This window comes from Apodemus sylvaticus, chromosome 12 (genome assembly GCF_947179515.1).
Source record: "Apodemus sylvaticus chromosome 12, mApoSyl1.1, whole genome shotgun sequence".
Taxonomy (NCBI): domain Eukaryota; kingdom Metazoa; phylum Chordata; class Mammalia; order Rodentia; family Muridae; genus Apodemus; species Apodemus sylvaticus.
This window is the reverse complement of record NC_067483.1, coordinates 92,235,095-92,378,080: the sequence shown is the minus strand read 5'-3', so window position 1 is coordinate 92,378,080 and position 142,986 is coordinate 92,235,095. Positions and strand designations below refer to the sequence as shown.

General features: G+C 47.7%; 4 protein-coding genes across 4 annotated transcripts in view; all 4 read left to right on the top strand.

The window, feature by feature from the left end:
- Mark1 (microtubule affinity regulating kinase 1) overlaps positions 1 to 10,857 on the top strand; it is a 105,946-nt gene extending 95,089 nt beyond the window's left edge. The window contains exons 16-18 of the mRNA XM_052200707.1: positions 984 to 1,235; positions 6,694 to 6,738; positions 8,765 to 10,857. Of these exons, the coding sequence (XP_052056667.1) occupies positions 984 to 1,235; positions 6,694 to 6,738; positions 8,765 to 9,119 (652 nt within the window). The 3' untranslated portion in view covers positions 9,120 to 10,857. The remainder of the gene's footprint in view (positions 1 to 983; positions 1,236 to 6,693; positions 6,739 to 8,764) is intronic.
- Positions 10,858 to 26,759: 15,902 nt separating this feature from the next.
- On the top strand, positions 26,760 to 37,619 carry C12H1orf115 (chromosome 12 C1orf115 homolog). Its single transcript, XM_052200793.1, has 2 exons — positions 26,760 to 27,112; positions 35,254 to 37,619. The coding sequence occupies exons 1-2, from the start codon at positions 26,807 to 26,809 to the stop codon at positions 35,371 to 35,373; spliced, it is 426 nt and encodes a 141-aa protein (XP_052056753.1). The 5' UTR covers positions 26,760 to 26,806; the 3' UTR covers positions 35,374 to 37,619.
- Positions 37,620 to 66,270: 28,651 nt separating this feature from the next.
- Positions 66,271 to 98,453, top strand: Mtarc2 (mitochondrial amidoxime reducing component 2). Its single transcript, XM_052200546.1, has 8 exons — positions 66,271 to 66,630; positions 70,694 to 70,867; positions 81,428 to 81,596; positions 82,746 to 82,886; positions 91,948 to 92,009; positions 92,091 to 92,162; positions 95,051 to 95,198; positions 98,258 to 98,453. Exons 1-7 carry the CDS (start codon positions 66,359 to 66,361, stop codon positions 95,175 to 95,177), a joined length of 1,017 nt encoding a protein of 338 aa, XP_052056506.1. The 5' UTR covers positions 66,271 to 66,358; the 3' UTR covers positions 95,178 to 95,198; positions 98,258 to 98,453.
- A 2,818-nt stretch (positions 98,454 to 101,271) lies between these two features.
- Positions 101,272 to 126,676, top strand: Mtarc1 (mitochondrial amidoxime reducing component 1). Its single transcript, XM_052200835.1, is given in 8 exon segments — positions 101,272 to 101,653; positions 101,655 to 101,725; positions 105,727 to 105,900; positions 109,396 to 109,558; positions 111,177 to 111,317; positions 116,612 to 116,673; positions 116,795 to 116,866; positions 125,638 to 126,676. Coding segments are annotated over 8 exon segments (1,023 nt in total). The 5' UTR covers positions 101,272 to 101,440; the 3' UTR covers positions 125,765 to 126,676.
- Positions 126,677 to 142,986: the final 16,310 nt, after the last annotated feature.

The window sequence follows — 142,986 nt, the reverse complement described above, 5'->3', positions numbered from 1 at the left end:
CTGGGGAGGCAGAGGCCAGCAGAGCTTTGTAAGTTCAAGGCCAGCCTAATCTATGAAGCAAGTTCCAGTGCAGCAAAGGCTATTACACAGAGGAACCCTGTCTTGAAACCGTACCCCAACCCCTGCTCAAATTGGGACACAGACCCAAATCCAGCTGGCACCACAGCCGTGGGTCTTCACAGGGGCAGCAGCATTTTTAAGTTTCACCTCATGTAGGATTTCTGAAACTCAGAGCATCTTAACATGTCATTGGTTCAGTGATTAGGTTCCATCCATTACATTGATAGCTCTGTGCAGCACTGAATCCCCTGGGGTCTCAAGAAGAAACGTGGGGTGATGTTATACAAAGGCTTTTGACAAACAATAAAATTCATTCTTTATATTGCTAAGAAACATAAGTTAAAAGCATTCAAGTTGAATACCCTTTATCTGGAATTCCTAGGCCTAGGAGCCTTTTGGATTTTGGCCATTTTTCCAATTCCACAGTATTTGCATGCATAATGAGATAAATGGGCTAGAACTCAAATTTCAACATGAAATTCATTTAGATGTCTAGCATGCCTGACATGCATAGCCTAAAGATCATTTCATAGTGTGTTTTCAGTGGGTGCACATGAGGTCACACATGGAATGTCTCATGTGTAGTGTCATATCAGTGCTTAGACAATTTTTGGATGTTGAAGCATTTGGGATTCAGGTAGCAGATTACATAATAAATATCATACGTGCTGCACTCAGGCTGGCATTCTGGATTCTGATAGCTTTGTCTTCATGTCAGAAATGTTAGAATCTATAGTAAAAATAGTTTTAAATTGGCATCTCCTCCTTGTATAACGATATAGTAAATTAATTCTCCCATGTACCTCATTTGTAACGTGAATAAAGATCATTGGGCCAACACAGATAACCACACCTCCCTCCCCACTTTAGGCTGCTCCTGTCCTTAGTTATTCTGAATGACAGATCTTCATTTCTCCCAACAGTGCAGCTCAGAGAGCGCCTGCTGCTTCCCCGTCTGCTCACAGCATCAGTGCCAGCACTCCCGACAGGACCCGCTTCCCCCGAGGGAGCTCCAGCCGAAGCACTTTCCACGGGGAGCAGCTCCGAGAGCGGCGCAGTGCAGCTTATAATGGACCGCCTGCCTCCCCGTCCCACGAAACGGGTGCGCTCGCACACGCCAGGAGGGGAACGTCCACTGGCCTCATCAGCAAAATCACCTCCAAGTTCGTCCGCAGGTCAGTGCCCTGGGCGGGCTGCTGTCTGCTGGAGAGGAAGCTTGCTTCCTTCCTTTACCTGAGCTATGGCTTTTCTAGAATGGCTTCATGGCATCTCACTAATTTTTTACAGGAATTGAGAGTAAAGCACCAGAAGAAATAGTCCTTTTCCTTAAGAAAGAGAAATTAAAAATAAGACCATAAGGGCTGATGTAGCTCAGCTGGTCAAGAGCTGCTGGGCATGCAGGAAGCCCAAGGCTCATGGAGGCCATCACTCAGGAGGCGGTGACAAGAATAGCAGAGGATGAAGACCATCGGGTCTGCGGCCAGCCTGGGATGCAGAGGCCCTGCCTCAAAAGAAAAGCTGAAGCTTCAGTAGAGCAGAGAAAACACTTTACATAAAAAAACATTGCCAAGTGTAGCACACACCTTTGATCCCAGCACTGAGGAAGCAGACAGACCTCCGAGCTCAAGGACAGTCAGGTCTACATAGCGAGTCTCCAGACAGTCATTAGGAGAAGGAATTAAATGCACATCTTAGCTTGAAAGAGACAAGAACTGGTCCTCCTCACTGCTGTCTACTGTACCAGTGGCAGACAGTAATTAGCTTAAATCTTTTTACGTTATTTATTTACTGAGGTGGGGAGGAAAAGCACATGCCATAGCATGTGGGACATGGGGCTCAAAGGACACTTGTAAGAGTCATCTGTCCTTCACCACGAGTCTAGGGATTCAGCTCAGAGCATCAGGCTTGGTGGCACATTACCCACTATGCTAACATTGTGCGTGTGTGTGTTGTCTTAGTCAGGGCTTCTATTACTGCACAAACATCATGACCAAAGAGCAAGCTGGGGAGGAAAGGCTTAATTCAGCTTACACTTCCACACTGCTTTTCATCGCCAAAGGAAGTCAGGACTGGAACTCAAGCAGGTCAGGAAGCAGGAGCTGACAGAGTCCATAGAGGGATGTTACTTAATGGCTTGCTTCCCCTGGCCTGCTCAGCTTGCTTTCTTGTAGAACCCAAGACTACCAGCCCAGGGATGGTACCACCCACAAGGGGCCCTCCCTCCTTGATCACTAGCTGAGAAAATGCCTTACAGCTGAATGTCATGGAGGCATCCTCACCTGAAGCTCCTTTCTCTGTGATAACTTCAGCCTATGTCAAGTTGACACAAAACCAGCCAGTACATACATACATACATGCTATTATGTATATGTGTTTAAAATCCTTTCAAATCACACTTACTTTTAACTTTTTTGACTTTGTTTAATAGGTTTAAGGTCACATTATTACTTAAAAACTAAACACCAGAGGCTAAAGAGACAGCTCACAACTTTCTGTAACTCCAGTTCCAGGGAATCTGATTCAATCACACATACATACACACATACATACATACATACAGGGAAGCACCAGTGTACATAAAAATGAAAAGCAAGAAAAATTAAAAAAACCTGAACATCAAAATAAATACAAGATAAATGTGTGCTTAACAAACTAATAATCTAGTGAAATAGTATAGCTGTACTTCACACAAATCAGCCATGCTCGTGCATTGAACATAGATTATATGAATGCCGAGCAAATGCAGACGGATGTAAATTTGACCCATTAATATCAGCCCATGCGACTTAGAGCCCTGCCACAGAAACACTCCGCTATGCAGAGTACTGTAAAGACAAAGATGGTGGGATTGGGGCCTCCAAGTCTGAGAGTCATGGAGGAAACAGCTGTGAGCTGTAAGCTGCGGGCTAAAGCAGAATGCAGCTGACAAGGAAAGTCTCGGGCACGGCATGATTGTTTCTAAGGGTCCGTGTCATACACTCGTGTGAGCGAGGCCTTACATCAGTGAGCAGAGATGTTTTGATTGCTTGAACACTGGTGTTCACTTGCAGTGTCTCCAGTGTCCTGGCATTCCAGACTGAATGGAGAAGCTGGCCGTGGTGGCTCGTGTCTTTAACCCCGAACACAGAAGGAAGGTAGATTGCTTTCCAAACACAGCCACTCACCACAAGCAAACGGAAAACCTGGTTGGGTAGAGAGCAGCAAGCACCCCCTTTCCCGTGTGGAGGACCACACAGCTGAGTGTCAACCCTTAAGTCCTCAAATGCAAGTATCTTAGCAGACCATAGAGACCGACCGCACACTGACTGGACAGGTGTGCAGAGTGGCCTCGGAAGAGAAAGACAAGCCAGCAGCCAACGTGGAGTCAGGATGGTGCTGGCTGCTGTTCAAGGCACTGGTGTGACTGTCGGCCACTGGCACAGTAGACAGGGCAGTGAGGAGGGCTGTATCTGTCAAAGTTGAGCCGCTTCCTCTCTTGGCTGGTTTTCCTGCCTCACAACCCAGCCGCCCCTTCCCGGGCCCCTTGGCTGGTAGTTCCAGCTTCTCTTGCCTTTCCCCATGACCTCTACATATCAGAGTATGCGGGACAGACTGGACTGTCTCTGCCAGTTTTGTCTTCTCTTGGTGATCTGCAGGAGCTATGGCAGTAGATGCCCTCTCACTTTAATAGTCTCAGGCTGGAGCCTGGATTTCCCCAAGCTCCGCCTCTCTACATCCCCAGACAGTCAGTTTCAGCTTCTGTCTCCCTCGTTCTTCTCTCTCTAGAAGTGGTGGGGTAGCATGGTGGGTGGTGCTGCCCTCCCAGTCGCCTTGGAGCTGCCTTTGCTTCCTTCCCACCTTTGCAAATGCCCTTCTGAGGACAGTCAGGGTGGGCGCTTCTGTCTCTGCTGCACTGCCTCGCAGTCCAGACCACTGTCAGGTCTCACCTCCTTCCAGGTTTCCTGTGCTCTCACAAACACTTTCAGCAGTATAAATCTGAAGTCACTCCTGATGTAAAGCTGTCCAGTAGGCCTGGGTGTCTAGCTTGCCTAGCATGCACAAGGCCTTCAGTTTGATCGCCAGACAGTGCAAAAATAAAAAGAAACAGGAAGAAAAGGGGCTCTTAATTGTAGGGTCACACAGTTCATGTCACAGGCCTACTGGGTCTGTGTCTTCTCACCTCAAAGATTCCTCTGCACACCTACAGGAGTTTGTACTGATGTCCATTCTCCCTGGAATCTTGTGCCTCAAATGCCTGCCAGTTATTGCTGCTGCTTCTACAGCAGGCTTGCTGTCTTCCTGAGTGACAGGGTGTTCGCTTGAGTACAAACTGCTACATGTACGGTGTCTGCTTTTGTGTCACAGAGCCAGGCTAAGCTGCATGAGCCGTGGCAGCCAGCCTTGCTTCTGTGTCCCTGTCTGCCTCCCACTTAGAGCCAGCTCGTTAGGCTGTTTGACACTGCTGCCCTCTCCGTAGGCTGGGCCAGCATGTGAGCGGATGGCTGTTTCAGTGAGATGTGAGGGAGCTCCCACTGTGGCTGTGTAGAGCTTGAATTTATTATTCTTTGTCTGAAAAATAGTGTGCCTTAGTCAGGGTTTCTATTCCTGCACAAACATCATGACCAAGAAGCAGGTTGGGGAGGAAAGGGTTTATTGAGCTTACATTTCCACATTGCAGTTCATGACTAAAGAAAGTCAGGACTGGAACTGGAGCAGATCAAGAAGCAGGAGCTGATGCAGAGGTCATGGAGAGATGTTCCTTACTGGCTTGCTTCCCCTGGCTTGCTCAGCCTGCTCTCTTATAGAACCCAAACTACCAGCCCAGAGGTGGTACCACCCACAAGGGTCCCTCCCCACTTGATCACTAATTGAGAAACTGCCCCACAGCTGGATCTCATGGAGGCACTTCCCCCACTGAAGCTCCTTTCTCTGTGATAACTCCAGCCTGTGTGAGGTTGACACAAAACCAGCCAGGACATAGTGGTTGGTTGGTTTGTTGTTGTTGGGTTCTTTTGTTTTTTTGTTTTTTGTTGTTGTTGTTTTTGTTTTTGCACAATATAGCTCTGGTCTTCCTTTTGGGCCTATAGTTGGAACCCTGCAGGCTTGGGATGCTTGAAGTGTTTAGTGCCCAGACTGAGTTTGTTAGATAGCAGCTCTGTGCTAATACACTAAATGGGAGGAGGGTGTGCTGATTTTAATTCTGCTGTGTGCATTTTACATAAAAATAGAAATGTGGAAAGGCTTAAGCAATTGAGATGGTGATTTTCCTGGCTTCCCAAGTTATCTTTTGTTCTCTCATAAGCTGCCTCTTAATGTTTGAATATCAGGCTATAACTTGACTCAGTTAATTTACCTTTAAAAGGCAGGGTAGTTAGAATTTTGGAAGACTTTAAAATATTTTTTAAGATTCATTTATTTCATGTACATGAGTACTCTAGCAATTTTCAGACACACCAGAAGAGGGCATCAGATCCCATTACAGATGGTTGTGAGCCACCATGTGGTTGCAGGGAATTGAACTGAGGACCTCTGGGAGAGCAGTCAGTGCTCTTAACTGCTGAGCCATCTCTCCAGCCCCAACTTTAAAATATCGATCACTTTCAATGTAAAAACAATTAGCAGTTTTTCTAATTTTAGTCCACAGATGGATATCTAGGTAAGATTCTGTTTATAACTCAGTCTGTATTTTTAGCCTCACCTACTTGCCCAGGCTGATGACTTACTGTGTGTGAATTTTTGCCACTTCTAAAATAATTCACTGTGTATTTAAGAATTAGTATTTACTTTTAGAAAACCATGCTAGCTCCTTCCTTTCTTAAGATTTGTTTATGTGCATAGCTGTTTTGTCTACATATGTGTACAACAGAAGAAGGCAGCCAATCCTCTGAGACTACAATTTGGGGCAGTTGTGAGCCACCATGTACATGCTGGGGATTGAACCCCTGTCCTCTGTAAGAACAGCCAGTGCTCTTCACTGAGCCACCTCTTCACACCTGGGCTCACTTTCTTAATCTCAGTTTCTCGCCTCTCCTCTTCTGCCAGCACTGTGTGTGTGTGTGTGTGTGTGTGTGTGTGTGTTCGTTCCTCTATTGCTCTCTACCTTGTTTCTTAATTCTCTTTCTAATCCCAGTGCTCACTGCCTGGGCTAACGGCCCCCAGACCCCCAGGACATCTCCAGAAGATGTGTAGTGCTTTACCTGAGCCAGGGCCTCATGCTTGTACAAAAGACCTTTGCCCACGGTTCTGTCTTCTCCACCTGCTGTCTCCACGCACAGCCTTAGCTGCACAGCCCAAGCTTTGTGTTTAGCTGCAAGATCAACATGTTTGCTCAACTGAGCAACAACCTCTAGAAGTGCATGCAATAATGTGAAGTTTAATATTGAAATAAGCCAAAAGAGAAATATTAAATTATAGTTGTAGCTTGGAATTGGAAGCTTGTGTTTAAAAACTTTTCCCTTGATACCTCCTGCCGATGGTATCTAGTAGATAGATACGCAAGCAATGGCGGCAGCACGTGCTGTGTGAAAGTGTGTGAAGGAGTCAGAACCAGCACCAGTGAGCAGGGTGACATCAGTGTCATTGTAGTTGTGGGTCTTCTTGATCTTCTCTTTGCTTTTAAAATTGTTAAATCTCAACCTTCTCTTTATTTTTGAGGGATCCAAGCGAAGGCGAAGCCAGCGGCAGAACTGACACAGCCAGGTGAGCCGAAGGTGCCAGGTGCTCTTCACATGCCTGGTGACTGGGAGGGGGGCGGGGGCAGTGTGACCATTTGATAGCATCTGCTTGTGAGTCTTCAGAGTCAGACTGTGGTGGGTTTTCCTGATATCACCTAGCATGCAATGAAATTCAAGCTTATCAACTGAGTTTGTAACTCACAGATTTGAACTGCATACTTGGTAAAGAATTGGGCTTTTTGTTCTGTCAGAAAAGTAGGTCAGACCAAGGGATTTATAGGTGAAAGTGTACTGTTCCCTAAGATGATGTCACTAAGGTGAGCCTTACTGGATCGTGCAGAGCACTGAGGTAACTAACATGCAGAGGATTTGATGATAGTAATGTATTTAGGTGAATATTCAGTTTTGCACTGCAGTATAAAACTCTACACTGGCATGCCTTCTAAGTCTCCCCAGAGAAAACAGGGAAGACAGTGAAGTAAATACTTCATGTCCATTTAACAGTTGGGCATGTATTTTCTTGATTGTAGCTTTTAGCTTTTTAGAGACTCAGATATCTGGGATTGAAAAGAACAAACACTTAGCTGGGCGGTGGTGGCGCACGCCTGTAATCCCTGCACTCTGTGAGGCAGAGGCAGATGGATTTCTGAGTTCGAGACCAGCCTGGTCTACAGAGTGAGTTCCAGGACAGCCAAGGCTACACAGATAAATCCTGTCTCGAAAAAACCAAAACCAAAAAATAACAACAACAAAAAATACTTTATGTTCCTTTTTATATTTTATAGTATGTTTTTATATATTATATGTAAATGTACATGTGCATATTTCTAGAAGAGACATAAATGTCTTTCAAAGATAGTTTCTTCCTTAAATCACAAATGAGTGAGGAATGTTTATAGGCAAAAATTGCAACTCATCAATATATGGACAACAGTTCAATATATTTAATACCAGGCACTCTGTATCATAGAAATCTGTTCAGTTCACCTTCCTGTGGTTACTTGAGATGATTTTCTGGTTCATCGTTACTTATGGGAAGTCTGTCCAGAACATTCAGTGTGCCAGTCATCTCTTGTGCCCAGTGTGGCTCTGGATGCCTGGGTGTGTCAGGACTGATGCGGGCAGACATGCCAGAGCTTATGATTTAGGAACTGTCATGTGATCAGTGAGTGTGAACAGCACGACTAGGGAGGCAGAGTAGAGTCAGAAGGGTGGCGTGCTAGGTCAGGGGTGGGCGGCTAGGAACTGTGCTGAGGATAAGAAGCAAGGACTGGAAAGGCTAGAGGAGGTTATCCATGGAGCCAAGGGAGGTGTCCTGGCCTGTGCAGACATTGGAGAGGAGAGCACAGGCCTGTGGTCAGGAGCAGCATGGAAGCCAGTAGGTCCCAGTAGGAGAGCAGGGAGTGAGGAACAAGGGGCTGCTGGGGGCCACAGGCCCCTTGTAAACCAGAGCGAGCTGCTGCTGAGATGCCTGACAGAACCAACTGTGGGCTTGAACCCTCTGTCTTCTGTAGTCACGGCATTACTCCTAACAGAGAGGATAAAAACAAAAAATGTTTATGCTCCAATACTGTATTTTATAAGAGAGATCCTAGTGGTGCCTAATGTGTGTCTCTTTGTAAAGGTGTGTGTGCTTACATGTGTGTGTCTGTATATTTGAAAGTATGTGTGTATGTGTATATTTGTGTGTGTGTGTGTGTGTGTGTGTCTGTGTGTGAAGCGCGCGCACTTCACGGCATGTCTATCTGGTAAATGGCAAATCTGTGTTTTACACCTGACCCCAAAAATATAGGAAAAACTATTATATTTTCACTTTCAGCTACAAATTTGTTCCCCAGACAACAGATGCACTTAAGACAGTTTGCTGCTCTAGACTGACATGCTAAATGCCAGAGGAGCTGGTGCCCAGGCCTGTTTACCACGTGGTGATAACCGCACCTCTGCTCCCGCGAGGGCCCACTGCAGGCACACTGGAATTGCTGCTCACAGTTCGTGGCTGTGGGTTTTTTTGCTGAGGAGAACTTTGTTTTCATTTTCCCTTTGCCTTCCAGAGGTCCATCAGGAGAGCCGAAAGAGAGAGACAAGGACGAGGGTAAGGAGGCCAAGCCGCGCTCCCTGCGCTTCACGTGGAGCATGAAGACCACAAGCTCCATGGACCCCAATGACATGGTGAGAGAGATCCGCAAAGTGCTGGACGCCAACACCTGTGACTATGAGCAGAAGGAGAGGTTCCTGCTCTTCTGTGTGCATGGCGACACGAGGCAGGACAGCCTCGTGCAGTGGGAGATGGAGGTCTGCAAGCTGCCGCGGCTCTCGCTCAACGGCGTCCGCTTCAAGCGGATATCCGGGACCTCTATCGCCTTTAAGAACATCGCATCCAAAATAGCCAATGAGCTTAAGCTGTAAAGGTGTGAGCTTCGGGGTCAGGGCGACGCGCCCACATCTGGGGGACAGTTTCTGAATGTACTGCTGATACCTAATGTGGTCCAGCTGTGAATCTCCTGTGTAGAAATTGTCCTTAATGCAATAAGGTTATACATAGTTATGAGCTGTAAAATTCAAGTCAGTATGAGCTATAAGAATCGTAGCTTCAAAAGTAGGTTCACATGTACAGGTAAGTATATTGTGTATTTCTGTTCATTTTCTGTTCATAGAGTTGTATAATAAAATATGATTGCTTTAAAAACTTGTATAGTTGTCTAGATCTCCGCACAGAACTGTGCATTTAACGCTGAGTTGAAAAGGATTTTTCCTGTTACATTCTGGTGTGTTTTTAAAATTCTCACCTCCATCATGCTATTTTGAAAATTGTGTCCAGGATTAAAAGCGCACAGAAACAGTCTCTAAAACTGTAGCATGAACTTTATAGAAACTATTTTAAACTCATATTTAATTTAAACCAGAAGTTGACAGTGGGTCGGTGTCCCCAGTTCCTCCTGCTTTCTCAGTCTCTGCCTGGGTCAGACAAGGTGTCGTTAGGACTTACAGAATACCCACAGTGTGGCACCCAGACTTTCTATACAAAGCAAAAACAAGCCACAGCTCTGCCTTGAGCTAAGTCAGAGCACCGTGGCAAGAGTTCAATCTTTACCAAGCCTATTTGGTCCTCTGTTTCGACCTGCTAATTAGCAGCAGAGCCCGAAAGAATCCATAGCTCACTGGCTGCAGTGAGACAAGCCAGCACTTGGGTTTGCTGCCTTTGGAACATGCAGCGTGGGTAACTGCGGAAGCAGGAGTGTATCGACGTCTCACAGCACAAGCTCATCTGTACGGTGTCGATGATTGCTTTGGCTAAGATATGATGCCGCCTCAGGAATTCACCCCCGTTGGGAGCTTCTGCCCCAGTGTCCTCCCAGCCTCCCTGCCCCCACCACTCTAGTATCTGTCAGTACCGGAGAGGCCCGTGAGCAGGGCGTGCTCTCCATGCCTGCTCACTACAGACTCACAATGCCTGGTGGTCCACTCTGCTCCCTCAGAACTACTTTGTTTTCAATATTTTGCCCAAGTTCTCATGTTTCTTCCACATCACCATTCCCACCATGTGGAGCTTTGTAACCAGTCATTTGCCTTCTTTCATAATTAGTGACATATGCAACATAAAGGCACATCTTTTTAATACTCATTATTTTCTACTGAATAGCCTTGGAGGTTGACTGTGCAATGTTATTTAATGTTGTAATTACTGTAATATCAGCATACGGGCCCCATCTGCACACTCCTGAGAAATAGAAAATGTATTCAAAGCTTGTCGGTTGAAAGGAAAGTAATGCTGTGCCAGTGCTTGTCACTGGATGGCCAGTGCTTGTCACTGGATGGCCAGTGCTTGTCACTGAATGGCCAGTGCTTGTCACTGGAAGCTGCCATGGAAAGCTGCTAGCGTGGGTGACACACTGCTCCACAGTGGCCTCCAGACAAAGACGCTCTATTCTTCTGTACTGTACTGTGATGTAGCTTCCTTCTATAACATTCTGTTCTAAATGGTGTGTTTTCTTGCCTTAGGGAAGGGCGGTGTTGGGGGGGGAGCAACAAAACAAAACTGTGTAGCCCCTTTTTAACCTGGTGTTCATTCCAAACATTCAATGCAGATCCGCATTCACTCACTGGTGCACACGGAAACCTTACTTGAACAGATCTCATAATAAAGCATTTGTCTTTGGCTCTTTCTCGGGCTGTGAATCACCTGTTTGCTGCTTGGAGAGTCCTCCAACTGTGTTCTTCCCCGCGTTCTAAGTCCATCAGCAAGCCGGGACGGGCCATGAGGGTTCCCAGGACCTTACTACGGCAAGAAAGTTTGACCTTCCTACAGAAATCTCAGTCACTGAAATTCTTGGAAGGCAGAGGCCAGAGGCACTTAGGTTTTCTCACCCCAGCCAGCCCCTGTGTTTCATGGAAGGGAGTTTTATGTCCTTATTTTTATGAACTAAAAGTGAAAATTGACATTCACTTTCTATCCTCTGTTTTATGTGTTCACAATAACATTTTGTAGAGTCAGGGGATTTTAATGCATTTGCATAAGCATCTGGCTATACGATAGCAGGATTTCCTTGGCTCTGTGGCAATACAGTTTGTATCATTTGTTAGAAAATAGGACATAGTCTTTTGCTTAACAACATCAAAAGTTAAAAATAGCAAAAAAGCCGGGCAGTGTTAGCACACACCTTTAATCCCAGCACTTGGGAGGCAGAGGCAGGCGGTTTTCTGAGTTCGAGGCCAACCTGGTCTACAGAGTGAGTTCCAGGACAGCCAGGGCTACACAGAGAAACCCTGTCTCAAAACCCTCCCCCCCCCCCAAAAAAGCAAGAAAAAGATGAAACCTACTTCAGAACCTTGACCCAATAATATTCAGTGGAGTACAATTGGATTTTAGACACAAAGCTATTGCCGCTGGAAGTGCCATTCCAGGCCCTAAGCAGTGTCCTTGGCCTGTGAGCTTAGCAAGCAAGCACACAGACCATCCCCACCTCTGCAGGACCGCGGTTCGTGAAGCCGACACAAACAACGTACACTGTGAAAAAGGCAAAAACATGCAGCATTGGAAGTTCAGAAAGAAGTTAATTAATGATCTGGAAATTCAGGGGAAAATGAGTTCTAGGTGATACGCCCAAGGAAAGCCAAGAAAGTCGGAAAGGGAAAGAGTGTCTGGAAGAAAGAGTCTGAGAGAAGCTAAAGCCAGGCAGAGTGGTAGGGAACAGGTAAGAAGGTAGCTGCGAGTTCTAGGCTAGCCAGGACCACATGGGACGGTGTGTACCAGCAAACAAACAGAATTACAGCACGTGCTGGCAACCTCAGCTTGCACTTAATCTGTTCACTGGTTCAGCAAATGTATTGAGTGTGAATATGCATCAGGTTCTGGGCTCCAGAACAGAAATACTTCCCGTCACATAATAATCAAAATACCAAATGTACTAAAGAAAGAAAGAATATTAAAGGCAGTAAGAGAAAAAGGCCACGTAACATATAAAGGAAGACCCTATCAGAATCACAGCAGACTTTTCACCTGAGACTATGAAGGCTAGAAGATCCTGGGCAGATCTCATGCAGACTCTAAGAGAACACAAATGCCAGCCAAAACTACTATATCCAGCAAAACTCTCAACCACTGTAGATAGAGAAACTAAGATATTCCATGACAAAACCAAGTTTACCCAATATCTAGCCACAAACCCAGCCCTACAAAGGATAATAGGAGGAAAACACCAATACAAGGAGGGAAACTTCACCCTGGAAAAAGCAAGATAGTAACCTTTCATCAAACCCAAAAGAAGTTAAGCAATCAAATTTAAAAAATAACGTCAAAAATGATAGGAAGTAACAATCACTATTCCTTAATATCTCTTAACATCAATGGACTCAATGCCCCAATAAAAAGACACAGACTAACTGACTGGATACGTAAACAGGACCCTACATTTTGCTGCTTACAGGAAACACACCTCAGGGTCAAAGACAAACACTACCTTAGAGTAAAAGGCTGGAAGACAATTTTACAAGCAAATGGTCTCAGGAAACAAGCTGGAGTAGCCTTTTTAATATCAGATAAAATTGACTTTCAACCCAAAGTCATCAAAAGAGACTCTGAGGGACACTTCTTGCTGGTCAAAGGAAAAATACAACAAGAAGAACTCTCAATCCTGAACATCTATGCTCCAAATGCAAGGGCACCCTCTTTCATAAAAGAAACTTTATTAAAACTCAAAGCACACATTGCACCTAACACAATAATTGTGGGTGACTTCAACACTGCACTTTCCTCAATGGACCGATCAGGAAAACAGAAACTAAACAAGGACACAATGAAACTAATTGAAGCTTTGGACCAATTAGATTTAACTGATATATATAGAACATTCTATCCTAAAACAAAAGAATATACCTTTTTTTCAGCACCTCATGGTACCTTCTCCAAAATCGACCATATAATTGGTCACAAGACAGACCTCAACAAATATAAAAAGATAGAACTAATCCCATGCCTCCTATCTGATCACTATGGAATAAAAGTGGTCTTCAATAGCAACAGAAACAACAGAAAACCCACATACACGTGGAAATTGAACAATACTCTACTCAGTGACACCTTGGTCAAGGAAGAAATAAAGAAAGAAATTAAAGACTTTTTAGAACACAATGAAAATGAAAACACAACATACCCAAATCTATGGGACACAATGAAAGCAGTGCTAAGAGGAAAACTCATAGCCCTGAGTGCCTCCAAAAAGAAAATGGAGAGAGCATACATTACCAACTTAATGACACACCTGAAAGCCCTAGAACAAAAAGAAGCTATTTCACCCAGGAGGAGTAGAAGGCAGGAAATCATCAAACTCAGGGCCGAAATCAATCAAGTAGAAACAAAGAGAACCATACAAAAAATCAACAAAACTAGGAGCTGGTTCTTTGAGAAAATCAACAAGATAGATAAACCCTTAGCCAGACTGACCAAAGGGCACAGAGAAAGTATCCAAATTAACAAACTTAGAAATGAAAAGGGAGACATAACAACGGAAACTGAGGAAATCCAAAAAATCATCAGATCCTACTACAAGAGCCTGTACTCAACACAACTGGAGAATCTGGAGGAAATGGACAATTTCCTTGACAGATACCAAATACCAAAATTAAATCAGGACCAACTAGACCATCTAAACAGTCCCATAAAGCCTAAAGAAATAGAAGGAGTCATAGAAAGTCTTCCAACCAAAAAAAGCACAGGACCAGATGGTTTCAGTGCAGAATTCTACCAGACCTTCAAAGAAGAGTTAACACCAATACTCTTTGCTCAAGATCTTAAGCTTGTGGTATTTGGTTAACAAATAACCAAAGAAAGCTACATCTGATTTTCATAAGTTACTTCAAAACAGTACTTTAACCAGCTGTAGGATGGGAAAGACGTTATAAAATAAGAAGAAAGAGTATTGAACAGTTTCTTGTCTGAAATACTGAAAATAAATAAACAACAAGCAAACTGTGAAGCAGGGATTCTCCACCCAGATAAAACAGCTTTCCACAACAAGGACAAGGATGACTGACACACAAGAGGAGAGCAGTTCACAAGAAATGTGCTGGAGAGATGGCTCAGCAGTTAAGAGCTCCAGCTGCTCTTCCAGAGGTCCTGAGTTCAAATCCCAGCAACCACATGGTGGCTCACAGCCATCTGTAATGAAATCTGATGCCCTCTTCTGGTGTGTCTGAAGGCAGCTGCAGTGTACTCATATACATAAAATAAATAAAATCTTTAAAAGAAATGTGCAATGGACTCTTTGACATGAAAGGTAGCAAGTACAAGATGGGACTCTGCCATCTACCTAAGGAATCAAGAGAGCAAAACACCAAACCATGTTTAAAGTCACTAACAGCTGAGTGAAGACCACAGCTCTAGTTTGCTCTCTCCTGCTACCAGAAACCAATGACCAAAAGCGGTGGGGGGTTGCAGGCTTATCTGACTTACAAATTAGGGTCCATCATCAAAGAGAAACTGAGGCAGGCAGCCGCTGAAGCAGAGACCACAGGGGAACACTGCTGACTGGCACAATCCCAACACTGCTTTTCTTATACAACCCACCCCCACCCCCCCGACACACACACGCACAGTTGGCTGACCCCTCGTTCCTCGTCCATCAGTTAGCAATGGAAGAATTGTCCCATAGACATGGCCGTGGGCTAACCAGATGGAAGCAGTTCCTCCAGTAAGGTCCCTCTTTCCAAGTGTGTCAAGCGGACAAGATCAGCCATCACAGCCTTTGAGTCGTGAAAGTAAAACTTTATGGTGACAGCACACCAGCCTGGAGGTTCTTGGCAGAGTGCTTACACTGCATGTGGGGTTTGCTCTCGCTTTAAGACGGACTATGGTAAGTTAGAGGTATGCTGTGCATTTAACACAACGACTAAACACAGCAGTTACAGCTGGTAAGCCAGCAAGGGGGTAGGAAGAAATGTTTTTAAAATAATGTTTCAAATATTATGCTAATGTAAGAAGCTGGGGGCCAGATAAGCTACAACTGGCAGAATAGAAAGATGGTCTACAACATGGTAGAACATGTTAGCAAATCAGTTACCTGATGGTTAATATCTAAAATACACAAGAACTCGGACAACTCAATAGCAAGAAACCTCAGCTTACAAATATACAAGGGACCTAAGTAAACCACTGCTCAAAAGGTACCCAAATGGCCAACGAGTATATGGAGAAAGCGCTCAAAATCACAGGTCAAAGGTGCACACACAAGCCACCCTGTGGAGCAGAGAGTGGCGGGGCGCGCCTGTAATCTCTGTACCAGGGAAGGCAAAGCAAGAGGATCTGGCATGAGCTTTGCCCAGAAGATAAAAGCTCTTGAGTGAGTGTGGACACGGTCATTGAGAACGAGGACTCCTGCATACTGTTAGTGTGGTCTGTAAACTCGTGCAGCTATTTTAGAACACAGTAAGAATGTTCTTCTGATGTTAAACAAACCGCTGTGTAATCTGGTGATCTCACTGGTGGGTAAATGGCCAAAGGATAGGAAATCAGCATGTTGAAATGAGACCTGCCTTCTGTGTTCACTCAAGTGTTATTCACAATAGTCGATCAACCTCAGCGTCCTTCAGCATGAACAGATGCAGAAAGGGGCAGCGTGGATACAGAATGGAGAACAACTCTGCCCTACAGAAGGAGGGAAAACCTGGCCGTACTGAGGTGAATACTAGAACCTAAGTGTCTCAGGCCTGGGAAGAGGGCTGCCAAACCTGATGACCTGAGTCCCCTCTCCAGATCCCAGTAGCAGGAGAAAGCTGTCCTCTGATCTCACATTCATGCTGTGGCACACACACACACACACACACACACACACACACACACAGAGAGAGAGAGAGAGAGAGAGAGAGAGAGAGAGAGAGAGAGAGAGGCATAAACTGTGATAAAAAAAAATATATAAAAGACGAGCATCTCACCATCCAGAAACCACTGTTGTGACATTTTTCTGTGGAAGGCTGTATATACTGTGGAGTCTGAAGGCTGGGGACTGGGGACTGATCAGAGAGAGGGCTTGGCCACGAGGTGGCAGCAGAAGGACATGCATACAGTATCATTGGGCAGCAGTGTGGAGTGCTTGGGGAAGAGGCCTCACAGTGGAGGGCCTTCCGGAGAATGCCCAGGATCTCAGACCAGACTGAGAAAGAGCACGAGATGTCTCTGCCTACAGAACATGGGAGAAGGAGCTTCAGTGGAGAGGCTGGATTAGCGCTCCAGTCGGCAGTGTCCACGCGAGGTCTTCCGGAGCCCCGGGTTGTCATATCTGTGGCTAGAAGATGCTGGGAAGTTTTACAACTTATACAAAACAACCGGACTCTAAAGTATGAAATACGTACATGTGGATATGCTTGCTTGGATTTTACTGAACGCAGTTGGGTGCATGAGGATTTCGAGTTCGGCTTCAGCAACACTAAGCTAGGCTATATGTGTATGCTGAGTTTGGATGTGTGTGTGTGTGTGTGTGTGTGTGTGTGTGTGTGTGTGTGTGTGTGTGTGTGTGTGAAGAACATGGGGCTCCCTTTAACCCACGTGTGTAACAGTCCTTTGGAAGATGGCTCAGTAATGAAAGTGCTTACTGCTAACCCTGACGCTCCCAGGGGAACCACGTGGTGGGAGAACTGACCCCAAGTTGTCCTGTGACCTGCACCTGCGCACCTGTAACTTTACATTTTCTACTTCCTAAACTGCCTTTAGAGTCTACTGATTTGGGAGAAATACCTGGCAAACTCAGCAAGACACACTACCAGTGGTTCCGGGGTGCTGCATCCCCCAGGTCAAGGTGATGTCTGTTCTACCAAGAGGCCACTGCACCAGTCCGCACGTTTTCTACACAGTCTTGCAGTTCTTCTCTCTATTAAGGGATGCCCTTTCATTAAATAAAACTCTTTGCAGGGTATGATGCTGCATGCCTTTAATCCTAAACTTGGGTGGCAGAGGCAGGCAGATCTCTGTGAGATCAAGGCTACTAGGGCAGCATAGTAAGGCCTTCCCCTTCCCCTCATCCCCCCCCCCCAAAAAAAAGAAAATGAGAGATGAGGAGAGAAAGGGAAAGAGAATAAAGGAAAAAAATTAAGTTGGTGGCCAGAGAGATGACAACTCCCGCAAAGAGCACCTTTACGGTGCTCTTGTAGAGGACCCAGGCTAATTTCCCAGGCTCTACGTGGTAGCTCATAACCAACTGTAATTCCGGTTCCGGGGTGTCTAATACCCTCTGAGGGCACAAGGTACACATACAGTACACATACATACATCAAAATTAAGCAATTATGCACATAATTTTTTTTACAATTTTAAAAAATTTAAGTTGATTTTTAAAAACTTTTTATTGATTTTTTTCTTCATGAATTTCACATCATACACCCCAGTCCGGCTCATCTCCTCATCCCCTCATAACTGCCCTTCACTCCTGCAGCCTCCCCACCAAACATAAAAAACACACAAACAAAAACAAGGCATGGTGTCTTGGTTAGGGTTTGACTGCTGTGAGCAGACACCATGACCAAGGCAAGTCTTCTAAGGACAGCATTTAATTGGGGCTAGCTTACAGGTTCAAAGGTTCAGTCCATTATCATCAAGGTGGGAGCATGGCAGCATCCAGGCAGGCATAGTGCAGGAGGAGCTAAGAGGTCTACATCTTCTTCTGAAGGCTGCTAGTAGAATACTAGCACCTAGGCAGCTAGGTGAGGGTCTTAAAGTCGACGCCCACAGTGACACACCTACTCCAACAAGACCATAACTCCAAATAGTGCCACTCCTTGGGCCAAGCATATTCAAACCATGACACATAGAAAACATTTCATAATGGAATCTGTAGTATGTCACAGTATGTCCCGCAGTCTACCCCTCTGTCCATATATTTTCACTTGCAGATGTTCATTCCAATGAGTCACTGGTCTGGTTTGAGGTCTCTGGCTTCTGTGACACCATCAATATTGGAACTTCACTGAGAATCCTTCTGGTTAGTCTGTTGCTGCCCTGTGTCGAGGAGATCCTGCAGCTTTGAATCAGTAAGATAGACCCTTTGATGCATCCCAACCATTTGTGGAAGATGGATTTTTGGAGTGGGCCACTTCAGAGTCCTGGATCTGGGCCTGGGAGGCAACTGAGTTGATCAGTCTGCTGGCTCTCCCTTACATGCACGGCCAGGGATCGCTCCAGAACTGCTCCAGCTAGGCCATCCAGTGCCACCATCGGCAGGAGGCAGGGTCAGCTCTCTCGGTCTCTCGCCCTCAGGGCCGGCTCACCTGCACCCAAACCATCAGAGCCAGCTCCACTGTGCTGCCCAGTCAAGGCACTGGGTCCACTCTCCCGAGTGCTGGAGCCTGTGAGGGGCTCAGCTGGTTCTCCTACCCTCACACCATCGGGACTGACTCACCTATGTCTGCCTTCAGGGGTAGCTCAACCGTGGTCGCTCAGGTGAGGTAGAGGGTCTGTTGCCCGGGTACTTCGGCCAGGCCAGTGGGGGGGGGGGCAGCTCTCCCACTCTTATGCCATCGATGCAGTTAGCTCTCCCCACTACTACAGGTGGGGGGGGGACAAAGGGGGGCATCATCCCTGCACCCATGCTTACCATGCAGACAAGTGTTGGGGGTTGGTTCTCCCGCACTCACGCCCTCAGGGCTGGCTCACCCACACCCTCTCCATCAGGGCCAGCTCCACTGTGCTGCCTGGGCAAGGTACTGGGCCCATTCTTCTGTGCTGCTGTCAGCGACAGATGGGGCCGCTTCTGCAGAGCATCGCAGCCAGTGAGGGGGCGGAGTAAGTTCTAGACAGTCCCTGGACATCTGTGTGGTCCCCGCAGCTACCCCACCAGGGACATCCCCATGTTCTCTAGTGGTAATGTGAGCCATGGACTTTGACACTCACCCTGCTACTGCCTAGCCATGAACTGAGGCATGACCCTCAGCAGCAGCTCAGGCTGGGACCTCACCGTGGCCCGAGGTGGCAGTCTGGCCACTCACAACAGGCTACTCCTTTCCATCCTCGACTCTCCGCCAGTTCCATCTCTCTTCGTAATGCTCAAGGGCTCCACTTCCCTTTCTCTCCCACCTGACCACCACATATTCACACATTGTGGTGGCTCCTGCTACAGGCTGGCCATGCAGCTGGTGGGCACCTAGGTAGCATCCTCCCTCTGTGCTACAAGGCGTGGCAGCAAGTGGGTGTGTCCAGCCCACCTGTGCAAGTGGGTCAGAGGGCAGGACTGTGGGTTGCATGATGGTATACAGTTCTGTCTCCATGGTGGTAAATGGGGCAGAGGACAGGTCTCTAGACATCTTTCCTGCTCACACTGCATGATACAGAGGAAAGCAGGTCTCTGTCTGTCTTCCTCCCCCTCACTGAGCAGTGTGGATTAGATTTCATTTCATTTCATTTCATTTCATGTGTCTTAGGTATAACACAGCTTTGGCCACCAAAGCCAGGCATCTAGCTAGGATGAGCCCAGGACTGCCATCTGCTCGCCCCTGACTGATGAAAGAACACCTCCACCACCACGGTGTCTCTTTGCCCATTGCCAGGCAAGTTAAGTTGATGTTTTTAATCTTAAAATGCATTTTTTTCCTTACCCACTGACCTTTCTGCCACTGTCATTGGCCAACTGTAATATGTGACACTTGGAGACAACACGGATTTCCAGGAGTGGTACAGGGCCACACAAATACATATCCCAGTCAAACCTAAGTGCAAGAAGGATCCTCTGCTGTCAACCTCCCAGGCTGGAGCAAGGGCGAGCCTGGGCAGGAGGCCGGGCTGGCCCAGGTGAGCACACACACAGGCTGTGCCTGGGACCCTTCTGCACTAGCCTTTCCTGTGCTCTTCCTCACAGGCAGTAAACGTCTCAGACGCATGCGTGCTTTGTCTGAACTGTGTCCAATCGATTGCTTCCCTTTGCGCTAAATTCTCAGCATGTGTGCACAGGTCTCTTGATAACTGTGCATATCAGATATTCACAACACAATTCATTACAGTAGCGAAACTGCAGTTGTGAAATAGCAAGGAAAATAATGTTCCAGTTGGGGGTCACCATAACATAAAGGACCAGGTGAAAGGAAGGCTGAGGACCACTAGTCTAGGAACAGAATGTTTGGATTGAGGATTTCTCAGTTTAGGAACAATGAAGAGGTAAATCCTCACCCACATAAAACTCAAGTCTACCTTGGTGTAAGAAGGTGAAGCAGTCCTAAGGAAGGCTTGAGGCGTAGGATCCCAGTGATGAAGGGCTCTGGGCTGTTGTCATACCTGCTGCTCTGGGTATAGGCTATATGAAGAGTGAGTCTAACTAGAAGCTAGTGCTTTTTCCTGGTAGGAGGAGGCAGCTTTAGCTACAATGTGCACTAGCAGAATAGACTGGACTCTGGAAAGACAGCCAGCAAAAAAAAAATGCCAATCACTGAGCCTTGAGATTCCGATCATAATCCCCTCCCCCAGCTTCACGCTCACGAGTGCTCGTGTGCACACACAGACAGACAAGGAAATAAATCAATGGCAAAACTATTGGAGTTTAGCTGAGATTCATAATTGCCTGTATGTGTGTATGTGTGTGTGCGTGCACACGCATGTACCTTCAGTTGCAGTCTTCCCAAAATTAAATCCATTTTTCTGTGTCTTATATGGTTTATGACCTTCTTTTATCAGCTCCATAGATGCATTTCTTCTTGACTATATCTTATAAGTATAAACCAACAAACAAGGCTGTGTTATTATTAATAAACTAATAACTTCAAGGCTGTGTTATCTTTCTCCTTCTAAATCTATTATTACTAACAAAGATTGAAACATAAAGTTGTTAGATGTCTACAAATAGAAAATTGTTTCTATTTTATGTAAGTTACTTAAATAGGCAGTTCTTCTTAACCTTCTGAGGTCTCCCATACTCTTTTTTATTGTTCAGGCATACATGATACATTTCGTGAATCTAAGCTGTGCAATGTCCTGTCTCCTTTGAAGGACAGTTTCCACGTTAGCAATGAGGAGAGATTCTCAGAGTGGTGGACACTGTGATTTCCCCCTAAGAATCCCTGCTGCCTGACTAATATGAGAGGGGAGGAGGGAGGGCAGCATGTGCCAGGGCTCTGAATAAGTTAATGTAGACAGACCTGGAGCTCTCCTGAGGTGCAGAAGGCAGGGGGACAACAGTCATGCTTCTGACAATGGGTATATTTCTCAGGGTCTTCTGTGCTGGAATGTTAGTGGTCTCTGCTCTCTATTTCAAGGATACCAAGACAGGGCAGATATGCCCAAGTTTTGCCAAGTTGTCATGAACTCAACTGTATCCCTTCCAGATTCGTGTACAAAAGCCAGAACGTTCAGTACCTGCGAATACAATTATGTTCAGAGGCGGAAACTGCAGAGAGGTAGTTAAGATCAGATGAGAACACAGAGGCAGGACCTGAAGCAACAGAGCGAATATACCACATAAGAGAAAGAGATAGAGACACCAGGGACTGGCCACATGGGAACACAGAAAGCAATCAGCAGTCTGCAAGCCAAAGGCAAGAGGCTCACAGGGACCCCAAACCGCTGGCACTGACAGAGATTGACAAGGTCTCTGCAAGCAGCGGTTTCAGGCATGTCCGTGGTTCTCCGATCAGGTAGGTCAGAGGGAGTTCAGATCTCTCGTCCCCTGGCATGAGCCCTGCCTGGAAGCTGAAGGAGGCAGAGATGAAGTGTCAGGCCAGACAGTAATCCTTTCTGGTAAACATCTTTGGGACCGGATCTCTGAATGTTCCTGGTGTCCATAAGTTAATATATCTATTCCTTGCCACAGTGACCCCAGTAGAATCTGTGTGAAAAGTTCCACAGACTGAGGCATTAGACTTCAAAAGAAGGAGGTCTCCTGGAACTGGTTGTGGAACGGAACTCTTGGCCGGAGCAAACAATTGAGCCATAGTTCTCATGGCAATTTTTCTTTTATGTTCTCTTCCATTCCTTTTCTTATCTACAGGTTCCTGGGAGCCTAGACCATGATCTTAAGCGAGAATAACGGGTACGAAACCATCCCTTGGGATGAGTCACTAAGATGACCTTATCTCTGGGGAAACCAATGCTTTAATTTTCAAATCGTTTACAAAATTATTATGATAGATAAAAACTTTCCCAACAGTAAAATTTCATATGGCTGCACGTGTGTCATCAGAAGTGGATTTTGGTATATGGTTAAAAAAAAAGCCTTAATTAGAAAGAATTAAAATAGTTAAAAATTTATGCTTTGAAGATTTATAAAAAATCAGGTATTAGATGTTAAGCAATAATTAATCATAGGGGCTGGAAAGTTAGCTCAGCAGTTAAGAGCACTGACCATAAAGATTTATTAACCTGTTCCTGGAAATATGCCACTAGCCTTGGACAACCACCCTATTGAATATATTCTTTTAGAATTGTTATATCTCTGATGATGACATCACCTGTTCTGTTTGTGATTCACTGAGCATGTAGTTCAGAGTTGTAATGCTTAGATGATTTTTGTATTTTACTGTGCCAAGTGATTTTTGTCGGTATTCACGATTGTTTAGCTGGATATGGTTTCTAAGAGATGTGTCATGTTTGGTTTAATGTATAAAAATCCCCTGATTGAGAGCTGCAAAATACACTCAGATTCAAACTGCCTCTGTGTTTCTGTTTGTTACCGCCAAATCCTTACCCACCTGGACTTCGAGAACCCTCATCCCAGGGCCCCCCATATCCGGCTGGGGTGGTTCGTGGCAATTCCTCAGCCTCATCCCATCTCCTAAATGATGCTGGAGTTACCTCTTCAAAGTGGGAGTGTTATAGTAGCCTTGACGGAGACTTGGGGAGCCACATTAAGGGAAAACCATTTCCTCCTGATGAAAAGAATGGACCCTAGGTCTGGCCTTGGGTGGAGACCTAACACTCCAAGTTACCCAAAATGTAAGAGTTAATCCAACTGCACTTGACAATCATCTGGTCAGGAGACATCCCTCAGGATGACTGCCTTACTACAGAGCAGGGAGGAATAATTATCCCGTATGCAGATAACGCACTACCTTCCCACAGAAACCTCGCCCTCAGTGAGGTCTCTGAGCACTGCCCTGAGGCTCTGTGAAGTTTCCCAGCTGTTCTGAGTTCTTTTCCTCTTTGTGTCTTTCTTTCAGACACTGGCTAGAGCCTGAAGACGCTTTCTCTGGTGCTTTGGGCTTTCCCCTTTGCTCTGTGGCTTCTGGCTAATGGAAATAGCTTAGAGGAGGAATTGGATTTGCTTTGGTTTGGATTATCTTTCTTGCTTATAGTTTCAGAGAGTCCAGCCTGTGTGCATTTGGCCTCATGCACATAAGCAGGACACTGTGAGACTAGGAGTGGGAGGCAGAAGCTGGCCTTTGCAAGAAACCAATACAGGGCACAGAGCTGTACAGTCGTGAGCCTCAAGGTGAGTGCTGGTAACTGAACCTGGGTTCTCAGTCAGAGCAGCCAGTGGTCTAAACCACTGAGCCACCCTTCCAGTTCCATGCCTTTATCTTGGCCTGTTTTCTTCTAACAGTTTCAGAGTTATTTGCATTGAGCTGATATATATGTATATGTGTATATGTATATATGTGCGTATATATGTGTATGTATTATAAATACATGTGTGTATATATGTGTATGTGTACATGTATGTATATATGTGTGTATGTGTATATGTGTATATATGTATGTATATATGTGTGTTTATATGTGTAATATGTATATAACTATGTATACACACACACAAGGACAGATGGGGATCTAGTTTCAGTGTATTATAGGCGACTGTCCAGAGTCTGGGATGGCCTGTCCTAGGCTTTGTAAACAGAGGAGCATGTCATTTGCAAGTAGTGAATTTTGACAGCCTCTTTTCCTCTTTGCACATTTCTTGCTTTCTCTTGTGTTATTGTGTCACACTTGATTCTGTGTTCCCCAGAACTCTGAGATAAACATCCACATAAAAAGTAAGGTACATCCCATGGTATTTTACTACATAATACATAACCCTGGCTTTCCAAGAACTCCCCATGTAGATCAGACTGGCTGCCACCTCACAGATCCACCTGCCTCTGCCTGTCCAGCACTGTGAATTAAAGATGTGTGTGCTGCCACACCTGGAATGATAAATATAATGTGTGGAGGTTTTTTTCTCCAAAAAACTTACCCCAGCTGGGTGTGGTAGGTTATGCCTTCAATATCAGCATTCAGGAGGCCAGAGGTGAATGGGCCCACCTCTGTGAACCATCTGTTTCAGTTCCAAAACAGTCTGGTCTACAAAGTGAGTTCTACGGCAGCCAGAGCTACATGGTGAGACCCTGTCTCTAAAAACCAAAAGAACAAAAAACCCCACTGCATCCTCCCTCTCTTCTTTCCTTTCCTTCCTTCCTCCCTCCCTTCCTTCCTTTCTTTCTTTCTTATGGTTTTTCTAGACATAAGTGGACAGCATCCAGTAGCTATGAAAGATGCACAAATAGAATATGAAGTGAAGAAAATATAAAACTCCTGAGTCTTTCTGGGAAGCCATCTCCTCTGAAAGTGGTAACAAGTTTCTACAGAAAAAAGTAAAACTAGACAAAGAAGAAGAAGATGATGATGATGATAGCGATGATGAAGAAACAAACTGAAGGAAAAACTCCAGTGAAGAATCTGTATGAGACGCTCCAGAAAAAAAAAAAGTAGAGAAATCAAACAAGAATGGCAAAGACTTCAAAACCATCAACACAAGATCAAAAGGGCAACAATGTGCAAAAACTTAAGACACCACACCAATAAGACCTCACTCTGCAGAAGGCATTAAAGCAAAAAATGTAAACAAGTATAGAAAAAGGTGTTTCTCATCCCAAAGTGGAAGCCACGGTCATTAACTGCGTGAAGAACTGCTTCCGGATAGCCGAGCAGGAGGCTATTGGAGATCTCTGGCCTGGAGGAAGAAAATGGTTTAAACAGTTGGAAATTGGCTGGAGAGATGACTCAGTGGCTAAGAGCATACGCTGTTCCTTGAGAGGACCAGAGATGGATTTCTAGAAGCCACATCACGTGTCTGTAACTATAGCACCAGGCCAGAGACTCTGTACATACTTATGCATAATTAAAAATAGTCATATTTTTAAAAAATGAATCATGCCGGGCAGTGGTGGCACACGCCTTTAATCCCAGCACTCAGGAGGATTTCTGAGTTCAAGGCCAGCCTGGTCTACAGAGTGAGTTCCAGAACAGCCAGGACTACACAGAGAAACCGTGTCTTGAAAAACCAAACCAAAACAAAACAAAAAACCAACAACCTTTTTAAAAAACAAAATGTTGTCATGTCATTACAATGTTTAGGAAGCAATTTAATGTAAGAAGACTTGGTTTGGAAACAACAAAGAGGGGTTGAGAGATGGCTCAGTGGTTAAGAGCACTGACTGCTCTTCCAAAGGTCCTGAGTTCAATTCCCAGCAACCACCTGGTGGCTCACAACCATCTGTAATGGAACCTGATACCCTCTTCTGGAGTGTCTGAAGACAGCTACAGTGTACTTACATATAATAAATAAATAAATCTTTTAAAGAGAGAGAGACAGAGAGAGAGAGAGAAAGAGAGAGAGAAGAAAACAACAAAGAAACCAGTTTTACTTCCTTTCTGTAAGAATCTATCTCCTCTCTCCAGAGTGAGACCCCACACACACACACACACACACACACTGTGTTTGATAGCTGTTGTCCAGGTTCCACAGGTTCCACTGCCAAGAACACGTGCTGTCTAAACTCCTGCTCAGCTTTCCAGGATGGACCCCACCCTTGGCTTAGTTGTAAGTATGTATGGAATGTTTTGATAGGAGACTGAAATGCAGTAGTCAGGCATGGAAACAGTGGGAAAACAAAAATATATGTGAAATAAAGTCAGCATTTTAACATTTACTTAGATATTGTGCTTCTTACTTGTGTTTGAGACAGGGCATCACGTAGGCCAGGCTGTCCTCGGACTCGCTGTAGCCAAGAATGACCTGGAACCCCTAATCCTTCTGCCTCCACTTCCTAGGTTCTGAGATTACAAGCACATGCCACCTTGCTGGGGCTTCTGTGGCGCGGCAGATGGAGCCCAGAACTTCTTGCATGCTAAGCAAGCATTCTTCCAACTGAGTTACATCCTCAGGCCTAAATGTAATATTTTCATAACCATGTCACCACATCTTCGCCAGCACCGAGGAATCTTCACGGTCAATACCATCTCTACCTTTTGTTTGCTTTGTTTTGTAGCCTTGGCTATCCTGGAACTTGCTCGGTCGAGCAGGATAGCCTTGAACTCAGAGGTCTGCCTGCCTCAGCCTCCCAAGTGCAGGGATTAAAGGTGTGTGTCACCATGCCCGGTCAATTTTAAGTGCCCGCACCTGTAGTAGGTCTGTTGTTTGGAGTCTGTTCTCAGTACAGCCCAACTTGCCTACCCTGAGCTCTGGCTTCTACTGCAGGGTTCTCTGGAAAGTCTTATGTCTGCGCCCGTAATCCTAGACCCCACCGCTTGGGTGTGCTGCGACCTCTGGTTCCCGGAGCGCACCGGGCCGGGGCGGTCCGCAGCAGGAGCGGGGCGGGGCGCGGAGCAAAGGTTGCCTCATAGCCCGGGCCGTTCTCCGCAGCTCCGCGGCATCATGACGGTGGGCGCCCGACTCCGAAGCAAGGCGGCGAGCACCTTGGTGGGCCGGGGGCCCCTGGGGAGATCGCGCCGCGCCGGTGACGAGGAGACAGATGCCATCGTCGAGCACCTGGAGGGAGAAGACGAGGACCCCGTGAGCCCCGACTGTGAGCGCGAAGAGGGCGGACGGCGCGCGGGGACCCCGAGCGCACGCAGGGTGCACCTGGCTGCGCTGCCCGAGCGCTACGAGTGCCTGGAGGAGCCCGCGCCAGGCGACAAGCCCAAGAAGAGGTACCGGCGAAAACTGAAGAAGTACGGCAAGGTAGGTCTCCACGGTCCGACCGCCCTGATCCAGACAGAACCTGGAGTTGCCGGCGTCCCTGCTACTCCGGGACTGTCACTAAGAGGGTGTAGCAGAGCGCGCAGGCTTAGGAGGGCCCCTTGCTCCCAGCTGGAGCTGGTAGGAATGCTGAAGCCATGGTGAGGTTAGTTCACTTGAGCCCTGGACCCAACTGCAAAGTTGCAGTCCAGGTCCGTCGATTTCCCACACTCTCTCGGGGGCACCGGTCACAGGAGAACGTTAGGGGATTCAGTCCTAGACCCAGGGTTAACGCGCAGGGCCTGCTAACTCAGCCAGTACTTACCTAGAACCTGTTGCCCCTCCCCCTTCTCTAATCAACTATCTCTGCGCCCCGGAACTTCAGTTCTACCAGACTTTTTACTTTGGTGGGAGAGCAGAGGAAGGATGGATGGGAAACGGAATGAGTTTCATTTTCAGAGCAATCGGTTCTGGGTTCTAGGTGCCCGTGCCTGGGAGAAGCAGCTGCTCTCTTGACCTAGGCAAGGCTAGGGAGGGAGGTGGGGTGGAGGGGAATCCCAAAACTCATTGATTGTGTGTGTCCTGACCAAAGTCCTGTAGACTCTCCGGAATTACTGTCCAGTTATCAGTGACCTTTGTCATACCTGAGACACTCGGTCCCTTGCCAGGGTTAGTTTATCATTCTGAATGATATGCCTTCCTCACAAACAGGCCACGATAAAACACATTGTGGAAGTGAAGTAGGACTTTTGGGGGCAAGGAAGCCATCTGAAAGTGAACAGATGACACAGGTTCCTTAGTTGGTGGCTGGCATTTAGGGACGTTTTGGGGGTAGCCACTCTGGGCCAGGCATTGTGCATACACAGGAAGTGCAAATAGGATTCCTAACCGCGGATGGGGAGAGTCCCAAGCCCCCCAGGGAGCGGTAGCAGAGCTGGGGCGCCCTGATCCCTCGCTTCATAGCAGAGTATTAGTGATTACTCATCTGGGTGAGGCAAGTAATGTCACATCGCCCTGACACGGGCTCTGGGCCGGAGAGGAGACAAGGCATGAAGTCAAAGCTAGGAAACCCCTGTAATCCCAGGTGCTCTGTAGAGTGGGGCAGGATGATTGGATAATACAGGGCCAGCCTAGGCTATATGACAAGATCCTATTATAAAGGGCTTACCCTGTCTGGAACTGAGGCACCAGACCCCACTCATCAGGACGGCTATTCTAAAAGAGACTAAGTTGGTCGGCCGGCAGTGGTACACACCTTAAATCCCAGCACTGGGGAGGCAGAAGCAGCCTGATCTCTGACAGCAAGTTCTGGGACAGCCAGGGCTACAAGGAGAAACCTCTTTTTGTTTGTTTGTTTGTTTGTTTGTTTGTTTTGTTTTGTTGGATTTGGCTTTTTTAAGATAGGGTTTCTCTATAAAGCCCTGGCTCTATAATCCGCCTGCCTCTGCCTCCCACAGTGCTGGGATTGCAGGCATGCACCACCACCGCCCAGCAAGAAACCCTTTATAAACAAATACACAAATGACATAGAAGACTGGGCTAGGGGTGTGGCTCAGTGGTCCGGTGCTGGCCTAGCATGTCTGAAGTCCTGGTTGGAGCTCCAGGGGTATATAAACTAGTTATGGTGGATCACACTTGTAATCCCAGCGTTTTGTAAGTGGAGACAAGATCAGAGCTCAAGATCTGGCTCTGTGGTAAGGGTGCTCATAGACAGACCTAATCACCTGAGTTCAATCCCCAGAACCTTCCAAAACTGACTCCCAGAAGCTGCACTTGACCATATGCACCTTGTAGCACATGTGCACACATGTGCATGCACACCAAATGCATTCAATGAATGTAACTTAGAATATTTGGAAAAATATTGGTTGTGTACACACCTGTAATCCCAGCCCTTAGGAGGCAGATGTAGGTGTTTCTCTGAGTTTGAGGCTAGCCTGGCATACAAAGTGAGTTCCAAGAGAGTCAGGGCTATACAGAGAAACCCTCTCTCAAAAATAAATAAATAAAACAAAATTTGTAAAAAAAAAAAAAAAAAGTTCAAAGTAATTTTTGTTACCCTAGAGAGTTCCTAGGCTATATAAGACCCTCACTTTAAAACAAAAACTAAAATCTAAAAACAGCTACCCAAGTGAATACTCTTTTATTTTAGTTTTTCGTGTGTATGGGTGTTTTACCTTCATAAATGTTTGTGAACTAAATGGTTTTACAGAATTATCACCAATGGCCAAAAGGTGAAAATGATATCAGTGAACAGATGGACCAATATGGGTGAGACACACCATGGACATTCACTGTGGACTTTCAATAGTCATAAGAAACTATTATGTTAGCTGCTGCCACGTGCCTCAACATGGTGTTAAGAAAGCTAGACCTGGCCGGGCGTGGTGGTGCATGCCTGTAATCCCAGCACTTGGGAGGCAGAGGCAGGGGAATTTCTGAGTTTGAGGCCAGCCTGGTCTACAGAATGAGTTCCAGGACGGCCAGGGCTATACAGAGAAACCCTGTCTTGAAAAACCAAAAAAAAAAAGCTAGACCCATGGGAGATATAGATATAGATGTAGATGTAGATATAGATATAGATGGTTTCCATGATTGCCTTTATATGAACTAGAAAAATCTAGGCTGGAAGAAGCTTGGTGGTTTTAGGCACTGGGCAGGGGCAGAGAGAGGTCTGCTGCTGTGTCTATGGTTTCTGTCAGGGATGAGAATGTTTGGAAAGTCAACAGAACCTTATAACATCTCGGGGCCACTGGCAGTTTCACTTTATAAAATCATTTATTTAAATATGTATATGGGTGTTTGGCCTACATGTGTGTCTGTGCCACTCGTCTTATGTCCACAGAGACTGGAAGAGGGCATTGCTTCCCCTGGAACTGGAGTTTCATATGGTCTGAGCCACCATGTGGGTTCTGGGAATTCAACCAGGTCCTCTAGAAGGAGTAGTCAAACCTCTTAACTGCTGTGCCACCTATCTCTCCAGGAAACTGATTAATTTTTATGTTACATGAGTGTGTGTGTGCGTGCATAAGAAAGAGAGAGAGACAGAGACGGTCAGAGAGACAGATTTTGACAGGGGAAGGGTTTTTGGCTAAGATGGCGAGAAGGGAGCTGTGGGAAAGCTCTGGAATCCTATGCACTACCTCAGTAGACCCAAGAAGTCCAAATGAGATTGCAGCCCCAAGTGAGGAGTCCAGAGGGTCAGCTTGGCCACCACTTTCTCAGGCAAGCTGGGAGAGAGGGTGCCAGGCTTCAACCAAAAGGAAGAAAATCAAGGAACCCCCTTTTCTGCAAAGCCATAAGGACAGCCAAGGCTCCTGCACAAGATGGGAGGTGATCTGTCCTTGGTTGCCAGGTAAAGCTTTCTTTTAAAAATGAATAGCTCCAGTTATTAGCTGTTATGGAATGTGTTTTTAGTTCCCATTCCTGTTAACTTCTCAGATCCTTCACACAAGCCCTTTCCTGCTTCTATTTAAGGAAAGTTGTTGGCTTTTTGTGCTACATGAAAGAGCAGGCAGGCTCACCCCCTGCTGCCCCACCCACCCCCACCAGCATGGTCCTACCCAGGGGTCAGCCCTCTCTGCCCTGGGCCAGCCTTCTGGAAGCCTTTGTGCTTGGGCCTCTTGTAGAGACCAATGTTCCCAGTTGATTGTAAGGAAATAATTGCATTCCTACGGTGCACATATTACTGGTTAAATGCTATCTGCGGGGCACTGGGGAAAGGAAGAGTCCCTCCAGGAGGCTGGATAGCTGTTGCCTTCTTTATGTTCCATGCCTCAGCCCCCTCAGCAACCTCAAGAGGCTGGGGTTGGGCCCCCTCTGCAGTGAAGGAGACTGGAGTTGAAGAGACTGAGACTGCACAGTCAGACAGCCGAAGAGCTGGGAAGGAGGGGGAGGGAGGCTGGCTTGACCCCCTCCTCTGCAGATCTGTGGGCGAGAAGGATGGAACATGCCTCAGAACTTAGCTGAAAATCACAGCCTGGCCTTGCAGGCACCCTTGAGAGGCACGGGAGAAGTGTGGTAAGAAAAAGAACTAAGCCTTGTTAATCAGAAAGCTAAGAGCCGGTTGGGGGTAGAACAGAAAGCGTGGGCTAAGTTATGTAGGAGGACCAGGAAGGAGTTCAGAGTCAACCTGGCCTACAGAGTGAGTGGGACCCTCAAAAAAAAGGTGAACATTGGGGGTGGGGGAGCTAACGGTAGAACATTTCTTAGCAGGTACCAAGACCTAGCTTTGGGCACACCACAAAAAGGGAGGTGGGGGCAGAGTAGGAGAAATGTCCTCTTTAAAGTAGGGGCCAAGAGCAGGTCTACCAGAAGTATGAACTTCATGGCTGTCCAATGGCCTGTGATTCTGGGCTTGGCTTCCTTGAACTGTCTCCAATTCTTCCTCTATACTATCTGATAATGAGGGCTTCGGCTGAACATTGGCGCCACATGCCTTTAATCCCAGGAGGCAGAGGCAGGGGATCTCTAAATTCAAGGCCAGCCAGGGCTACACAGGGAGGGAGACCCTGTCCCAGCAGGGATTAGAGAGGACAAAGAATAACCAATCAACCTAACAACAACAACAACAAAGACACTGGCTTGGGGAAGTGCTTACTAGAGGAGCATGAGAACCCAGGCTTTAGTCCCCAGGACCCAGTAAAAAGCTGGACACAGTGGCGTACAGTTAGAATATAGTGCTGTGGTGATGACCACAGGCGGGTGGCTGGATAGGAGAATCTGGGAACTCAAATATAGAGGGAGATCCTGTCTCTATTAAATCAATAAGATGGAGAGTTACTTAAGAAGACAGTGGACATTGATGCCATCCCCCAACACACACCTTACCTTAGCAGTCAATATCCATGGTCAACAAATTAATCCATGTGGAAGTTCTAGGTACCAGAGCATCCGGCTGAGGTCCCTTTGAGGGGTGGGTTCTTATCTACCAGGATCTGTAGCTGACCACCTGCCTCAGGTTGGCACCAGACCTGCAAGCAGCCCAGTAGAAAGATTGACCTTTGTGACCAGACAGTGATGTCTGTGGAGAGATGGCTTCCTCTTCTAAATCAGAGGGACAAGGAGTCTCCAGCACCACTGGGAACTGGCTGCCATGTCCTCTGTAGTCATCCGGGCTGTTCCTTGATGGCTCTTTGCAGCTCCGAGGCCATCTTCCTCCCTTTCAAAGCCGGTAGTGTCCCACCACCATCACCCCTCACCCTGGTCTCCTCCTTCCCTCTCTTCCCTCCATCTTCTGCCCGACTCCCCCTGCATCCCTCTGATATGGATACTTACCAGGTAGAGTTACTCTTTGCCTAGTATTCAGGAGGCCCCAGGGACCTTCCCATCTCAAGAGCCTTAGCTGACTCATACTGCCAAAGTCCCTCCAGGGAGATACAGACACAGGCTCTGAAAGTAAGGTATGACTGGTGGGCTAGCCTGGCACTAAGTCCATTCCCTTGAATAGCACTGGTATGATAGTCAAGAGCTTCTTTGGTCTCTTCTTAAAGCTGTGGTTGACAGAGTTGCAGATAGTGAGCTACCTAACAGACCACCCCCCATTGTAAAGGGCAAGTGTTGGCTGTAATTGCTTCCCAGGGACATGGTACTTGTTTCAAACATGTAAAATTCTCCCACTGATTCTTTTCAACACCTCTCTTTCTCTCTCTTTCTCTTCCTCCCTCCCTCTCCCCAAAAGAGTAAAACAAATTGAACTCTACTGTTGCATTTTAAGTAATAATTACATTATTCATAAAACTCTCTCTTCCTCTTCCCCCTCCTTGAGAAATAGATAAAATAATGTTGAGAAGACATAGATGTACCAGTTTCTTCCAAAGCTCGTCATGACCTAGTAAGGAATGCAGGGAAAGACTCTCCACAGGCTGGGGTATCTTCAGGTACGAGACCGACATCCATGCTGTGGAAACCTCAGGACAGAACTGATAAGCAAGTCTGTGTGCTCTTTAGAAACTTCTAGCCAGACGTTGTGCTCACATCTATAATTTTAGCACTAAGCAAGCTGAGGCAGGAGGATCAACAGGAGCCAGCCTGGGCTACATGGTATGTTCCACACCAGCTCAGCCACTGGGTGAGATCCTTTCTCAAAATAATAAATGAATAAATAAATAAATAAAAAGATAAATATAAAAGGGAGATAAAAGTTTGCTGAGAAATAAGATGTGTGCCAGACTGCTATATTGCCACCACAAACCCAAGTTACTCTGTAGCAGAGAGAAGTCCTTGTTCTCTGGAAAGCTGACTGGGCTCTAACCCTGCCTGCAGAATTGCTAGCACCATCCCCAGTCCTTCCCTTGAAAAAACTCCTCGATCCTCTTTATCACATGAAAAGGCTACTACATATTCCCATTTTACAGACAAGGAAACTGAGGCCACGGAGCATTCAGAAAGGTATGGGACTGGAATTCACTCCTGACTGTGAGCACATAGTCACTTACAGACTGCCTTCATTAGACAGAGAAGGGTAGCATGGGGTGACAGCCTCGGGATCTGAAGCCAGATTTCTTTGGGGAGGATTCAGCTCTGCGCCATACTGCTGATCCCTTTAGGATGTAGCAGTCACCTGAGTTAGACTAACTTGCTTCATGCAAAGGAAAGACAGGAATTGTGGGGTATCAAAACATGGATACCCCGAACAGAGAGCTGAATGCATGAATCTGAGTTACTAGCATCTGAGAAACATTCCAAGTCTGAAGCGTTCTACACAGAGAGCAGTAGAGAAGCCAGGCTTGAGGAACAAAGACCTCAATGATTCAGACTATAAGAAGATCAAATCAACAGAGCATTTAGGAGGAGTATCTGTGGAGCAGGAGAGAACCAGGAGAAGGTGGGCTGCAGGATCACAGAGGGAACCACTGAGAACCTCGGGAGGGAGAAGACGGATCCCGCTGCAGGCCAGGCAACGTGGAGGTTGTAGGCATCCTGCACCAGGCAGTCCCTGGGTGGGTGTGGGGAACAGCCAGTATGCCAGGGAAGAAGTTTGGATTGAAGTCAGTCAGTGTCTGGTAGCTTTTTCACTTGGAGAGCAGAGACACTGGGCAGGAAAGAGTGTCAAGGTGACCCCTGGAGTGGTCCAGGCTAAGGGATGGGCTGACAGGAGGAAAAGGATGCTACTGGAGAAGAGAAAACAAGGAATGATGGAGTGGTAGCAAGAACAAGTGTGGGGGAAGATCAGAGAAGGCGGGCTGATTCCCCATGGTTACACTGGTGGTGGGGGCGGCGAGCAGGGAATGCCAGGCGCAGAGCGCTGGGCTTAGAGGCAATGGGTGAAGATGGACACATTTCCCAAGGATATGTAATTTAGGCAGGAAAGACCCCGGGCTCCGAGGTTGGGGCTGTATCCAAAAGAGAGATCAGCCTGCCTGGGCACGCGGGCTGGCTTCCCCAGGAAGCACTGGGTATCATGGTGCATCTTGTGATTGGGATCGGGGATCTTCAGTGGAACCAGGCTGTATATTTTGTATTCAGAAAAATCACAGGGCTGAAAGCTTGGTGTGAGGGAGACACCACTCTGGATGTCAAAGTCACCGAGAATGACAACAGAATTTAGAGGTGGGAAGAGGAATACTGTGGACCATAGTGCAGTAAATGTTGGTCATTAGTGGTCTCAAAATTTTGATGTGACTTCCTGAAAATGTCCCCTCTCCCAGCAGCGCCTTCATCAGGGAGGAACAGAAGGCAGAAAACACTGCTTGGTCTTTACCCTCAACAAATGGCAGATTGTTCTGGAAACATAAAAAGGCTTCCGGGTTACAAAAGTGTGGGTCAGACCGGAGTAGGGACTAGGTACATAGGAAGGACCAGCTGGGCTGTCTGACAACATGCCTGAAGGAAAATCCAACCCCGCCTATGATAGCCCTGGCCGTGGGGTGAGTCTTAGTTTAAAACAACAAAGGCGTTTTAGTTCTGGAGTTGGCAGCTTCCATTCTGTTTTTAAGAAGGTTTGCGAATTATCTGGAAATGTGCTGTGCTTGCACACACTGTGCAAGAAGTGCCTGTTGTGAGCAGGGGTCGGGACCTGAGACGCTACAGATGGGAAGACACTGGGTCTCCATAGTTAGCTGGATACACGAGGGTAAAGGATTCTCTGTGCGGGGCGCGATGATGCCTCACCTAACGTTTGCTTTTTCTCTTCCTGAAAATAGAATTTCGGCAAGGCCATCAGCAAAGGATGCCGGTACATTGTCATTGGCCTGCAAGGATTTGCCGCAGCGTACTCCGCCCCATTTGGAGTGGCCACCAGCGTGGTGTCCTTTGTGCGCTAACCAGAGCTGCAGGGGCAGGTGACACCAGAATGCTTCTGCCCAGGGGACAGTGTGAATCCACCAGCACTTCAGACCCAGACTCATGGGAACTCAGAAGAGGAACCCTGCTTCGTGTGCTATTGTTGGACTGGTTGACTTTGAGGCAGGAGCCGTCCCCGCTAACCCGCTGAGCCACTCTTCGGCTTGGGTGGATCCAGGAGTCAATTCTGCAGAGAATTAGGCCAATGCCAGGCTGGGGTTAGGATTAGTTTGCTTCCTGTGGTAGTTAGAGCCTTCCGGGGATACATGCAGGCAGGCTAATGGCAGGTCTGTGGACTGAGTCATGCAGAGAGTGGGTGAATTTGAGGGAGGAGGACCCAGACCTCTAATGTGATGGTTGCTAGTTTCTGAAAAGGTTAGGGAGCTGACAGCACTAGCCTTGGCCTTCCTTGATCCTTTCACTGAAGACAGCGAGGGAGCTGTTTGCTCCAGAAGTCTATCTCCCCCATCTCTTTTTTTCCACTCAGTCATTAATTATGGGTTTGGGAAGAAAGAAGGAAGGAAGCCATCTTTAGAGACCATGATGCTTTGTACCTCCTGTTCACAGCTGTGTGGGGACAATTGAAAGAAGATCAAAGTGTATCATTTTCACCCATCTATGTAAGGAGGGAGGGAGGTCAGGGTCAGAAGCACACTGGGTGTCTGCAGCAGGCGCTTCGAGCTGGAACCAGGGCCAGCCATTGTGTTCTGAGCTGGGACTCCTGCAGATGTGGCCACAACAGTCACAACTTAGGCAATAGCTGCCTAAGTCCCCACCCCCATTTGATTTAGGAGCGACAGAGAGAGACAGAGAGAGACAGAGAGAGACAGAGAGAGACAGAGAGAGACAGAGACAGACAGAGACAGACAGAGACAGAGAGAGACAGACAGAGAAACAGGCAGAGAAACAGAGTGACAGAAGAGAGAGACTCTGGATGAGAACTGACTTGTATATTTAGAGGAGGAATCAGTAAGTGATAGGTAGGCATGGCGAAAGAAGAAAAAGGCCAAGAAGGACATTGGAAAAGCAATGAAAGTTAGGAGCTACCATGCATGCTTGCAATGGGGATTTTCTCGGGAGGACTGAGCTAGGTGAGTGGGGGGGACCAGAGTCACCATGGTGACTGAGTTCATCCCTTTTAGGCCTGCATGTCACTTGGATTCAAAGATTAATGGAGGCAAGAGTCCCAGGTTTGACGCACACCGAGGATGGTAGACTACCATGGAATGCTGGGAGAGGTGGAGAAGAAACCCTTAAAGTTGTACTGGTGTGTGCCACAACTGTTTTTAAAGTACCTCACAGAGAGGTTCTTCTCTCTATGATCATTGGCTAACCCCAACAGCAGGCCAGGATTCCAACTTTGCTTTTAGAATATTCAAGATCCACTTGAATCAGACTGTTGGTCTGTTGGTCTGAGGCTTCCCGGGCCAACATACCTCACTCATTGAGTCTGACCATTAGGCACTGGTGGGTGGGTGGGGTGGGAAGATGGACAGAGGAACAGGCAGAGAGGACAGTGACAGTTGCCCATTTAGATCCAGTCCTGCTCTGAAGGCTCCTGCTGAATATGCCCGGTACCTAGAGCTGCAGGTTCTCACTTGTGACAGAGTGATGCTTGCTGGAGAGCCCTAGGATGGGAAATGGAAAGGTTAATAGGAGAAGGGGCCATATGCAGTTAGCTGCAAAGAGGCAGAAATGAGAGGCTTTGCAGCACACCCCCCTGCCAGGGCACCCCAGGGAGCCTACAGCTAAGCCCCAAGGAGCTCCCTGCCTTGGGCAGAATGCTGTTGGCTCCTTGGGGACCTGTCAACATGGCTTCCTTCCCTGGGAGTCTCTTCCTCTCCACCTCCCAAATTGTAAAAGCAGCCAAATAAAGCACATCTGGCTAGTGTCTCTCAAAATCTGGCTAAGAATTAACTCAAAATGTCCAAAGTCAAAAGTTATCACGTGCTGTCCTGGTACTAAGCCAGGTTTGCTGCAAGGTGGACTTCAGCCCCTGGAGCAGGGTGTGTGGTCACATCCCCCGAGTGGGACTCTCAGTTCTGTGAGCCCGGATCTTGGTTGTTTTGCTGGTTATTCTCTTGGGTTCAGCAGCAGGGCCCACACCCCACTGCAGCTGAGTTTAAGAGCTTAGCTTTCTCATTACTGGCTTTCAAACCCTTCCTCTGTATCCCTCCCTTGCCTTTGGTGTAAATAAAAGCCCCAGCTTGTCTGGTTTTGCTATGTAGAGAGCTGTGCCTTCCCTTGATCTGTCTCCTGAGGGAGCCGGGGCTCTGGCAGGACCTGGAAGTGTGGTGTAGTGGCTCCAGCACTCCCCCACCACTACCACTACCACACACCTACAGTGGCAAAGGCTACATTCTCTAGAATCCCTCAGAACAGGCTGGAGGGTGTGGAGGCACAGCTTTCCCATCCGTTACAAATGAAAATTTTCCAGAACCTTTGACTTCATTCCCGCAAGCTGAGAAGCCTCTGGTCTCTGTCTTGGTTGGGAGATGCCTTTGCTAACAGGGCTCCAGGGAGGGAACCTGGGGCAGCAGGTGGTCCTGCCAGTCCACGCTGGCATGCTGGTGCACACCCCTGCTCAGTGTGTTCTCACAGAAGCAATGGTAGAAGGGGAAGCAGACACTAGGTCCTGGGTAGCCACCAGCCCATCTGCCTGTTGGGGAGAGCAAAAGTCTAGGCAGAGTTCTTTTTTTACCATGGATCCTAGGTTCCATCTCTTGGGAGGAAAAAATTGAGAGCCCAATTCTCCCTTCACGCAGGGGAGGTGAAGTGCTACCGCTGGAGCTGGGCATGGCAGCGCACACCCGTGGTGTCAGTGCTGAAGAGGCAAGGTGACCAGGGAGTCCTCTGCTACCTTGAATGCCCCTCCCCCACCCCTGCACGCTGTTTCTCTGCCCAGCACCTGTGTCTGCTCAGAGAAGTATCAAGTGGCATCTGTGACTAAGAAACAGGACTTGAACTCAGATCTTGACTCCCAGGAATCACTGTGACCACGGGACCATGTCTTTGGTGGGGGGGGTGGGTGTTGTTTTGTTTTGTATTTTTGAGACAGGGTTTGTGTAGCCCTGGCTATCCTGGAACTCACTTTGTAGACCAGGCTGGCCTTGAACTCAGAAATCTGCCTGCCTCTGCCTCCCAAGTGGATTAAAGGCGTGAGCCACCACCACCCAATGGGACCATGTGTTAATAGTCTGTTAAGCTGGTGGTTCTCAACCGTCCTAATGCTTGTGACCCTTTAATGCAGTTTCTTGCATTGTGGTGACTCCCAATTGCAAACTTTTCACTGTGACTTCATAACTATACTTTGGTTACTTTGGTTACTACTGTGGGTCTTAATGTAATATAAATAAATATATCTGTGTTTTCTGGTGGTCTTAGGCAACCCCTACAAAAGGGTCTCTTGACCCACTAAGGGGTCTTGACCCGCAGGTTGAGAACAGACCTCGCAGTGGGCAGTGCCAGTTCAGGGTTTAGAGTCTTTCCTGATTCTGCCTCTGCAGGAGAGCTGAGGAATGAAGAGGGCCCACAGTATCTGGAGCTGAAATAGAGCTTACTGGGAAGTTTATTTTATGATAAAATGCAAATGTAGGTCAGGTTCAAGGTGTGGGGTTGGGAAGGACACCCTCAGTATCCCTGTGGAGGCTGTATTTCAGAGGCTCCATCTTTCCCTCCAAAGGGCAACTGGTTCCTGAGTTAGGAAAAAGAATCTCTACTTCCCTTAATAATTTTTAGAAAAATGGCCAGGCAGTGGTGGCGCACGCCTGTAATCCCAGCACTCTGGGAAGCAGAGGCAGGCGGCTTTCTGAGTTCAAGGCCAGCCTGATCTACAGAGTGAGCTCCAGGACAGCCAGCCAGGGCTATACAGAGAAACCCTGTCTCGAAAAAACCAAATCCCAAACAAAACAAAATAAAACAGAAAAGAAAGAAAAAAATGGGGGAAATAAATACTGGTTTTGTTTTTAAATTTGGAGGCAAAGTTGTTCTTGAGCCAAATCACTCCAGTGCACATCCCAGCCAAAGGGAAAGTAGATCTTAAGATCTCTCGCATGGCCCAGCGCCAAACCCTGGCAGGAGCACCAGCCATGCAGGGCGCAGGGGAGCAGGGCAGGGGAGCAAAGGCTTGTTGGCAGGGCTTGTGCTAAGCCTGAGCCCCTGGGGGCTTCAAGCTCCAACCTTTGCCTCCAGCTCCAGAGGGAGCCCATTCTGCACCACGAGGACTGACTTGGCTTCTTCAAACAGTGTTTCTCTGGCGATTTCCTCTTCTGTCCCTGGTAACGGGGCTCCACATAGACGTACCTAATTTAAAACAGTCAAAGCCAGGATAGGGTGTTAGTCATCATGAGAATGCTTAGTGTGTGCCAGGCCTTGGGTTCGGACCACAGGACTTCGATAAGTATGTAAGTAAGTGAGCAGATAAGTAGACTATTAATTCAATAAACATCAGAGCCAAAGGACTGAGCAGCAGAGGAGATGAAGGGCCACACCCCCTTCACTGGCTCGGTAAAGCCAGGGTGAATAGTTTCCGCCTGGGACTTACTCTCTTACTCCTAATTGAGACTTATTTTTGACTTTGGCTTGCTCTGGGAAATGGTCAGAATTGTTGCAAAGGCAAACTGGTGAGAGCATGTGGGGAGGTGACAAGGTGGGAGGGGACCAGTAAAGGACAGGAGTGGCCTGAGGAGGGAGCTCTACAAGCTGGGCTTTCATCCCAGCACTCGGGAGGCAGCGGCAGGAGGATGGGTCTCTGCCACTCTGTGCCGTCCAGGTCAGCCTAGTCTACAAAACACGGTTCAGGACAGCCAGGACTACCTGAGAGTCACTGTCTGGAGAAAGAAAGGGAGCACTATGTTCATGTATAAAATTGTCAAGCTTAATTGGAAAACAAAACAAAGAAGACAAAACAAACCAGTGGGGAGATAACCTCATTTATTTTAAACAGGAAACCACCCATTAAAGAACCGTGTTTACAAAGGTATCTTTTTAACTGCTGGATGAGAAGAAAGGGGGACCTAAGTTAATCAGAAACTTTCCCGTATCTCTTACTCTTTTAAACGAAATCTTGCTTGAGTATGTCTCCCAGTGTTTTCATATAACTGGGTCACAGATCTGAGCACAGGGATCGGAGGAGAGAGCTATTTCTTTTCATTTCTTCAGAGGCTCCTGGTGCTTCCAGAGACCTGGAGGAAGAGAGGTGTCTTGGTTTTGTTCATTTCCTTTTCTGAGACAGGGTCTCACACTGCAGGCCAGTGTGTACAATCTCAAGTTCAGAAATGTACTGGGACCATGCTGGGTGCTTATCATTCACGTGGTTCTCATTCTCAGTAGCATCTAGGGTTTAGAGGAGGGGAAGAGGAGGAGGAGGAAGAAGAAGAAAACTCAAGAGATGTTATGGAAGACCCCCTGCAAGGCTGCAACACTGTTTCCAGATGTCTTACTCAGTTTTTGCTTGTTTTTTGTTTCTTTTTGTTTTTGTAACAAAATGTCCAAGAAAACGATACAAGAGTCAAGACTTGTGTAGGCTCCAGAGGTCTCAGTCAATGGCTCTGTGAGTTTCAGGTCTGTAGCAAGATAGAAAGTCTGAAGGCCATGGCAGAGAAAAAGCCACTTAACCCTGATCTTAAGGAAAAAGCTGAGAGAAGAGAGCAGGCAGGGTCAAGTTACACCCTTCCGGGACCTACCCACTACTCCCCAGCACTTCCAATAACACCATCAAACTGTAATCCACTGTGGTTCAACCTTCAACGAAGCCTGTCCTCAGGATCCACCGTTCCCCGGGAGTCCTACCTCTGAACACTCGTGCATGGGGAGTTGTCCCTTTTGGGAAGCCACACATGCAAACAAACACCCGCAGGGTGGCAGCCTGGGCGGGCCTTCTCATTTCTATTTCTTCTGAGGCTCCTGATGCCTCCAAGAGACCCGAAGGAAGAGAGGTTTCTTGGTTTTGTTCATTTCCTTTTTTGAGACAGGGTCTCACACTGCAGGCCATGCTGGCCTGGAACTCACTGTGGAGGCTACACATGTGGCAATGCTGGTGCCTTCACTTTCCTTCCGGTGCTGGGATTACAGATGTAAGCCAGCACTCCAAGCTAGAGAGGGAAGAGCTTTAGAGGTAGTCACACAAATCCCCAGTAGCATTACTGTTATTTGGGCAGTTAGGATGACACCAGGAGAGACTTTACACACGAATCAGTCTGGCATACTCTGCTGTCTGCGAGCCTGCCTAGGTTTACCTGCTGATCTGCCACAGTTAAGGCCTAGAGTGAGACTCCAATCTAGGCTAAGGATGTGTGACCCCAAGTCAAGTTGGTGGTGTTCAATTGGCTTCACTGATGCTCTGTGACTGGTCATTTTGGTCCCCTTTTCATTCCCAGGGACCACATACCCAAGGTGACAGGGTAGCAGATAGTCACCTGTGTGTCACCGAACGCTGCTGCTATTAGACGACTTGGCTCCCAATCTTCTAGGCCAGTGATTCACTCACTCTCCAGCTTCCCCGACTTTCAGGGTTTGTTTTGTCTCCTTTGGGAAGAAGAGCAAACAGTTTCGACTCCCTAGGCTTATTGGGAAAAATCAGTATGATGTGTACGAAGAACCTTGTAGTGGTACTGAAGGGAGAACTCAAGCAGAGGAACTGCCTCGCCTGCTCAGGACCCTGGGATCCACTCCTCACTACCGAAAACCAAACCAAACCAACAAATCTAGGACCAGAGAGAAGGCTCATGGGTAAGAGAGTCTGCTGTATAAGCATGAAGACCTCAGATTAGATCCTAGCACTTACTTATGATGCCCTGCTGGAGTCCAGCAGCAGCAGTGGAATGGACCAGGCATGGCTGTGTGTCCTGGCATCAGATGTGGCCGCCACTGTCACCCTCTAGGGTTTCATGGACTGACCATGACCTTTGGGGATGAAGCTGGGGTTTCTATTGCTGCAAGGAAAGACGGGAACAAAAGAGCAAGCTTACTTATCTCATCACTGAAAGAAACCGAAATAGGAACTCAAACGGGGCAGGAGCCTGGAGGCAGGAGCTGATCAGAGGCCATGGAGGGGCGCTGCCCACTGGCTTGCTCCTCACAGCTTCCTTGGCCTGCTTTCTTATAGAACCCAGGACTGCCATCTTAGGGATAACATCACCCACAATGGGCTGGGCCCTCCCCGTCAATCACTAATTAAGAAAACACCCTACAGACTTACCTTTAACCCAATCTTTTTTTGTTGTTGTTTGTTTGTTTTTTGTTTTTTGTTTTTCGAGACAGGGTTTCTCTGTGTAGCCCTGGCTGGCTGCCCTGGAACTCACTGTAGGCCAGGCTGGCCTTGAACTCAGAAATCTACCTGCCTCTGCCTCCCAAGTGTTGGGATTAAAGGTGTGTGCCAACACTGCCCAGCTTCCTTTAACCCAATCTTGTGGAAGCATTTTGGGATGGAGGTTGAGTGTGTCGAGACAGGGTTTCTCTGTATAGCGACAGCTCTGGCTACCCTGCAACTTGCTCTTTAGACCTGTAGACCAGACTGGCCACAGACTCAGAGCTCTGCCTGCCTCTGCTTCTCAAGTGCTTGGATTAAAGACACACATTGCTCACCAGTGCAGGCCTTTTCTTAATTGAGATTCCTTCGTCTCAAGTGACTTTGGTTTGTGTCAAGTTGCCATAAAGCTAACAGAGCAGCTCCTAAGAAGCCACCTCCCAGGAGGAGCAGGCGGGACTGAGCCAGGGAAGAGTCTGAGCTGTTGTGCCCACCGGCCCAGGTCTCAGCCCAGCACAGAGCAAGCCCTGGAGCTGGCTGGCCTTCAGGAGGAGTTGGGCACACCTACTCTGGCCTGGCCGTGCCTGAGCTATTCTGGCAAGGACATGCACCTTCAGGGAGATGGAGTAACAGCCCGTAATCTGGAGGCCCCCTGAGGTCAGGGGGTCATCTGGGACACATGTCAGGTTGAATAAACTGTCCCCAAAGAGAAGCCCCACACCTCCTGGTCTCAGCCCCAGGAAGTGATCTGAGAAGTCAGGAGATAACTGGCTGTGTGATTTTAACTGCACTGTACCTCTCTGCACCTGGTACCCTGAAGAAGACAGAAGCTGGAGTAGAGTTCACTGTAGCTTACTGCTGCTCTACCAGCCTCCTCTACAAAGTCTTCTGTCCTTTGATCCTTGTGTATCTGCGGTCTCTTCTAGGTGGCCACTTCCTATTCTGCCCCCTCTTGACTTCTTAAGATACTCTCAAGGCTGTAGTGACAATGGCAAGCCAGTGGCCTGCTCTCAGCGGGGGCCCTTGGGAGGAAACAGAACAATAGGACAGGATCCTGGCAGCCTGTGCCCGCCAAGGGGCGGTGTCCCTATTGTTTTTCTGGACTTGTTGTTTCCCCGACCTGACTCCATCCTCAGCCCCCATTCCTCATCCTGACCAAGGTTCCCAGGCAGGAGGACTGTCTGACCCTGCCAGGGAGGCTGAGCCACTCCTGTTCCTCAGATGGACTTCTCTCACAAACCCCAGTCGCTCCGGCCAACGTGAAGGCTGCTGCTTCTGCTCAGTCTCACACCCAGGGCTGTGGGGAAGCCATCTTCCTATGTGTTCCCCACACTCGCCTCTCCCTAAGTTCACTGTCCATGGTGTTTTCCCATCCTGTCTCAATATGAGGTCTTCCTGTGCAGCTGTGTCTGGGAAGAGGATTGATAAGGACTCTTGCGCTTTGTTTTTCTTTCAATAGGTGGATTTATACAGCCCAGGCTGGCCTCAAACTCCCCACGGAGCCAAGGATCCTCCTGCCTCTACCCTAAGAGCTGGATTACAGGTGTGCACCACCGAGTCCCACTCACTAGAACTTAGTTTAAAGGAAGCTTGGAGACACACCCAGGACCAGATTTGTTTTTGGTTTTCATTCGGTGTCAACCCCAATATAAGATACAGATTTGAGCTGGGTCCCAAAGAAACCTGGAACAAATTGCTAACTGGGGTGTGTCACACTAAAGCTCGCACTGGTCGCCAGGCTCACCCAGTACTCGTAGCTCCTTTCAGCTCTTCTCACTTCACCCCTACCCTACATTTCTCCAGCCCAAGGGCTTTGCTTCCATCCCCCTCCCCCCAGTTTCTGATTCCTATATAACCCAGCCATTTTGGCCACACCCTTTCTCCATTCCGTCTCTCTCTTTGCTGTCCATCTTCTCTCAGTCCTCTCTCATTCACATCTGTTCCCTCTTTCCTCTCTCCCTCCTCCTCTCCCCTCTTCCCTCCCTCCCTCTCTCTCTCTCTTTCTCTCTCTCTCAGCCCAGTTGAGAAAGCTGCTCATATTCAGTCTTTTACTTTCCCTCCCTGCTCTGGGCAATTCCAGTTGCCTCTGGCTGTGGCTCCTCCCCCCCACACACACACACATCTACAATAAACACCATTATCTCTTCACCCAGACCTTGGAGTGCCCCTGTCTTCCTGTCTTCATTTTGTTCAACACGGAGAGCAGGTGGGCCCTGGAGCATCAGCCAGGTCCTGGCAAGGCCTCTTTGTCATTCATTGCCAACACCACCGGAGAAGTCATTCTGAGTAATTGTGATGTTGTCACCAGGGGCCCCTGGCCTGGGTGAGGGACACTGGGGGACCGTGCAAGACCCTTGTTACACATCAAGGGTTTGCTCATAGATTGTCCTAGGTATGCTCAAATGGATTGACGGTCCCTGAAGACAGTTCTGTAGACTGATTGTACCGAGTGGGAATGTTGCAGATCCAAAGCCAACGTTCTCCTGGGCTATCTTTAGTTTCTTTAATGTAGATTTAGCCCTCACTTCTATATCTGATTTATATATAAAATCGCTTTGGCTATCAGGTAAACCTTTGGAATGTGTTGTTAGCTCATCATGCCACTAGCTTCCATCAACCTGAAAACTAAGACTGTCATCAGAAAATATGTGAAGCCTACATTAGAGATCCCCGCCCCACACCCACAGCCACTTTGATGTGAGTACACTCTCCTACTCCTTTTGAAGTAGGAATTGTGTTTTGCATTCCTTGGCTTGACAATGAGAATTTGGGAGATTTGTCCGGTGCACTGTTTGGCCTGACGCAACAGCAACAGCAAAACGTCCACAAGGGATGAGAACCAGGGATGAGAACCAGGGAGGGAACCAGGGAAGAGGAGTCTGCCCTACGGGCCTAGCATTGGAGGAGGCATGCCTTCAGGCATTTAAACAGAGGAGGGCGGGGCTTATAAAGCTGTAACAGAGCCCCAGGGGGTGGTACCTACTGCTGTCATCCTTAAGACAGATGACTTGACCCTTGCTCTTCAAGTGCTTAGAAGCAGAAGCCCCTTTGTAAAAGACACCCGATCCCACCCAGCCTCTGTTCCTGATCGCTTCTTAAAGGTTCCATTGGAACTTTAGAGAGGACGCAGTTACTCTATAGCAATGATGTAATCGCAAATGATAACTAGTGTCTATTCTCAATTCTGGACTCAGGCTCCTAAAACACTGGGTTATTTCCAGAACCCTAGAAGAGCTAAGCACGTCTTCAGGTCCCATAATTAACCTTTGGTGCTGAGATCTGTGTGACTTCCAGGGTGACTTGAGTGTCTGATGCTGTGTTCTGCTTCCCTTGGTATTTCCTGAGTCCCTGGAGCATCTGACATTGTATCAAGGTGATTCTGGGTAGACTTCTAGATGGGAGTTGGTCTTGAAAAGGAAAATCTGGGGCTGGAAACTTGGACCAGTCAGAGCCAACTCATGTCCTCTGGGGAGGGAACAGTGACTGAATTGAGTTAATTATTAGACATGCCATCTAGAAAAATTGCTGAACAGAGGGACTTAGGGAATGTGACCATGTATTGAAAGGGTGTGTCCCCAACTCCATGGGGACAGAAGTTCCTATGCTGACCTTTCCAACCTTATTCCGAGCATCCATCTGGTGACTCACACCTTCGCAAAGCACTTATTGAGTCTTCGAACAAGTTCCTCAGACTGTATTTTATATATGTGTGTGTGTGTATATATGTATGTATATATATGTGTGTGTGTATATATATATATGTAAGTGTGCATATATATATGTATGTATATATGTGTGTGTATATATATGTATGTGTGTATATGTATGTGTGCATATATGTATGTGTGCATATATATATAATATATATATATATATATATTATATATATATATATATCCAGTTAACCAGAAGTACCACTTACAGCGGGGTCTGGGTTGGAGGCAGACTCTTGGGATTAACACCTGAGGCCGAGGGAGCTAATCCCAGATAGTCGGATCAGAATGGAATTGAGTCATGGATTTTCACCTATCGGTGTCAGCTGGAGAACTCACACACACATCTGCTGTCAGAAGCATGACGTGCAGAGTAAGAGAGATGGAAACATACTCGTGCTTTTCCTTATCTCTTCAACAAAAACTGAGCAGTGTAGACAGTTCTGGGAGGAGAGGCTAGCAGGCCAGATATCGACCCCTCTGCCCACCAGTCTTCTGAGGTGCTCAAGGTTCCTCTGAGAATTTCTGGAAACCTAAGCTGATCTGATATCCCAAAGGTGTCTGCTTGGGGCCCCTGCTAAAGCCCCGTGGCACTGTACTTTGGGAAGTAAGTATCATAACTCCACACCCAGACACAAGTTGTGATGACCCCACAGTAACCTAGGTCATGGAGTGGGCTTCCTAGTAGAGTCATGTCAACAACAGACGACAAAGAGCTGTCAGTCACCATGGACAAAGCAAATGAGGTCACTCCAGCTTTAAGTGCAGAGGGGGAAAGTCTGACAGAGGATAGGAGAGCTTTAGGGAGGTGCCCAAGCAAGGAAAGACCTGTGTGGAGCTGTCAAAGAAGAGATGCATTAGGAGGGCAGAGGGCAGAGGGCAGAGGGCAGAGGGCAGAGGGCAGTAGGCAGCCATGATGAGATTGCACACCTAGAGTGCCAGGGCACAATGCTGGTTGAAACCGAAGTTCCAGGAAGAAGCCAGTTAGCAGGGTGGGGAACGTTTCATGGAGTCTAAAAAGGAGAAGGGGTGACCATGGGATCCCGAACATTGCCTCAGAGGACCCTCCTAGTCCCGTGGGTCCAGCATTGCCTGGGCTGGAACTGGGTAGGGGTAGAAGAGAGAGCATTGGGTTGACAGAAATGGAGAGGTACGAAGAATGTCTGGCCTGTGTCCTGAGTAGTGGGGGAGGCAGGAGCAGCCCAGCAACAGAGAGGAAGAGAGGTGAAGTCTTTGAGTGAGGCCCAGGCCTGCTGTTTATTTATTTAATGTGCACAATGCCTCTAGGCTGGGCCAGCCGCACGAGGGAGGAAAGGCCCAGGGTTTTCTGTGTCAGCTGCAGTGCTTCCGGCTTCTTGTTGTCATCCTGACCTTGGAGCTTGGATGGTCACGTGATTGGCCCAGACCCTGACCTTAGCCTCCCCAAGGGAGGCAGAGGCCTATTGTACACAGTCTCCCTACCGGTGTCTGTTGGCACGGGGCTCTGCTTGAAGGCTCATTCTGACTCCTCCTGAGGTGGAGGGGGGTGGCAGGAGGGGGGGATGTGGGGAAGGCTTTGCATGTTGGGGAATGTGTGTCCTTCAGAATGACCTGGGACCTTTTGAGTGTTTGGTGTCTGCTCCTCACTCTCATACCAAATTAAGGATATGATAAGGCTCTCGTCAGGATTTAATGAGGGACTGAGTAGACAGAGTCCCTCATTAGGGGACATGCATAAGGCCCTGCCTAGGTAGAGCTCAGAAAGCTCCCACCCTAATTTCTGGGTCATACCTTCCTCCTAGGTGGAGCCTAAGAGGCTTTCTCTGGTCCTCAGGCATTCTGGCTCCTAGTCTCAGCATGCCCCCCCCCCCCGCATGCCCCCCCCCACCCCCGTGCTGTCTGCCCCTTCACCCCACGACATGCACTATGAGGGCTGCCCAAGTGACTTGACCCTGGCATTCCCAAACAGCATAGTGCTTCCCATTTGAGAAACTGTGGGTCCACCACAGTGGTTTCTCCAAAGTTTGTTGGAAAAGCTCTTGTGTAGCCAGCCAGACGGGGCAGGGGGTGCGCTTGCCTCCAATTCCAGCACTTAGGAGATGGGGGCCTAAGGATAGGATTTGAAGGCTATCTTCAGCCACATCATAAGTTCAAGGCCAGCTTGAGCCACATAAAACCTTCTCTCAAAAAGCAAACAAAAAAGAGAAAAGGGGAGGCCAAGAAGGAGGGGGGAAGGGCCCTTAGTTGTTTAAAGGCAACTGTTTTGTTGCTTTCAGAGATCAAGGTCTCAGGGCCAAGGAGGCTACCCAGGGGCCTCACCCCTGGGGAAGTGTGTGCAGTGCAGACAACCAACGCCTTTCTCTTTGTTAATCAATAGGTGGTGCATCTTTCCACATCAATTATGACAATTGGGAGAAATCCCCAAGAGACGAGTCTGTGGAGCAACGGGGGAGATGGAGAGGGGGCGAGAAGGATGCCGAGACTCTCTTCTCAGGAAATTCTAGGTTATGCCAATGTGACAGTTAAAACCAGCCATGTAAGGAAAGCGGGCGCCACAAGTAGAGAATAAGAGTTCAAGAGGTCATGGTGAGCGGTGCCCGCAGCGGGTGCTCTTGGGTCACACATGTGTGCCTTCAGCCATCCTTGTACACAGGAGAAGACTGGATGGTGCTCTCCCAAGCCTGTGGGGATTTGGCAGCCTATAGTTAACACCTGTATTTAATATCCTGAAAGGACTTGTGATGCAGCTAAGTGATGGTGCATTCAATCCTAGCAACACACACACACACATGCACACGCACACACGCACACACACACAAACACACACAGGTAAACTGCTATGCCCAGATATTTTGTTTATCTAATCTCCATAACTGTCTTTTTTTTTTTTTTTTTTGCTTCTTTTAGATTTAGTTCTCTCCCCCCCTCCCCCCCCACACACACACCACCACCTGGTCTTTTCTCATGTCTTAAGCTAGAACATTAGTCACTCAATGTGATGGCTAGTTTTAGGTCAAGTTGACACAAACCAGTCTTTGAAGGGGGGGGGGGGCTTAAGCCAGGCAATGGTGGCACACACCTTTAATCCCAGTACTTGGGAGGCAGAGGCAGATGAATTTATGAGTTCAAGGCCAGCCTGGGCTACAGAGTAAGTTCCAGGACAGCCAAGGCTATACAGAGAAACCCTGTCTCAAAAAACCAAAACAAAAAAGGGGGGGGGGACCTTAATGTCTCCATAAGATCTGACTGAAGGAGGTGTGCGGTGGAGGCACATGCCTTTAATACTAGGACTTGGCAGAGGCAGAGGCAGAGGCAGAGGCAGAGGCAGAGGCAGAGGCAGAGGCAGAGGCAGAGGCAGAGGCATCTCTGCCAGTTCAAAGCTAGCCTGGTCTACAAAGTGAGTTCCAGAACAGACAGACAGGACTACACAGAGAAACCCTGAAAAACAAAACTTCCTGGTGAAGGGCATTGTCTTAGTTAATGATGGATGGGCAAGAACCCAGGCCACTGTGGATGGTGCCAGCCCCGGGCTGGTAGTTCTAGGTTCTATAAGAGAACAGGCTGAGGATGTGAGATCATTCTGGCTGTAACATCTGTTACCCCACTGATCACCAGGGTTGATTTGGCTGCTCTGGCTGGCTAGGCAGGTGTCTGTTTCCTCCTTGGTGGCTCCACGTGTGCCCGTCCTGGAGCTGCGCACTGGGCTTTGGTTGAAGAATATATATATTCAGGAAGAACTTCCCTGAATAGAGGATTGGAACATGTTCCCCTCCTAGAACTTCCGAATGAAAAAAGCAGGCTGAGCAAACCTTGAGGAGCAAGTCAGTGAGCAGCAGCCAGTGAGCAGTGAGCAGCAGCCAGTGAGCAGCAAGCCAGTGAGCAGCAGCCAGTGAGCAGCAAGCCAGTGAGCAGCAAGCCAGTGAGCAGCAGCCAGTGAGCAGCAGCCAGTGAGCAGCAGCCAGTGAGCAGTGAGCAGCAGCCAGTGAGAAGCAGCCAGTGAGCAGTGAGCAGCAGCCAGTGAGCAGTGAGCAGCAGCCAGTGAGCAGTGAGCAGCAAGCCAGTGAGCAGCAGCCAGTGAGTAGTAGCAGCCAGTGAGCAGCAAGCCAGTGAGCAGCAAGCCAGTGAGCAGCAGCCAGTGAGCAGCAGCCAGTGAGCAGTGAGCAGCAGCAGCCAGTGAGCAGCAAGCCAGTGAGCAGCAGCCAGTGAGCAGCAGCCAGTGAGCAGCAGCCAGTGAGCAGTGAGCAGCAGCCAGTGAGCAGTGAGCAGCAGCAGCCAGTGAGCAGCAAGCCAGTGAGCAGTGAGCAGCAGCCAGTGAGCAGTGAGCAGCAGCAGCCAGTGAGCAGCAAGCCAGTGAGCAGCAGCCAGTGAGCAGCAGCCAGTGAGCAGCAAGCCAGTGAGCAGCAGCCAGTGAGCAGCAAGCCAGTGAGCAGCAGCCAGTGAGCAGTGAGCAGCAGCCAGTGAGCAGTGAGCAGCAGCAGCCAGTGAGCAGCAAGCCAGTGAGCAGCAGCCAGTGAGCAGCAGCCAGTGAGCAGTGAGCAGCAGCCAGTGAGCAGTGAGCAGCAGCAGCCAGTGAGCAGCAAGCCAGTGAGCAGCAGCCAGTGAGCAGCAGCCAGTGAGCAGCAAGCCAGTGAGCAGCAAGCCAGTGAGCAGCAGCCAGTGAGCAGCAGCCAGTGAGCAGTGAGCAGCAGCCAGTGAGCAGTGAGCAGCAGCAGCCAGTGAGCAGCAGCAGCCAGTGAGCAGCAGCCAGTGAGCAGCAGCCAGTGAGCAGCAGCCAGTGAGCAGTGAGCAGCAGCCAGTGAGCAGTGAGCAGCAGCAGCCAGTGAGCAGCAAGCCAGTGAGCAGCAGCCAGTGAGCAGCAGCCAGTGAGCAGCAAGCCAGTGAGCAGCAAGCCAGTGAGCAGCAGCCAGTGAGCAGCAAGCCAGTGAGCAGCAGCCAGTGAGCAGCAAGCCAGTGAGCAGCAGCCAGTGAGCAGCAGCAGCCAGTGAGCAGCAAGCCAGTGAGCAGCAGCCAGTGAGCAGCAACCAGTGAGCAGCAAGCCAGTGAGCAGCAGCCAGCGAGCAGCAGCCAGTGAGCAGCAGCCAGCGAGCAGCAGCCAGTGAGCAGTGAGCAGCAGCCAGTGAGCAGCACCACAGCTCCATGGTCTTTGCATCAGCTCCTGCCTCCAGGTTCAAATATCTATATATTTGAAACAATGTCTCGCTGTGTAGCCCTTATTGCTTCAAAGTAATAAAAGGCCCATGCCTCCTGAGTGCTAGTATTTAAAAGACAGTACTACCATACCCAGCTCTCTCTCTCGGTGTGTGTGTGTGTCCGTCCTTCTGTCTGTCTGTCAGTCATTCTGTGTTTGTGTGTGCATGCATGTGTGTGTATGTGTCGCCGCCATTATCCGTCCAGCAGAATAAGGGAGATGACATGGGAGACTCTTCTCGAAGCAGTTTATTCAGGAAACCTTACATCAGGAAGCCCCTGATCCTAGCCCGCTGCCCCAGTTATATCCAAGCCTGCACCAATCAGTGACTGCCACGTAGGGGCTTATGATAGGATCAAGACGATGGCCTGAGAGTAGCCTGATATGATGTCAAAGGGTGCATGCGCACTTCTCCAGTGCGTACGTGACTCTTAAAGGGGAACAACAGGATGCAGGGTTGAGTCATGTGACCTGGCAGCCAGCCTGGGCGCCATCTTGGGATGGCCGCCACACCCGCTCTCCACATGTATGTGCCACATTCTATACATGGACGTTAGTTAAAGACAACTTTTCTTCTCCACCTTGTGGGCTCCTGGGTCCAAACTCAGGTCATCAGGTCTACTGGCAGGCACCTTTACTCACTGAGCCATCTCTCTAGCCCAGCCTCAGGTCTTTTCTCTGTTTAAGTCTGAGTTCCTCTCAGTGCTGCTCCAGCATGGTCCTACAAGTTTTCCATGTTTTGTTTTTATTCCTCTTGGCTTAGCCATATTTTCTAATCCTCCTCATGATTTACTCTCTGACTGGCTGCTATTGAGGAGTGGGTGTTTGGGTTCTGAACACTTGTGCTTTTCCCGCATGTATTTCTGATGCTGTCTTCCCAGCTCCCACAGACTGCACATGATTCTTGACTCACAGCCCTCTACGTTCTCAAACCTGGAGGTCATCAGTCCTGTGTGCCCAGCCGGCATGGCATCTGCTCGCGCTCTGTTTCTTTTCCTTTGTAGGAACCCTTGTTAATATATATTTATATATTATATGAATATATAATAAACAATATATTTTATATATTATATTATATATATATAATAAATAATATATTTTATATACTATATACATATATGATAAATAATATATTTCTATTTATGAATATAAGTATTCACAAATATAATATACCATGAATAAGGCAGGACATGCTCCACACAGGCTCGCTAGCCTCAGCGTCTCAGGTAAGTCTGTTTTACCAGAGATGGTAACATATTCACAGGCACAGGACTCAGGATGCTGTGTCAGCCGCTTTTCTGTCATTATGATAAAATGCTGTGACCAAGAGCAACTTACAGAAGGATGAAGGTTCATTTGGGCTTATGGTTTTAGAGAAGGAGTTCATGATGTCAGCAGCATGTGTCCATGGTTAAGAGCTCTGGCTGTTCTTCCAGAGGAACTGGGTTCTGCTGGAGGCCAGCTCTGGAGCTCTGATTCTCTCTTGAAGGTAGCCAAGGGGGACAAGATGTGGTCTTGTGAGAGAGCAGGGTTGCTTTCTATAATAGCGTATACTCAGCTTGACTTTCCCTTACTCTGAGGCCAGAAGCTGCAGCCAGTGGACCTATATTGATACGTGTTGCTAACAGCAGGGGGTGGGAGTGGGTGGGAGGTGGGGTGGGATAAAGGGGTGGAGGTGGGGGTTGGGGGTTGGGAGTTGGGGGTTGGGGAGAGAATTAGGTAAAGGATTTATTGCTAGTGCTCCCTTCTCTGGCCAGGCAGCCAGGAGACTTTTACTGACTTGGCTGTTTAACTCCGTGTAAACCGGAAAAGAAAGAAGGAGTTACACAGAAAACACGCACACCAAATGAAGCAGAAAGTGGCTACGTCACCTTTTATTTATTGCTTTTAGCTTTTTATAGCTTTTATACACTTCACACACACACACTCTGGTCAGGCCCAGCCATCTGTCACAACTGCTCCAGCTCCACAAGTGTCCATGCAGCTTACATACATACAGTATAACTTCATAGGTACATATAAACAGACAGACATGTACATTTGGATGGATGGATGGATGGATGGATGGAGCACAGCCTCCACCTTATTTCTTTCCTTTGGTCTTTTTATACCTTCTTAGACAAAAGTTCTTAGAAAATTACCTCAGGGACAAAATGTTACATAGAATGGGAGTTACCAAAGGATGTGGATATTAACTTCAAAGCAGTGTTTCATTATAATATACTCATTAAAAGTTCAAAGCAGCAGTTTTTACATGGCCTTGCCTTATCGTAGTGCACACCAGTGGATTTATTCTTGGACCTAAATGTTTTTCCTTGAACACAAAATTGCCTCAAGTCTATTTCTCTCTTGAGTGTGATTATGAAAGCTCATTACATTCCTTATTATGCAGCCTTTACTTACTATTCTGAGGAGTGGGCACATTATATTCTTCATCCTAACTCTATTACATCTTTCTGGCAAAGCAACTAAAACCATCTCTAAAAAATTTTCATCCCAAAATTATTTGAATCAAATCATGAATTCTATAAAAACCATTAATTCATCTAAACAGCATTAATTCATGAAAGTTCATCTTTAGGATGGTCTGCAGGATATCTGCTCAATAGGGTGGGCTAATGCTCAGGGATTGTTATGTTAATTTAATAATGAGAGGAAAGGCATATCAACTGCAAGAAGCAATCCTGAGATGAAATCTTTTTGGCACCCTGCCTCATAAAGTTCACCCATCGCGGACCAGGCAAAAGCAGCGGGCAGCCTTCAGGAAGACCACCTGCTAGTCTTAGCCTGTTCCTGACAGCGCCTGACAGGGTTCAGTTCCCAGCACCCACCCAGCAGCTCACAGCCATCTCTAACTCTAGTTCCAGGAGATTCGACACCTTCCAAGGGCATGACGTGCTTGTATTACACACACACACAGGCAGGTGTTAATGCAATTTTATAAGTGATAATTTTTCTTTACCTCAGCTAGCTCCCAAAATGAGACACATTATTAGATTTATTAAATCTGCTTTCACAATAGCCAATCAGTTATTAATCTATTCTAATCCTCTTAGCTAATCTGGCTATCTCCTAGCCAAAATCTCCAAGATACACGCCTTTAGTGTGCGCCTGGCTGTCTCTGCTTCAGGTATTACCTTGACTTATTCAACCCTCTCCTCTCATGGAATTCTCTCTTCCTCTTTCTCTCCCCTTCCCCTGGATAGGTTGGGAAGTCTAGCCCTATTCTCTCTTCTGCTCTGTCATTGGCTGATCAGCTTTTATTAACAATTCAGAGATAATCAGGGAGCAATGATTCACAACATTGAGACAAGCAGGGTTTCTCTGTGTAGCCCTGGCTGTCCTGTAACTCACTCTGTAGATCAGGCTGGCCTCAAACTCAGAAATCTGCCTGCCTCTGCCTCCCAAGTGCTGGGATTAAAGGCATGCGCCACCACTGCCTGGTGAGACAGGAGATTCTAAAAATAAGTGTTACAATGGCATGCCCAGATTGTAACCAGATTCGGGGGCTGAGAAATCAGCATTTGACCATCACAAGGATCATCTTTACACAATGCACAACAGCATTATGCCTACAGGTAGGCAAACCGTCATACACATACAATAAAAATACATTTCAAAAAGTCCTAAACAAACAAAGCCCAACAACATTAAAACAATTAAGCTAACGCCAACACTTGTTCCTGAGTGCTGTGGAGTGGGTGTACCTGTGTTATTATCTGGTCACACTCAGGTTGCTCGCAGGAGAAACACATGAATGAGTGGATGAATGAATGAATGAGACCTGGAAAACAGAGTTGTGCTGTTATTAATGCTTTGTATAATTTACAATTTTTTGCATTATATTAACACTTTGCATGTTTCCCTCCCCCCCACCTTGGGGTAAGGGTAAGAAAGCAGAGGTTGTAGGGAATTACCAGCAGCCTCCGACTTATAGTCGTCATGCTTTGGAAAGGGCACCCCCACACACCCCCAGATTCTGCCCGCCACAGACATCCTGCCCCAGCCTCCTTCCTCTCTTGGTGACAAAAAGCATTTTACAGCAAACCTCCCAGCAGCAGCCAAAGACAACAAACCCAGGAAAAAGCAGCCACCGACAGACCCGGGAGGAAGCAGGGTTCTGAACCCTCACAGATACCAATCTTTGATTCCAGGCCACAGAGCCCACGACAATGGGGAAGGAGTCCAGGGGATACCCAGAGCAGGTTGGCTGGAGGTCAGGTCCCTGGCCTCCATCAGTCCAAGTTCCACAGCCCCGAGCGGGATATGAAAGGAAAATGACGCCTTCTCATACACAGACGGAGACCCAGAAAACTCCTGGACCATTTATTTAACAAAGTGAAACTTTACTGTGGCTGAGGAGAGCAGACCGACGGGAGGCTACGCATCCTGCTGACTCCCTGGCTGCCTCATTCCTCGCTGTCTTCCCCTGGCTGCACATTCCCGGTAGTCTGATTCTGACTTCTTTCTATCTTTCCTCCTTCCCCTCAGATAGCGTCAGTAAGCCACTCCTGGAGAGCACATGCCCTTTGGAGCTCTTAGCTTCTAGGCTGCTGCGGGAGCCCATACTGTGTCTGTTCACTTTCTGACCTGAAACTGCCTTAAGGGGCAACCAGCCAGCCCACTTGGTGACGGAACATCACAGGCTGCAAAGGGTCAGGATCATCGGCGATCGATCGGCCTGTAACCTCGCTTCTCTTGGTCTCTTTCAAAACAGTAATCCTCAAGGGCCTCTTAGGTGTGACTCTTCACTGACCTGAAATTGTTCCTTAGCCAGAAAGGAAGGGAGCTTTTCCTTCACTTCCCCTTGGAACTAGCTCGCAGCACTTCCTCCCCACCCTTCCCTCCAAAGCCCTGGTCACAGTGCCCCCTGGTGTAAGCGTGCAGCAACAGCCTGGGAAACCTCAGCCTGACCCTCCTGCTCCCAAAGGCCCAGAGAAGTCAGGTTAAGCTGGGGAAGAGCTGGAGCCAGGACCTAGGAGCTGGAGGCAGTGGCGCTGGGGCAGACAGAATGTAGACAGAACTCCCTATAACAAGATATCGTCAGTCTTCAGGACAAGCTAGAAACTTCCAATTAAAACAAATGTGTAGGGCTGGAAAGATGGCTCAGTGGGTGGTCAAGAGCATTTCATGCTTTTCCAGAGGATGCGGGTCCAATGCCCAGCACCCACTCCAGGGGTATCCAAGACCTCTGTGTACCTTCACGCACATGCAAATACCCCCGTGTACATACACATAACGGAAAACATCATTTCTACCCAGGGTCTATAATTCCAGCATGCTGGAGGCAGAGGCTGGAGGATTAACAGGAATTTGAGGCCATCCTGGACTATATAGGAGACTCCCGTCTCAAAGAAAAGGCAAGAAAATAACACAATCTCCATTAAGCTAAAAACATTTTTTCCTGTGTCTTGGGACGAAATAAAATTTTCTAGAGGTATATAGTCACTAACTTACAGAATACCAATATTTGGACATTCTAGAGATTTATACCTGCCTAGGTGTCCTGTAAAACCTGCACAATGGGCCCTCCTCCCACGCCACGCCACGCCCTCCTCCCACACCACACCATGCCCTCCTTCCACACCAGGCCTTCCTCCCAGGCCACGCCCTCCTGTTCTCTACACGTCCCTTGTCACAACAGAACGGTTACTTTAAAAAGTCACTTCAGATCTCTCAGAGAGTTGTTTTACTTTTATAGGTTGTGCTGCCTCTGCTTTCTAAGTTTGAAACTTCTATTTAGTCTTCGAACCCCCACTTACATACCCCCCCCCGGGGTCTTGGGGCAGCCTAAGCTACTCAACTCTCCGTGTAAACACTAATCCCCAATATCTAGGAAAACATCTGACACACCACACGTGTTCTTGCTATTTGGTCACACACCTTTGCTTAAATGTTATTTATTTAATGTGTGTGCGTGTTTTGCTGGCATGTATGTGTGCATGTTCACTATATATATGCCTGGTGTCCACAGCATGAGATGGAGTCGGGTCCCCTCAAGCCCGAGTTACAGATGTTGCGACCCACCATGTGGGTGTTGGGAGTTGAACCCGTGGCCTCTGGGAGAGCAGGGTAAGCAGTGTTAAGTACTTGTCCCTCTATCCTGTTGACACATCTTTTGACACGGGGTGTCTACCTAAGTTGCTGGCTTTAGATCTTCTGAGACACCTTCCAGACCGAGGCCTGTAAGACCATCCACCGCCTCTTCTGCTCACCGGAACCCAGTGACTGCCTGGCTTACAGCAGGTAGGATCGTTTCAAGAAATATTTTAAAATATATATTTTTTAAATTTCTGAATATTTGGACCAGTAATGTTTCGATTCAGAGCTCAGATCGTGTTTGTCTGTGGAAGTGAACCTCCCCTCCCTCCCAGGTCTCCAATCCCCTGCTTTGTCTACTAGCAACAAAGAATGTGTTTTCATCTCGGCTGGATAAAGTCCACATTCCACTGCGCGGGGTGGCTCTGGCCTGCGCTCTTCTCCTGCGTCCTTTATGTCTCCTGCCTTTCCTCGTCTCTCCAGCAGAGGGACCCGCAGGACTGGGCTCGGCTCCTGTCGCGAGGCAGGCGCTAGTCTCTGTCCATCCGCCTCTCTCCCTCCCCAGCTCTTCCCCGGGGCCAGCTGCTTGTAGCTCACGAGTGGGCTTGCAGTCTATTGGTCCCCGGAGGTGGGCGGATTCACGGTGGATGCTGAGAAGGCAGAAGCCGGCCGGTTTCAGCCAGCTTCTTTCGAGGCTCTATGCACGACGCAGTGTGGGCTACGCCAGCTCCTTCTAGTGAAATGGCACGACCCTGGCTGATGAGATGCGGACAGCAGGTGCCTCTGTCAGCAGACCCCGCTCCAGGAATACCTGCAGCGCCCTGAATGGATAGGAACCCCGAAACGGCTGGGTCAGCGTTTGATGACGTCCTCCGAAGAAGGCAGCAGGAGCTTCCTTGCTCGGGCAGAAGACCTTCTAGAAGGAGAAAATAACCTCGAGAGAACTACCGCGTCAATAGTGCAAAGAAACACGACGCCTGCTAAGGCAGGCCAAGAGGACAGACAAACTGACCCTTAGTGAGATATGTTAGGTGCCCCAGGAGCAATGCCTCCCTCCGTGCAGTTGCTCCCTGACCTTCACAGCTAAGTTTGTCTGCTTTCTAACATAGAAAGTGGAACCTTTCTATCTGCCTTTTTCCATCTTCAACCCAGATCCTAAGCTCCGACATCCGGGGTGGCCCCCCTCTCTCTGAAGCCTCCTTTCCGTCACACACCTGTTCTGTGTTCCTGTCCTCTACCTCACCCAGCGAGCCTTTCTCTTCTTCTCCTCGTCACTGTTGACATCTGCTCTGGGGTTGTCTTTTCTTTTTTCTTTCTTTAAAGATTTTATTTATTATATGTAAGTTCACTGTAGCTGTCTTCAGACACACCAGAAGAGGGCGTCAGATCTTGTTACTGATGGTTGTGAGCCACCATGTGGTTGCTGGGATTTGAACTCAAGACCTTCGGAAAAGCAGTCGGTGCTCCTAACCTCTGAGCCATCTCTCCAGCCCTTTAATTTCTTTTTAAAATTTCTTTTCTCTATGCCTAACTCTGGTTTAGAATTTTTTTATCAACGAGACAAAACTGGCAGACAGGACTCTGTGTTGTTTTCCTATTCTCTGGGGTTAGTTTGAATTGTCGACTTGATACAAGCTAGAATCACATGGGAAGAGAATATCTATGAGGTTTGTCTAGATTGGGCTAGCCTGTGGGCATGTCTGTGTGTGTGGGGTGGAGGTTGTATTAATTGATGTGAAAAGACTCCGCCCACTGTGGGCGGCATCATTCCCTAGGTTTGGGTCCTGGACTGTATAAGAGTGGAGAAAAAGTAGTACCTAGGACCACATTCCTTTCTCTAGTGCTCCTGACTGTGGATGTGATGTGGTCAGCTGTTTTAAGTTCCTGCCTTAACTTCTCTGAAATGATAGACTGTGTGCTGGATAGTCTTATGTCAAACTGGCACAGGTTACGTCATTAGAGAGAAGGGAACCTCAGTTAAGAGAAAGCTTCCACAAGATGAGGCTGTAGGGCATAAGGCAGGAGTGTAGAGTATTTTCTTAATTAGTGATTGATGAGGAAGGGCCCAACCCACGGCGGGTGAGCGTACCTCTGGGCTGCTGGCCTTGGGTTCTATAAAAAAGCAGGCTGAGAAAGCCTTGAGGAGCAAGGCAGTAAGCAGCACCCCACCCTGGGCTCAGCACCATGTCCTCCTGCCTCCCGGTTCCTGTCTGGACTTCCCAATGTTACACATTGATACGGAAGCATAAACAAAGAATTTCCTTCCGAACTTGCTTTGGTCTTGGTGTCTCCTCCCCATAGTAACCCTGACCAAGACAGGCTGTAACTCGGACTTGTGATCTAAAGTGAACATTTTCTGCCCTGTGTTACCTTGTTCGGAGGTATTTGGTCACAGTCATAGAAACTAAATTAGGATACTGTCACTGCAGCAGCCTAAAGGCAGCCTCTTCCCACACACAGCTGGGCTGGGAGGAGGTCTGCCCTCCCCCCTCCCTTCCCACTCCCCCCACCCCCGAGCGTTCCTACCACCTCCCAGGGTCTTCACCACAAACACTGTCTCACAGAGCAGCAATGTGCTCTCCTCACTGGAGGAGGCACCTGACTCACATTTATGTGACACTAGAGCTGCCCCACTCTGGGACACACAGCTAATTTTCTGAGGACAGACAGAGCAAAGGTTAGTGTCTTTAGGGCCAATCCACTGTTGACATTGCAGAGTTAGACTTTCCACTCTAAAAGGTTCAAAGGCAGACTCTGCTCTGAGGTGAGTTCTCAGTCCTCCTTGGTGGCTCTCTTTAGCTTCCTCCTCGACAAGGCAACGGATGAGCTCTGTTCATCCCAAGTCAAACTGCTAGACTGTAAAACTCGGTTGGCTTTGTTCCCACGATCTTTACTTTAGGTCTGATTCTTCTTTTAAAGATTTATTTATTTTATGTATATGAGTACACTGTAGCTGTCTTGAGACACACCAGAAGAGGGCGCCAGATCTCATTACAGATGGTTGTGAGCCACCATGTGGTTGCTGGGAATTGAACTCAGGACCTCTGGAAGAACAGTCAGTGCTCTTAACCGCTGAGCCATCTCCCCAGCCCCCAGGTCTGATTCTTAATGACACCATTAAACACATTTTATGAAGTGACACAAAATCCACCAGGAATGACAAGGCTTAAGTTTTTTTTTTTTTTTTAAGATTTATTTATTTATTATATGTGAGTACACTGTAGCCATTTTCAGACATACCAGAGGAGGGCATCCGATCTCATTACAGATCATTGTGAGCCACCCTGTGGTTGCTGGGATTTGAACTCAGGACCTCCAGAAGATCAGTCACTGCTCTTAACCGCTGAGCCATCTCTCCAGCCCAAAGGCTTAAGTTTTTGCTACCCTGTGACAGTAGTGTAGTGCGAACATGGCTTCCTTCTTAAAAATTAGCATTGTAGGGGCTGGAGAGATGCTTCAGAGGATTCGAGCATTGTCGGCTCTTCAGGAGGACCCAGGTTCAAGTCTCCACAACCATAGGGAAGCTCACAACTGTCTGTAACTCCAGTTCCAGGGGATCCAACACTCTCATACAAGCAGGCAAAACACCAATGCACACATTATAAAAATAAATAAGTTATTAAAAATTAGCATGTTTACTAATGCTTCTAGTTCAAAACTAAGGCCTGTGGGGTAGAGTGTACGGTCGCTGCTATAGACTAATCAATGCAGTATCCTGCCGGGAGCAGGGCTGGGATGCAGGGAGCGTGCCTGAAGCAAAGCACTCAGTGAGCAGACACTTTCCTGCTGCTTTCTTTCTCTCCCCATCATTTAAACCAAAAATAAGTCGAAAAGCAAAGCAGATAGGTGAGTGGTGGTCCCAGCCTCCCATCAGCTGCTGCTGGAGGCAAGAGGTCTGCAAAGGGGGCTGGAGAGATGGCTCAGAGGATAAGAACACTGACTGTTCTTCCAAAGGTCCTGAGTTCAAATCCCAGCAACCACATGGTGACTCACAACCATCAGAAACATCCTCAATGAGATCAGACACCCTCTTCTGGTTGTGTCTGAAGACAGCTATGGTGTGCTTATTTATAATAATAAATAATAAATAAATCTTTGGGCCTGAGTGAGCAGAGGTCCTAAATTCAATTCCCGGCAACCATATGAAGGCTCACAACCATCTGTACAGCTACAGTGTACTCGTATACATAATAAATAAATAAATAAATAAACAAATCTTTAAAAAAAAAAAGTCTGCAAAGATGACAGCTAGGAGGCTTCTCTGCTAAAAGTCACTGGGACAAGGGCATCCCGGCAGGGGCAGATATTGGGTAATGGTGAGCTCAGAAAGTAGAGGACTGCATTCACCATGGCGAAGGCCCTCACTGGTCTGATCGCAGAGCTCAGAAACAGCCTAGATCTGTGAAATCCAGCATCTATAGCTATGCCTTCCTTAGCTGTGTTCCCCTCACTTTACAACCATGGCCGTGGAAGGCTCAAGCTGTCTGTCCAGGAAGCTATTTCTTCTTGGATATCTTGCAAATACCTCATACTCAACACAGGGCTCACCAGCTTTCTCCCCAGGCCAGTCCCTTGTCTTGGGTTTTCAGACACAGTGCAGCTCACCCACAGACTCATCCCGGACTGCTGGGCTGTGGAGCTGGGAGCCACCATCTCCTGACTGTTACCTATTCGCGTCAGTTCTTGGTGTTATGCCTGATTTAGTATGACGTCATCCAGGAGCAGTCAGGTGACCTTCCCAGCAGCCCTCGGGCCGTGCTTCCCAGGTACCAATATTATCTCCATAGAGACAAGTTACGTTTCCATCTGCCCTCACTTTCCCGCTCCTGTCTCCCATACTGGAGCATTCTAACACCGACGAGCAATGGGGGGCTACCTGACCACGTCCTTCATGTTGCTCCTTCAGCTTCCTCAGGACACAACCTGGGCTGTTCTTATTGTGCAGAACTCCGGCCTCTGCCTTACCTCTACCCGGAGTTTCCACCACACCACGGTTGAAAGGCTCCATCTTGTGCTGAAGTAGGTAGAATGATTGCCATGCAAGTGTGTGGACTTTAGTTCAGAGCCCTAGGATCCACATAGGCCCAGGCATGGTGGCATGAGTCTGTGACACGGGGCTGCTTCAGTGGGATGGGAGGTGAAGACAGGAGAGTCGCCAAAACCAACAGGGCCACTTAGTCTGGCTGAACAGTGATGAACAGGAGACCTGCTTCAAGGCAGCCGGTGAGGAGGGAGGGTGGAGTTATCCCTAGACCTCCACACGCATGCTGGGGCACACTTGCGTAGACACACACACACACACACACACGGACAGGGACACACACGGACACACATACAGATATACACAGACACACCTGCATGCACACATGTGCATACAGATACAGACACACAGTTACACAGATTTGGACATACAACAGACACACATTCAGATGCACACACACACAGATACAGACACACAGACATATATACAGATATATATACAGATATAGACACACAGGGACACACATAGATACACACATAGACGCACAGACACACATACAGATACCCAGAGACAGATACAGATTCAGACACGCAGAGAGATATACAGACACACAGACATACAGGCACACAGATACATATATGCACAAACAGACACACACACACACATACACACACACACACTTACATCCTCTGGAAATGCAGACAGCCTGGATTTATCCAAGTCTTGACCAGGATTTTTTTCTCCCCCCCAGAGACAGGGTTTCTCTGTGTAGCCCTGGCTGTCCTGGAACTCACTCTGTAGACCAGGCTGGTATCGAACTCAGAAATCCACCTGCCTCTACCTCCCAAGTGCTGGGATTAAAGGTGTGTGCCACCACTGCCTAGCATTGACCAGGGGTTCTATTTGTCACTGTCTCATAGACTTGCAGGTGAGCTGTCAGTCAGTCACACAGACGGACAGGCACTGCATCTAAACTTTGTGTTAGGACAAAGCCTGGTGAATGTAGAAGGCATTTACATTGAAAGGAACAGATAAGTTAGAGAGACACAGGGCTGGCTCAGATGGCTTGGTGGTTAAGAGCACTGGCTGCTCTTACACAAGACCTAGGTTCAGTTTCCAGCATCCACATGGTGGCTCACACCATCTGTAACTCCAGTTCCAGGAGGCTGGTGCCCTCTTCTGGTCTCTTCAGGAACTAAACATACATGTAGTACACATATGTACATATAGGCAAACACTTGTACACATAAAATTTTTAAAAATTAAATTTTTTTCCAGATATCATGGCTTACAGCTTTAATTCTGGTACCTGGGGGGCAGAGACAGGCCGGTCTCTGTAACCTTGAGAGGCCAGCCTGGTGTACCTAGTGAGTCCCAGGTCAACCAGCGCTACACAATCTCAATTTTGTTGGTTTGTTTGCTTTAAATAAAGAGATGTTTACCCTGTCAGGAGGCCCACCTCCAGTGTGGATCCAGACTTTATAGGCATGGAACTCTGACAGAAGCTTGTGCAGGCCTGGGACACAGGATGTTGGCGAGCAGGGCAGAGAGTGAGGCCTGGAGACCTCACAGAGTCAGCAAATGAAGAGAGCAAACTGTCAAAGAAGCAGCTGGACCGTGCCCCGCCCCGCTATGCCCGCCAATTTCACACTCTAGAGCAGCGGTTCTCAACCTGTGGGTCAAAAGGCCCTTCCACAGGGGCCACATATCAGACATCTGCTTATTAGCAACTTACATTATGATTCATAGCAGTAGCAAAATTACAGTTATGAGTAGCAATAAAATAATGTTATGGCTGGGGGGGGGGTCACCTTGAACTGCATTTAAGGGTCACAGCTTCAAGAAGGTTGAGAACCACTGCTCTAGAGTTTGTAGGTGACCCATATATGGGTCATGGTAATACTACAACACACACTGGGAAGAGATTTAAGATGCTAACGAGATGTTAATGAAGATGTAAGTGGAAAGGTAGCTACACACACACACACACACACACACACACACTCACTTTCAGAAAACAGAAGCTCTGTTTCTCCAGCAATTATGTTGGATGCTTCACAATGGCGGTTACTTCTATCCAGGAGATCTGACACCTTCTCTGGCCTTCAAGAGTACTGGCATATATGTATGTCTCTCTTTTTTTTTTTTTTAAGAAGATTATTTATTATATGTAAGTTCACGGTAGTTGTCTTCAGACACTCCAGAAGAGGGCATCAGATCTCATTACGGATGGTTGTGAGACAGGATGTGGTTGCTGGGATTTGAGCTCACAACCTTTGGAAGAGCAGTCAGTGCTCTTAACCACTGAGCCATCTCTCCAGGCCCAGATTGTGTCTTGATGTAAAGAACCATCCCTTGAAAAATAAACAAACTCCCATCCTGTGTAAGAACATCTGCTGTATCCCAGTTAGTTAGCTTGAGTGAAGCTTTTACAAAACAATGGCAGACCTCGGTTAAACCTGAAGCCTGGCTTTTATTCATCAGGTAACTATTTAGGGGGGAGTAGGTGAGCTCAGCTCTCCTCTGACCTAGGCAGAGGTCGTTGGGCTTTTCAGAAGGACGTGAAGGGGCAGAGAAGGAGGGGGACTTGCTACCTGGGTAGGCTCTCAGTCTGTGTCACCGATCAGAAGAAGCAACCATGCTTGCTCTGCTGGCTGCCAGGAGGCTGGGGCTCTGTCCTGCCGGTCCTCCCTGGAGCACCGCTGTCTCTGATGACTGTGCAAGCTGCAGAAGAATCGTTCAAAATTCCAAGTCCTTAGCTTTTTTTTTTTTAATAATTTTTTAAAAAAAATTAAGTATATGGATGTTTTGCCCACATGGATGCCTGAGTACCACTGGTGCTCCAGGTATCGGCAGGGGCCAGAAGAGGATGGGAATCTCCTGGCACCGGAATTGCAGACAGTTAGGAGCTGCTCTGTAAGTACTGGGCATCCAACTGGGTCTTCTGCTAAAGCAGCCGGTGCTCCTAACCAATAAATGGAGCCACCTCTCCATTTATTTATTATTTATTCTCCCCTCTCCCTCTCCCCCCCTCCCTCTCTCTCCAAGAAATGGCTGCCTCTACCACATGGATCCCAGGGACTGAATTCAAGCTGTCAGTGTTGGCAGCCGGGATCTTTACCTGCCTTTACCTGTTGGAGGGCTTTCAAACGATGAGTTAATCGTGGATGTTTCTGAGATGAGTTAATCATGGATGTTTTCTATCTCCTTGCCAAAGCCCGACTTTTAAATCCTGTTTAGAACGTCTAAGAAAAGTCCTAAGAAAAGACCAGAGTCCTCTATTCTGACCTCAGCCACAGCAAGAGGCAAGTTCTGCCAGCCTTTCCTTTCCTCCGGCTGTCTTAATTGACTTGTATGCCTGTAACCCCAGGTCACGCGGCCAGAAGCCGCGCCAGTCGTCTGGTTGAAGCTGAGCGTTCAAGATTGTTGCGCGATCTTCCGGGCGACCTACCCTAAAGTTATTCCCAGGAAACATTCCTCCATCCCGCTTCATTTCAGTGCAGCTTCTCGCGCAACTGAGTGCGCTCCTTTTAGAAGCAAAAGGGTAAACCAGTGTAGCGGGTTGAAGGGTCACGGGGGAAGGGTCACCTTAAAGGGGGGGGGACAGAGGCGAAGTAAAATGAAAGTGACAACCCCTAGCTGCCCCCTCACCTCCCCCCGTGATGAGAGTGGCCCGGGCTCCGCCTCTTGTCTGAACTTGAGCAGAAGTTTGATAGGCAGTGCGGCTGCGCCAACTCTGGCTCCTCCCACAATACCGGAGTCTTAAACCCAGCCTCTCCACCGCGGCCCGGTAGCCCAGGCCTGCCCGGGATAGTTTAGCATGGGTTCCTCTAGCTCCACGGCTTTGGCTCGCTTCGGCCTTCCTGGACAGCCACGATCCACCTGGCTCGGCGTCGCTGCGCTGGGACTGGCCGCGGTGGCGCTGGGGACCGTGGCCTGGCGTCATGCGCGTCCCCGGCGGCGCCGGCAGCTGAAGCAGGTGGGCACGGTGTCAAAGGTTTGGATCTACCCGATCAAGTCCTGCAAGGGGGTGTCAGTGTGCGAGACCAAGTGCACCGACATGGGGCTGCGCTGCGGCAAAGTGCGCGACAGGTACGCCGAGCCCCGCGCTGCACGAAGCGCGGGTGGGCCAGGGTGAGGGAGGTCGGGGCCTCGCCTATTCCACTGAGACCTGGAACCGGGCGCCCCTGGGTGAGTGCAAACTTTGTGAGCCAGAGTCTGGAGAAAGTCAGAGAGAGAAGTTCATTATTGCAAGCTGTTTTCTCCCCAAACCTAGAAAGTAAGGGTTTGTTGGTCTGGGAAACAGGCACACATATGGGAAAGAGTTGACACCAGTTGTAACAGTGGGCACATTTGTGAGCATGTTCAAGTTGAACTCGGTAGTTTGCAAGCCCAAAAATGGCTGTGGGGAGGCCTTCTTGGAAGAGAAGTTTACTACTTGCAAATTTACTCTAGAGTGAGAAAGAGCGCCTCGATTTTGGCTGCTACCCCTTTCAGCATAACAGAACTGAGGTTTGTTGCCAGAATTCTCTGGGCTCTCAAACTTTGATCCTAAGTAGTTTTGGAAAGGTGAAGTGGAGCATTCCTGGACCCCTGGAGGAGAGAGACTCCCGTGCCCCAGGACCAACTCAGCCGTTTACTGCTCTCCTAACTGTAGGACACTAGAAATATAAATGCCATTGGCAGAATGTTTTCAAGAACAACGGGCCCTTTCTTCCCTCTAGTTCTGGTGACCACTGTAATGAGTAAGGAGCAGAATTACATGGTTCCCCCCCCCCACCATGTTCCCCCAAAGTTCAAGGTCATTCCCAGGTCAGCTGTAGATCTGAGTTCAAGGCCAGCCTGGGCTATATGAAAACTTGTCTATGTACTGAAATCAAATAAAATACTATCATTCCTTAAGAGTCCCATTCCTGTCCAAACAAACTCAAATCACCAAGAATGGAGCATCCCCAGCGGATTGTTCTGCTATAATTAAAGGGTTTTATAAGAGACCATTGAGAGAAAGATGTTTAGGGCTTATTAAAGTGTGGAGGTTGAGATCTCATCCCTGAGGCTGGGAAGACCTCGGGTACCTGGTACTGGATATTGTACAACACCCAGGAGGTGCTGAGGCTTGCAGTGCTCACCCGAGGAGGCAGGACAGACATGAGCAGGTTCCCTCCCATCTGAGAACCCTGGGGTATCTCACAGGTCACCAGTACCACCCTGTGTTTCCTCAGATCATCGGAGCATGTTATGTTCTTCATTAAGATTATTGTGAGCCAGGCGTGGTGGCGCACGCCTGTAATCCCAGCACTTGGGAGGCAGAGGCAGACGGATTTCTGAGTTCGAGGCCAGCCTGGTCTACAGAATGAGTTCCAGGACAGCCAGGGCTACACAGAGAAACCCTGTCTCGAAAAAACAAAAAACAAAAAACAAAAACAAACAAGCAAACAAAAAGAATAAAAAAGATTATCATGGCTTGGCTGTAGATATTGCTAGTGTAGAGAGAAAAGGTGTCCTTTGCCTTGCTTTTCTGCTTCCTGGGGATTCAATAAAATAAATAGAGCTGTATCATTTCTCTTGTTTTGAGCAATACATTCTTCTTTTTTCTTTTTGGTATTTTTTTAAAATGAAGGCTCTCTGGCAGACCTGAACTTGCTGTGTAGATAAGGTTGGCCTGGAACTTGGAGGAATCTACCTGCCTCTGCTTTGCAAGTGCTAGTATAGCATGGAATAGGGACATTCATAGCTAGCCCACAACGTCAACCAGAGATGGGTAAACTTACAGGACAGGATATAGCCCAATGTCTATCCCATAATCATTTCTCTGCCTTTCCCTCCTCCTTGGACCACAGCATCCAGAGAAATGATTATGGGATAGACATTGGGCCATATCCTGTCCTGTAAGTGTGTATAGCAAGACAGTATTGGACAGGATGAGTATGCCTGGGGGTGTGTCACAAACTCAGCCTGTTCTGGAGGGTTTGAATTCAGATCTAGGTGAGTATGGCAGCCACTTCTCTGACACTAGTGTGCGATACAGGAACAGAAGAGGGGCAGAGGAGCAGGAGACCTGAACCTCTAACCTCCTCCAGCTTTTGTTTATCAACCTAATTAATATTCAGAAGCAAGCTTGCCTGCCAGAACTCTGCTTAATGGCTGTTTTCTGCTCCTGAGTTAGGACCATAACTACTGGTCTTTCTGGGGGGAAGGAAATCTTTTGTTTATTTTGTGTCTGGCTTTTCCTCTGTATGCCCCATTCCCCCAACTGCTGGGGGTGTTTGGCTAGTGTTCTCAGCTCCTTTGAGCTCAGCCTTGACCCAGCTCCCTGGGCAGTGAAGTGTTTAAGGTCTTCCCAGAAGATGGTATCACAGGCCGTCTGCTGTGGGGTGAAGGACTTTGACAGGACTTAAAGCGGCAGGATGATGAAGGGGCTTAAGAAGGGGGGAGTATAGGGGGTTAGGTGAGTGTGGCTAGGCGGCGTGGGGGGAAGGTGTCCAGGCGGGCCCTTGCCTGGGCACCTCTGCCCCTGAGGGACCACACACACACAGACATGGTATAGAATAGAGTTTATTCAGAATAGGGGATGGGAGTTAGTGGTAGAGAGAGGGAGGGAGAGAGAGAGAGAGAGAGAGAGAGAGAGAGAGAGAGAGAGAGAGAGAGAGTAGAGGCCGGCCATGACCACGTGGAGGGGGGGAAGAGCCCCAGGGGCAGAGAGGTGAGAGAGTATGGGAGAGCAGAGAGCAAAGAGGGAGAGGAGGAGCAAGTAGCCCCTCTTATAGTGGGCCAGATCTCTGGGGCGGGGCATACCTGGCCATTGCCAGGTAGGTGTGGGGTGGAGCTTAGACAAAACCCCAACATGGGGGTAGCTTCCTTCATTGATCTTGAAACGTCCCTTAGCATCGGACTCTATCACCTCTGCTCACACCCTACTTCAAAGCCAACTGTCTATTTCTTCTGCATGCATTTATCACCTATTGATAAAGGGAGCACCCCTCCCCCGCTTCTTCCCTCCTATCTCCCACCTTTCCCTTCCCACCTTCTCTTCTGGGCTTAGCCCTTCCTGCCCCACCCTCCTCCACCCCAACTCTGCTGGCCAGTTGGCAGCTAGTTTTTAACTTGAGTGAGATTTTTTTTGTTTGCCCTGGGAACGGCCTCACTGTTCCACTGGTGCTCAAGGCCCTGCTGTTTACTGTGGGGATTCTGAACTCTGGGCTGTTACACTGGTCCACCTGCTTGTGCTTTGTTGTAAAGTCGGGGTGCTGACTCTTATTGCAGATCAGTTGGGGTAACTTGATTACAAAAGCCCACTTTCTAGGCTCATTCTGTCTCTTGGAATTGGCAGAACACAGTGGATTGTTTGTTCATGGGGAATTGTTTATGTGCGCAAGATAAAGTATCTGTTGTGCATGGCAGCTGTCTTGGTTAACTGTTCTTATTGTTGAGACAAATACCTAACAAGAAGCAAATGAAGGGAAGACGGATTGTGAGGGGCTGGTCACATGGTGTCCATGGTCAGGAAGCAGAGAGAGAGAGGGGGGGGGAGGGAGGCTGGTCGTCAGCTAGGTTTATCCTTTCTATTCAGTCTAGAGCCCTAGCCCATGGAAGATGCCACCCATCTTTAGGATGCATCTTTTCACCTCACTTAACTACACTGTAGCTGTCTTCAGACAAGAGAAGTAAGATCTTCTTACTGATGGTTGTGAGCCACTATGTGGTTGCTGGGATTCGAACTCAAGAACTTTGGCAGAGCAGTCAGTGCTCTTAACCTCTGAGCCATCTCTCCAGCCTCCCTTTTAACTTCAGCTTTTGTTCTCAGTCATTACACAGTGGGCTGGGCCGACACAGAGGGGTCCTTGTCAGCTGTGGGAGGGGCTGTTTTGGGTGGATGGAAGCTGGTACACATGAGTCTAGGGATTCTAGGAACATGTGCTCACGTGCTGTGAGGGCTTCTTGCACATCTTAAGGTGGCAAAGGATATCACGTGAGTGCTAGGATGAGCTCCATCTGGGGACAACGACTTTTAGATCTAAGGATCCGTCCAGATGTTCACGATCTTCCGTCAGCTCTCAAGGAGGATGGGTGGATGGTTTTGAGGTAAGGGAGAGCCTGAGGAAGTCCTTGAGAAGTGAGGACAGTGTTCTGAGCCTGCCTGTCTGCCCTTCTGCAGGTTTTGGATGGTGGTTAAGGAAGATGGACACATGATCACTGCCCGCCAGGAGCCTCGCCTCGTGCTGGTCTCCATTACCTTGGAGAACAATTACCTGACTCTCGAAGCCCCAGGCATGGAGCAGATGGTTCTCCCTATCAAGCTGCCTTCCTCCAATAAGATCCACGACTGCAGGTGGGGACTGCCACAGACCTGATTTTTCCTTGCATTTGTTACAGTTCATGTCAGAACCATAGTTGATGAAATTAGCGCAGGAAAATCCTTAGGAGGGTTAATCTCAGGGTAGGGCTCTGGGGTGCGTGTCTGTTAAGGGTACCCAGTGAAGGGGCTTAAAAAGAGAGGATGGGGGTTAAGGGAGTGTGGCACAGCGGTGTGGGGGAAGGGGGTGCCCAGGCAGGCCCCTGTCCAGGCACCTCTTCCCCCTGAGGGACCACACACACAGGCACACAGGCATGGTATAGAATAGGGTTTATTCAGGGTAGGGGATGGGAGTTAGTGGGAGAGAGAGAGAGAGAGAGAGAGAGAGAGAGAGAGAGAGAGAGAGAGAGAGAGAAAGAGAAGAGAAGTGAAGTGGAGGCCGGCCATGACCACGTGGAGGGGTGGGGGAGGAGAGCCCAAGGGGCAGAGAGGTGAGAGTATGTGGGAGAGCAGAGAGCAAAGAGGGAGAGGAGGGGCAAGTAGCCCCTTTTATAGTGGGCCAGATCTATGGGGCGGGGCATACCTGGCTATTGCCAGGTAGGTGTGGGGTGGAACTTAGACTAGTTTTTATTTCTTTTATTTGGACTAGATTTTATTTCTGAGATGGGGTCTGACATTCCAGGCTGACCCTAACTTTTTTTTTTTTATGTAATCAATTATGACTTTGGAGTTTTGATCTTTTACTGTCTTTATCTCCTGAGTGCTTTACTACCTTGTGACCCATACCACTTACCACTGTGCTCCGTTTGTGTGGTGCTGGGGATTGAACCCTGAGCTTTGTGCGTGTTAGACATATGTTCACTCCACAGACGGAACTGCTGCCTCAGCCTCAGGATTAGTTTTAGTCAGGGATGATTCCTATATGACAAAATGACTGTCATATAGGAAAAGCTATCGCTTATGTTGACGGGTTCCTAGAAGTGGGTAGCACTACCACAGAGGGAAGCCTAGGACTGCCCAGAGGCATGTGTAGAAGGAGAGACCGCTGCCCTGAGGGAGGGTTTCAGGTTGGCCAGTTAGAATAACTTTAGCAGGCCAGGACATAGCAGCTGTGGGGCTTATAGTCCTGACACCTACTCCCTGTAGATAAAGACTCAATAAAGGAGAGTTTGCATGGGACAAAGACTATTGTCTCCAAGAAGTGGCTGGCCACAGGAGGGCCAGTGATAGCTAAGCTAAAAGAAGCATAGTTAACACAGGTGCCAGTGTTCAGGGCACGCCATCTTCCATTCAAACTGGAAAGGCCTTTATGTTAAGAAAAAAAAATTAATTATATGCAGTGGGTGTGCAGTGCACACAGGCAGCGGTGTGGATGTGGAGGTCAGAAGACAGCTTGCTGGAGACAACTCTCTCCTTCTCCTGTGCGGGTTCTGGGGATCATTTGACAGCAAGAACCCTTCCCACTGAGCCAGCTCACCTGGCCTGGGAGACACGTTGCTCAGAGTTCTTAGCCTGCCACCCAGACAAGAGAAGTTACCGGCGACTTTACCAGTTGATCTCAGGGCTGGATATGGGCACATTGGAACTTTCCAGCCCCTGAAGTCTGAGACTGAGGACTTAGGGGAGGAGTGTGTATATGTGGGCAGAGGCGAGCAAGGCCTCAGGCTTTGGCATCTGTTTGTGTGGGGGTTCTCTCTTGATGGCCTGCTGGGTCTTGCTTGAATTTCTTTCTTTTTCCTCTTCTTCTTCCTCCTCCTCCTCTTCTTACTCTTCTTCTTCTTTTCTTTTTACTGCTGAGGGTTAAAGCTATTTGATGTTAGGAAGTCTTAGAAACTTAGGTGTTTGCTGTGGGATGATGTAATGTTGTGGGTCCCCTGGTAACCGGGTGAAGTTTTTGCTTTTAAGTGCTGGGATTAGAGCCAGAGCCTTGTGCCTGCTGTTTTTTTTTTTTTTTTTTTTTTTTTTTTTTTTTTTGCTGTTATTTATTTATTTATTTACTTACTTATTTATTTATTTCAAAGACAGGGTTTTTCTGTATAGCCCTGGCTGTCCTGGAACTCACTCTGTAGACCAGACTGGCCTCGAACTCAGAAATCTGCTTGCCTCTGCCTCCCAAGTGCTGGGATTAAAGGTGTGCACCACCACTGCCCGGCTATTTATTTATTTTTTTGAGTCAGAGTCTCATTGTGTATGTCTGGCTTGGAACTCTGTGGAGACCACACTGGCCTCAAACTCACAGCCTGAGCGCTGGGATTAAAGGTGTGCAGAACCACAGCTCAGTCTAGTTTCCAACCCTGTGCAAACAGGTCCTATGCAAAGGTGCCTGGGCTCCTGGGAGACTCTCATCTTAGGTTTGTTTGGAATGTCTGAGCTGAAGTCCAGCATTCCTGCTTGCTGATTCCCCTGGTTTGAAAGTGATGCCTTGCTGAATACAGGATTTGGACTAGTTGTTTTGGTAAGCCTGCAAGTGAACGTCACAAAGTTCATTTTACACAGGAGAAAAACAGACTTTGATTCCTCATTCCCCCACCCCACAGAGAAGGGAGGAGAGGGAGGGTGAGGTAGAGGGAGGGAAGGAGAGGGGAAAGGGAGGGAGGGAGAGGGAGGGAGCATATCAGTGAGCTGGATTTGAGCCAGTCACCTCTTGTCATCTGTGTGGGGAGGGGAACCGGTTTCCACAAACGACAGGTGTTGAAGAGAAAAATTAGCCACACCTCTTTCTTACATCTGAAGCGTGTGGGTGCTTGCTTACTGTGGAGAATGGAGGGGAGGTTCCCTAGGGGATTCACTGACACCCGCAGCAAGGGTCTTCCCCTGTTTACACAGAGCTCTGGGGAGGCCCAGACTCTCCCTGGAAGCCAAGGGGAAGAGACTAGACCTTGTAGGAAAGAGAGGCCATCGTGTGGAGGGCAGAGGACAACTTGAGGGAGTCTCTCCGTTCACCGTGTGGATCCCTGGGATTGAACTCAGGTCATCAGGCTTGGCAGCGGGTGCCTTTACCCATAAGCCATCTCTCCTGACCAGTGTTAAAATGTTTAAACCAATTAATTATAGGCCAGTGGTAGTGTCTCTTGATGATCACTGATTTCATATTGTCTAAAAGTGCTGCGGGTAAGTGGCGTACAGAAACACGGGCCCTTATTCCCAGTGCCTGGAGGTCCATGAGTTCAGGGCCACGCTGGCCTACATGCTGAGACAGTTTAAACAGCCTGCTGCTAGTCTTTTAAAGGAAGAAGGAGGAGGGAAGACTTCAGACTTAGCAAGCAGCCTTTGGGGTCTCGCTCCAAAGACCAGCTTGCAACCTTTTATTTTAACTTGAAATTTAAATGTAACTGAGTCACGTCCACAAGTATTGGTTGTCTTCTTGGACAGATTTAAGGTTTGTTTTCCCTAAAAGTAAAGAAGAAAGAAAAATGACACTGTCCCCAGACAGTCCAATCCAAGTTTCTGAAAAGGGAAAACAAAACGAGGTCACGTGATACAGAAAAGATAGAGGGCATTTGCATCACTGGCCATGCGACTGCAGCCAGCTCGGAGCGTCTGGGTGTTTCTACCCCACCCCCCGCCCCCCACGGCCAGTTAGCTCTCCAGTGCACACCAGCTGGTGTCCACAGTCCAAGGGTAGCATCATCTGCCACGAGATAGCCTCAGATCCCACAGGGTAAGGGCTGGTCTCCTGCGACTGCCTCCCACTTCAGATGCTAGGGAAGGCCATAGCCTGAGTCTCTGACCCACCAACTGTGTCTTGACACTCACAGCCTCTTTCTTGGGTTCAGTTCCCTTGAGATCCTTATGGAATTCACAAAAACATTCTGCCAGTTACTTACAAAGGCGACCCCAAGGCTGAGGAGGAGAAAGAGGAGGAAGAGGTAGATGGCGAGGTGGGTGTGCAGGGTGTGGGCAGTGGACTGCCTACATACTTTCTGAGAGTGCTACCTTCTAGATGCTGTGTTCTCTTCCATCCAGAGACTGATCCACCATGGCCAGAGTTTGGGCCATCAAAGAATGAATGAGTTTACTAAATATATGTCAAACCAAAGTAAAAGAATAAACAGACAAACAAACAGCAAAACATTATCAAATCGGAACACATATATACAAATTCACAACTCTACCCACCTGTAGGTGTTCAGCAATTGGGAAGTTCTTTGAATCTGGTCCTTTGGGATTTTATAGAAGTTTTATTCCATGCCGTGATTAATAAAATACATCAAACAAATCAGAATCAATACATCCTACAGAGGTCAGCCAGGAAGCCCCTTTAAGACAGCCAGCTAGGCAGCCAGGCGGTGGTGGCGCATGCCTTTAATCTCAGCCCTCTGGGAGACAGAGGCAGGCGGATTTCTGAGTTCAAGGCCAGCCTGGTCTACAGAGTGAGTTCCAGGACAGCCAGGGCTATACAGAGAAACCCTGTCTCGAAAAAACCAAATCCAAAAATCAAAAAAAAACCAAGACAACCATCTGGGGTTCCCAATAGAGAGTCCCAGATGGAGCAGTGTGCCTCAAAGGTGAATCTTCCAAGTGAAAGATCAACTTGCAACAGACAGATGGCATCATCAAATCGGGTCTCACAACATTCGGGAACTCTGGGGAATTTCCAACTGAGCATGCTCTCTGTGGCTGGATTTCAGCCTTCCTCCATTGCCCGAACTTTTATATTGGGAGATAAACAGCAGTGACAATTGTTGGAAGTAGTTTACTGTAAACTGTTTTGAGGTACCATGTTTCCAGTCCTATCACCGCTGCCGTAGAGTAAGGGGGCAGCCCGTCCTGGATGGTGGGCCCTCGAGGGCACTTTGACACATATGCTTTGGTCTGAAATGCACATGGAAGCGAGCCCTCATCCTGAGCTAGCTTGTCAGCAGACTCAAATAACACAGTGTGTTAGCAATCTGGAAGCTCTCTGAACTCCGCCCTTTGGACTTTTATTATAGAGGTGTGATTGATACAACGATTAGCTATTGATCAGCTCTGTCTTCAGCCTTGACCCCTGTCTTGGAGGTTGGGGTGTTTGTGGGGCCAGGGGGACTAAAGTCCAGACCTCTGCTCTTAGAGGGCCTCCCTGGCAGTCAGGTTTTGAGAATTGGTTCATCTACCGTGTGTGGGCTGGGAACTGAACTCAGGTTTTAAGCTTGGTAGTAAACATCTTAACTGTTGGAGCATTTTGTGGGTCTTGTGTTTATTATGTTTTAAAGGAGGAGAAATAAAGAAATGACTGTAGGTCTAACAAAGAGCTTTGTGGCCTAGCTTTAAAGACTAGCTAGGTAGCATTTGTTTTTCACATGTAATTTGGTATATATGTGGGTATAATTAAGTTAGGTACAGACTGGAAGTTCTCTGTTTCCCTTAAAAATAAAAACAAAAGAAAATAACGGCTTCGACTGTGCACAGGGCAGCTGAAGTTTTATTGCTTTGTAATTTTGAAGAGAGAAACCAAACATTAAAGGTAGGTGAGATAGGAAGACGTCTTAGTTATTTTTCTGTTGCTATGAAGAGACGTCATGACCAAAGCAACTTAGAAAAGATAGTTTTTATTGGGGCTCACAGTTTCAGAGGGCGAATCCACCATGGTAAGGAATATGGCGGCAGGCAGGCCTGGTTTTGGAGCAATAGCTTAGAGCAGGTAGAGGAGAGAGAGGGAGAGGGAGACGGAGAGAGACAGACAGAGACACAGAGAGACAGAAAGCAGAGACAGAGGGAAAAAGAGATGGAGAGAGACAGACAGAGACACAGAGAGACAGAAAGCAGAGACAGAGGGAAAAAGAGATGGAGAGAGACAGAGACACAGAAAGACAGAAAGCAGAGACAGAGAGGGAAAAAGACGGAGAGAGAGAGACAGAGACACAGAGAGACAGAAAGCAGAGACAGAGGGAGAAAGAGACAGAAACAGAGACACAGACAGACAGAGAAAGCAGAGACAGAGAGACACAGACTGAGACAGAGACAGAGAGACACAGAGAAAGAAAGCTAAATAAGAATTATGTAGGCTTTTGAAACTTCAAAGCCTGCATCCCAGTGATACACCTCTTCCTCCTAATCCTTCCCAAACTGTTACCCCAACTGGGAACTGTTTAGTCAAATATGGGAGCCTGTGGAGTCTGTTCTCATTCAAACCACCACAGAGGGCAAGAGGGGAGCTTTTCATTCCTTCCCTCAGTCTGTCTGTCGCCTCTGGGTCCTCAATGAGTAGTGCTTGCCTCTACCAGCAAACCTTCTCCAGTACACACCAGCAGGTGCCCAGCAATCCAGTTGTGACTCCATCTGCCTGGAGATAGCCTCAGACCTCACAGGTTAAGGCTTGGTCCCATGTGACTGTTTCTGGCTTCAGATCCCTGTGAGGGTGAAACCCTGAGCCTTTCCACCTCCCCTTGGGCTCTGTTCATTTGCTAGCGGGCCTCACAGAAGTCTGGATTTGTGTCTGCTGGGTACTTCTCTAAAGGCTGAGGATGGATAGGACAGGCAGGGAGCTGAACTCCGTGCGCTGTGTTGGGTGTACCTCCCTGTAATCACCTCTAGGTGCTTAGCAGTCGGGAAACTCTCTGAACCCAGGCTGTTATGGAAGCTTTATTATATGGTGTGATCGATAAAATAATCAGTTATCGATCGACTCAACCTTCAGCCTCTGCCCCTTCCCTGAAGGTCAGGGGCTGTGGTACTGAAGTCCAGCCCTCTGGTCTTGGGATCGGCTCCCCATCCCCAGTCGTTAGTAATCTCTGTAACTCACAGTTCCTCTTCAGCCTCCTCCTTCCTCCATGCTGTTGGACGGCTCCTTGACTGTCACTGTGCAGACTGTTTTATGAACGCAGTGTAGCTCCCACTGTGTGAGTCTGTGGCAGCCTGTTCGTTCATGCCCATAGAAATTGTTTAGTGATCTTCTATAATACGAGTAATATTTTACGAGCATTCTTTTAGGGTTTATGTTTTTTAGTTTTGATGATTATCTCTGTATGGGTATATCTATTCAGGTGACCTCAGAGAATATAGGTGTCACATCCCCTGGAGCTGGAGTTTCAGGCCATGGCAAGTGTGATGAGGCTTCCGGGAATTGAACTCCTGTCCTTCAGAAGAGCAGCATGCCCTCTTAGCCACAGAGTCATCCCCAGCCCCCTTATGAGCATTCTTGTCTCTTCTGAGAGCAGGAGTGTGTGCAGAGTGTGGAGGTCGGAAGACAGTTTGGGTGAGATCGGCTAGCTCTCTCCTACCACGTGGGATTGAACTCAGCTCGTGAAACTTGGCAGTAACTCCTTTCCCTGCTGAGCTATCTGTCTGTCCAGCCTCAAGGTATGGGTCCAGGTGGCATAGACTACCTGGATTGGCAGGCATGCAGCATTTATTTATTTACTTGCTTATTTAGAGGCAGAGTCTTGCTGTGCAACTCAAACTGATTTGGAATTCTCTGTGTTGCCCAGATTGGCACAGACTCTTATATTTCTTGCCTCCCCTCCTACCCCCCCCCCAGCCTCCAGTGCTTGGGTTATAGATATATACCAAAACTCAAGGCGCTAGAAAATACCAAACCACTTTCTCTCTCTCTCTTTTTTTTAAGATTCATTTATTTATTTAACATACATGATGAGTACACTGTAGCTGTCTTCAGGCACACCAGAAGAGGGCATCAGATCCCATTACAGATGGTTGTGAGCCACCATGTGGTTGCTGGGAATTGAACTCAGGACCTCTGGAAGGGAAGTCAGTGCTCTTAACCGCTGAGCCATCTCTCCAGCGCACCAAACCACTTTCTAAGATGAGCCTGGCGATTTGTCCTTCCTCTGAGAAGGGGTCCACTGGGTCCGTTTGTTGTCAGTCCTTATCACATAGACTCTTCTTGTGCAGCAGGCACAGGCCTGGTAGACGGATTCCTGTCATCAGGGGGTTGGCGAGAGTTGGTTGGCATCCTCTTGTCCTGTTGGGTGCTTTCTGCTTTTCCAAGGGCCAGTGACAGCCTCCCGTGTGTGTGGACAGTATGGGGTAGAAGTGTGTGCAGGTTCTGAAGGAGCTACGGGGCACCCTTGCTTTGCCCAACCGTGGATAGACCCTGTTTTGTGTGGTTGGTCGTGGTTTTAGAAGAATGGCTGAGGATCAGTGGAGAACCGTGAGGTATCCATAGATGCAGTCAGAGGCCAAGCAGTGCCCTGTGCCCTAAGAAGGGTTTCAGATAGAAGGAAGGAGCCCTCGAAGCCTTAACAGGGGGCTCTCAGGATTTGACAACAGGTGTGTGGTACATGCTTGTAATCCCAGCTCGGGTGGTGGAGGAATTTGAACCCTTAAGAGCTCTGTAGTTCAGCTATTAGTGAGTATTGCTGAACTCGTTTGATATCTCACACTGGCGCGGGCACAGCATTCACACAGGCTGTGTGCGTGCATACATTTGTGCATGCGAGTGTGTGTGTGTGTGTGCGCGCGCGCGTGCACACCTGTGCATATACTTCTTCTGTGTGTGCACTTCTTATGTTATGTGTCTGTCTGTCTGTCTGTCTGTGTTTACTTATCATGGCGTGGGAGGGCAGAAGAAACTTTCAAGAAATCAGTTACCAGATTCCCAAATGCTGTGGATAGCCCTGGTCTTGTGTTTTTATCCATAGTTTGCACCTGCTTCTCACCCACCACCCCCAAGGTCATGCTGGGATGGATCCCAGGGCTGTGTACATGTTACGTCCTCTACCACTGAGCTAGCTAACGTTCCTCTGTTTGTTGTTTTAAAGTAGAACTTCCTTGTGCTTTCTTTGTTAACATACACCCTAAAATTGGAATGATGTAGAGTTGGTTAGTCTGGCCTCTGTGCACGGATAACATACAAATTTGCTAAATCTTCCATATCCTCAATACTATTATTTAAATGTAATAAATAAGTGATACATTTTAAAAAGTATCTGGGTGTAGTGACACAAGCCTTTGATCTCAGCACTCGGGAGGGAGAGGCAGGTGGATCTCTGTGAGTTTGAGGCCACCCTGGTCTACTTAGCAAGTTCCTGGCCAAAGAGAGACATACTGAGACCCTGTCTCAAACCTGTTCCCTCAAAATATTAATAAATGGAGTTTGGATATATAGCTCAGGCTATCCTTGAACTCAGTATGCTCCCAGTGCAGCCTCTGAGTTCTGGAATTAGAGGTGTATACCGCCATTCTCGGCCCCTTGTTCTCAGGGCTTATGGAAGGAAGTAAGGAAGGAAAGAAGGAAGGAAGTAAGGAAGGAAGGACAGATGGCAGGACAGACTGGGGCCTGATAATTCACACCTCTGATACTAGCACTGGGGAGGTGGAATCAGGAGGGTTGTGAATTTGAAGTCAAGTTGGACTACATTGCAAAATTTTCACCACTTGGCTGCATTGTGAGACCTTGCTTAAGAAAATAAAATAAAATAAAATCGATGCTAAACCTTGTCTAGAATTAAGTAAGATGCGTTGATGTTCTTAGGGTTCATTAATAAAAAAAATTCAGCTAAGATCTGCTCTTTAATTTTAGAAATCATCAAAATTTACAACAATGCATTTTATTATCAATTATTTACCAATCAAAGTTATAAAGACAAGTTAGTCTCTCCCAAATGTCTTCACATATAAATTCTTACAAAACAAAATATTATTGGTTCCAAGGAAATATTTTAAGAGATTAATAGCTATAAGTATATGCCAGTCTAAAAGTATGTGGAAGAAGGAGTTGAATATACTGTGCGTTCAAGAATAAAGACAGGAACTATACAAAACTTGGGTCATTTATCAGGCGTAGTGGAATATGCTTATATCCCAGCACTGTGGGAGGCAGGAGGTCCAGGGTATCCTCTACTACATAGCAAGTTGAAGGCCAGCCTGGGCTACTAGAGACCATGTCTCAAAAACAACATCAATAACAACAACAATGGTTGGTCTATTTAGAGAAAATTTTTATTTGTGTATTTTAAAAACGGGTACGTGGTGGATATCAAACCAATAACATTTAGATCTCACTGGAAACAAAATCAAGTATAGTCTCATTTTAAATGTCAGTGCTTATAATTCAAGAAATTATGTCTTTCACAAGTTAAATTGAAATATTTACATACTATTTTATAAGCCCTGTCAAGGACCCATAACCTTTACCAACTAATGTAAAGGAAGTCATTAAACCAAACCATGGGCACAGCAGAGATCACAGTATGGTCTAACCTGTATACACTCCTCTCCCAGGACATAGGTATAATGTTTCCTTCTCTAGTTTATATCGGGAGCAGAAGGACAGGCAGAGAGAAATGTTAGTTTATTTAAGACCAACAACAGGCCGAAGGAGTGAGTGTTCCCCATCTGAACCAGGTCTGAGGAATCCCAGCCACCCTTGGTATTCCTAATGGTCCAGGGGCCAGCCACTTGGATGGCTGGAAGCATATCAGAAGCAGAGGGGTTCAGATTCCAACCCATGAGACCAGGGTCTGTATGTGAACGCTCATCTAGGTGATTCATCGGTGTAAGATCTGGGGAGATCTTCCCCAGATAATGTCCTGGACCTGCTTCTGCTCCTTCCCAGTGCCCCTCCTAAGACCTCTCAGCAGCCTCCTGGTACATTCAGCCCCCCCCCCCCCCCCCAGTGTGTGCACATAAGCAATCCTGTAATCTCCCTTCCAGGCTGTTTGGTCTCGACATTAAAGGCAGAGATTGTGGCGATGAGGTCGCACAGTGGTTCACTAACTACCTGAAGACGCAAGCCTACAGGTTGGTTCAGTTTGATACCAGCATGAAAGGAAGAACAACGAAGAAACTCTACCCGTCTGAAAGTTACCTTCAGAACTATGAGGTGAGCGCAGTCTTCCTCCGTTCTGCTAGTTACTCTGGGTTCTCCGTGCTCCCTTTTCTGTCCGTAGGCGCCCATGGGAGACTTCAGTTAGAATGCTTGGTCCAGGGGGGTGGTCCAGGGCACAGCCTACACTTTAAGGATGGAGAGGGAACGAGAGGACGGATGTCTCAGTGCTGGGACTTCGGCTGTGCCTAGAGGCCTGGGTATAGGAGGTTTGTGGAGGGCGGAGCCAGGAGTGACTTCCAGGGAGATGCGGACTCAGGAGGAAACAGGCGGGAAGCTGAATGTGAGGCTGATGCCTGCAATCCCAGCACTTAGGAGGCTACGACAGGAGGATCGCTGTGAATTCAAGGCCAGCCTGGACTAAAGACTATGTTCCAGAAAGGAAAGAAGGCTAGTTGCTGAGCGGAAGTGAGATCCGGAACTACACGTGTCTCTCCTGATGCAGATTCTCCAGTCCACCTTCACTGCCTGAGTGGGGGACAGCTAGTTCATGGGCAGGAAGGCACTTCCTGTGAGAGAAATCGGTAATGAGCCACATTGTAAGACACAAGTGCCTCAGGGATTCTCCTCCCAATCCAAGGCAGGTTTATTTAATATTAATATTATTAATGATATTGTTTATTTGCTTTGTTACTCCAGGGGGCGCTGTTCCCTAGAACAGTGTCAGATATCCATTAGTGATCTATAGGTTTTGAGTGATTGGGTGGTGTTGATGAAATTGTTACTAGACCGTTCTAGATTGACAGCAGACGCCTCCCTGTGACGAGGAAGTAGAGCAGGCTGGGAGATAAAAGCAGATGTGGTGGTGCACACCTTTAATCCTGTCATTCCTGAGGTAGAAGCAGGTGGCTCTCCATGAGTTCAAGTACGGCCTGGTCCACATAATAAATTCTAGGGCATCCAGGGCTATATAGTGAGTCCCTGCCTCAAATATTTATAATTAAATAAAATAACCGGAGGCAGCCCATGCTGCTACCCTGCCCTGTGAGCGGATAGAAGCCTCGTTTTGGTGCTCACGTCCTGTCCTGTCTACAACCCCCCTCCCCCCCCCCCCCCCGCCCCATGATTGAGAGGTTTCTTTCTGGACTCTGCTGGGCTCCGAAGGCACAGTGGTGGGGAGGCTGACGGTGCCGTGTTCCGCGACAGGTAGCCTACCCAGACTGCAGCCCTATCCATCTGATTTCCGAAGCCTCCTTAGTCGATCTCAACACCAGGCTGAAGAAGAAAGTGAAGATGGAATATTTCAGGCCAAACATCGTGGTGTCGGGCTGCGAGGCTTTCGAGGAGGTAAGGAGCCGCTGACACAGCCATCGAAGTCACATGTGCTGCGCCCAGAGCTGGTGCAAAGTGAGCTTCTGCAATGATCCAGGTTCCCCAACATGGTGGTGGGGACACCCCCTTCTCCAGATTCTCCATGGTCTCTCTGGACCCTATGGCATCCTGGCCTCCAGGGGGCGCTGGTCACAGTCTCATGCTTGGGCTCCCGCGCATACCAGCTTCCAGCTTGCAGCTCAGGCTGCACTATATACCCGTAGCCCAGACAAAAGGAAAGGAGGGGGAGATAGAGGACAGCCCTCCCTCTCCCTTGAGCCACCCAGGAGTATGTGCTAAGATGCTATGGGCTATGCTTTCTGGGTGCCGATAATAGCGTGTGAGGCCCTGAACTAATGAGTGACGTCATATTGAGCTCTCCCGCAGCCCGTGAAGTCTGCAGTGTTATCCCCTGTATACAAGAAAACATGCTTAGAAAGGTTCCCCGACTCTGCCCAGCAGATGAGGGGTTCATCTGGAGGAACAACTCAAGGCTTACCACCTGCCTCTGTGGACCTGGGGTGAGGGTGATAGTATAGAGACCCGGGTTGTTAGCACCCAGAGGAGAAGCTCTTAAACACTTCAGCGCTTCGCTCTTGTGGGTCCTTCTCTCTGAGTAGAATGTGCCCTTATTTGTGGGTTCCCACAGCGCAATGTTTCTCAACCTGTGGGTCTCAACCCCTTTAGCAAAGCTAGAGATCTCCAAAACTATTCACATTGTGATTGCTAACAGTAGCAAAATTACACACAATGAGGGAGCAATAAAAATAATTTTGTGCTGGGGGGTGGGTCACCACAATATGAGGAACTGTATTAATGGGTCTCAGCGTTGGGAAGGCCGAGAACCACTGATTTCCCATAAACCTTTGCAGAGAGCCGATGTAAACCAATGAAGTCACTGCCCACACAATTTGACAATTTAGAAACAGCAGTGAATGCAGAAGATGTCTGTTAGCCAACACTATCCAGCTGTCTTTCTTGCTGCTGTCATAAAGTGCCCCTGAAGGGAGAAGGAGTTTGTTCTGGTAGGCAGTACTAAGGGACAGGTAAAGGCCATCCTGGCATGATGGCCTGGCGGCAGAAGCAGGAAGCTGGCGGTCACATCTCGTCTGCACTCAGAAGTGGGACCAGGGTAAAGTGTCAAGGCCTGACTCCTAGTGACCTCCTAAAGCAATGAAGCTTCACAGTCCCCTCGGACCGACCTAACTACTGTCATTGAGACTCCTCTAGGTGATTCTAGAATGTGTTAAGATGAGGAAACTGTTGGAAGTGGGTTTGCTAGGTCTACCCGGAGAAGGGAGGCGTGGGAGGAGGTGTGTGATTTGGCTCCCAAGAAGCAGTGCTATGCCTCTGTGCCCTGGCTGTACTGTGTGGGGGTTGGGAAAGCGGGCAGACAGAAGCTGTGGACGCATGGGAGGATGGAGCAAGGGGTCTCCTGGAGTACTGCGGAATCCCAGGGGCCCTGGAGGAAGGATGGAGGCAGCTGGATGGGGAGGTGGCTGGAGGCCCTGTCCCAGGAATTTGATTTTTAGGGTGTGGCTATTGAGGGGCTGGTGGTGTCTGAACAGGGAGGCTGTTGTGGCTGGCATCCATGCAACGCAAGTGTAATGAATGACTGCAGTTTTCCAGAAAGTGCTAGAATGTGCGGTAACCAGTCTCCCTGCTCGGCGCGTGCACACTGCGGCCGGCAGGGCAGCCGGGAGGAGGCAGGATCCCAGAGGTGTATACGATCATCGGGGTCTCTCCTCAAAGCATCAGCAGGTCTTACCTGAAGCCCACAGCACAGCCGCATGGTTCCACAGCTGTGCTGACAACGTCTCACAAGCCACTCTCTAGTCAGTGGGGACTGGAAAGCCACTGGGGGAGGGGATGGTGGTCATGAGGTCAGAGGAAAGAGGGGCTACTGGAGAGGAACCCCAGTCTACCCAGGTCTTTTTCGAAAGGTTAAACCTAGATTAGACGGGACCCGAGGTATATACTGTGTGTGTGTGTGTGTGTGTGTGTACTCTGTGTGTGTGTGTGTGTATGTGGTGGGACACTTTAAAAAAAAAAAACAAAGCCAAAATTATGAGCAGGTATTTGAAAGATCTGATGTAAAAGGGGCCTGGGCCTGAAGCTTCATTTGATTCCTGAACCCACTGCTCGTTCTCCCTGCCCGAGATTCCACATTGCTGTTTATGATGAAGGAGCCATTCTTTCTTTCTTTCTTTCTTTCTTTCTTTCTTTCTTTCTTTCTTTCTTTCTTTCTTTCTTTCTTTCTTTCTTTCTTTCTTTCTTTCTTTCTTCTTCTTTCCTTCCTTCCTTCCTTCCTTCCTTCCTTCCTTCCTTCTTTCTTTCTTTCTTTCTCTCTCTCTTCCTTCCTTCCTTCTTTCTCTCTCTCTCTCTCTCTCTCTTCTCTCTCTCTCTCTCTTTCTTTCTTTCTTTCTTTCTTTCTTTCTTTCTTTTCTGAGACAGGGTTTCTCTGTGTAGCCCTGGCTGTCCTGGAACTCGCTCTGTAGACCAGGCTGGCCTCAAACCCAGAAATATGCCTGCCTCTGCCTCCCAAGTGCTGGGATTAAAAGTGTGCGCCACCACCGCCCGGTTTGAAGGAGCCATTCTTAAAACACTTGTTAAATATCGAGGCGTCTGGCACTCCGTGTTAGGGATGCATATTATTAGCTGGGCCTGATGCTGCAGGCCTGCCACTTGGGAGGGAGGCAGGGCGTCTCGAGTTCAAGGTCAGCCTGGGCCACAGAGTGAGTCCAAGGCCTACCCAGGCTGAAGTGTGGGACCCTGACTCAGAATTAAAAGTGGGGGGCAGGAGAAATGGCGCACGGGCTAAGAGTACTTGCTGCTCTTGGGAAGGAGCTGGGCTCGGCTCTCAATACTCACTCGGTGCCTCTCGGCCTCCCGTGAGTCCATTTCTAGCCTCTTCAGGCACCAGGCAGCCATGTTTGCCCTCTGGCTTCGAGGATTCTTTTCCTCTTTAAAAGTCTGTACGTATTTAGCTTTTAGATTTCTGAATTATGATGGGCTAAATAAGATACGATATTTTCTAGAAAATTCTATAGCCCTGCATCTTTTTAACAAACTCCTTACTGTGAAACAGTGAGCCGTGGCTGATTTAGTCCGAGCTAAGTGAGGAAGGCCAGGGGTGAAGGCTTGACACACTGACCTGTCTGCCTCCTGCCGTCATAACCCTTTCAAATATTAATGCATACATATAACACATACATATTTAATCCTCAACTAATTAAAAAAAATACATCAGGCCTGAGCATGATGCAGAACTCCGGGCATTGGTTACTGTAAATGTGGGGCAGTAGGGCATGCACTGTGGGACACTTGCAGCTTGTGGTGCAGAGTGGAGTGGACTTTCCCCGTGGGGAGTTAGGGGATGAAGCCAGGCTTAAAGGCTTGGGCCAGTGCGGGGCCTTTGATTTCTGGAACACACGGGTTTTAAAACAAGGCCGATGTTTGCTTCTTATCTCTGCCCCTGGCAGGCGAGGGGCTCCGTGTTCTCTGCACTCTGCTCACTGTCCCGAGCTGAACTCGAGATGTTTTAATAGGGCATCTTCCTTACGCAAGTCCCCCCACCCCACGTTTGAAAGAGCTGGGGTAGAAAACTGCAGAAAAATGTCGGAGTGTTCTCTGTCACGTGGGAAGGAAGGGCTGTTTGTTGTTTGTTGGGCCTCAAACTCCCTGTGTAGCCAAGGATAGCCCTGAACTTGTCGTGTACAGGATTGTAGCCATGCTGTTTGTGAAGTTCTGGGAAGCAAACCCTGGCTGGACGCGTCCCGGGCACGAGCTCTATCAGCTGAGGTCCAGGGTCAGGTCTGGTGAGCACTCTGTGGGAGACTTTCCTAAAGTCAGGCAACTGTGCTGAGCCTCGGCCCCACCACTCAGTGCGCGGGGTGGGGGTGGGGGGGAGTGACCTTGACCTCACCAGCCCTGTCCGTTCTAAGGAGCGTAGGAGAAGGTAGCGTTCAGGCAGATTCTCTTTTCTAGCCCTTTGTCTCTGGCAGCCATGTTTGCCCTCTGGCTTCGAGGATTCTTTTCCTCTTTAAAAGTCTGTATGTATTTACAAATGCATGCAGTACTCATGGAAACCAGGAAAGGGTGTCAGCTTCCCTAGAACTAGAGTTACAGATGACTGTGAGCTGCCGTGTGGGTGCTGGGAAACGAACCCAGGTCCTCTGTGAGGGCCGGTGATGCTCTTAACCGCTGAGCCATCTCCAGCCTCCTTTAAAGAGAAGCTTTAAAAAAAAATACATATATTTATTTTGTGGTGTGTGTGTGTGTATTCAGTGTAGTATTGAACCAGGTCATTAAGGACAGATCAGAACTGTGCACGCCTGGGTTGTACGGCACATGGCAGCTACACAATAAGGGTAAGGTGTGCGTGCCCTCAGAGTCAGAAACCAAGTTACAGGGAGCTTTTAAAATGGCCCATTGCAGAAAAAGTTATTTCTTTTATTTTATAGAAGTATTTTTGAAGAGCCGTATCCCGGCTGGACGGGTGACTGTAACTCCCACCCTGCCTGTACCCTGAGAACCGGAATTGGGTCATCGGTGTTTCTCATGGCCCGTTGCCAGCACAGGCTCAGCCCAGCTGTTACTGCTTCTCTCTCTCCGATGTTTCCCTGCTCTCTGTGATGTTCTTAAATGCCAACTGCTGGAAAAAACAAACAAACAAACAACAACAAAACCAGGCAGTTGTGGCGTACACCTTTAATCCCAGCACTTGGGAGGCAGAAGCAAGTGGATTTCTGAGTTCGAGGCCAGCCTGGTCTACAGAGTGAGTTCCAGGACAGCCAGGGCTACACACAGAGAAACCCTATCTCGAAAAGCCAAAAAATAAAAAATAAAAAATAAAACAACCAAAAAAAAACCCCAAAACAAACAAACAAACAAAAAACCAACAGGTTGGTAGGAAAGACCCCACTTTGGTTTCTGTTGTTACAGATACCAAGTGATATACACTTTTCCTCCAGCCAATGCATATATGTATTATGGTTGTGCGATATATATTATATGGTGAGACGTATATACAAACACAGACACGGCTGTGGATATGACCATGTCTGCTCATGGGGAGGTAAGAAGGAAATAAGAGTAAAAGTAAGGGTTTTTCTGTGCCCATCTTTGCTCGACTAATGACACGGAAACCTATTATTTATTAAAAGTATCAGGCACTCTAGCTGGGCAGATTCTGAGCTATTCTAACGGGACAGCGCCTGCCTGGCCTACGTCCCCTGCGGCCCGTTACCTGCCGTCCTGGTCTTATCCTGCACCTCTCTCTTTATCTATGTTCCGATCGCCAACTTCCCCCGTCCCCATCTGAGACCCTCTCCCTCTCTGGGCTTGGAAGTCCCACCTTTCCTCTCCTGACCAGCTATAGGCTGTTCAGTTCTTTAACTCTGATTTAATAGTCACTAGACGTACTAGGAAGATTCCAGGGCTCCACAAACATGGAAACCTTTAGAAGAGCCTAGTGTGCCCCCTGCTGGTTGAAAAGCCCCACTGCACTCTGACAAAATCAGATGGTAATGGAGTATATGATGTTTTACAAAATACTGAATCAGGTGTCATAAGAACGACAATACCAAAGTTCTGACTGCAACCGGATCTGCAGCCGGTACAGAAACCAGCATTTGAATACACAGTGCACAAAACATCCCCCAACAAAAGACGGTCTCTATGTATTAGGTCTAGTTTAAGTTTCATACATTTAAGGAAAATACTTGTATTGATTGTGCTGAACGGCTCAAGGAATCACCCTTACCTGTGCTGTTGTGAGTGGTTCCCCTCCCCGCCCCCAGACCTTACGCCATCTTTTTCTAGGGTCTTGCTTATGGTGGAAAGCCTTGTGTAGTCTTAGTTTTCCTATTTACAAAGCATGCACAGACAGCCTGACAGAAACCCCCAGGATGGGCTGGAGAGATGGCTCCGCAGCTAGCGCACTGGCTGCTCTTGCGGAGGACCCACATCTGGTCCCCAGTACCTATATGGTGGCTCACAGTTATCTACAACCCCAGAGCCCGGGGATGCAATGCTGTCTTTGTCCTTTTTCCCACGCGTTGCATGCGCAGATACACATGCAGGACACCTGCACACAGTTAAAAAGTAATAACAATAAATTCTCAGTGTTATTGCACAGAGTGGAACCGACAACACGGAGTATTCCCCCCTTTTCTCCTTGACCATTTCTCTTGCTTTTTCAACTCAAATTCCTCCACACCCTGACCCGATTTTGTCAGAGTGCAGCTGGGCTTTTCAGCCAGCAGGGGGCGCACTAGCCTCTTCTAACTGTTTCCAAGTTGGTGGAGCCCCTGGAGTCTTGCTGGATAGTGCATTTCTTTGCGTTGGATTTGTCTAGTGAGTGTTAAACTCATCCACGATTAATTTGATTTTTGAGTTATTTATAAAGTATTCTTTTCCTTTAGGGATTGAATTCATCATTGCATTTAAATTTAGTGTAGTTGTTTTCAAAGCAGTTAGTGCTTTTGAACCAAAAGGTGGACAGTGATCAGATGAAGATGGGTGACTAATAAAGTCATTGACAGTCTATAGAAGCCGTCAGTGTTAGCATTTGGAGGCATGAAGGACAGATCTTAAGAAGCCAGATAAACTGCTGAGAAACCCTGCACTTGACCTGTGGAACAGGTAGCCTAGTTGAGCTAAGACCCTAACTGAACATGCCAAGGTCGCTGGCTTTCTGTGATAGCCACAGTGTGGAATTCCACAGACAAATGTCATGGAATGTTGAACCCACTGTCACTTGGAACAAGGGAATTGAAGACAAGGTTGGAGAGCCTTGGCCTCCCAAGCTGCCATTGGCTCACATGCATGTGGCTGCAGCGCCCTCGTGTGGTGAGAGTGCAGAACTGCTCTCTCTCTCTGCTTGGCCATGCGCTCTCTCTCTGACTTGTCACCCTCTCTCACAGCCTGCTGCTCCTGTCCCCAAGCCCAGATAGACGATGCGTAGCCTCCTGCAGGATGTAACCCCATAATCGGTGTGTATGTGGCTATATGTATACAACCAGCCCTTCATAGATTCTATTAACTCAGAGGAAACAAGACTTGGTGTCTGGAGAGAAGAATCAGCGACTAAAAGTGTTTGTTGTGTAATCATAAGGACCAGCGTTTGGATCCTGGCACCTGGGTGACAAGGCAGACGTCTCACAAACACCTGTAACTGCAGCCCTGGGGGATCGGAAGCCCTCTTCTGTGTCTGTGTGTAAATAAGTGCAGGGGTCCTACCCCCTAACCCCTACATGTACACGCACATACACACATACACACACACACACACACACAATATACACACACACACAATATATATACACACACAAATATGTCTTTTTTTTTTAAAGAATGTTTTAAAATTTGGGGGGAGACATCAGTACTGAACTATACACCTTTTGGCCATTATTTTCTGAAGGAAACAATGTACCTTTACTTATCAATTACATTCTATTTTGTATTATAAATGAACTAGAGATGATTTCAAGTATGCAGGAATGTATGCACAGATTAGGAGACAGTACTAAGCATTTCATGTATGAGATAAGTACTTGAGAATTTGGGATTCTGAAGGGGATGCTGGAAACAGTCCACTCTTTGGACAGCAGGACACTTAAATACAAATGCATGTTTGTAAACCATATGCAGTGCTATGACATAGTATGTTTTATGTGTGTGCACATGTATGTGCGTTTATGTTTTGTACATGTGTCTTGAGTTTCTTTTTTAAAAGCTATCTTTACTTCTCATATATGTGTGAGCTTGTTTGAGTGTCTGTGCACCGTGTGTATGCGGTGCCCATGGAAGCCAGGAGGGTGGTATTGATCCCCTGGAACTGGAGTTGTAGCTGTCATGTGGGTTCTGGGACGCAAACCTAGGTTCTCTGCAAAAGCAGCAACTGCAGCCCCAGTGCAAGTGGCCATGTGTATAGATGTGAGCAGTGTTTGTATATGTGTGCATTTAAGTGTGTGCATTTATCTGTATGTGTATCTGAATTTGCACTCATGTGTCTGCACGTTTGTTAGTATGTGTTCATATGTGTTGGTGTGTATTTATGTATGAAAGTGCATGTGTCTGTATCTGCGTACATATCTTTGTATATTTGTGCATGTATGAGTATACAAGTATACACAGAGCTGTATGTTTGTGTGTATATGTCAGATATGTAGATGTAGTTAAAGTATACGGGGGCAGAAAGCTTTGCCCATATAGTAAAAGATTTTGAGACCTCACCATCCTGCTTCCTCCTGGTGTGACTTAAAGTTTTACAGTGTGCTGTGTGTCTGTCTCTTGGGGAAAACAGGAACTGTAATAGCAGCTCCTTCAATCATGAGGACTAGTTGAAGACCGGTGTTCAGGGGTGGAAAGGTAAGGTGCGGTCGGTGGCGCGCAGTGCCTGTCTCCTTTTTACCCTGCATCCTGTGGGAACGGCAGGTGGGGGACTGGTGTTTGGCTCTATGCAGGCTTCAACTGGCGGGTCTCAACCTTCCCAGTGCAACCTAACCGGACGTTAGAACAGTTCCTCTCGTCCTGGTGACTCCCAACCATAAAATTATTTTTGTTGCTACTTCAAGTTGCTACTTTTGTTCGGTTAAATATGTTTGCTACTGTTGCGAATTGTAATGCAAATGCTTTTGGAGATCAAAGTTTGCCAAAGGGGTCGTGACCCACGGGTTGAGAAACACTGAGGTAAGCCTTAGGCAAGAGCGGACTTGTCTCAAAAGCTGCAGGTTTCTCTGTGTGTGTCGGAAAGCAGTCTGGTGAGTCTGCTGGGACCCGTGCAGTTTGGAAGGCTTGTTCTTGCTGACCTGACAGAATCAGTGGTTGAGATTGCAAACAAGGAGGAAGGTGCCGGGCGCTGGGAGGCAGGCTGTCCTTGGCTGCCTGGCCCGAGCACAGGCGCTGGGTTCCGTGCTCAGTGAGCTTGACTCTGCTTCTCTTGGGCGCTTCCCAGAGTTCTCTGCGTTTCCGGAGTGGCTGACCAAGATGGAGGAAGCCCGACTCTAAAGCCACGTCCCCCCTTTTCTCCTAGGATACTTGGGATGAACTCCTGATTGGTGACGTGGAGATGAAGAGGGTGCTGAGCTGCCCCAGGTAAAGGCTGGACTTAGACGTGGCCTCTGGGTGTGGAATGCACTTGGGTTTGTAACCACCATCTAACCTGGCCTTTGACAGGTGCGTTCTGACTACTGTGGACCCCGACACCGGCATCATAGACAGGAAGGAGCCGCTGGAGACCCTGAAGAGGTAGGATCCCGGCGTGTGCCTGAGTCCTATCCCAGGGGCCTGTGTGCTATCCCAGGGGCCCATGTGCTATCCCAGGGGCCTGTGTGCTATCCCAGGGGCCCGCGTGCTATCCCAGGGGCCCGCGTGCTATCCCAGGTGCCTGAGTCCTATCCCAGGGGCCCGCGTGCTATCCCAGGGGCCCGCGTGCTATCCCAGGGACACCACTGATTTGTATCTGTCTCTCAAGGAAGTAAGCCCCTGTTTCTTCCTGTTCTTATATTTTTAATTTTCCAGATGGATCCTCTATTCTGATACATTTTTAGTTGTATAATGTTCTCTTTTGAAACTTTAACCTCTCACCAACTTCCTTTCTGGTGTGTGTGTATGTATGAGTGAATGTGTGTGTGTGTGTGTGTGTGTGTGTGTGTGTGTATGTATGTATGTATGTATGAGTGAATGTGTGTGTGTGTATGTATGTATGTATGAGTGAATGTGTGTGTATTTGTATGTGTGTATATGCATGTATGCATGTGTATGTGCATATATGCATGTATGTGTGTATGTATATGTGTGTATGTGTGTGTTTATATGTATGTTTGTATATGTGTGTGTAGGGCAGAGGTTCACACTGAATGATTTGATCAATTACTTTTCATGTTTGTTTTTTGAGTTTGTTTTATAGAAATTTCTTTCTAAAAAAATGCCCTATTTATTTTTTACTTTATGAGCTTTGGTGTTTTGCCTACAAGTATGCATGCTCGAGGGTGTCTGATTCCCTGGAGCTGGAGTTATAGACAGTTGTGAGCTGCCATGTGGGTGCTGGGAATGGAACCCTTGTCCTCTGGAAGAACAGCCAGTGCTCCTAACCGCTGAGCCACCTCTCCAGCAATTAGACTTATTTCCAGAGGGTAGAACTCCTAGGCAGTGTAGAGCTGCCGCTAGCAGCACACTGCTGTCTTCTCACTCCCAGACACGCATATGTGTCCTCTGAGTGAGCAAGAAGTCTCCACACTTCATTCCTGCACACCCTTCTGTCTAAAGTGTCGCACGATTCCTTAAGGGCGCATTCACCTCTCTGCATCCGTGCCAGCGATTTCTAACCAAAGCCATATGCTGTGGTCATAATCATCTTAACATGGTTCAAATTCTCCGTGGCTGCGTCTTCAGAAAATGCGAGGTGACTGGGGACTTCCGGGGCCAGACTCAAGGCCCGTGGGATTCAGTCCTTGTTCCCTCTAATGTCAAAGAGACATGTCATGCCGGCAGTAGAAGCCACATAGTGGCACCTGAGCAGTCATAGAGATGGAGTGTGACAGCCAGGAGGTGGAGACATAAACTGCTGTGGCTCCGCCCACCAAGGATGAGGCAAGGCCTCTCATTGGCCAGTGAACCTGCCAGTGAGCTCGGAATCATCTGTCCCCGCCTCCCCAGTGCCAGGATTATAGGCTACTGCCGCTGGGCTTTTTTTCTGGCTGCTGAAGGATCTGAATCCAGGTCCTTGAACCTGCCCAGCATACATATTACCAACAGAAGCATTCCCAGCCCCGCTCACCAATTTCTAATAATCTAAGAGCCCCGTGTTCCATCTCAAAAACATGTATAAGGACAAAAGGAACAATTTTACATTTTTAGGGGTGGCTGCTTGTTTGCCTCTCCTCTGTTTTGTGTGTGTTTCTTTCTTTTAAAAAAATTTTTTTTTAATTTTATGTATATGAGTACACCACCATTGATCTCTTCAGCACACCAGAAGAGGGCATCAGACCCCATTACAGACGGTTGTGAGCCACCAGGTGGTTGCTGGGAATTAAACTCAGGACCTCTGGAAGAGCAGTCAGTGCTCTTAACTGCTGAGCCACCTCGCCAATCCTTAGTGTGTGTTTCTAACAGGTTTATACGTTATTGCCTGAGGCCTTTGGATTTTCAGCTCCATTTGTCTCTGCTTTTTAAAATACAGTGAAGGTAACTTTTCTTCTGCTAGGCCTTGGACTTTATCCGCCGTCTGACTGGTCAGTGACATTTCTGCCTTAATTTTTGTTTGCCCAGGAACTCCGGCTTTGAATCTTAATGTTGGAGAAGTTGAAAGTACAGGGGGCCATTGCCTTGACCCAGAGTTTTGGCAGGTGTTGTAGTCTCACCGCTGGGGTAAAATAAAACACCTTGATGAAAGCCAGTGAAGGGAGAAAGAGGTTTGTTTCAGCTCCACTACATCACTGTGGGGAAGTTGAGGCAAGAACCTAAAACAGTCAGCCATGCGGTTTGGAGTTGTGAATAGAGAAGTGAATGCCTTTGCAGGTGCCCGACCTGATCTCTCCGCCCTCAGCTGGTTCAGGACATCCTGCCTAGGGAATGGTGCCGCCCACACTGGGCTGGGTCTTCCCACATCAGCCCACAGGCCAACCCAGTGTAGAGAGTCTCTCACTGGGACTCTCGTTTTCCTAGGTGGTTCTAGGCTGTGTCATCTTCAGCCAGTCGTCTCAGTGGGTGAGGGGTTGGTTCCATTCTGAGATTTCATGAGTGTATTTCCCATGAGGTGTGAGTCCAGGCTACCTAAGTAATAAAGTATTTGTATGTATTTACACAAACCCAACCCACACATTTTTTTTTTTGAAATAAAGGGTTTTTCTGTGTAGCCCTGCCTGTCCTGGAACTCACTTAGTAGGCCAGGCTGGCCTCAAGCTCAGAGCTCCACCTGCCTCTGCCTTCCAAGTGCTGGGATAAAGGTGTGTGTTACCACATTGGCTTTAGAAAACCTACAGTATTTGGCTACTTTATAATCATTCCTGTCCACCTCTGGAAAGGGCTTGTTGTTGGCCCATAATTAGGCTGAGGCACCATCTTCCAAGTTCTGTGGATAACACTAGACTCCTGTCTCCTTCAGGGCCTGATGACAGATTTTGTCTTTTTTTCAGCTATCGCCTGTGTGATCCTTCTGTGAAGAGTTTATACCAGTCATCTCCGCTTTTTGGGATGTATTTCTCAGTGGAAAAAATCGGAAGCCTGAGAGTGGGTGACCCTGTGTATCGGATGGTGGATTAATGGAGCCTTCGGGCTGACGAGGTAAAAATTTCCCTTTGTTTCTGTGACTCAGACTCTTGACAACACGGCCACATTTTCTCATCTTCTGAATTTTATTATTTTCTGTTTATGGCTGTTGTGTTTACATGCGTATGCCCCACCTGTGTGGAGTGCCCGAGGAGGGTGGGAGACGGCCCTGGATTCTCTGGACGTGAAGTTGAGACAGCTGTACGCTGCCGTGTGGGTGCTGGGAATCAAACCCGTGTCCTCTGCAAGGACAGCCAGTGATCTTAGCCACTGAGCTGGCTCAGTCACTCATGCGCCTTTGTTTGTTTTGCTTTGTTTTTCTGAGACAGGGTTTCTCTGGGTAGCTTTGGCTGTTCTGGAACTCACTCTGTAGTCCTCTGTAAGAGCAGCCAGTACTCTTAAACCTCTCCAGCTCCTATCTGCTAAATTTTAAATCCACCTCACAGCCCAAACCTTTGATGGAGACTGCTCACGTGACTGACCATCTTAAGGACAAAGTGCCACCTGCCCACATGACTGGCCATCCTAAGGGCAGTGTCGTGAGGTTCACGTGGACTTGGGGTAACAGTAGGCAAATTCTGAGTCTCTGTGAATTGTAAATAGGAAATGAAGGTTGTCCTCAAAAAAAAAAACATTTAACAAAAGTTATTTTGTTAAATTATATCAGTTCATTATATCAGAGACACAAAGGCACTCAATACATATCAGCATCGGCTATGATTTTTTTTTTTTAATTGTCCTTTGGACTCTTGCATGGAGTTAGGGACCATTGTGGTATAAATGTGAGACAGGAAATGAGAAAAAGGAAACCCAGAGAGACCAGTCAGTGTGACCAAGTTCAAATAGAGAATATGTTTTAAGCAGCCCCGAATGCATCTACAGGGAGTTATTAAAGACAAGGAAGAGGGAAGAAGTAGGTTGGCAGGGGCAGGGGAACAGATAAGCAGTTTAGCAAGCCAAGAGCATGCAGTTAGCTGGGGCCTTCTGACCTAGAGTTTCCAGAAGAAGGTTGGGCGCTTTCCCGCGGGACTTTTTAGGCCAAGGGGTAGGAACCAAAATGGCTTCAGCCAAGAGACAGGTTGGAGAAACCTCACCGTTACAGCTGCCTGCTGTGATGACTTGTCATCATACTCCTAACCATACTTCATTGTTCTTCTTTTTCTTTTTTCTTTTCTTTTTTTTTAAGATTTATTTATTGTTATATGTAAGTACACTGTAGTTGTCTTCAGACACACCAGAAGAGGGCATCAGATCTCATTACGGATGGTTGTGAGCCACCATGTGGTTTCTGGGATTTGAACTCAGGACCTTCGGAAGAGCAGTCAGTGCTCTTAACCTCTGAGTCATCTCACCAGCCCTGTTCTTCTTTTTCTGAGACAGGGTTTCTCTATGTAGCCCTGGCTATCTTGGAACTCACTCTGTAGATTAGGCTGGCCTTGAACTCAGGCATCTATTTGCCTCTGCCTCCTGAATGCCAGGATTAAATACAAGTTCACTACACCCAGCACTTTATTTTTTTTTAATATGCCTATCTAAGCATATCTGAAATGCTTCTCATAAAACATAGGGTGCATTTTACAAAAACTCTTGTGAGGGTTGGAGAGGTGGCTCAGTGGGGTAAAGGCACTTGCGGCCAAGGCTGTCATCCTAGGTTCAATTCCCCAGACGCACCATATGGGTGGGGGGAGCTGTTTCTTCTCCCAAGTTGTCTTTTTTCTTTCATTAGATTTATTTATTTATTTTACGCATATGAGTACACTTTAGCTGTCTTCAGACACACCAGGAGACGACATTGGATCCCATTACAGATGGTTGTGAACCACTGTGTGGTTGCTGGGCTTTGAACTCAGGACCTCTGGAAGAGCAGTCAGTGCTCTTAACCTGAGCTGAGCCATCTCTCTAGACCCCAAGATGTCTTTTGATCTCCACATATGTGCCACACCATACATACGCATATTCTCTCTCTCTCTCTCTCTCTCTCTCTCTCTCACACACACACACACACACACACACACATACACACACACACACACACACACATACACACACACACACACACACACACACACACACATACACACACACACTAGTAAATGCAATTTAAAACATTTTAAGTAGCCAGATACGACAGTTCACACCTTTGATCCCTGTGTGTGGGAAGCAGAGGCATATGGGTCTCTGTGAGTTTGAGGCTAGCCTGGTCTACATAGTGAGTTTCAGGGCAGCCAGTGATACATAAAAGGACATGATTCAAAGAACAAAAACAAACACCAAAAAAGGAAAAAATTAAATAAAATCCTTGTGCTTCAAAATTGGTGTATTTTACCATTGCTCTGTCTTAGATTTGGTGAGCTATAGAAAATCCTAGAGAGTAAGTGACAGCTCTGATTGGACCCTCCCTGCTGTCCCAGCTCTGGGTGACTGAGCCCAAGTGCCTGACTGTGACTTCTGAGCATCTTTAGTTAGAGGTCCTGTTCATCCCCTGGTGATAGACCTAGTATTCAGCTCCCATCTGCAGTAAGGCTGTGAGTTGTGAGGTCCTTGCTCTGGCCACTAGGAGGCGACCTCACTACCTCGTGGGGCGGAGCCTTTCCTGTCCTCAGCTCGGGATTGGCTAAGTTGACTGGGCAAGCATGACCCTTTTGTAGACCACTCCAGTAGCCGCCATTGCTTGGCCTTCCAGGAGGCCTTGAGTTTCAAAGACTCTAAAATAATCTCTCACTGTCCTGTTAGGGCCCGTGTGGAGGGAGTGGTAACAGATGCTTAGAGCTGAGCAGTGCGCCTCCTGTCAAGCTTAGTGGAGCTGAGGAGACACAGGGGTCAGATTACTTCTCATCTCACTGCTGGTGGGCCTTTGTCTGCCTGAAGCAGTGTAACACAGCCAACAGTATCGAGTAAGAGAGTCGTCTCCTTAGGACTCTGAAGGGAGCCGGTTCTCACAGGGGGCTGTTTTCTGTGGTGGTAGCCTTTACTGCTCATGGCTTACATTCCCCGAATTTTAACTTCAATCTGTGACTGTTTCGTTCCAGTTAGTCCGAGTAACAAAGTAATAGAGAATCTTATCATTTATTCAGCTTCCAGGTCCGGGGAGATTCATCTGCGAGTCCTCACGCCATCTTCCTGGAAACGGATCTCGTATTTTTCTTGTGGAGCTGCAAACACCCAGACTTAATTCAAGAAAAGTACCAGAGGTGGTTTGGGAATGTGAGGGTGCATAAATTTTAGATAATGAGGTTTAAAAAAAAATAAACAGAATTGTGTCTACAATTACTCTGAATGTTACACCCACTATTGCATTTTTTTTCTAATTCCTGCCTTTAATATTGCTGAGTAAAGAAAGTTTAAAGAAACAGCTTGAAATTACTTTTAGAAATGTTTATACTTTTATAGATATATCATTTGAGAAAAGTAAAAGAAGATCCTTGTGCCCTGAATATCTTAGGTGCTGACATGCTCACAAAAGCCTGTTTGCTGGCCTTGCTGTAATAGAAGTATGCATACACACAGAAATGGCTTCATAGGTTATTGTGTTCATAGAGTGTGTCTTTATATTTCATTCTGATTCTATTAAAACAGGAAGAATTTATCTATAATTGTGAATTCTTCCAATTCTATAAGAGAGTGGGATTTGAAAGAAGGGTGTCTTCAGAAGAAGGGACAAGGAGAAACCATAAACTCATTTTGAAGGCTCTTGTCTGTTTTTCATACCTCAGAATGCTGAACTAGCTTGCCGTAACAGTAAAGACACCCACTAAGGTGACACGGAACTGAGATAGCTCACTTACAGCTGTGTGGCGTTTTTGTCATTAATGAGTGCGAATCTCTCCTACTTCCTCTGTGACATCGCAAGATCACCGTGCGTCTGTCCTGGGTTCTAAGCCTCAGCTGGTCACCGATGTGTGGAAGGCACCTCAAACTGCATGCCCGGGACTGTCTAAGCCAATGGTTCTCATCCATGGGTCACAGGCCTTCCACAGGGATTGTATATCAGATACCCTGCATATCAGATGTTTGCATTACAATTCATAACAGTGTCACTATTACAGGTATGAAGTAGCAATGAAAATAATTATTTGGTTGGGGGTCACCACCACATGAGGGACCGTATTCAAGGGTGGCAGCATTAGGCCGGTTGAGAACCCTGGTCTAAGGCATTATAGCTGATGACTTCAAGAGACATCTCATAATCACTGGGTGACAGCTGTTGCTCCTTCTCCTTCCTGGGGTCCTGGGCCTCTCACTTCCAGCAGGCTGTGAGGTAAACGTGGTATATGAAGCTGGATCCTAAGTCAATTTTACCTGACAAGCCAAGGAAGCAGATGGGTAAGAAGGGGCCAGCCTTCAGGAGACTTCCTTCATCCCCTGCTAGGCTGCTGTATTAGTCAGGGTTCTTTAGAGTCACAGAACATATAGGTAGTTAGGGAATTTGTTGATGACTTACAGTGTAGTTAGGGAATTTGTTGATGACTTACAGTCTGTAGTCCAACTCCCAACAATGGTCAGCAGCAGCTGTGAATAGGAAGTCCAAGGATCTAGCAGTTGCTCAGTCCCAAGAGGCAAGCAGGCAAGGAGGAGTGAGTAAATCTTCCTTCTTCCAATGTCCTTATGTAGGTCTCCAGCAGAGGGTGTGGCCCAAATTAAAGGTATGCACCCCACCACGCCTTTAATCCCATATGACCTTGAACTCTGAGATCTCCCTGTCTTAATCTTCTGGGATTCAAAGCCACTATGCTTCAAGATCTCCATGCCAAGATCCAGGTCAGAATCTTTTATCTCTGAGTCTCCAGATTAGGATCATAAGTGAGCCTTCCGATTCTGGACTGTAGTTCATTCCAAATATAGTCAAGTTGACAACCAGGAGAAGCCACTACAGCTACACCTCATAACTAACTTCAGACTCCCCAAATAGTGCCACCAGCCAGGAGCGTGGGAGCTAGAGGGTGGCATTTCGTGTCCAAACCCAGGGATGCGAGGCGCCCAGCCAGCTGAAGCCAGTGTGTGCCACCCTTCTGCTTCCCCCCACTCTGCACACAGTGGCCTCTCAGGGAACATTTACAGGGCAGACAACTCATTGCCTGGCCTCAGCTGGCCTCCACGATAACCTCATGCTTGCATTTTCATGCCAGTATCACATGAACATCGAGTTTTGGGGACTGTCCCTCCGCTTCAGCACAACCGTTCTGTTCAAAGTGTGATCCTACCCATCACAAGTCCTCCCATGTGTCGGCCGCAGTCTCTCCTGACAGGCGGTCTGAGGCCTTGTCAGAACTGTGTGGAAGGAAGCTTTCTGGGAGACAGGCTCTCCCTCCAGCTGACCCTAGGCTCCCTTCCAGCCATCTCCTTCTCTTGCCCTGAGACTTTGGGTGGGGTGGAGTGGGGGGATTTCAGCTTCTCAGCCCACTGTTTCAATAGTCTGGTGGCCAGAGGGAAGGGACTCAAGCTTCTCTTCAGAGAAATCTTTATTCCTACCTTGGCTGTTGCAGCGCTGTTTGTCCCCCCCTCCCCCCAGCCCTTGTTTTAGTACAAAGCCCAATCTCTCTGCCTTAGTCGAGAAATACCTTTCTTCTTGTTAGAACAGTCTTGAATAAAGACAATATTTTAACATCTTGATACATCAAGCTGGTGCCTAAGGCGTCCAAGGTACCTTGTTGGCCTTGTCTTTGTTCAAGATATGATGGCATTCGGAAGAGACACCTGGGGCAGTGCCAGTCCACATTAGGACACAAGGAAAAGGGGGGTGGTGCGTGGGGGGGGTTGTCTAAATACTAGTCCAGGTCTGAGCCTCTACAGATAGCAGCAGCCCAGGACTGACCTTGTAGATCTCAGGGCCTGGTCCGATCTTTTCACTTCAGATCCCAGCTGGCTGGGAGCTCCCTGGTTGCTGCCAAACTGCTCCCCACAGTCCCCAGAGGGGCGGCTGCCCGCAGCCTGGTTTCTAATTTCAAAATCACACCATGTTCTGCAACCTTTGTGTGTTTTAGGTCAAATAAACAACTCTGCAAACATGTAAATAAGCTGTTCTGCTCTGATTGATTGTGGGGGAGGGTCAGCGAGGGAGGGGAGGGGAGGGGTGGGGGAGGCTGCGGAAAGTAGGGACAAGCGACTGCTGAGCCACCACCTCCCGTTCAGGCCTAGTGAAGATGCTCAACTTGGATTGGAGGGGAAGGGTCAGGAGCTGCTGGCCTTTGGGCTCAGGCCCAGGCTGCGGGCCACAGTAGCTCTTGCTCCCGTCGCTCGAGGTCCCGCCCGCTCCAGCCATGGACGCCGGCTCCTGGGCGCTGGCCCTCCTCGGCTTCTCCGCGTCCCGGGTCCCCGGGCAGCCGCGGTCCACCTGGCTCGGCGTCGCCGCGCTGGGACTGGCCGCGGTGGCGCTGGGGACCGTGGTCTGGCGTCGCGTGCGTCCCCGGAGGCGCCGGCGGCTGCAGCAGGTGGGCACGGTGGCTCAGCTCTGGATCTACCCCATCAAGTCCGGCAAGGGGGGTGTCGGTGAGCGAGGCGGAGTGCACCGACATGGGGCTGCGCTGTGGCCACCTGCGCGACAGGTACGCGTGACGCCGAGCATCGCCACGCAGATCTAGGCTGTGTGGGTGCGGGGAGCTCAGCGGGGTCCGCTCACAGGTCCCTTCTTTCCCAGACTAGAGACTGGAGCCTGGGGAAGGGATGGTGAGAAACTGAAAGAGCGGTCCTCACCCTCCACCAGACAGCTCGGGGGACCTGCAACTCTGAAGTTTCCGGGTTTTCCCCCTTCCTGGAACTGGACCTCTCTCTGTCCATCCTCCCGTGGCTATTTCAAATTTGTGGTGTAGACAAGGCATTCCATATGCCGGCCAATCCGCAAGCAGAAATTTTAATCTCCCTCCACCCAGGGACCCGGAAAGGATTGGGCCTTGGTTACTTTACTCTCAGCGATAGTCTTAAATTTAAACTAAGACAAAGGTCCTGGATCCTAGACGCGGCTCATCACTGGTAGTGTAGAAGTTGGACGCCTTCTTGCAGCTTAAGAAAAATAATCTGTGAGTGTTAAGGCTCTTATCAGATAAAGGCTCTGCGCGGGGCTGAACCTAGGTTTTGTAAACCGCGATTAAGAGTCCAGCTGAGGAGTGACCCGTGTCACCTGGGCTTCACTGAAGGGTCAGCAGCTCTGTCCGCTTCAGGTCTGGTCTCCATCAGCTCTGGGCATCACTAGAGGACCGCCTTTTAGGATCCTCGGGGCCTTCTTCAGCAAAGGGCTCAGGCTAACAGAGCTGACAGAGTCTCAGCTCTCAAAAGCGAACACAAGCCCTTCGCCCCGATCAGGCCGGTCCAGTGGACATGCTGACTGACTGGTCCCCGGATCAGGCCGGTCCAGTGGACATGCTGACTGACTGGTTCAAGAAGAAGAAATGGAGATCCTTGCTCCAAAGCCCTTCTTGTCTTATAGCTGATTTAAGGGCGGCTTTTACATAGGGTTGATGGACTGACTGGTGGCTTCCTCCTTTCAGTGTGGACCTTGTCTCGTGTGGCTGCCCCCACCCCACATCCCCAGTGTTTTGCAATTCTTCATGTCTCAAGGACCAAAGATCATTAGAGGTGGCCGTGGCTGACGCGAGGCTCCAGGGCTGCCGGATTCCTGCTCTCCTCCCCCTCTCTTGAAAACACAGCAATGGTCCTTTCACAGGACACAGCAGTTCCGGCCAAAGTTCAAAGGTCAGCTACTCACCTCTTCAGGAACCCTAACTATTGCCTGCTTTGAGCAGCGGGGCCTCACACACACTCTGTCAGCCTCAGAGGCAAAGGGCATTGGCTTTTTTTTTTTGTTTGTTTGTTTTGTTTTTTTGTTTTTTTTGTTTTTTGATTTTTGGATTTGGTTTTTTCGAGACAGGGTTTCTCTGTGTAGCCCTGGCTGTCCTGGAACTCACTCTGTAAACCAGACTGGCCTCGAACTCAGAAATCCCGTCTGCCTCTGCTTCCCAGAGTGCTGGGATCACAGGTGTGCGCCACCACCGCCCAGCGGGCATTGACATTTTTGCTACCATATTGATTCAGAAACCGCGTTCTGAATTGCACCTCAGCTGTGGTGGCAAATTCTTCACTTTAGTCACAAGCTCTCAGGGAATGTAAGCAATAAGTAAACAACAGCAAATGCAAACAACCAAACAACGAGGAACTGCTTCCTTGGGGGACCCTGAGGACAGAGAGCAAGGGTGTCTGGGGGCACTCAGGGAAAATGTACCAAAAAAAGTCAATTGCTTACTCTGAAAACTAGAAAACAGCCAGGCCCTTTCCAGGCAAGTAAGTTGGAAGAACATCCTAGAACATTCTAGAGAGCTGGGAAAAGACACCAGGCTCAAAGGCTGGCGTGTTCTGACGTGTTTACCAGAAGTAGTTGAAAACGGGACAGGGACTTGAATCTAAGGAATGCTTTTGCAACATTGAAACTTAACTGTGCACAGCAGCGAGTAAGAAGTGAAGATAACCCAGTGTCCCTTCAAGGGTGAGGAGATTAAATAATGGTGATTTATACAGACACTGGAATATCGTCCAGCCTTGGCAAGGACTGATGTTCTGGGGCCTGTAGTAATGCGGACGGACAGTGAGAACACAGCGCTAAGTTAACTGAACGGCACAGAGGGACTAGTACAGGATTTCAGCTCCAGCTGCTTGACTCCAAATTCATAAACAGAAACAGGAGAGAAGGTTCTGGGGCTGGAGGGGGTGGGCGCGGTGAGTTATTGCTTACTGGGTGCAGAGTTTCTGTTTGGAAAGGCAAATGGTTTTGGAAACGGTGGTGACGGTTGCGCAACACCGAATGCACTGAGGGCGGGAACTCGCACACTTGGTGGGGGTGATGTTACTTGGTGGTCGGTGCCTAGGCTGGGCCTTCCCTGAGTTCCAGTCCCCTTTTCCAATTTTCTCTCTTTTCTTTTCTTTTCTTTTCTTTTCTTTTCTTTTCTTTTCTTTTCTTTCTTTTCTTTTCTTTCTTGTTTCTTCTTTCTTTCTTTCTTTCTTTCTTTCTTTCTTTCTTTCTTTCTTTCTTTCTTTCTTTCTCCTCCTCCTCTTCCTCCTCTTCCTCCTCCTCCTCCTCCTCTTCTTCTTCTTCTTTCTCCTCCTCCTCCTTCCCCCCCTCTCTTTCTCTCAAATCAGGGCTTGCCAAAACAGCTGGTAACTTTATTTGAAGCAAAGCAGCAGTACAAGTTAGTTTTAGGCTCACGCATCTAGAGGAATCCGCTGTCAGGACTGACAGAGGCCACGAGTGAGATCACTCAGGGGCTCTGATTATTGTTTCAGGCCGGGGACCAAGAGAATGAGGACCCGCATACTGTGGGGCGTAGTGAGGCTGGCTCTCTGCCTTGACTCACATATTTGGCCGTATACTAGCTTTTTACAGAGCATGTGCCTTTCCACAAAGCATTTGGCTATAGCCATCTGAATTTCCACTTATTTATAGGCATAAGATGGTAAATGGGGGGGGGGTACCCTGATTCTTTTTTTTTTTTTTTTTTTGTCAGCTCAACACAATTTAGACTTATCTGGGAAGAGGAACCTCGTTGAGAACACGCCTAGAGACAAGTCTGTGGGGCATTTTCTTGATTAGTGATGATGTGAAATGACCCAGCCCACGGTGGCAGTGCCCCGCCCCCCACCAGGCCTGGTGGTCCTAGGTTGTTTAAGAAGTCAGGCAGAGCAAACCGTGGAGATCAGGGCAGTAAGCAGCAATGCTCAGAGGCTTCTGCCCCAGTGTCCGCCCTGAACCTTCCTTTCCCTGGCAGCAGGGAGGGGACGCACCATACTTCCTCTGGAAATGGTTCTATCCATTGCTCTACCAGTTATCCTTTACCTGAGGAGTGAGTATCTCTGAACATGGAACAGAGTGAGCTAGGAAAGTATTGTAGAGACGGACAGCAGACCTTTTCAGCAAACTTCAGAATTCACAACCCCCAGTATTTAAACATTCAATGGGTGCAGCTGGAGAGAGGGCTCAGCAGTTAGGAGCGCTTGCTGCTCTTGCAGGTGAATGGGGTTTTGTTGCCAGCACTCCCTCTTCTGGCCTTTGCAGGTACTGCATGCATGTGGTGCGCATACAAGGGTGGAGGCAAACGCTGGCGCCTAAAATATAAAATTAAACAAAGATAGCGCTTGGAATTGCTGCCACCTGTTGCTCAGCCGAACTATATGGCTGTAAACTCCTTGAGGGACAACCTCACCTTTCTGCCCCTGAGAGCTCACTGCTTCTCCGTGACCCTCTGGCCGGCTGTGAAGTGGGTTCTTAATGTCTTCTTGGGGCATGCTTAAAGAATATGATCAAGTCCTGTCAAACGTTCCATCTGTTACACATCGACTCTCGAGTGGTTATTGACTCCTTTAAAATGAACAGACGGTGTCAGGCCTCAGTCTTGTTCATTGCCAAGGCAATGTTCAGAGAGAGAGAGAGACAGACAGACAGACAGACAGACTCTCTAAGCTTGCGGGGCTTGGGGGATAAGAGCTGGGTAATTGTGGCTCTGGTGAAGGCCCGGCTGCTTGTGCTGTTTTCTATGGAGCCTGTGCTTTTTGTCGATGTCAGGTTTTGGCTTGTGATCAATGAAGAGGGGAACATGGTCACTGCCCGGCAGGAGCCTCGTCTGGTCCTGATTTCTCTGACCTGTGAGGACGACACCTTGACTCTCAGCGCAGCCTACACAAAGGACCTGCTGCTGCCTATCAGCCCGCCTGCCACCAACCAACTCCTCCAGTGCAGGTGGGTAGAGCAGGCCTCTGGCCCGTGAACCAAATACACACTCCATGTTTGTCACTCTAGCTTTCAATTGCTTAAGTTTTCAGTTAGCTTACAAGATAATAGATGGACTTCATTATGCCATTTGCATACACACACACACACACACACACTTACACTCAAACACACTCATATACTCACACACATGCAGTCACACGTATTCACACACATACACACACACACTCATATACTCACACACACTCATATACTCACACACATGCACTCAAATGCACTCATATACCCCCACACACACTTGCACACACACATGCACATACACATGCACACACACATTCACATACACACACAGACATACTCACATACTCACACATACACACACATGCACTCATATGCACTCACACTCACATACTCACACACATACACACACACATGCACTCACACACAGGCACACTTACACACATTCACACATGCCACAAATTCACACACTCACACTCACATACACACACATGCACTCACATGCACTCACACACATACACACACACACACATACACACACACACACACACACACACACACACACACACTGTACCTTGCTCATGTTAGCCCCATATTCCCTTGTCCTGTGCTCCTCCACTGGTCCCTTCTTCCCCTCAAATAATTGTTTCAATATTTCGTATCACATATGATCAGAGTGGTCCAGTTCTTGCCCACTGTCCTACACATGAACCCTGGATTCACTGTCCATGCTACATCATCTAGGCATGATGATATAACTCCAGGCTGAAGAGATAGGGGTAAGAAATCTGACGTTCAGGGCCATCCTTGGCTATATGGAGAATTGGAGGCCAGCTTGGGCTACATGAACCCTGGCCTTACATAGATAGGTAAGTAGATGATAGATAGTTAAATCTAGACTCTAAGTAAAACAGGAAACGAGACATTCTGCACCCCGTCATGCTTTAGACTGCTTTCTCCCCATGCACAGACCCTCTTTTACATCCATGTCCTATAGATACATGTATGAACACATATTTATATTAAAATCCAGACTGTGCATATGCTCTTGCAATTCTGAGGGTAAGTGACCAACGGGCAGGCTCAGAACAATGGCACTCTGTTCACAGGACGCCCTGCGCACTCTGTCCTCTGCGTCATGAGAGGAGAAAGCAGCAAGTGGCTTCAAATGCGGGTGTGGGAACAAGGGACACAAAAGGCCAATGTAGCAAGCTGAGGATGTGGCGCAGCGGTAGAGCACTGGCCTAGCAGGCTTGAAGCTCTGGGTTTGAACCCGAACTCAAACATAAATTAGCTAATTAAATAAGCTTCTATGGAGAAAGAAACAGAGGTCCAAACCCATTGAACATGAAACTAAGAGAAAAATAATCCCACCAAAGAATCCGGGACAAAGCTGGGTGCGGAAGGGAGGCTTTCCCAGAAGAGAGGAAGTCCTGTAATCTGTCCCAGGACTGTCCTTGCAAAGCGCTTTCGTAACAATGCCCTATTAGATATGATATTCGGCTCGAGGCGGGCAAGTTACAAAGTGGAAAAGAACAGCAGTAGCTGAGGGCTGTCCTGGGTTCAGTTGGAGGAAGGAGGCCATTGCTTGGGCTGTGGGTATACAAGCCCACCACCTCCCAAGCCCTGGTGCTGGTGGGCTGCGGGAAGAGAGGTGCCCTGGGGCCAGACTTAGCAGCTAAGAAACTGCAGCTAGAATTTCCTTTTTCTCATTGTGGGAGAATGATTTGGATTAGTAATACTTTTGTTATTGTTTCTGCATTTTCAATATATAGGAAACATGAGTTGGGTGTGGTGGTGCACACCTTGAGCCCCAGAACTTGGGAGGCAGAGGCAGGCAGATCTCTGTAAGTTCAAGGCCAGCCTGGTCTACAGAGTGAGTTCTAGGTCAGCCAGGGCTATACAGGGAAACCCTGTCTCAAAAAAAGCCCACAAAACAAACAAAACCCCATGAATCCACCTCAGTCAGGCCTATAATCCCAGCAGGAGAAAGGCTGAGGCAGGAGGATCATAAGTTCAAAGGTAGCCTGGACAACTCAGTGGACCCCACCTGAAAAATGAAGAAAGAGTAAAAAGAATAAGATGTGGGTCAGTGGTAGAGCATGTACAAAGTCTTGGGTTCAAACCCCACTGCTGCTAAAACTTCTCTGTCTCTGTGTCTCTCTGCCTCTATGTCTCTGTCTATCTCTGTTTCTCTGTTTCCCTGTCTCTCTTCTCCCATTCTGTCTCTGTGTCTGTCTCTCTTTCTCTTTCCACCACAATGATCTGTGTCTTCCTGATCTGTGTTAATTCCTAACAATAGGAACTAACAATTCCTATTGTTAATTGTCAATTAACAATTCCTCACTTGAGGCTCTTAGGTGACTGACTCTGTGTGTATTAGTAAATTGTTAATCCACTCTGAGCTTCTGGTGGGTGATAATACCTCTTGCCACCCACCAGAGTTCTCTGGATTCTCAAATCACACACACACACACACACACACACACACACACACACACACACACACACACACAGCATTATTTTTAATATGCCTTACTAGCTCAACCTCTGGGCTTCTCCTTAACTCCACGTGGCTAACCACACTTCCCCCTCTGGTATTCCTGAGTTATCACCTTTAACATCTGTATTTCATCTCTGCTATCCCGGACCCGATGGAGGAGTGTCCCCTGGGGCCATTTTCCCGGATTCTTACTTGTTGGCCGGCTCTTAAGTCCGACCTTTCTGCTTCTTCACAGCACACGGTCTGTCTTACGCCCCTCTATTGGTGGAATCCTTTCTTCCCCCTTGTATTTCTTGCCCAGGAATCCTAAGAGTCTCACCTCTTTCACCCTGTCCAGCCATAGCCCCTGGCTCTTTATAGATCAATCAAAAACCAGTTGAGGACAGGGACCCTAGGAGCATCTGGACATGTAATTTTGGGAGCTGAATTAAGACAAAACGTTAGAACCAATTCCCAACATTCTCTGGGTACTTGGGTTTTCATGCTCACACCAACTGAGCCAGCTCCCCAGATGCTGTCTCCCAGCCTGCTCAGATCTTCTGAAGACGTTCAAACTTATTACCTCCCGTCACCCTCTCCACGTGCCTTTCGTGAAGGGAGACACAGGTATGCTTCAGTTGCTTTTACAAATGGGAAAAGGTGTGTTGGCTCGTGCCTTTAATCCCAGCACTCGGGAGGCAGAAGCAGGTGGATCTCAAAACCAGCCTGGTCTACAGAGAGAGTTTCAGGACACAAAGAAACCCTGTCTTGAAAACAAACAAACAAATGGGAAAGGCGAGGCTTCAAACAGCACTCACTGGGGTTTAAACAGTTGCTCTGAGGGAGGACTGAGCTAAAAGTAAAGTCTTCCGGTGATGAAGAAATACCAGCAGCGTCATGGTTGGACCGATGCGACTTTTCTGACCCATTCTGGAACACAGCGTTAACAATACTCAGAGCCTCCAAATTGTCCCTTCCTATTGCCCTGTGCCCACCCACTGCAGAGTGCATGGCATGGAAGTGCAGGGCAGGGATTGTGGAGAGGATGCGGCTCAGTGGGTCAACAGCTTCTTGAAGACGCAGTCCTGTCGCCTGGTGCACTTCGAACCGCGCATGCGCCCCAGAAGGTCTCAGCAAATGAGGGCTGCGTTCCGGCCCACGGACCAGGTAAACGGCTTGAGGGAGGCTTGGTGTGGTCTGAGGATGGAGAAAAGTTGTTGTGGGTTTCCCCACAGGTGACCCATCCCTGGCATGCTAAAGTGGTTTTCATAGCAACAGACAGAAAGCAAGCACTTGCGCTCACAGCCTGAGCACCGCAAGTGTCTCTTGGAAGACACTCGTTCCTGCCAGGATAAGGACATGAGTGGGGCTCCTGTTTCTTGATTTTTGGGGGAGCCTTGCCCTCCCCGTGTAAGCGTTCTGGTGCCTGTGGGGGTCCAATACTATTTATTCTGCATTTATTCTATCATTTATTCTATTATATCTATTTATTCTCAATCAATTCTGTAACAGTGTAGTCCAAATGTTTTAGCATTCTTACAACGGTGTGTCAGACTGCAAGTGGAGATGTAGGGTGCACCTGTGTGGAAGAGGAGCCCCAGATTTCACGTGGTCAGGCTGGTTCTTTGAGGCATAGGGCTGCAGAGGCTCATGACTTAGGACGGTAGCACTATGAACGACTTAGATGTTCAAAAAATGAGAGCCAACACTCATACTTCATATTAAATTAGAGGTCGCATAAAGATAGGTACCTATAGAACTAGTGATCATTTTCTCAAAATAATGAAACCATTGAGCTTGTCACCTTATTAAACGAAATTAAAGAAAATGGATGCTTAGAAAGGTGAAGCATGTCTTTTTTTTAAAGGTTTATTTATTTATTATGTATACAGTCAGTGTTCTGCCTGCATGTATGCCTGCACGCAGGCCAGAAGAGGGCACCAGATCACATTATAAATGGTTATGAGCTATCATGTGGTTGCTGGGAATTGAACTCTGGACTTCTGGAAGAGCAGCCAGTGCTCTCAACCTCTGAGCTATCTCTCCAGCCCCCCCCCCCAGTTGAGTAACTTGGCTTTTCAAAAAGATTCATTTATTTATTTTATGTGTATGAGTACACTATAGCTACCTTCAGACACACCAGAAGAAGGCATGAGATCCCGTTACATATGGTTGCGAGCCACTATGTGGTTGCTGGGAATTGAACTCAGGACCCCACTGAGACATCTCTCCAGCTGAAGTGTTGTCTTTAAGGGAACATATGTAGTGATGCAGGATTCTGAGGTCATACATAAAACAAAACAAAGCAAAACAAAATTTTATAGGTGTTCATGTTTTGCCTAAATGTCTTTGCACCACATATGTGCAGTGCCTCTGAAGGCCAGAAGAGGGCACCAGATCCTCTAGAAATGGAGTTACAAATGGTTTTTACACTGCTGTGTGGTTGCTGGGAAGTGAACCCTGGATCTCTGCAAAAGTAGCCAGCGCTCTTGCCTGCTGAGCATTTTCTGCAAACTCTTTATGTCATGCAGTTCTGCAAGGACAGTTAAGATTTGAATTGCTGTGACCTGTCTTTGAAAATAACTGGAAAAATAGTTATAAAGATGTCTGTGTGTGTGTGTGTGTGTGTGTGTGTGTGTGTTGGGGTGTGGAGGCTGAATTTTCAGGGACTTGACCCAGGATGTCCCCTATGAGCACCTAAGAAGTGAAGGCTTATGTATGGAAGATGCACATGGGTGTGAGGCTTACGGGGCCACATTGTATCCAATGTCTGCTTCCTCCTCAGGTGGCTTACTCAGATGCAAGTCCGTTCTTGGTCCTCTCTGAGGCATCCTTGGAAGATCTCAACTCCAGGCTGGAGAAAAGAGTGAAAGCAACAAACTTCAGGCCTAACCTTGTCATCTCGGGATGTGGCGTTTATGCCGAGGTAACATTTGGCCTGAATAGCCTCTTTCTGGTTTATGAAAGATGTAGTAGTTATTGCCAGGTAACTGTAATCAAAGCAACTGTAGTAGAGGCAGGAGGATTAGGAGTTCAAAGCCAGCCTGAGCTACATAATGAATTCAGGGCCAGCCTGAACTATGTAAGACCCTTTCTCAAACTAACAACAACAAAAACGTATAATGTTATTTATGTTGGGCTAGACTGTTGCCTGGAGTTGTTTGTCTCTGTACTGCACAGCGACTCTTTTGGTAGGTTTGTTGAGCACCTAAGAAGTCAAGTCTTATGTAGGGAAGACACACGTGGGCGAGGCAGAGGTGCTGCTGTGTGAGGTCTGAGGTGTGGGGGAGAGCCCTGAGTAGGCAGATTGGCTACCTTACTCGGCTACACTTACTCAGCATGGACAGCATGGTCTCTGCGTCCATGGGACAAACAAAACGCTTGTCTCGTCTTGCTACCCCACCCAGTTTCTGCCTAGCTGGTGGCTCCTTTGAGGAAGACCAGCATTTTTAGCGTGGCAGCTGGTAGGGGACGGGACACTTCTCAGCTCGGTGGGGACATTTCCTAACACTTCCAGGGCCTCCTTCCTCTGACTCCCAGGTGTCAGCGTAGGGAACCATGATGCCAGTTTCTAGTGTTCTGTGGCCCTAGCGCTGACTTACCTTTGGGATAACCTTTGGATGTTAACTTTGACTCTGCCCGATCTGTCATGAAGGCAGATGCTGGTCATCACAGAACTGAATGTGAGCATCATGAAGCGTGGAATAGTGCCAGAGGTGGTTTCAGGAGGTGGACCTTGTGGACACAGGCATTTGAATAGCTTGGTTCCCAGTTGGCGCCACTGCTTGGGAAGGTTTGGGACCGTCTTAGTCAGGGTTTGACTGCTGTGAACAGACACCATGACCAAGGCAAGTCTTATAAGAACAACATTAATTGGGGCTGGCTTACAGGTCCAGAGGTTCAGTCCAGTATCATCAAGGCAGAAACATGGCAGCATCCAGGCAGGCATGGTGCTGAGAGTTCTACATCTTCATCTGAAGGCTGCTAGCAGGATACTCACTTCCAGGCAGCTAGGATGTGAGAATGTGTCACTCACATTCACAGTGACACACCTACTCCAACAGGACCACACCTTCTAATCCTGCCAGTCCTTGGCCAGAACATATACAAACCATCACAGGGCCTGCGGCCTAGCAACATTGGCTCTCTCTGCTTGTACTGTGGCCCAGCAAGTGGCACCTCAGCTCTCCGTTCCCACTGCCACGCCTTTGCTTTGCCATCCCAGACTCTTAACCTCTGGAATAAGCCCAAATACACGGTTTCTCTTATAGATTGCTTGGTCACAGTGTTTTATCACAGCAATAGAAAAGTAATGGGGGATACAGGAATGAACGTGAAACAACTCGCGGTCACACGATGAATCTGATGTGCTTCTGGCAGTGCTTGTCCGTGTGGTATCACGTGATTTCACTGCAGCCTCAGATCTGAACACGTGACATGTGCACTTTGAGCCATTACACCATGCGATGAAAGCAATACCTTGGCTCAGATTGGAGATTTGTCTTAGATATGAGTTGTGGTGGCTTTATTGTGCATACAAAGTTTCTGTACAACATAATGGTTTCATAACAGAAAACAAAGGTAATACCTTTCTACCTTCACTTCAGCACATAGCCAGTAAGAATTTCTTTGGATTTGTATTTTGTCAGACAAACACATTCCTATCATTAGCATACAAAGTTTACTTTAGTCTTTGGCAAATAACTACACGGTAAGTGCTCTGAAGGATTGTTTTAAAAATGTTTTTTATGGTTTATTATCAACAAATGTTTGGAAACTGTACCTATTTTCTGGAACTGGATGCTTGGGCAATCAAATAAACATTTCTCAGGTAGAAAGTGGTAGTGAATGGAAAAACACTTGAGAAGCCCTGGCCTGGGGGCTTGGTGATTAAGGCCATCAGTGCAGACCCAGCAGAGATAGATGTCAGCCTTAGAGAGGAATTTACTTCTGGCCATACTTTTTGTATGTATATAGAAAGGGAAAAGCTGAGGAGATTGGAAAGAAGCCTTCCCCTCTGCCAAAAGAGTGAGTTCTAACCCCATATATTAGAGGAACTGATTCTGTCTCTTGGCTTTGCTGTGAGACATGAACAAGGAATGATGGGAAAAGAACAATCGAGGAATTCCATTCCCACAAATACACCCCTGATACTTTTAAATTTTATCTATCTATCTATCATCTATCTATCTATCTATCTATCTATCTATCTATCTATCTATCTATCTATCTATCTATCTATGTGTGTACACATTCTGTGCATGTGTGGAGGTCAGAGGGCAACTTGTGGAAATTGGCTCTCTTGCAGTCATGTGGGCCCTAGGGATTGAATTTAGGTCTTCAGATTTGGTTGGCAAGAGTCTTTACCAGTGAGCCATCTTGCTAGCTCACCTCTGATGTTTTCTGTAACATATTCCTTGCATACTCTCAGGTTTAAACATGTATGCTCTATAAAGGTAAATTTTATTCACCTGATGTAATTGTCATCTCAGAGGCGTACTGCCTCCATCTGCTAACCTAGGCCCAGTCCTGGAAGCTTCCAGCCTCCACACAATCTAATCCAGGCCTAGAATATTTCCAGTCTCTGAGACTTGCTGCTGAATAAGCTCACCCCTTCCTAGTTCTTTCTGATCTCTGGCTGGTTGATTCCACTCAGCTGTTTTGGCTCAAACTCCTCTGTAAGCTGACTGATTTAATCTGGCTCTTCTCTTGGCCTCTGACTTTTTGCTCTGCTTGGCCTCAGACTAATCTTCTAGCTTTTTCTCCGTCTCTGGCTCATTTTCTCTTCAGCCCCTCTCTGTAAAACTCTCCTGGTAAAACTGCCTCCTCTCTCCATGCTGCCCTCTCTTCAGTAGCCTCTCTTTTCTGTCTGTTCTCGTGAGAATGGGGTGTATACTCTTCTGTCAAATCTTTCATCACTTTGTCTACCACTCAATTGACTTTGACTCTGCCTGATCTGTCGTGAAGGCAGATCACTTACATGGGTGCTTCCTTCTACAAACTAACTTTACCGTCCTTGTTTGGAATTAAAGATGTGTGCTAAGGGAATGTGCATTCCAGTCAGAGGGATTAAAAGTGTGTGTGTGAGCTAAGGCTGAGCCGCACCACAACAAGAAACAGGTTTTCCCAATAACTGTGGGTGGTCTCGAGGTTGACAATGTGATCAAATATCTTGCAACAACATTCCTCTGAAGATGGCAGAATGTCTGCACCATGAGTGAACTGCATGCATCCTTAATGTGTTACTTCTGTTCCTTTCTGACAGTGGGCCATATACAAAGGGTTGTGTCAATTATTAATCATATTGACAAAAGGCAACAACTGATGTTTTGAGACTGTCACTTGCTTGTTTTAAACAGTGTTTCCCTGTGTAACAGCCCTGGCTATGCTGAAACAATCTCTCTCTCTCTCTCTCTCTCTCTCTCTCTCTCTCTCTCTCTCTCTCTCCTCCTTCTCCTCCTCCTTCTCTCTCTCCCCTCTTCCCCCCTCTCCTTCTCTCTCCCTCTCTCCTCCCCATTCCTTGTGAACTTCTCAGCAATCTGTACCAATCCTTCCACTCCTTAGGTTCACACAGCCCAGGACTCCCTCTGAAGGGCTCAGTTCTGTTGATAAAGAAGATGCATGCTCCCAGGTTGCCCTCAAACTCCTATCTTACCCAGAGCCCTTTTCACTTTCCAGCATCTGCTTGGGGCACAACACTCTTTCACTGAATTTGGCACTGCAAGTTTGCTCCTGGCTCCTCCCTCTGTTCTGCCCCTTCCAGGCCCAGTCACATGCACTTGCCTTGTGATTTTTCAGTTCTTGGCTACCTGCTAGATCAGAGTTTGATATATCATCATGTCTGGACCACAAAGTGTTCTTTCTTGAACCCTGGAGGGGCCAGGAACAAGTTCCCAGGGGCCTGTGGGAGCTCTTACACTTTTCAATGTGACTGCCTTGCTCAATAGCCTTCTGTCTCTCAAAATGTCCTTACTAAGCCTGCAAGTGGGCTCAGCTCATAAGACTTACCACTCACCATGACATCCCTCTCACCCATTTACACACATAGACAGTAATAACAAATACCTGAATTTTAAGTAATCATTATATGTAATTAATAATACTAATACTAAATCCATACCTTCAAATTCTATCACATGGCACAGTTCATTTTCTTAGCCCGTGCTTTCAATAAGATCTCTATAAACTGTAAATTGGACCCGTAGTGATGTATAACCTTAGGCCAGAGCTGACTCTGTCCAGGCCTTTCTGGCACTAGCCCATCTTGTTTGGAGATATTACCTCCAGCCAGCATGTCCTGACTTAGACTCCCATAGACTCTTCTGGGCCCAGCTCCTTTTCGGGCCTGGGGTGAAGTCAGTAGCAATAGTTTTCTCCTCCTTCTTCCCTTTGCTAAACAGGCACTTTCCAGATGGTGCTATTTTTATCTTAATTTTCTTTTTAATAACATTTTTGAGAGAGAGAGAGAGAGAGAGAGAGAGAGAGAGAGAGAGAGAGAGAGAGAGAGAGAAGGGTTTTATTATGTAAAACTGAATGGCTTGGAACTTGCTATATAGAATAGGATGGTCTCAAACTCAAAGAGAGCCGCCCGTTGCTGCCTCCTAACCTGACATTCTTTTTTTAAATGAAATCATTTATTTTTAATTATGTATGTGGAGCGTGTATATGCATGTAAATGCAGGTGTCCCTGGAGGCCGGAAGAGAGCCTCTGATTCCCTAGAGCTGGCATGATGGTGGTGATGAGCTGGCTGACAAGGATGCTAGGATCTGGCTTTCTGCAAGAGCAATACACAGACTTTTTGTTTGCTCATTTTAACCAGGGTTTCCCTGTGTAACAGCCCTCCCTGGCTGTGCTGAAATAAACTTGCTATGTATCAAGGCTGGCTTAGAAGTTCTGATCCTCATGTCTCTGCCTTCCAGGTACCAGGGTTAAAGGTGTGTGACATCATGCTCAGTTCAGGGGATCCAACTTAGGGTGTCATGTGTGACATCATGCTGTGTTGGGGTTCAACCTAGGGCATCGTGTGTGGGTAAGATTTCAAAGAGGAGAGACGTTGCTTAGGAAGACAGGGAACTAACAGGTGTGTGGTGTCCACTGTCCCCTCTGGACTGAGGTGAAGCACCTCTGATGCAGTGACATCATTAGGTATGACTCCCCACAAGTCCCGACACAGGTGTGCACCCAGAGGAGCTCCCGGGAATTTGTTCTTTACTTTCTAGGATTCTTGGAACGAGGTTCTCATTGGAGATGTGGAATTGAAACGGGTGATAGCTTGCACCCGGTAAGAGCCTTTCCTGTCGTGGGGGGTGGTGCACAGGGATGGGGGTGGCATGGAGGGTGGGGGCAGGGCTTCTCTGCTTTGTTCCCTGTGTAACGCTTTGTGTGTGTGTATGTATGTCCAGGTGTCTTTTAACAACAGTGGATCCGGACACTGGCATCATGGACAAGAAGGAGCCTCTGGAGACACTGAGGAGGTAGAACCAGGCACATGGGGTCTGGGCGTCTGAGGAGCCATATTTAAATAATATCTATAACGGGGAACAGTGGAAACAGTGCAGCGTAGACAGTACAGTGCGGAATGCGAGCTTTAGGGAGTCCTGGCCACTAGGTTGTTGGTACATACAGAAAAGACAGTATGCCCAGGGTTCCATACTGCCTACAATTTGCTGTTCCCACGGGAGGTCTTGGAAGGTATCTCTAGAGTAATGGGGTGGGATAGGGGCTCCCATAATGCACTGTGGGAAAAGTCACCATGTGAAGCAAAGTACCCCAGAGGAGCAAGCTTGGGGACAGCAATAGTGATACACTACAGCTCTTACATCTATGTAACATCAGAGCAGTGGAGAATCTAGTCTTGTTATTTTCCTTGGAGTGGAGGAGATACAGTAAAGAGAAAGACAGGCTGGGCAGTGGAAAGAGACCCAGCCATTGCAATGTTGTCACTGTCAGCAAGTCTCCTTAGGCCAGGTCCTCAATCTGTTATGTTTTTAGGTTCTAGGGATTGAGTCCAGGACCTTGTGAATGCCTGGCATGATCTTCCACCACTGAGCTCTGGCCCCTGCTGTCTTTTTCTTCTTCTTCTTCTTCTTCTTCTTCTTCTTCTTCTTCTTCTTCTTCTTCTTCTTCTTCTTCTTCTTCTTCTTCTTCTTCTTCTTCTTCTTCTTCTAAAAATTTATTTATTTTATTTTATTTTTTGGTGTTTTGAGACAGGGTTTCTTTGTGTAGCCCTGGCTATCCTGGAACTCACTCTGTAGTCCAGGCTGGCCTCGAACACAGAAATCCACCTGCCTTTGCCTCCCAAGTGCTGGGATTACAGGCATGCCCCACGACACCCCGGCTCCTCCTCCTCCTCCTCCTCCTCCTCCTCCTCCTCCTCCTCCTTCTCCTTCTCCTTCTCCTTCTCCTTCTCCTTCTCCTTCTTCTTCTTCTTCTTCTTCTTCTTCTTCTTCTTCTTCTTCTTCTTCTTCTTCTTCTTCTTCTTCTTCTTCTTCTTCTTCTTCTCCTTCTCCTTCTCCTTCTCCTTCTCCTTCTCCTTCTCCTTCTCCTTCTCCTTCTCCTTCTCCTTCTCCTTCTCCTTTCCTTCTCCTTCTCCTTCTCCTTCTCCTTCTCCTTCTCCTCCTCCTCCTCCTCCTCCTCCTCCTCCTCCTCCTCCTTCTCCTCCTCCTCTTCTTCCTCCTCCTCCTCTTCTTCCTCCTCCTCCTCTTCTTCTTCTCCTCCCTCTCTCCTCCCCCCCACCTCCTCCCTTCCCCTCTTCCCCTCCTCCTCCCTCCCCCTCCCTCTCTCCTCCCCTCTTCTCCCCACCTCCTCCCCCTCCTTCTTCCTCTCCTCTCTCATTATGATGATGATGATGTATATGGGTGTTTACCTATATATATTTGTGTATAGCTTGTATGTGTATGGTCCCCACATAGGCCAGAAGAGGGCGTCAGATCCCCTGGAACTCTAGTTGTAGACAGTTATAAGTCATCACCTGGGAGCCAGGGACCTGAACCTGGACTCTGTTGGAGCAGCAAGTGCTCTTAACACAGCCATTACTTTTTGACTTGAGGCAGGGTTTCCCTAAGACATCCAGGTTGGCTTTGAACTTGGTAAACCTTGTACTTGTGAGTCTCCTGTCTCAGACTCCTGGGTATCTTGGATTATATAGGCTTGTATCACTAGATATGGCTCTAATCCTCATAAAATAGGAGATGAGAAAAACTCAGATGAGTCTTCATGTAGGTCAGATGAAAGACTCGGGAGCCGGCTTGGCTCCGTTACATCTCCTTACCTCTCCCTCACACACTGCCCGATCTCAGACTTCCTTTCTCTCTGGTTTTGAAAGGCTCACATGATTGCTGACCCATCTCCTCCTCTAAGCACTCTGGGGACTGGGGCTGGTTCTCTGCACTGTCAGAGCCCCTCCCTTGGGAGGCTATGTTTGTAGAAAGAGTAATGGACCCAAAACACAGAGTAAGGGCAGGAAGCAGCAGCGTGGGGGTGATCACAGGAGCCTGATCCTCTGCAGGCTTCTTACAGCCCAGCCTCTAATTGCTTCTAATACCCAGGGAGACAGTGCTGCCGGCCTAGGTGTCTTCTCCTATCTCTCCCCGAGATTTAAAGTGCCACGGAGATAGTGATTTATACTCTTTCCCGGACAGGTGGTCATAAATCGAGCAGGGAGAGGCCCCGCTGCAGGGTATAAACCACAAGCGGAGCGCGCAGCCCTTCAGCGGCATCTCGGGTGTTGCTGATGCCCGGGAGATGGCGCTGCTTTACTCTGGCTGAGCTGGGCAGGGCAGCCCACCTCACCCACCTGACTGCCCTTGCCTACGAACGACTAGGAGGTCCATGGAAACCCAGCTGGGCAAAGCACTACCTGGCAGAGGATTAATTCTGGATAGGCAAAGCTCAGGGAGGCTTGTCTGCTCATGGGAAAGCAGAAGGACAAGACAAATGAGGCCACTCTGGTCTTCTTAGAGGACTGGCTGAAGAGGGACTTCTTTTGTTTTCGTTTTCCTTTTCTCTCTCTCTCTTTTATAGTGCTAGGATTGGAAGCCAGGACACTGTGTGCAATAGGGAAACATTCTGTCACTGTGTTCTGTCCCAACACGCTTAGGCTTGAAGCTTCAGGGTTTCTGTTTTGTTTTGTTTTCTGTAAAGGTTTGTTTAAGTTTTTATGTGTACGGGCATTGCCTGCATGCGTATATATGTGCACCACATGCAGGCCTGGTGTTGTGGAATCCCGGACCTGCAGTCGCAGACAGTTGTGAGCCTCCATGTGGTGCTGTGAATTGAACCTGGGTTCTCTGGAAGAGCAGCTAGTGATCTTAAGTGCTGAACCATTTCTCTAGGCCCTGGTTTTTGTTTGTTTGTTGTTGTTTTTTCTTTTTGTAAGGGGACTTCACATAACTAGAATAAAGCAATTTGTATCATTTTCAATAGGTGGCTTCAGGCCCCCACAAACCAGCTCCTCCATATCTTGCTGTATCTGTTTGACACTTGAGAGTGGGGGAAGCCAGAAGAACTTCCTATTCTTAAGGCTAGCTGCTTTCAATGACACTTAACCGCATCGATGGCCCGGAGTGCGGGCAGTGTCCATGCGTCAACCCTTGGGAGCTGCCACACGGTGCTTAACTCAGAGCCAAGCCCTGGAGGTGGACAGCGGCGAGGCCTCAGAAGTGGGGTGGACCTAAGGGTGCATATCACTCTGTGATCTCCACATGGGGACTGGCTAGGGACCTTGCCTGTGGTTAAGCCTGGTCTCTGGCGTGGGTACAGAAGGCAGTGTGACTCACACCTGCTCCTTACCAATGCACAGCACTTTATAATTGACAAAGTCTTTCTGCTCCACCATCATGTAAGGGTGGAGACGTCTGGCCGGCGAAGAGTTGTTTACTGATGGTTGTTTTCAGTGCTGGGAGGAAACCCAGAGGCTCAAACATGTGCCACTGAGCTGCAGTGCCCAGTCCAGAGACCTCTGTTTAGGGGAAGTAACATGCCTTAGGGCCTCTTGCTGGTCAGAGTAATCACATGTTCTATATGCTCCAAAAGGAAATACACGGGAATTTTTCTTTGAAATATAATGTTTTGCTCAGTATGGTGGCTGTTAGCAATGTCCGTATTTGGATGTTGAAGCAGAAGATTGGTACAGTTTTGAGGCTAACCTGGTCTGCATTGTAAGTCCCACATCATTCTGAGCTACAAAGTGAGACACTATCTTAAAATCTAATTTGTTAACCCCAACAGAGGTTGCATATGTATTTATCCATATCACTATTTATATTGATATCAATATCAATAGATTTATATATATATAGATGTATATATATATATACATAGGTGCATATTAGATGTTATATATGTAGATATGTCTATGTATGTATTTATATGTCTATGTGTCTATGTATCTATGTATCTGAATCTATGTATGTATGTATGAATCTATCTATCTATCTATCTATCTATCCATCCATCCATCCATCCATCCATCCATCTATCTATCTATCTATCTATCTATCTATCTATCTATCTATCTATAGATATGGATAGAAATAAAGTCAGAGAAAATTCATTCGTCAGACAAGACTGATGGTAAAGGTTTGGTACACACCTCTTGCAATACCTAGTCATGTCCACTAGAGGCCGCTCTTGACCTCATTTGGTCTCTCTGACCTGACACTTAGGAACTCTCCAGGCTAAAGGTGATTGGTTACATCTCTGGATTCTTTCCAGGCTTGGGGAGCAGGGTTGCTTAGGACTATGTAGATGTGAAGAGTGGTATCATCCTTGCTAGAGAGTATTGTGTGAAGTGCTTGACGCATATGCTAGTGTGTAAGAGGTGTAGGGAGTCCCCGAGATAGGTGGATTCCTCAGTCCAACAGTACAGAGCCTGGGAATAAGACATGCCAAACACATAAATGAATGCTGTCTCCCTCCCACACCATGCCCCAAAGTCTCTTCCATCACGTGGCAAACAAGAGAGAGACAAACAGGAAATACCTGGATTCGCGGGCCCAAGGCTACTGCAGGCTATGCCATGAGGAAACACTATAGGCGAGCTGAGATAGCCCAGATTAGCAGGTTTGTCCATCCATCCATCCTTCAGTCCATACATCTGTCTATTCATCTGTCTATCTATCAATCTGTCCATCCACCTGTCTGTCCATCTGTCCATCCATCTATCCATCCATCCTTCCTTCACTCCATACATCTGTCTATTCATCTGTCTATCTATCAATCTGTCCATCCACCTGTCTGTCCATCTGTCCATCCATCTATCCATCCATCCATCCTTCCTTCACTCCATACATCTGTCTATTCATCTGTCTATCTATCAATCTGTCCATCCACCTGTCTGTCCATCTGTCCATCCATCTATCCATCCATCCATCCTTCCACCCATCTGTCCATTCATCTAGCTGTACACCCATCCGTCCGTCCATCCATCCATCCTTCCATCCATCCATCCTTCCCTCTATCCATCTGTCCATTCATCTATCTGTCCATCTGTCTATCCATCCATCCGTCCATCCATCCATCCATCCTTCCCTCTATCCATCTGTCCATTCATCTATCTGTCCATCCGTCCATCCATCCATCCATCCATCCATCCATCCATCCATCCATCCATCCACTCCTTTCTTGAATGGCTGTAGTGTGTCAGGTTCAGGGCTACAGTAAAAAGCTGGCAGACATACTGTTATCCCACAGTCTAGGGAGGGGTTGGGAGCTCCAGAGGAGACAAACTCAGCTCTTTTTTCATTGCTAATTATTATTTTAATGTATTCTTTGGCAATCTCACACATTTATATAATACATTCTGGTGCTCTAGCTCAGGGGCTTGAGTGCTAGCCTAACACACCAAAGGGCTTCCATCTGATCCCCAGCCTCTCCTAAGCTGGGCCGTGCCACACAGGCCTGCTATTCCAGCAGGAGAGGGTCAGAGATCTAGGTCATCACAGCTCCAGTCGGCCCCTGACCAACCTGGACCACATGAGAACTTCCCCCAAACTTACTTCCTCAACAGAAAATTTAGGTCTGTCGGTTGGGGTAGCACAACCAGAAAGAGATGCTGAAGAGCCTGAGGTAGGAAGGTCAACAGGTCGAGGATAGCCTAGGCTGGACCTTTTGTCCACAGCCATATGGGGTCTTGTCTAAGTCTCTGTTCTCATCGGACATTTAGGTTTTGAAGAGTCTGTAGTGCCAAGTTTTTACAAGGTATTTTTTTAAAGGTAAAGTAGAACACAATAATTTCAATAATAATGTTGAGGTCAGCTTAAGTGAGAAACTAAAAAAAAAAAGCTTTCCTGGTCTTACCATGGCATTCCACATTGTATATATGAATTCTTCATGGCTTCTTGAGTGTTCTGCCTGGCAGAGGTGCATACCCCTGCTCCTCCCCCCACCCCCTCCCCACCCACTATGTAGCCAGGTTGATCTTGAACTTGGTATCTCCGGAGTGCTGGGATGACCACACCTTGCTCACACTGTCTTTAAGGGTCTCACGTACTAATACTCTAATCCATCAACAAGCAGCGTGAGCCAGCACGGGACTGGCAAGGCCCAGAACAGGGGGTAAGGGTAAAGGGAACTGGGCACACTTTGACTTCCCCAGGTCATTCTGTCCCATAGAACAGACAGATGTGTGGCTTGTACCTATAGGAGAACACATTGCAAGAGCAGAGAAATTACGAAACAGGAGCTCCCTGCTGCCTTATGGGATTGTGGGCTTCCTCCCTGGAACAGATGACATTTGAGTAGAGCCCTCGAGGGAAAGGTGGGATTCTGCTGCCTGGGGAAGAGGAGGAGGGATGGTGTCTTAGTCAGGGTTTCTATTCCTGCACAAACATCATGACCAAGAAGCAAGTTGGGGAGGAAAGGGTTTATTCAGCTTACACTTCTGCATTGCTGTTCATCACAAAAGGAAGTCAGGACTGGAACTCAAGCAGGTCAGGAAGCAGGAGCTGATACAGAGACCACGGAGGGATGTTTCTTACTGGCTTGCTTCCCCTGGCTTGCTCAGCCTGCTCTCTTATAGAACCCAAGACTACCAGTCCAAAGGTGGTACCACCCACAAGGGGCCCTCCCCACTTGATCACTAATTGAGAAAATGCCCCACAGCTGGATCTCATGGAGGCACCTCCTCAACTGAAGCTCCTTTCTCTGTGATAATTCCAACCTGTGTCAGTTGACACACAAAACCAGCCAGTACAGATGGCTATAGGGGAGGAGGGATGGCTATAAGGGAGGAGAGATAGCTATAGGGGAGGAGGGATGGTTATAGGAGTCAGAAAGCCAGATAAAGCACAGTGGGGAATCCTGCAGTGTTACATGAGTGCAGACTGTAGCAGAGAAAAGTTTGAGAAAGCTGTCTGGGGACAGGTACAGGGCTTTTCACACTGTGTGGTAGAGCTGCCGTGTTATTCTTTTTTTAAGAATTATTTATTTATTTTATGTACATGATTCCGTCTAAGCTCTATGACACAGTTACCTAGCAATGGCCAGGTAGGCCTGGCCCACTATAAAAGGGGCTGCTTGCCCCTCCTCTTCCTCTTACCCCTTGTCCTCTTGCTCCCCCTCTCTCCCCATTCCTCCCCTCCTTCTCCATGTGGTCATGGCCGGCCTCTACTTCTCTACTCTCTCCTTCTCTCTGCCTTTCTCTGCCTCTACAACCCTCTTCACTCCCCTCCCCATGCCCTGAAGAATAAACTCTATTCTATATGACACTGTAGTGTGGCTGGTCCCTCAGGGGGAAAGGACGCCTCGGCATGGGCTGGTGGAGGCAACCCCTTCCCCTACACCTCACCACACCCCATAGAACATATCTTAATAGCTTTTTATCTTTTTATAATCACAACAACACGAGTATACCGTAGCTGTCTTCAGACATGCCAGAATGTAATTGCATTGGAAACCATTACGGATGGTTGTGAGCCACCATGTGGCTGCTGGGACTTGAACTCAGGACCTCTGGAGGAACAGTGAGTGCTCTTGAGGCATTGAGCCATCTCTCCAGCCCCTGTAGTGTTATTCTTTATGCGCTGGGCAGCCAGAGGGGCTTTCCTAGTTGGAGAATATTAAGATCAGAATGAAGCTAAGACGCACGGGGCTGAGGAGATGGCTCGGTGGTTAAAAGCAGAGCTGCTCTTCTAGAGAACAGGGTTCGGTGTCCCGTTCTGGACACGCATAGCTGCGGGAAACTCCAGCTGAAGGAGAGCCCTTTTCTGTCACCCTCAGTCCCTGCACACATGTGCTGTGCTTATGAGCACGCAGAGAAACACTCACACACTCAAAGAAAAACAAGCAAACCCTTTCCTTAGGAACACAGTCATAGAATCATGTCCACAATAATTGATGTAGGAGGGGGGATGGTAAAGAAAAAGAGTTGGCCAAGAACTTAGAGAAGTTAGAGAGCACAACTTCCCACGTGGCCGTGTCGCAGCAGCATGGAGCCGTGGGATCAAGAAGAGGGAACAAAATCAAATGGCGCCCTCAAAGGGCCTCTGCTCTGGGCAACCAAGGGCCTCTGCTCTGGGCAACCATGGGCCGGGAAGGGAGAGAGGCAGTGGAGTGGGTGAGAGTCTGGCTGTGACCTTGGACCAGGCGACGCCGTGGAGAAATTGTGAGAGAAAAGGAAAATTACAGGCATGTCTGGTGAGAACAGTAACTCAAAGAAGATCCCGTTATGCATACTCCAGCATATGGGATTATTTATTTTTTAATTTTAAATCTTTCTTCAAATTTAAGCTGTTTGTTTATTGTTTGTTTGTTTACTGTTCCTGAGCATTGTGTCTGCTCCTGTGTCTGTGTGTCACATGTGTGCAGTCTTAACAGAGCCAGAGGAAGGAATTGGATCACAGAGCCAAGTGTCATAAGCAGTTATGAGCCTCTTGGTGTGGGTGCTGGGAACCGAACCCTAGTCCTCTGCAAGAGCAGCCAGTGCTCTTAATCACTGGGCTACCTCCCCAGTCCCAAGTACCTAGTTCTTAATGTTGGAAAAAGGAATATCGCTGTAGGGAAAAGCCTTGAGGATGTTGCTTTTGGCCGTCCTTGGTACTTCCGACTGGCCTGTCACTCTCTGGCCTTCCCCGGGTGTGTGTGTGTGTGGGGGGGGGGGGGGAGCTGGGCCATTAGAACTGACTGGAACCCTGCTCTAGGCACAGCCCGCCTGACTGGGCGGACACCTGCTTCAGCCCTGACAAAGTCACGTGGGGTCCAGGCTCTTCCTCTTCCTATGACTCACCAGGGCCTTTTCCTGTTGCAGCTACCGCCTGTGTGACCCTTCGGAACGAGCGTTGTATGGAAAGTTACCCCTTTTTGGACAATATTTTGCTCTGGAAAATCCAGGGACAGTCAAAGTGGGAGACCCTGTGTACCTCCTGAGTCAGTGATGGGAACTGTTCGTTCTGGAAGAATAGGGGTCTCTTGAAAATGTTTTGAAAACTGACATCGCTTGACCGGTTCTTGGGCCTGTTCTCTGGATCCCTGAGCTCCAAGTTTCTCTTTCAGATTTCCTTCTGTTTTCGATGTTTTCTGGGGCCTGCACACAAAGCAGGGAGAGACAGCCTTGCGAACTTAGCAGGTCCCTCTTAAGTTTCTTAAAGAATGCAGGGGTCATCACATTGCCCTGTTTATAATTATGGAGTAATCCTTCTGTTTCCGCATTCGCTTGTTAAGACAGCAAGCAGCTGCCCATCATCTCCCTAGCCTTCTTTTGGGAAAGAGAAGAAAAAAGGAGGAAGACTGTAAACCAGAAGAATGTCCCAGAATGCTTTGCTACCCCTGGACATGGTGCATACAATGGAAATGAAATACTCTCCCAAGTAAAGCTTTTCCTCAAGGGCAGGCTTTGGAAACGGTTTAAAGGGCAAAGCCCTGAAGATACAAATTGTCCCATAGATCCTCCTGGACCAGATGCTGTTGCTTACTGACAGGGTGAAGATTTGATGGATCTATTAACCCAAGAACACCTCTGAGGTGTCAGGGACCAAAGCCGTCTAGAACATCCAGACTGACTCTCAGCTCTGTGAGAAACAAGATGATTCCACTCTTCAAGCAAAGTGTTGATTCCACCCACAAAAGGATTCAAGATGGTTCCTAGCATGTGGGGCTAGACAGTGACGCCAGGGAGGGAGATACCTCCCCTGGGGAGTCTAAGATGAGATTTTCTCTTGCCCAGGAAAATGATGTCTCTCTTAATATAAATGAAATGGCCCCGAGGGGGTATGGTGCCCCCTAGTGGTGGTGAATGATAGCTCAGCCCACCTTGAGAAAAATTAAAAAAGAAAATGATAAAAGCAACCTTGTGCTTGTTGTTTAGTTTTAGAACTTAAAACGTTTTAAAAACTGACATGCTTGAAGTCGTTCTTCAGCCTGTTCTTTGGTTCTGTGAGTTCTTTGGTTCCAAGTGTTTCTTCTTTCAGATTTCCTTCTGTTTCAGTGTTTCCTGGGGTCAGCACACAAAGCAGAGAAACACAGTCTTGTGAACTTAGCCAAGCACTAGAAACATTTCCATCTGAAGGAAGTGTGGGAGTCCCCAGGTGCTCCGCATTTCTCTGCGTTAGGAAATTGACTTTATTTTACTATTTTAAATTTTTACTTTATTTAAACATATATAAATATGTATATTAGTATATTAAATATTGTGTGTGTGTGCACGCACATAAATGCCATGATACACTAGTGGAGGTTGGAGGATGATTTGCAGAAGTCAGTTCTCTCCTTCCACCGTGGTGTGAGTCCCTGGGATCCCCTTCAGGCAGGCAGAGCAGCCATGTTTCCCCTCTGTGGCCCTAGGCCCGTAGCTTCACCTTGGGAAGAAGGCATGCACTTCCCCGTGGCTTGTCACTGCAGGTGAAAGCCTCATTCTCTCTGGACATAATCTTGTGTGAGGCAGCTAGAGTTATCACTGAAGACACCCCCCAAATGGAGGACGGCACCCCCCAAATGGAGGACGGCACCCAGAGCTCTCCTCACCTAACACTTGCCTTCCTCAGTCCATTGGATGGAAGGTTCCACTTGAAGACAGAGAACCCGGTGACCTCCAGAAGCTCTGAGCAGGTCTCAAGCTCACTCTCAGTAAGATTTAAAGGCCACCTTCTTGCATTTATTTTCTATTTAATGAGTGGGTTAGTGCCAAAGGAAAAGCTGATGTCCCAATTACTTTGGATCCTGACCACACACACACTTGAAATATAGGATCAGGTTCACCGACCATCACAAACCCTCGGGAAGAACTCGTAAGAGCCAGTGACAGACGTGGGAGGTCATGCCCAAATATCTGCATTTTGTGGCTGTTGTACGCATGGGGCCTTTATGCTGTAATCATGGCTGACAGGTGAACTTCAGGGCTGCAGAACATGACTAGGGCTGTGGAATGACTCCAGGGGGCAACCTTAAAGACTTGCTGTCTTGGCATGCCACAGAAAGTGCTAGAAACTTGCCAGCAGGAAGTAAAATAGCAACCTAGGCACACAAGAACTGAAAGAAAGCCGAGTGTGGTGGGATGAACCTTCAAGCCCAGCCCCGGAAGGACTGAGCCAGGGGACGCGTCACAAGTTCAAGACTACATGGGGCTCCATAGTGAGTCTGAGCCCGGTTGTAGTTTTTCTTATGCCACTGTGATAAAATACCATGCCCAGAAGCAGTGTAGAGGAGAAAACATTTATTTAGCCCATAATTCAAGGCCCACCATGTGGAAGAGTCAAGGCTGCGGGTATTTGAGGGACCTGGTTGTTGTACTCACAATCAGGAGCAGAGAGAGAAATGAATGCTCACATACTCAATTGGTTGAGCAGAGCTTGATTTCTTCACCTGCACACAGTTCAGGATGCCCCTGCCTAGGGAATGGTGCCACCCACAGTGGGCTAGGCTTCTCCGTATCAATTAAGGAGAGCTCTGATAGATATGTTTACAGGTAAACCCAGTATAGGTTTGCCAGTAAACATATCTATAGGAGATATAGTGCCTCATTTAGATCTCTCCCAGGTGGTCCTAGGTTCTGTCAAATTGACAAAACTAAGCATCATATGCCCAGTATGAGTTATGTAGTGAGCCCCTGACCTTCATTTTATGTGTGGATGTTCATGTGTAAAAATGCCAGAGGTCAATGTCAGGTACCTCACCACCTTATATTTTGATTAATCTGGGTTAATCTGGGTCTCACCATCTTTAATCTGTTGACTGGCCGGTGAGTCCCTGGGATGACCTGTCTCTTCCCTGACAGTCTCTGGGATCACAGGGCTCTATTTCCCCTTCCTCCCTGACTGGAGTAGCACATGCACCTGGCTTTTTAATGAGTTAAACATCTGAACGCAGATCCTCACACCAGATCCTCATGTTTATACAGCAAGCACTGTACCCACTGAGCCAAGCCATACCCTCTATGCCCTGTCCAAGGGTTTCTGTTGCATGCATACCCCTTTCTTTCTCGCTGTTATCAAATCAACAAGTCCTGAGCTGGACTGTTCTAAGTCAGGGACCACTTGGGTTTGGGTGCCTTCAAGTGGCGGCATCTCTCAGGTATGACCTTGACAGGACGTCTAACTGAAGTGTTGGTTGCACAGCTCTGTGCTGCATTTTTCCACAGTGGAAGTCTGAGTTTGCAGGCCTGCTCTTGAAAAAGAATGCCACGGAGCAATATGTTTGACTAGTCCAGCATGCCTCAGTCTTCCTTAAAGACACAGCAGCCCATCTGGAGGCTCTGGGAAGACCCGTGTAAGACATGCTGGTGTTTCATTTGGCCCCTTGAGAAATGCTGTTCTGGTATCCAGGGAAATGTGTGGAGAGCTCAGAAGTTCCTGTCAACAGCGACCCCAAAACAAGCCCTCTGAAGCTCTGGCCTCATGACAACACCCAACTGCAGAAGTGCCCAAGGATGCCTCGTGCACCAAGGAGGGCTGTCCTCTATTTGCGAACTCTTTCTACTGCAGGCCTTCTTAACGTTCTATCTATCTATCTATCTATCTATCTATCTATCTATCTATCTACCTACCTACCTAGTTATATATGTGTGTGTATATATATGCATTTTTTGAAACATGGTCTAGCTGCATATCAGAGATGGCCTTAAACTCACAATCCTCCTGCCTGAGGCTCCCCAGTGTTGGTATGCACTGCACACTCAGCTCTGTCTTTATTTTTAACTGTGTTCATGCTAGTAAGAACATAGATTACTTATGCTACTTTCTTATATATGGTCCAGTGAATTATGACATGTATGTATGTGTGTATGTATGTATGTATGTATGTATGTATTATCTATCTATCTATCTATCTATCTATCTATCTATCTATCTATCTGCCTACTTATTTTTTTGAGGCAGGGTCTCATGTGGCCCAGATGACTGTGAACTTCTGACCCTCTCGATGATGCCTCCTGAGTTGTGTGCAGTGCGGAGGATCAGGCCCAGGGATTCACGCATGCTAGGCAAGTATTCAACCAACCACACTGTATTCACCAGCCCTCCATTATGACAACACTGTAAATTATTTAATTTCAAACAAAAGGGAAAAAAATCTCTTAGTACAGCCAAATTCTTGGATTCTATCTAATAAAAAATGTGCCCGCTGTAGGCCCTGACCCCCTTTTGCTCTGACTACACGCTCCTAAGAAGAAGGGAGGCAACGGCTTTGACTACAACCCAAAGCCAACTCCAGCCAGGCCAGTGAGACCATCAGCTCCCACACTGTGTCCCAGCTCAGAGGCAGGAGTTACCCCTGTTCACAGCATTAGTCTTCTTGGACAGCACGTGGGTCTGTTTCCCATCCACCTTCTCCGGAGGCCATTTTGGATGGGTGGGTCAATTTGGCTGTTGACCAATCTAAAGCATTCAGCCTTGGTGGTCCTCAGCCATGTGCCTTACCTTCACAGAGAGTCCTACACTGGGACTCTCCACCTCCTGCCCTTTCCCTGCAGTCTCGACTCTGGCTCTCCGTGCACCCCTGAGCTGGGTCTTCAGTAGTCCAATCCCCATCCAGCCTAATGGGATCCGGGTCAGGCCCACCTTCTCTCAGCCTCTTTAGATTTTTTTTTCTGAGAGTCCTGTATATAAAGTATTGTCATAATTATCCCTGATTAATATTTTTGCACCTAATAAAGTCTCCAGGCCTGGGCTGGGGAGGCTCATCTTCTCAGATCGCTTCTCCAGCGATTAAAGTGACTTGTTAGCTGGAGGCCCCGGGATGGCTGAGGGCAGCTGGAGAACTGTCCTTTGCAGGCGGCTCTGGTTAACATCAACCAGGAAAGCTCTCTGTAAACACATGAATAATTGATTGTGCTGCACTCACATAGCTACTGCGGATCTGAGCCGGGATGACTCATTTGCGAGGCATCCCTGTCGTCTGGATGCCATAACATTGGAGGAATGATGACGGTTTCTTGGAGGTTCTTCTGTGGCCGGCGTAGCCAAGTCGAAGACTGTAATGGTTTGTTGTGATGACCTTTGATATTCCATTAGGGCCCAATTGCTTTAAAAAATGATGTGCGCGTACTTTAGAAACATTTTTACCCTTTACGTTGACCTGACATCATAGTTTATATTAGCAAATGTATTAATGACAGAGGAGTGTTTTCATGTCCCAAGGACAAGTTTTAACAACCATAATCTGCCCTCAGTCATCATAAATATAAATGTATTGGTCAAACAGTCCTCGTTAATGTGGCCAAGATAAATGCAAGTCCATATTTTAAGGCAGTAGAGGCAGTGGAAGCCCTAGAGGATACTCGGGACTTTTTTTTTGTGTGTGTGGGTTCTGTAAACGTGTTATCTGCAGGCTGAGAAAATTAACATGTTTCCCCCCTCTGCTTCTGCATCAGACAGATATAAATGTCTTAAGGATGTCAAGTGAGATTGTTCACATAGTTTCTGGACACCGTTAATGCCTGGTGGGGTGAATCTTAGTTCTTAAAGCTGTCTTCTTGTTCTGATCACAGGGCTTTTAGAGAAAAAGAAGGGATCCCAAGTGTTGGTAGTGCGCTACCCCACTGACACGTCTCTGAATTATAGTGTATCCCAGCCTTTTAATTATGTTGCCCTCCCCGCTCTCTAGTATCTTCTTTCCTTTGAGATGGGACCTTCACCTGTGGATGTGTGCCTGACATCGTACCTCACACTGTCATCTGTAGGCAGGCTGGGAGGGACACTCTGTTTCTCTCTGTTACCACACACTCACAAGTGCTGGGCTTTATTAGCAATGTCTGTGTTTTGAGCTTCTTGGGGAGAAAATACAGAGCCTTTTAATGGTATTTTGTTTTGAACTGTGAAAACTGCTCGGAGTGGGAATGTCTCAGGGCCCCTTCCAGAGAAGACTGTTTATAGGCAAGTCTGTCTCCATCTGATATGATCAACTTGGTGCCATCATTAAGTTCTCCTTGCGTTGTGGTCACCTAACAGTGAGTGATGGATGGACTCCCTAGGGACCGATGTTGGCTTTTTCCTCTTAGAACAATCTTCTAGAATGCATTTATTCAACTGAATTTGTTATATATTTCTTTCTCTTTTTTTTCTTTTGATGGTTTAGAGATTGAGGCATATACGGTATTTTCAGAGCAGAGCTTTCCGTAGTACTTGAAAGGCAGAGACAACTCAGGGATTCATGGACAGATGGACAAGCAAACACAGGCATAAATGGGATGCTCTATTCAGCCTTAACATTCAGCAATGCCCTGCATGCACTCAACGTGGCCTGAACCTGAAGGACTTGACACTACCTGAAAGAAACCAGTCGCACAGTAAAATATCACACAGTTCCACCTCTGTGGGGACCTAGCAGTCAAACTCGGACACAGAGAGAAGGGGAGCCTTGAGGGGCTGGAGAGAGCGGGGTGTGGTGACTGGGGTGCTGCCATCTAACGGGCTCAGAGCTTCAGTCTTACAAGCTGTAAGGGGAGCCAGCGGCTTGTTGTTCAGCAAAGAGGAATGGTTCCTGTGGCAAACACTGTGCTCTGTGCACCTTGCTAAGATTTAAATATGCAAGAAAAAGAGAGAGGAAGAAGGTGGGGAGGAGAGATAGGAGGAGGAAGAGAAGGAGGAAGAAGAGGAGGAGAAAAAAGAGGAGGAGAAGGAATAGGAGGAAGAAGAGGAGGAGAAAAAAGAGGAGGAGGAAGAAGAGGAGGAGAAGGAATAGGAGGAAGAAGAGGAGGAGAAAAAGGAGGAGTAGGAAGAGGAGGAGAAGGAATAGGAGGAAGAAGAGGAGGAGAAAAAGGAGGAGGAGGAGGAGGAGGTACAGGTGAATTTAAACTCTACGGCTCTCTTGAAGAAACACTGTAGGCTCCAACCAAGGGGAGGAGCCCAACCCTTCTAGGCCCATAAAGGAGTAATTAATCAAAGCTCTTTAGTTCTCTCCTCTGAACTGTGGTTCATACAGACAGGAGACTCCTTGGAGTGAATGTCGATAGGGTTTACATTCAGATCTGGAGTGACTATTTTTTTTTCTTTTTCTGCATTTTATTGTCAGGCCACATTTATGATACAACTTGTTGTCGTGTTCAACCCCGGTAGGTTATGCTGGTCAATGTGGATGGAGATAATCTGAGGTGGGAAACATGAAAGGGGGTGGTTCTCCATGACAGGAGGGATTTTTGGCATATGCTGTTTGGTACTGACCCACCTGAGGGCCCCACAGGGCAGAAGTCCTGCCTAGAGGAGCTGTATTGAAGACATGATCAAGGCTGGTTCCTTGTAAGGATCTCTCTTTTGTTTGGTTAATTATATGTATAATGGGTTTAGAGAATACAAAATTGAGCAGCTTTTTAAAACTTCCATTTTGTTAGCTATTACCATTATGTGTGTGTCAGGAGTGCATGGTTTAGAGGTCAGAGGTCAGAGGTCAGAGAGTGGTTTTGTGGGCTTGTTTCTCTCCTTCTACTTTTACACAGGCTCTGAAGATGGAACTCAGGTCATGAGCCTTGCAGACGTGACAGTGTTTGCATCTCTGTTCTGCAATAAAACACTCTGATGAAAGTCAGCTGGGGAGGAAAGGGTCTGTTTGGTTTGCAGGTAACAGTTCATTGTCAAGGGAAGCCAGTGTGGGAACCTGGAGGCTGGTCCTGAAGCAGAGGCCTTGGAGAAAGCTGCTGACAGTCAGGGGGAATCACCACAAGGCTTGCTCAACTTCCTTTCTATATAGCCCAAGACCACCTGCCTAGGGTTGGCACTGCCCACAGTGGGCTGGGCCTCTGACCTTAATCAACCAGGACAGTACCCCACAGATGGCCTACAGACTCATTTGAATTGGCCAATTCCTCCTCAGTTGAGGTTTCTTCTTCCTAGATAATTCTAATGTGTCAAATTGACAAAAAAACAACCAAGCCAAAAGCTAGCACAGACAGCAAGTGCCTTTACCCTGGAGCCATCTTGCTGGCCCCTAAAGTGGAGGATTTAGGGCAGAGGTGGTACCTGTCTACCAGAGGCTTCCGAATCACCAACATTTATCCCTGTGGCACCTTAGTCTTGGTCCTTCCTTGTGACCTCCTATTCTGTAATCCATGGAAGAAACTGGTAAACTTGGGAGTGGCTAAGTCAGCCTCTTCTCTTTCTCCTCCCTTCTTTCTGGACTCTGCCCACCTACAAGGTAACCAGGGGCTCAGGTGACCTTGGCCTTGGTCTGAAAGACTCCATCTCAACTGGGAGGGCACTGCAGGTCTCTGGTGTTGCCTGAGGCTGGCAGGGTGAAGCTCATGGTGGGATTTGGTGTCAGAAATTCCATTGGTTTTGACTTTCTAAGCCACATCTTTAGCCTCTTTCTCTCCCTCCCCCTTCACCCCTCTTCCTTTTCTTCCTTTTCTCTATCTCATTTTACAATGCTGGGGTTTAAACCTGGGGTCTCTAGTACACACTGAGCTGCACCCCCACCCCAGGCAAGGCTATTATTAGTGAGATGCAGGTAGTTGGATCTCAACGAAACAAAATGGTAACAGCAAACAAACAAAACCCAAATGAAATCCAAGCAAACCCCCATAGGTCTACGATACTGTCTTGGTTTGAAGGAGAAGTGACTCACTCCTGTAAGAGGAGGTTTGTAGGAGGTGTGTTCTTGCTGAAGGACCACATCACTGAGGGTGGCCTTACCCTACTTCCACTCTGATCATTCTGCCTCAGGCAGAATGTGACCTCTCAGCCAGGTGTGGTGGCACAGGCCTTTAATCCCAGCACTCAGAAGGCTGAGGCAGGTGATCTCTGAGTTTGAGGCCAACCTGGTCTACAGAACAAGTTCCAGGACAGCCAGAAAAACCCTGTTTAGAAAGAAAGAGGGAGTGGGGGTGTGAGCTCTCAGCTTCCTGCTCCAGACCCCATGCCTACGGCTTGCTGTCATGTCCCCCACTGAGATGGTCTCTCATTTATCTAGGAGTGTAAGCCCAAATATATTCTTCCTTCTGTAGGTTGCCTTGGTCACAGTGTTATATCACAGAGAAAGAAAAGTGGCTAATGTAACACAAGCTTTTAAAAGTTGTACCGATTCCTCCCCACACATATGTAGCGATGTGCAACTCTGTCTTCATGTGGGTTCTGAACAACTGGAGTGGGGGCTATCCCAAAAGCTGTTGCCTGAACGTGTGATATTTGCTCCTACCTGGGCTGCTTTGTCTGGCCTCAGTGGGAGAGGGTTCACCTAGCCTCACAGAGACTTGATGTGTTTGTGTGTGTGTGTGTGGGGGGGGGGAATGAAGAGGTAGGGGCTGGGGGGACAGTGTTGCAGGGAGGAACCCACTTAGAGGAGAAGGGGATGGGGGATGGACAAAGGATAGTTGAAGGTGTGACTGGGAGGGGCCAGTGAATGGGATGTAAAGTGAGAAACTAAAAATTATTAAATTGAAAAATTAGCCAGGCGGTGGTGGCACACAACTTTAGTCCCAGCACTTGAGAGGCAGAGGTAGACAGATTTCTGAGTTTGAGGCCAGCCTGGTCTATAGAGTGAGTTCCAGGATAGTCAGGGCTACACAGAGAAACCCTGTCTTGAAAAACCAAAAACCAAAAACAAAAAAAACAAAAAAACAAAACAAAAATAAAATAAAATAAAAAAAGAAAAAAATGAAAAAAATTGAAAAAAATTGAAAAATTGTATTAATTAATTGTGTGTATATAAAATATACATGATGTGGCCTCTTGTGTCGCAGCGTGGGTGTAGAGATGAGAAGACAATTCTGTGGCGTCAGCCCTCAGCTTCTACACTCACATGGGTTCCAGAGATTGCAGTGAGGTCTCCAGGATTGTCTCCCCGACCCTCACTGCCCAATGCATTCCAGGGGACCTGGCGTCTGCAGAGCGGGTGGAGGATGCAAGTCTCTGAGAAGGAGCTTAGAGTCCCACAGACTCCTGATGTCACGGCTCACCGCAGTGGGTTCACGAAGGTTAACTAACTTGCCCACATTATACATAAAAGGCTAGAGTCAGGACGCGATGCTTTGGCTTCAGACAGCACAATGGCTGTCCCTTCAAAGAGTGGAGACAAGGCGACCCTGTTAGCATCAGTGGACAGGCGGAAGTGGTTTACAACCAGCTTCTGACCCCAGCGATGACGTCATCCCTGGGCGACTGCTCTCCTGCGTCTGTTGCCATGGCATCTGTCCCACACCCCCTGTGCATGCGTTACCTGGTTACCTGCATCACCTGCACATCTCCTGTGTTAGTTACCTGCGTCACCTGTGTAACCTGCATCACCTACTTTAAGACCAGGATAACCATAGCTCTCTCTTCTCTCTGTCTCTGTCTGTCTGTCTGTCTCTCTCTTCTTCTCTTCCTCTCTTCCTCTGTTCTCCCCCTCACCGCCCCTTCCTCCTCTCTCTGCCCTTCAGGTCAATAAAGACCTCCCGAGTGAGAACTGTGTTGGTTTGGCCCGATCTGTCCAGGAATTCGCTGCTGTCATCCAACAGCCCCCAACCCTACATTCTTGGTTTTAAATATTTGCTTGCAGTTAAATGATAGACGCCGGAGCTTGGTGTAGTAAGCGTCATGTGTGTTTGGATCCCTGGAACTCTTGTTTAAAGTGGTTGGTTATTCACGTGTATGACTCTACACTGGTCGCAGCTGGTGGGTCTGCAGAGGGTCTTAGGAGTCCTCGGACCCCAGACTAGTTAAACTCGCACCCCTTTTCTGTACACCAAGTTCCAACGCCCACTCTACTCAACCGACATTAAAATCAACATTCTCCACAAAACAATTAATCGGCGTGGTCAATTTCAGCTTTCCATCAAAGTTGGGACCCCATAGAATGCATCTGTGGCTAAGGAGGGGTGAGTTCACAGGGCCTCAAACACTCCCCACAGCCCCCACTTTGAGACAGATAGGGAAATAGAGCAAAATTCTAGAGTCCCCACAGAGTCCCCACCCAGAGCTGTGAAAATAGCCTATCATGAATTAATCCTAATCATTAAGGCTTGGGGTTTGACTAGCATGTATGAATTGTGTAACACGTGCCTGTATGTGTGCACCCTCGTGAGGGAAAATGAACCAGGAAGGACACTTTCATAAGAACGTTTGCTTTAAAAAAAAAAGTCAACTACTGCCTTTTTGATGAGTCAGTTAATAGGAGATCCAGAATCAATCCCGGGTAATTTCAGGAGCATGGGGGCCAGCGGCAGCCTAGCTTTTTGTTCTGAGGTTTTTTTTAAAGGCCAAACCAGGACTGGGAACCAAGGCAGGCACATTCCCTGCCAGTGAGGAAGGGAGCAGCGTGCACAGAGAAAGTCCTGGCTTTCCTCTACTGCGGCCGCCATGCTCCTCAGGAACGTGCAAAGATGAATGTCAGGCTTTGTGCAGAGCTCTAAAACCTTAAATCCTTCTAGAAAATAACCTGTCTCTCAGGAATTTGAGGTCCTAGAGAATAATAAAGCCCCCCTCCCCGGGGCGGGGGCGGGCTGTGGACTGGCTTCGTTATTGGCTGTGGTGACTTAGGTCTGACTAGTAGAAGGATGTAATGAATCTGCAGGTATCTGCCCCGGTTTGGGACGGGGCAGAACCGCAGGACAAGGGTCGAACGCTGCTATAAACATGCACAGCACATTCCCTCCAACTGGAGGCCTTGTGGTGTTGGCTCCTAAAAAATGTGTCTGCGTTTTTGGTACCTACTCAGACTCCTGCTTTCTGCTTTCTGAATATGTGTGCTGAATAGCATAGCCAGGCTGAGTAGACAAGTCCGAGTCCTGGTTCCTTTAAATGGCGCGCGCGCGTGTGTGTGTGTGTGTGTGTGTGTGTGTATGTGTGTGTATGTGTGTGCATGTGTGTTTGTGTGTATGCAAGTGTATGTGTGTGTAATTGTGTGTATGTGTGCATGTGTGTATGTGTGTGTATGTGAGTGTGTGTGTAATTGTGTGCATGTGTGTATGTGTGTGTGTGTGTGTAATTGTGTGTATGTGTGTGTACGTGTGTGTATGTGTTTGTGTGTATGTGAGTGTATGTGTGTGTAATTGTGTGTGTGCATGTGTGTATGTGTGTGTAATTGTGTGTATGTGAATGTATGTGTGTGTAATTGTGTATATGTATGTGTATGTGCGTGTGCATATGTATTTGTGTGTATATGAGTGTATGTGTGTGTAATTGTGTGTATGTGTGTGCATGTGTGTTTGCGTGTATGTGAGTATATGTGTGTGTAATTGTATGTATGTGTGTGTATATATGTGTGTGTATGTGTGTGTCCGAGTGTGTGCTTGACATGTACGTGTGATCAGTGAGTGTGGCAGTCAGAGCCAATCAATCGCTAGCGTCATCCTTAGCCGCTCTCCTTATTTTTTTTTAAATCCTATGTCTGTGCATATAAGTGACTGTGAAGGCCAGAGGTGTCGCGCGCATATAAAAGCGCACGCGCGCGCACACACCTCCCCACAGCTGGATTCTCACATGGTTGTGAGATGTTTTGTAAGGTGGGAGCTGGGAATCAGACTGAGATCCTCTGCAAGAGCAGTGTGTGCCTTTCGCTACTGCATTACCTCTCCTTAGTTTTTGAGATGGGCGTCTCTCCCTGACCTGGGGCTCACTAGTTCTGTTAATCTGGCTAGCCAGTGACCCGCAGACTCTACCTGTCTCTACCTCCCCAGTGTTTGGCGGGAATACAATTGTGTGCAAACACTTTTACGTTTTGTATGTGAATGCTGAGGATCAACACTCGGGTCCAAATGCAAAGGCAGGCAAGCTTTCTGCTGAGCTCCGCCCATGCACCGCCCACACCCCAACCTCGCTCTGCCTACATTGGGGGCCACACCCACATTCCGCCCTTGCTCCGCCCACAATCCTGCCCACACTTGACTCTGTATTCTGATTTCTTTTTTTTTTATTCGATATAATTTATTTACATTTCAAATGATTTCCCCTTTTCTAGCCCCCCCACTCCCCGAAAGTCCCGTAAGCCCCCTTCTCTTCCCCTGTCCTCCCTCCCACCCCTTCCCAGTTCCCCGTTCTGGTTTTGCCAAATACTGTTTCACTGAGTCTTTCCAGAACCAGGGACCACTCCTGCTTTCTTCTTGTATCTCATTTGATGTGTGGATTATGTTTTGGGTATTCCAGTTTTCTAGGTTAATAACCACTTATTAGTGAGTGCATACCATGATTCACCTTTTGAGTCTGGGTTACCTCACTTAGTATGATGTTCTCTAGCTCCATCCATTTGCCTAAGAATTTCATGAATTCATTGTTTCTAATGGCTGAATAGTACTCCATTGTGTAGATATACCACATTTTTTGTATCCACTCTTCTGTTGAGGGATACCTGGGTTCTTTCCAGCATCTGGCAATTATAAATAGGGCTGCTATGAACATAGTAGAGCATGTATCCTTATTACATGGTGGGGAATCCTCTGGGTATATGCCCAGGAGTGGTATAGCAGGATCTTCTGGAAGTGAGGAGCCCAGTTTTCGGAGGAACCGCCAGACTGCTTTCCAGAGTGGTTGTACCAATTTGCAACCCCACCAGCAGTGGAGGAGTGTTCCTCTTTCTCCGCACCCTCTCCAACACCTGCTGTCTCCTGAATTTTTAATCTTAGCCATTCTGGGGGAATCAGTATCCCTGACCTCAAGCAATATTACAGAGCAATAGTGTTAAAAACTGCATGGTATTGGTACAGTGACAGGCAGGAGGATCAATGGAACAGGATTGAAGATCCAGAAATGAACCCACACACCTATGGCCACTTGATCCTCGACAAAGAGGCTGAAAACATCCAATGGAAAAAAGATAGCCTTTTCAACAAATGGTGCTGGTTCAACTGGAGGTCAGCATGCAGAAGAATGCGAATTGGTCCATCCTTGTCTCCTTGTACTAAGCTCAAATCCAAATGGATCAAGGACCTCCACATAAAGCCAGACACTCTGAAGCTAATAGAAAAGAAACTGGGGAAGACCCTTGAGGACATCGGTACAGGGAGAAAGTTTCTGAACAGAACACCAATAGCGTATGCTCTAAGAGCAAGAATTGACAAATGGGACCTCATAAGGTTACAGAGTTTCTGTAAGGCAAAGGACACCATCAAGAGGACAGATCGGCAACCAACAAATTGGGAAAAGATCTTCACCAATCCTACATCAGATAGAGGGCTAATATCCAATATATATAAAGAACTCAAGAAGTTAGACTCCAGAAAACCGAACAACCCTATTAAAAAATGGGGTACAGAGTTAAACAAAGAATTCTCACCTGAAGAACTTCGGATGGCGGAGAAGCATCTTAAAAAATGCTCAACTTCATTAGTCATTAGGGAAATGCAAATCATGTATTCTGATTTCAAACCTAGGTCCCAATGTCTAGAGCTCTTGCTATAGTCTGCATCTTGAGTGTCTCCCAAAGGATGCCTGCGGAAGGCTTGGCCCTCAGCCTGTGGTGCTGTTGGGAGGCAGTGGAGCCTTTAGAAGATGCGATTTAATGGGAACAAGTTTGGGATGTTGGAGGTGTGCCTTGCACTGAATAGTGGGGCACTTGCAGGTGCCTGGCTCTCGTTTCATGGCTGTGAAGAGGGGAGCAGCTTCCTTCACTACCTGACTCCACCATGTTTTGTCCCCTTGTCGTCAAGCCCCAGACGATGTGGGCACTCACATGGATTGACACCTCTAGAACTTTGAGACCAAGTGAATCTCCTCTTTTTCAAGTTCATTTAGTTCACGGATTGTGTCCCAGGGTCAAAGCCAACTAATACAGATCTCATGGTAAGAAATGTGTTTAAAAGGCAGTGAATTCATCCAATGCCTTCACCTTCTTTCTAAACAAGTCTTTAAGGAAGTGATGTTTTCTCTTTTTCAAGACTTTATGAGTTTTCGTAGACACCGGGAGGAGCAGCAGGTAGTAACAGAGGAGAAGCGGTGGGCAAACCAGAGGCATGCCAGCACAGACAGGAACTAGTGTCGGAACATTCTGGATTCATCTTCTGCAAGGCTCCGATTCCACTGGGGTCCCCGAAACTGCCCGAACAACTCAGGCTGACATCAGTCTGGTCTGTGCCCTTGGGTTTACGTGAACAAAAGCTGACAGGCGACAGAGCTTTTAGAACACAGGAGGGACCTGCAGCTGCCCTAAGAATCACCAAGATGGCCTGTGCCTGGCTCTTGGAGTCTGATGAGTAGCCAGGCAGTGCTTTGGTTTTACAACACAAAGACGGAGCACACAAGCAACACAGCAACACACGGAGAGTGAGCACAGCTACAGGTCTTTGTGCTGCGTCCGTGTGTATGGTTTTATGTGTATGGCTTCCATGTCTCACTTACTATTTAAAAAGGGCTCTCAGGCAGCCAGGCTGGTCTCGAACTCACTATGTAGCTAACGATGGCTCTCAACTCTGGATCTTCCTGCATCTACCTCCCGAACCCAGGGCTTTGTGAGTGTCGTGTGTGTGTGTGTGTGTGTGTGTGTGTGTGAACCTGGCACAAACTAAAGTCATCTGGAAGGAGGGAACCTCCATCGGGAATCTGTCTCCTTCAGATTGTTCTATGATCATGTCTCTGGGGGTATTTTCTTGATTAATGATTGAATATGGGAAGGTCCAACACACTGTGGGTAGCGCCAACCCAGGTGGTCCTCGATTGTCTGTGTAAGACACAAGGACCAGGCTAGGAAGTGGCATCCCACACGGACTCTATTTCTGTTCCATCCTTGAGTTCACACTCCGACTTTCCCTGGTGATGGAGTGAGACCTCTGACGTGTCAGCCAGGTGAAGCTTTGCCCTCCTCTGCTAGCCTAGCGTTCGGTCACAGTGTTTATCACAGAAGAGAGGGCAACCTAGGACACTAGGCAAACACTCTGTTGAGGGAGTGCTCTCCTTGGCACCAAACATGTTAGCTTTTATATTTAAGAAGACAGACTACAACCGAAAATATAACCTTAAGATGTTTGTGTACTTAAGTTTTAAAGAAGTATTTAAAATAAAATGTTATTGCTATGTTTGTGTATAGTGTGTGTGTGTGTGTGTGTGTGTGTGTAGAGATCTGAAGCTACCTTTTAGAAGTTGGTTTTCTCCTTCTACTGTGGGTTCTGGTTGTTGAGTGCATGCCTAACAATCTCTTCCTGTGTGACGATTCAGGATACTGATGGCATTGCACACATTGTCCAGAGCCATAGCGCCCAGCTCCAAGTCACAAGCCACTGGGACTGTGCCTCGCTCACATCGAGGTGTGCTGCAGCCATGATTACACAGCAGATGGCAAAGGTCATATCAGCAAAGTGTAAAGCATCTCCGTAATTATTTTTATTATGACTGCATTCAAGATTCCATAACTTGAATGTGTGGAGTTAGAATCAGTTATTGGAATTGACTCAATCTAGTCATTAAGAGTTAATTTTTACCTTCTCATGTGGTGATTACTATTCCAGCTGCATTTGTGGGTTCTATGAAGGAGAGTTAGCAACCCCCTCCCTACACACACAAGGACAGAGAGGTCTTTGAGCCTGTGCAATACTCGTCTTGGTAAGCCCTGGCCCCCTCACCTAACCTTGGCTTTGAGGATGGAGTTACCTGTGTTGTGAGCACAGGGTTTCTTTGGGGTGGTGAGATCTTCTAGGACTAAACCATGTTATTGGGTTGTCTGGTGTTATGACTGTATTAAGTGTCGCTAATAGGAATTTTTAAAAACTTTAAATTTTTTATTCATTTATTAGATGTGTATCATATCTTTATTGGTGGGCACACGCTTGCCCCAGCATGCCCGTGGAGGTTGTCGGGCTCAGCAACGGGCACCCTCACCTCTGGCTCCTTGAGGCATTTTTAAGCCAAATCTTTTGGTTTAAAAGATTGCAACAATTGACAGGTGTCCTTGTGATCTGCAATCCTTGTTTAGGGGTAGAGGATATGGTTTTGCCTAAACACGGTGTCTCTAGAATGGGGGTGGGGTGGGCAGGGACAGAAAGATATGCAGGCTGACAATGAGGGACAGGTTTGAACTCTTCTCCTCCTTTGTGAGAAATGCTAAGTGCGGTTCAGCTTCCCTGCAGGCTCAGCTGAGCCCTGCAGGAGGCCCGGCCGGTCAGGCCCCCAGCTCCTCGTCAATAGTTATCTCTTTACACCTGCAAGCTGGGCCTTCTGTCTACAGCTGTGATTCTCACTCAGAAGATCCTTTCCTTTCGAACGATCGATTTTACTTGATTGATCAATCGAGTAAAATTCTGAGTCAGGCTTTAGGTACTTGGCCTTTCGTATGG

Coding starts and splice junctions, on each gene's coding strand:
- C12H1orf115 (XM_052200793.1), top strand. CDS start 26,807: ATGACGGTGGGCGCCCGACTCCGAAGCAAGGCGGCGAGCACCTTGGTG. Junction 27,113..35,253: donor AACTGAAGAAGTACGGCAAG/GTAGGTCTCCAC, acceptor TCCTGAAAATAG/AATTTCGGCAAGGCCATCAG.
- Mtarc2 (XM_052200546.1), top strand. CDS start 66,359: ATGGGTTCCTCTAGCTCCACGGCTTTGGCTCGCTTCGGCCTTCCTGGA. Junction 81,597..82,745: donor GTTACCTTCAGAACTATGAG/GTGAGCGCAGTC, acceptor GTTCCGCGACAG/GTAGCCTACCCAGACTGCAG. Junction 92,010..92,090: donor AGGGTGCTGAGCTGCCCCAG/GTAAAGGCTGGA, acceptor GGCCTTTGACAG/GTGCGTTCTGACTACTGTGG.